Source organism: Onychostoma macrolepis, chromosome 03 (assembly GCF_012432095.1).
Source record: "Onychostoma macrolepis isolate SWU-2019 chromosome 03, ASM1243209v1, whole genome shotgun sequence".
Classification (NCBI taxonomy): domain Eukaryota; kingdom Metazoa; phylum Chordata; class Actinopteri; order Cypriniformes; family Cyprinidae; genus Onychostoma; species Onychostoma macrolepis.
Genome location: NC_081157.1, coordinates 47,996,056 through 48,114,142, shown reverse-complemented (window position 1 = coordinate 48,114,142; position 118,087 = coordinate 47,996,056). Strand labels below are relative to the sequence as shown.

Here is a 118,087-nt window from a genome sequence, read left to right as displayed (position 1 = left end):
ATTTTATAGATGAAATTAAACTGAGGTTAAGCATAGTCTGAAAAGCATACCATAAAGGTTTGTGTGTATGTTTTTTTTTTTTTTTTTTACAGCGCGCCTCTGATCTGCACGCGCTTCTCCAGCACGCGCTTTTCTCCTGTGTTCCATATGAAGCCGCACACTCGGATAATTAAAAAATTAACGGTCATTTTGTTTTACTTGCTGACTAACACTCGTTTATTGATCTCTTTATTGAATAATTACTTATAATTAATAAACTTTCTATAGTAAATATTGTGATTTCAGAGAGATTTGACAAGTAATTGAAGAGAACATGATATTAACGGATTAGTTTTTGTTTACGGACCAAAAGAGAGAAGCACATCATCATTAATTCAGTGGTAAGAAATGAATGTAATATTAAAGTCAAATACATGTTATTCATTTTTAATGTCTGTAAAAATAAAATTCACATTTTTAAAACCCAATATTTAGTTGAAGTCATTGTTATTTGGTGCTTATGAAACGTATCTGGCTTATTACATGGTACATGGTAGTTACAATAAAGAAATCTTATATTAACGGATAATTCAATCTCATTTAATGCTCCTTATGATGGTTAAATAGTTTGAAACAAGACATGGTTTGTAGTAGAGACCTGCGGGACCCAACGCAACAGGGTGCGGCGCGGGACAACTCTTGATGGGCGAGTGCGGGTGCGGGCGGGAAGAGACTTGTGTGTGTGCGGGATCCCAGGTAGCAAAAACTGTGCGGGCCGAGAGCGGCCCGATTAAGGCTAAAACACTCGGCCGATCCTCGGCATGAATCTAGGTCCGATTGCTCTGCGAGCGCTCGGTTTTAACGCGGCCCGATTGCGGAACTCCGAGTGAGAGGACGTAAAGCCCCCCCCCCCACCCCCCACCAATTCAGTTCCTTATTTGGGCTTATTTAAACTGTTTATTTCCATTTGTGTCAGGTTAATACTTAAATTGCTGAGCAGCCGTTCTTTATGCAAGATAAACGGAAAATAAACAGCACAAGACAGTTTTCATGTTTAATGCATTTTTTTATTGGAGCACACTTCACTCTCCCAATCTGGTAACTTAACTCATTTTTCAAATGCGGCTCAACAGGGCTCCTGATTTAGACAAAAAAAAAAAAACTCTTTAACACACACACACACCATTTTTAATAACATATTGAAATATCACAGCATTAATGTAAAATCAACAAGGAGTTCAAATACTATTTTATAATATCAATATTTTGATAATTTGAAACATTTAATTCTGGCACACTGCATTTCTGAGTTTTGTTATGTGGTCTGCCTGTTCGCCCTCTGGCTCCGGCCACCATCCCTATCAGAGGCTAGCTGCAGCCACCTGGTGATGAGGAGGGCATTCCGGCGGACTGCATCTGAGAAAAAAAAGACAGAATACGGCAGCATAACCATGTGATGTTACTCAGCAACCACCAAAACACCAACAACCAGGAGCTAACAGCCCAGCTAGTCAATGTTAGCTAGCTTCGTTCGCGCCATAATGAAGCTGGAGCCACTTTCATATTAAGTTACCCCCAACTTGCACTACTTTACTCAGACATGATAAAAAAAATGTTCTGTTGTCCTAATTCATAATTTTTAATTTAATTCTCAGTTCTGAATTCTTTCTTTTAGTTTCATCTGGAGGGAAGCAAATGTCGAAGGAACTAACTTACACAAACAAAGTTTAAACGGATCGATATCAACATTTAATCAGCAACAGTTCGAAATATGTAGAGTTAATATAGGATGTTAAGGAAACTCGATTGAAACCATGCTTGAAGTGAAATGTTGATGCTTTTTAAGGAAATGGAACACAAGACTTACCTCAAGATCACCGTGATGGCGCGGGATCGAAAAGGGATGATTCTAAGTCAGGCGTTGAGTTTTATCTCGCCCAAAGTTGTGCACACGTCACTCCAGTGATGAGCTGATCTGCGTGACGCTTGCTGCAGTAACCGTTGAAATCGGCTTCATACTGGTAAAAAGGGTCTGAGCCGAGTGCCCGGAGTTTAACAGCCCTGTCAATGCTGGTAAAAATTTGAATTGGCCAGTAAAATTAATTGCAGACTCAATGTTGCTTACAAAATTGTACATGTAGGCTACCAATCCTGTAAACACAGGATTATAGTCTAACGTTACATCTTAAAAAAATGATGTTGGCCGGTAGAAAAATATTATTAAAATATAAAATATTATTATATTTATTTGATAATTAGCCATGTGCGGTATTGATGCCACATCTGCAGGTGGCAAAATGACTTGGCCTAATTACAGTTGCCGCGACTCAGCCGATGCCGCGACTCAGCCGACAGCGCCGCAGGTTTTACGGAAGCGGCCCGCTCCTAATTGCTAGCTGGGATGCGGGAGAATAAAATAATTTGCGGGACTCCCGCAAAATAGAAATTATCTAAACATAAAATGTCTAAAACATATAAATTGTTATTTATCTGTTGCACAAAAGCAAAAGGAACAACTAATATTAACATTAAAATGATTAACATGCTTGCAAGCTACGCAGAGGTTCTATTAATGACACGTGTTTAAAGGGTTGCGCAGTGTAGCCAATCACAGACTCCGCTGTTGATTTCTGGAATGCAATGGCCAGTCAGAGGTGACTCACCACAGTGCTGAAATTGTGTGCTCACGATTCGTCTAATTTTAATACAAGAAGTGTATACATTGTGAAAGATTCATTGTGCATATGTTCATTTATGAGCTTTATGAGATCGCGGTGAACTGAGACGTCAGCTTTTAGTGATAATAAAGGAAACTGCTCGCATGTTGCCATGCCCATGCTGGCAGCAGCCCATGCTTGCTTTTCTGTTAAAAATAACAGTGGTTTGTGACTGTTGAGGCTTAGCCTAAATAACAAATATTTTATCGGGAGCGTTTATGCTGGGATGTTGTGGAGCTTAGGAGATGTTACAGAACCATTTAATGTAAATTTCTTCGATGTACAGAAACAAAATCTATATAGATTACTTTTATGTGGGCTTTTGCGGGCGGGAGCGGGACAAAACATGAATGTCGTGGGCGGGAGCGGGACCAGATAAGGTATATTCCTGCGGGAGCGGGCGGGTGAGGGATAGAATCTTGCGGGAGTGGGACTGAAAAATCTGTCCCGCGCAGGTCTCTAGTTTGTAGTATTATTGATTATTGACGTCCATATCTGTCCGTCTTCCATGCCGCTTATACTTTATTGCAGGGGTGTCAAACTCAGTTCCTGGAGGGCCGCAGCCCTGCAGAGTTTTGTTCCAACCCTGATCCAACACACAAACCATGTAGTTTTCAATAAGCCTGAATGACTTAATTAGCTGGATCAAGTGTGTTTAATTAGGGTTGCATCTAAATTCTGCAGGGCTCCGGCCCTCCAGGAACTGAGTTTGACACCCCTCCTCTATCGGGACGGGAGTGCTGGATGATTACTGACAGCAGCGGTATCAGAGTAAAGAGGTTAGCAGAACGTTCTTGGAACCTTCTAGGAACTTAAATAGAACATTTCCTTTAGGTTAGGAGAACGTTCCGGGAACCTTCTGGGAACGTTCCCGTGTTCCCTTAACCTAAAGGGAATGTTCTATTTACGTTAAGAAAACTTTCCTGCATACCCAAAAGGGAACATTCTGGGAACCAAAAATTGTTAGCTGGGTAGTCAGAGCGTCTGTTTGTAGCCCACTAATATTCAAAACTGATTCACTGTAGTTTTTGGTCAGGCAGCGCATGAGTTTGTTTATATCCCATCATGTTTGCAGTGCCAATAATATCTACAAAGATATAAGTGTCATTTCATGATATGGTCTATATGTAGCCATGTTTTAGGTCTAAACTGGATGGGCTACGTGTAGTCTGCTTTTAGTCCACCCGATGAAATCATGGCAATCCGTGACCAGTGATGAGCATAGCCAAAATAGCCTTAAAATTGTTTACATGTAATTTTCGCCCAAGCAGCTTCTTATCAAATGCAAGTAAACTTTTGAAACATTTAAATTGGCATTATTTTATATTTTATTTAATTATTTTACAGCACTATTAAATATATTATTATTTATTATGGCAAAAATAATTTAAACGTTTCAAAAGTTTACTTGAATTTGATAGAATGATGTCATGCATCTCACATTTTATTGAAGGGAGCAGATCATAGATGATATAGTGATCCGTGACTAGGCCCACGGTTCAGCCTGCATGTGTTCAGAGGATTAATTGCAAAATTTAATAGATAATAGAGTAAAAGTTTTATCATTTGTATGCAATTTTAGCTTTGCCAAAGATGAATCTGTATTAATTTATGCAGTGAACACACTCAGAAGAATTGGACAAACTGAGGAGGAGTTTCAGCATCTGGTAAAGCAGCTGGAAATGGAGGAGATCAGGGCAGCAATGGTTAAAAAAAATAAAAAACTCTCCAAAACAACATTTCCTCACTAAAGCTCTCATCTTTGACAAAGTCCATCATTTATTTTAATTATTATATTGAATTTGACTGAACAATGGCTTGTTACATACAGAGAGAGCAGGAGCGAATGGAATGGTAGGGGTTAATTTATTGTTCCATGTACATTTGAGGTTAATGTGTGTACTGAGCTACTTTTTAGTTACAGCAGCTATCACTGTGTTATGAAGACAGTTGTGGCAGACAGTTTGGGAGGCAGAGACAGATTGTGGGGGCACTAACAGGGAAAATCTTAAACTGCTGGAATAAAGAGTTTTAAAGGGTTGGTGATGGAAAACTTGCAGGTCAATGGTATCAGTGTTTAAGGTTGGTAAACACTTGTACACTGACGCATATAATACTACCCGTCTGACATTGTCATGTGTTATTCAGGTGTCAAAGTAGTGAAATGTTAAACTTTGTCCGCAATTGTTAACCACCTCAATCTGTATTATATTTTAGGGTTTTAAAAAATTCCCTTGCGTCCAAATTCATTCTTTTTTTTTAACACACTGAATGGTGATACACAATATACATCTCGTTTTTGTTTTTAGTAGGCATCCAAGCAAAAGAGAATGACTCCCTGTCACAATTAGTGTAATTAAAGTAAAAATTATGTCAAAAAGCGTTTCTTATGCTTTTTTTTTTTTTTTTCTCTCTCTCTTTTTTTGGCAGATGCTGTGATGACCAACTTCCGGGCAGCAGCAGAGTTTGACTCGAGGAATGCAGTTGGGAGCATTTTAAACAAGAAATAAAACCAATAATGAATAGTTTCCTTTAAGTTCATTGTTGGTTGTTTTATTTGTTCAAATAAACAAAAGGGTTCATCTTTTTTTTTTTTTATGTTGTCATTTATCCGTAATGTTTTAATGTTAAGTGTGATAACATGCTATTTTTTTTCTTTTAAATATCTTAAATTATTTAAAATATTTATTTTTCTATTTTTATTTTCTTAAGTTGTTAAAAATTCCATATTTTTTATGATAGGATTCACACTGGAGAGAAACCGTACAAGTGTTCACACTGTGACAAAAGATTCAGACAATCTGGATACCTGAAAACACACGCGAGGATCCACACTGGAGAGAAACCGTACACATGTCATCAGTGCGGGAAGAGTTTCACACTAAAAGTAAACCTTAGGAAGCACATGAGAGTTCATACTGGAGAGAAACTGTTCACTTGTGAGCAATGTAGGAAGTGTTTCACACACTCATCAAACCTTAACGAACACATGAACATCCACACTGGAGAAAAGCTGTACACATGTGATCAGTGTGGCAAAACATTTTTGAGGGCTTTTAGTTATAGTTATTATAAATTAAATCTAAACACTTTAATTACTGAGAACATTTAAAAAAAAAATGTTAAGCATGTTAAGGAAATTATTTAATTTTAATATAAATCATGGTCGCACCATATGACATTTTTTTAAGGCTATGGCCAATTCATCTACATGAAAAATCACTAAAATCACTTCATTTTAAATTTTAATATGAATTTGTGTACACAACATTCTTAATGTTTGAACAATTACAGTAGATATTACTATTTTTTTGTATTTTAAAATTGGCCTGTTGAAAATCCTTATACGTCAATGACCCATGAGACGTGAGAGAGCCGGACCCCAATAATTTTTTCAAAGCGTAACCGGTCCGTGGTGTTGGAGACCCCTGTGTTAAGCAATTGCAAAAGCTGAATAATCAGTCAATGTCTAATGATTAATCAGTGAAATGATTGATTAGTTAATCATTCTAATAATCATTAGATTTATAAATTATCAAAATAATAATTTGTTGCAGCCCTAGTACACAAATGTTTTCCCTTTTCCAAATGTCCCAATTGATTCTCATTTATTCATTTTAGGCCTGAAGACAGTGAAAGAAGAAAGACAAGATCTGTATGAGGTGGAGGAGAAACATAAGGATCAGAAAGATCATGATGTCAATGAAGAAAAATCAGTGAGTTGCAGCATTCAAATAACAGACGTCAAAAGTCCTTTCAGCTGCTCTCAGTGTGGAAACACTTTCACGTGTAGCAAAAACCTTAAGAATCACATGTTAATTCATGCTGGATTAAAGCCTTTTACCTGCTCTCAGTGTGGAAAGAGTTTTACCAGGAAAAGTCTACTTAAGGATCATTTGCATATTCACACTTCAGAAAAACCTTTCAGCTGCTCTCAATGTGGAAACACTTTCACACGTAAACCAAATCTTATGAATCACATGTTAATTCATACTGGGATAAAGCCTTTCAGCTGTTCTCAGTGTGGAAAGAGTTCTACAAAGAAAGAACACCTTAAGAATCATTTGGTAACTCACTCTTCAGAAAAGCCTTTCAGCTGCTCTCAGTGTGGAAAGTCTATCGCAACTAAAGAGAGCCTTAAGACTCACATGTTAATTCATGCTGGAATAAAGCCTTTCAGCTGCTCTGAGTGTGGAAAGAGCTTTACAAAGAAAAGGCAACTTAAGGATCATTTGGTAATTCACTCTTCAGAAAAGCCTTTCAGCTGCTCTCAGTGTGGAAATACTTTCACTCGTAAAACAAACCTTAAGAATCACATGTTAATTCATGCTGGATTAAAGCCTTTTATCTGCTCTCAGTGTGGAAAGAGTTTTGCGAAGAAAGGACACCTGAAGGATCATTTGCTAACTCATTCTTCAGAAAAGCCTTTTATCTGCTCTCAGTGTGGAAACGCTTTCACACGTAAAGAAAGCCTTAAGAATCACATGTTAATTCATACTGGGATAAAGTCTTTCAGCTGCACTCAGTGTGGAAAGAGTTTTATGAAGAAAGGATACCTTAAGGATCATTTGCTAACTCACTCTTCAGAAAAGCCTTTTACCTGCTCTCCGTGTGGAAAGTCATTCCCACGTAAAGAGAGCCTTAAGAAGCACATGTTAATTCATACTGGGATAAAGTCTTTCAGCTGCACTCAGTGTGAAAAGAGTTTTACACAGAGAGGACACCTTAAGAATCATTTGGTAACTCACACTTCAGAAAAGCCTTTCATCTGCTCTCAGTGTGGAAAGTCTTTCAACTATAAAGGAAGCCTTGTGAAACACATGAAAATTCATAGTGGGAAAAAGCCTTACACTGTGCCCTAACTACACGCAACGCGGCACGCGAAAAAAAGGTATCTTTTCCATGTTAATCAGAGTTTCTATTTCCACGATTTCGTGGCTGGAACAACAACATACAAACTATATGACAGTAGATAATCTCAGGTGACTGTGCTTTGTTCAAAGTTAAACATGTCTAATATGAGTTTAAATATAATTTTGTGTGACCTTATAGCCATACTGAAAGCAACAACTAAATCTTGAAAATAAATTAAAGCAAAAATGTCCGTTAAAACTGTGAACTCACTGCAAACCAATGAGTGTATTACATAACAGATGTTATTTAGTCACTCAGTATGTACATTTAACGATGTTAAAAAGCTTTAATATTTATGAATTAGATTTAAAAACGTATTCATTTCGTTGCGAGTGCAGTGTGCTTCCATAGAGAGCCCGCCCACACACGCTTCTGATTGGCTGTGATATTTGATTGATTCTGTCATGTCGCGGTGTTGCGTCGCATCTGGTGTGTACACCCAAACTAGTGATGGGTCGTTCTTGAATGATTCGTTCTTTTTGAACGAATCTTTAATGTGACTCGGGAAGAACGAGTCGTCTCAGGGAGTGATTCGTTCAGTCGCGCATGCGCAACATCCTATAGGTTCTGTAATGGAATTAGTTCACCTGTTTCGAGTCTTCGGGTTTGAGTCGTTCGTTCTTTTGTCACGTGACGTGACAGCTTTGGGCAGAGAAATTAGTTAATTTACAACCTTCCTTACAAACGGGTGCATAGTCATTATTAGTGTTGTCACGATAACAAAATTTCAGTATTCAGTACCGATACCAGTGAAAATCCACGGTTCTCTGTACCAATTTCGGTACCACATGCTAATTAAAAAACACACTATTTTTAATAATGAAGTCGAAGAAAAATAAAATGTACAAAAATCAATGCCTTTCTTTATACTTATTTAAATTGTGTTTCAAGTTTTTCCGCAAGTAATAAAAGTATGAAAAACAGTAAACAAGTTTCACCCAAATTTAATTTGTCTTTTAATTAGTGAAATTTAAACACATTTTATTTTTTTGGTAAATAAAGGGGATTTACTATTAAAATTAAAATATGGAAGAAATATTGTGTGTTTATTTCTTAAAAAATAAAAAAAACAATTTCAACAGTAGTAATAGTATCACATACATTCAACTAAATAATAGTAATATATTTCTGGCACAATGTCTTTAAGATAAACTTTTATTTTGACGGGTTGCCATGAATACCTTTACATTTCTGTGTGTAGCTATATGATATGAAGCTGGTTTTACTCAAATGAAACGGTAAAATGCTCGTGAAGTGACTCTCAGAGCAGTTCTGTAGATATCGTTTATGTATTTATGTCCTCATTGAGACGGCAGATGCTGAAATCACCGCGAGCGTCAGGCGCGCTTCAGTGTGTGTAACGTTAGTAAAAAAAAAATTTTTTTAAATGCCATTCATTCATTCACACACACAGAGACTCGCAGAACATGCGGGATTCATATCTGAATCGACTTTTGCGGCTTAATATTTACAGATACTAGTCCATGTTGCGCTTTGATTTAAGTGTAATGACCTACTTTTGATTAATTCATCCAAACTTTGACAAATTCCGTGACACTCCGTGCTAAACTGTAAATTCCATTGTTATAACTGGATTCCGAGATTCCGTCCGCGTTTTCTGCATCGCGGAAATCGTTGGGCCGTACGGGTCAGGAACCGGGTTAACTGGGTACTCGGTACTAGGGGTCGACCGATTATCGGCCTGGCCGATTATCGGCGCCGATATTAAGCATTTATATGATTATCGGTATCGGTCATTTTCAAAACCGATGTGCCGATACAATTATTTAATTTTGAAACGCGGTATTTGGCTCTTATGCAGCCTGTCAGAACTCACCACTCTGTGGCCTAGAGCAGTCTCCGCCCACCGCGCATCTGATTTGTTGGGAGTCACGATTCAGACCAATCAATGTGGAAGGCACTCTCACACTGATAGCCCTTGCTACAGTTTCAGTGATCACGCATCAGTTGTCTCTCAAAGGCAGCAGCAGAAGTTGCTCAAGTTGCAATAAATCACAATCCACTACACTGAAGTTGCAAAACACCTCAATATTATCTATTTATGGTTTCCGCGATGGGAAAACGCAGACGGAATCGCGGAAGCCAGTCATATAAAGGGAATTTACTGCGCACGGTGTTCGTCAAAGTTTGGATGAATTAATCAAAAGTAGGTCAGTTATATCGACTCGCGCTATGGACAGTATCTGTAAATACTAAGCTGCAAAAAGACTTATTTAAATATGAATTCTGCATGTTCTGCATGTGAATGGCACAGACGCGCGGTTTTGATTATACACACACACACACTGAAGTGTGCGACGCTCGCGGTGTTTTCAGCATCTGCCTTCTCACTAAATGAGGACATAAATACATGAACAACATCCCCAGAACTGCTCTGAGAGTCACTTCATGAGCATTTGACCGTTTCATTTGAGTAAAACGATCGTCATATCACATACATAGGCTATACAGAAACTTAAGAGGTCCTCATGGCAACCCGTCAAAATAAAAGTTCGGTTTATCTACTGCTACTACAACAACAACAACTTTTGTTTAAAAGAATAATCACACAATACGCTATTTCTTCCATGTTTTAATTGTAATGGTAAACCCATTTGTTTGCCAAAAAATTTAGTTTAACTCTCATTTGATTAAAAGATAACTGAAATTAATGTTTTATGGCTTCATTTGCACTGCACTGTAAATGAAAACTAATCGAAATTACTGTCACATAGGCCAAGATTAAGATACTGTCACACAGGCCAAGATTAGGATGACATAAATTGTGACATTTCAATAGGCTATTGAACCAAGTGTGCCTATAACAGGCTATTAGTGTTATAGTTTAATTAAAATAGTTACAGTCTTCTTCACAACTTCTACAATGGAGCTATGAAGACAATTAAATTATTTACACTTATTATATTATAATTATGAGAGGTTATGCTATTACACATACATTTCTAACATGTAAATTATTGAAGCCAAATACTTACTTTTCCCAAGCTGTTTAGCTGTAGTACAGTATTCATAGGCTTAATCATGAAGCATGCAGTGGCCCCACTTTTAACTCTCTCTTTATATTACCCTTATTGTAGATGGATGCATGGAGGAAGACAAGAGTAAGAAGTGCAATCAACACCAGGGAAGGCAGTTTTTGTCAGAGCCCTTGTTATTCTTAATTTTGACATTAATTTTCATTTTTACATCAGACATAATATATCGGTTAAAAATATCGGTTATCGGTCCACTTGGTCTGTAATAATCGGTATCGGCATCGGCCCTGAAAAACACATATCGGTCGACCCCTACTCGGTACCACCGGTACTTAAAAAAACCTGGTACCGTGACGTTTTCAATTTTTTTGTACCGACTTAGTACCGAAGTACCGGGTCTTTTGACAACACTAGTCATTATTATTATTATTATTTACTCATACAGTTATGTGATGCATTTCTGGTCTCAAATTATTGCTTTTAATTTCTGTCATGATGGTTCTTTTCCATAATAATGAATGTAGTAATAAAGATAATAAAGAGTTGGTTATGTTTTAATTTAATTTTAATTATTTATTTTTTTTTGGAGTCTAATCTTCATAAAATACAATACCTTGTTGTATTTATGTCTTTTGAGTTAACCCTTTAGATTAGACTGTAGTGTTACTGACTATACTTTTGTAACATATGACACTTTAGACATTAACTCTGTGTACACACTCTTGAATTGTTTTTTTTATTGTTTATTTTTGTGCCAGAAAAAGCTTTAGCAAAGAGGATAACTATTCCAAAATGAATTAAAACAATTTAAATAAAAAATACAAGAAAATTAAAATATACTAAAGCCACAGAGCCAGATCATAACCTTAATATTTTAAACTAACATTAATCATTCATATTCAAAATGTCATTTGCTTTCACTTTATGTCATTGTGTCCTTTTTGACCAATCTTCTTATACAAACATTAGACCAATATGTAAAGTCTGCCTAGGAAAAACAGTTATACCAGCAAAGTCAAAATTGGAGTAAAAATGAACAAACTATAAGTGCTTTGTAATTTTAGGCTTGTATTTTTTATTATATAGTTATATTATATGTTTATTGATAGACAAAGACAGTGAATGGACAAATCAATCAATATTTTATTTATAACAGGGTTTTATTTATTTATAAAATAACACAGATCCTCAAGAAACAGTAACAAAAACATAGTGACAGAAGTGAACAGACCATTTTTATTTCTAGGAAAATGCTTATTACACATATTTTGATAATTTTATGATAATTCTTAAATATGATCCAACATACAAAAAATACAGTTTTACTTTATAGCATTTTACTGATCCGGCAAGTGGTCACGTGACAAAAGAACGAACGACTCAAACCCGATGACTCGGTAGGTGAACGAATCAATTCTCTTTCCGGCTCTGAATGCATAGGTTAGTGTATGAGGCTGTCATGTGATGAACGAACGACTCAAACCCGATGACTCGGGAGGTGAACTAATCAATTCTCTTTCTGGCTCTGACTGCATTGGTTTAGTTTATGGGGTTGTCACGTGATGAACGAACGACTCAAACCTGATGACTCGGGAGGTGAACTAATTAATTCTCTTTCCGGCTCTGACTGCATTGGTTTAGTGTATGAGGCTGTCACGTGATGAACGAACGACTCAAACCCGAAGGCTTGTCAGATAAGAGGTGAGGTGAGCTAATCAAGACCCAGGTAAATGATGAATTCATATTTTCTGTTTCTTATAGCATTATAGTTTGTATTGTTTGTAGTGTGATCAACGTTTGCATAAGTAGTAGATGTGTTAGGGAAGTAGCACGTAACATTTTAATTATATTTTGCTAAAATGAACGAAATGACTCGAAAAAAGATTTGTTCATTTTGCTTAACGAGACTCAAAGGTCCGACTCAGTAAATTGATCCGAACTTCCCATCACTAACCCAAACTGCTTGTCGCTAGAATCTTGTCTTGTCGTGTGTAGTTAGGACACGGTGTTATAACTGTTTTCTGTGAGGAAACACACATGTAATGAAAACCTTAAGAATCACATGTTAATTCATACTGGGATAAAGCCTTTCAGCTGCTTTCAGTGTGGATTGAGTTTACATTTATATTTACATTTACATTTATTCATTTAGCAGATGCTTTTATCCAAAGTGACTTACAATTGGGGAATACATCAAGCAGTTCATCTCAAAGAGGCAAACAGACACAGGAAGTGCTCGTGAAACCAAATTTCAGGCATTGTTCAAATAAGTACAAGCTAGACGGAAAGATTAAAGTAAAGTGAAAACAAAGGTTTATTTTTTTAAATAGTGACGAAAAAGATGAGTTTTCAGCCATGGCTTGAAAATTGTTAGGGAATCAGCATTCCGGATTGGGGTGGGAAGATCATTCCACCAGCCAGGAACGCCGAACACACATGTTCTGGAAAGTGATTTTAAGCCTCTCTTTGATATTACCATGAGGCATCGCTCACTCGTAGATCTCAGACTTCTGAAGTGGATGTAGATTTGTAATAGTGAGTGGAAGTAGAAGGGTTCTGAGCCTGTGGTTGTTCTATATGCAAGCATCAATGTCTTGAACTTGATGCGAGCCGCAACCTGAAGCCAGTGCAGGGAAATAAAGAGAGGTGTAACATGGACTCTTTTGGGCTCATTGAAGACCAGTCGTGCCGCTGCATTCTGAATCATTTGTAGAGGTTTGATTGTGCATGATGGAAGTCCAGCCAGAAGAGCATCAGAAAGAGCTTTATTGCCAAGAGACAACAACAACAAACAGATAATAAAAATGTGAATAAAATACACATGTAAACATAAACCACAAAAAAAGAATAAATTATATGTACAGGTGTGCATACAAAAAAGAATAAATTGTATTTACAGGTGTGCTATAGATAAAATAGAACAGGAATAGATTAAAACATAAGTTGTAGGCATGTACTAGGATGTAGGGTGACAAGTATAAGGTTATTGCATATACTTATTGCACAATGGGAGAACATTTAACTGTTCATGAGGTAGATTGCCTGGGGAAAGAAACTGTTCTTGTGCCTGGCTGTCCTGTATTTGGTGCTCTGTAGCGCCGACCAGATGGCAAAAGTTCAATAAAGAGATGGCTTGAATGTGAGGGATCCAGAGTGATTTTCTGAGCCCTTTTCCTTACTCTGGACGTATACAGTTCTTGGAGGGTGGGCAGGGGAGCACCAATAATCTGTTCAACAGTCCAAACCGTTCTCTGTAATCTTCTGATGTCTGATTTTGTAGCTGAACCAAACAAGACCGTTATTGAAGTGCACAGGACAGACTCAATGAAGGCTGAGTAGAACTATTTCAGCAGCTCCTGCGGCAGGTTGAATTTCCTCAGTTGGTGAAGGAAGTACAACCTCTGTTGGGCCTTTAACAATGGAGTCGATGTGAGTGTCCCTCTTCAGGTCCTGAGATGGTGGTGCCACAGTTCTGTCCATGATGGTGATTGGGGGGAGTACAGGGGAGTTCCTCCTGAAGTCCATGATCATCTCCACTGTTTTGAGCGTGTTAAGCTCCAGGTTGTTGGGATTGCACCAGACAGCCAGCTCATTAACCTCCTGTCTGTAAGCAGACTCATCTCCGTCCTGGATGAGACTGATGACTGTAGTGTCATCTGCAACCTTCAGAAGCTTGACAGAGGGGTCTTTAGAGGTGCAGTTGCTTATGTACTGGGAGCAGTGGGGAGAGGACATAACCCTGAGGGGCGCCAGTGCTGGTGGTGCGGCTGTTGAATGTGAATTTACCAATTCTCACTAGCTGTTGCGTATCTGTCAGAAAGCTGGTGATCCACTGACAGATAGAGCTAGGAACAGAGAGCTGGGTTAGTTTGGTCTGGAGGAGTGTTGGGATGAGGGTGTTGAAAGCATTGCAGTAGTCCAGCCTAGAAGTGACAAGGGCCTGGACAAGAAGTTGTGCAGCATGCTCTGTCTGATGTTGTTTCATCTGTAAACGAGGATTTGATCATCACATGAATTCACACTAAAGAGATGCTTCACCAGAAAATTCATACAAATTAAAAGCCTTATGGCTGTCCTGTTTGTAGCAGGATATTTCTACGGGTTTTAAAAGTGTGGAAAATTGTGTGCTGTGTAGGGATGGATATTGTTAAGGTTTTAAAGGCGTTACTTTTCTTACTGTTATTTGGTATATTTATCTGTTGTTTTTGTTATTTGGCTCAATTCTTAGGATGTGAACTTCTCAAAGCTATAAAACTATGCAATATGTACAAGCTCTCTGAACAATTAATTTCTTCTGTTTACATGTAACACACTGCTACACAAATAAATGTACTGTTTAAATTCAAATGTGCATATTCTTTTTCTTTGTACTTCAATATAGACTTTTCCCAGTAAACTTTTACCTACCATTGAAATAAACTTGTGAACACACATGTGGGGCCCAAACTGGTTGGTAAATTTTGTCCCATAAAACAACACAAAATCTGCTGAGAATCTTTTATTTGCTAGCAATTTTAATTCTATTTAATTGTGCAAAAAACATGCTGAAACAATGAATCAAACACGGGGTTATATTTAGTAGTATCAAGGCAATCCCCTTCATTTCAATGGAGAGCCAGCAATTTCCGGCGACACGATGTAGGGGTGTCCAGCGCCTACAATGGAGGAAATGTTTGTAGAGCTATGACAACAATACTCCTGCATTTATGATGTTTCCTCAAGGGACTACTGCAACATGCAACAGAGTGAACAAAGGTCAAATAAAAAAACTATTTTACATCAAGTTCTCTTTGGAGGACTGACAGTCCATACTGTTCTCTTCATGCAATCTAGATATGTGTCCACTGTCAGGTTTTCTTGTTGGACTTTTCTGATGACAAGACAGCCTGAGCAAAACACACCATTGGGTAGCCATTGTTTGTTTACGCTCACAGTACCTTCTATCAGTCGATAGTCCTGCCTTCTCGAAGAAAGCACACACATTGTTAAAGACAGCAAGCGATGAAGGTATAGGTATTTTAAAAAATATAAGTACAATGTAAAAACATGTATGTACACAATTAGGGCATTGTACCAAATTATTAATTTAAATGTAAGTACATATTAGTTAAGGCCACCTAATATAAAGTGGGACCTTTATTTTTTTTTTTTTTCTCCTCATTAAGAGTAATACTGAATCAACCTTAAGCATGAATTTTTTTCCAAGAATCGGAAAGATCTAACGTTAAAGATGAAAATAAGCGCTGCATATGGGAGAATGCGAAATTGGTTTGCTGCTGAGGTAAATAGACCCTCTCGATCTTTCTCTGCTGTATCTTTGCAATGACTGTAGAAATGGTCGTTAATTCTTGATTTGAGTATGGCACGGACATGTTACAGGTAATAATTTGATCAAAAAGTCAGGGCAACAAATGACTTCCTAAGTCAGTTTAAGTTGAAACGACTTTCACAATCAATTTGATTCAACTTAATTCATGTTTTACTGTTGCTTATTGTCATTGTAGGCTTAGGCTTTTTTCTATTAATTTTAATGACTATACAAATTAATACAATGAGTTTTATTTATTTTTGGTTACAAAATTTTCATTTATTTATTTTTAACACCGCAACCCCAGCCCCCCCATTTTTTTCTTGGGCTTCACGCCAGGGGGTGCTGCTGCACCCTCGGCACCCCTACTTCCTGCGGTAATGGACTGGAGCAGAAACTGTAAGAGTACAGTCATGATATATAGCAGGGGTGGCGCTAGGGGTGGGCTGAAGACCCAAATATTTTTTATAGCCATGTCTTGTGTGCATCAAGATTGAGTTTTCATGCTTATTAAAATTATTTCTATTCAAATGCAGCTGCTTCAGGTATATTTAACTTACTGTAGCCTATAAATTCATAATACCAATCTCACCATCTGTCAAAATTAGATATATTTGTTGCTATACAGTAACAGTTTTATTAATGGTATTATATGCACAGACTTAATTTCTAGGACACACATTTAGAACGATTATATGAACAGGTTAGCATGGTCTGTGGAAGACTTTACTAAGTCTCAGGGCAACAAAATTCAACCAACAAGAAGTTAATATTAAGTGATTTGAATTGTAGAGAAAATATTTTCTTTTTGCTTTAATTTGTTAAAAAGGTTTTATATAAAGCCATGTCGTGCATCTCTGCACACAGCAGTGTTTCATTGCTGATGAAACTTTCATTTTTGAACACCTTGAATCAGTGATTTACTGACCAGTTCATAAAAACAGTTTTGAACAAACTGAAAAAAAATTACTTAACTTTTTTAAAAAATGTCTCATTTTTATTCAATTTTTTTCTATCATTTTATATTTCTGTGTTTTAAATGTTATATTTGAAACATTAATTTCATAATGTTTTTTATGCAATTTGCAAGTGCAAATTGTAATTAATTATACTTGTCTCTTAAAAAAAAATAAATAAATAAAAGACACTTATCCAATGTAAAGTTTCAGCATAGCCTATTTTATTTGAATTATATACCTATTCTGATACATACATTAATGACTCTGGGCTAAACCCCGGATATCCACTCACCCTAGAACCGCCCCTGATATATAGTACATTTTAGTGCTTTAAGTACATCCATGCCTAATAAGGTACTGGTGGTGGGTGAGGAGAGATCCCTTTGAATGATTGTAAAGCACTTTGGCTGTACAGCAGTGCACAATAAAGCGCTATATAATTGCCTCATTCAAAAGATATATTTTTGATTTTGGCAGATCAGCTCCTCCCACACACCAATCACATCATCTGTGAAGCTCCTCCCACAACAGTCACTTGATCACTGAAGCTCCTCCCACAGCCATTCACCAATAAATGATAGAATATTCCCATCAGTTTACAAGTGAAGACCAGCATTAAATCATCAGGAAGAGCTGAAATCTGTAAAGACTGAGTTTATTAAAGAGGACAGCGAGAAGATGAGAGATCCAGAACCCTGCAGAATCAAACACACTGAAGATACTGAACAACAAACAGGTTGGTGTTTATTTTTTATTTCTCATTCATTCGTGATGCTGAAGAACATTCATGTTATTAAGATTCAAGCACTTCATCAGATTTAGATGAAAGGAAATGGGACTTTTGTTGTTTTTATCAATAAACCATAAAGACTAAACTGTATCAGTGTAACTTAAGCAAAACCTGATTTAGAGTTTCTAAAAAAAAAAAACGTATTTTTCATAAATTATCCGTAATCTCATTTCTCTCATTCTTCTTGCAATAACTTTGGTAAGAGGGCTGATGAATGCGGTCAACACTCAAGAAGTGCAGTAGTTAAAGCCGCGGTCACTCTGGACATTGAGCATGTGAAGTTTCATTGTAAAGTTGAACAGGAATGCAGGGAAATTGGCTTGAGCTTGTGTTTCAATCTTCCACGTTCACATGCATATGAATGGAATTGTTGGAAATTTAGACACAAAAACAAGGGAGACTTGATGTCTCTTCAGCAAGGTTCTTCATTGAGAATGTGCTGTGATGCAGCAGTCATCAAAGTTCAACTAAAGACGTGTTTCATTGTAGTTTACATTTGATGGGGTCAATGTTTAACACCTGGGTGGCGACCTTAGATAAAGCATGCAAATGAGGTATTCAGGTATCGTTAACTGCTCCAGACAGAGTTTCACAAGTCCTGATCCAATCTGTTCCAATCTATTCAAAGAATGGGACGATGGCTCCATGAGCCATTAAAGACAATAGAAGGGAGTCTCAGTAATCTGGCTCATTTGACTTACAATGAAGAGGACAGGAACCTCATGCTGGAGACTTTGCTTAACATGATCATTCTTCTGATGTCATCTTCATCTTTCATTTTTCATCTTTCGACTTCACTTTCTTTGACACAATGCACTTCACCCTAATTTTTCATGTGATGTTATGTCAGGATCAGCACATTTTAAACTGAACAAAAAGTCTAGCGTGACTTTATAATTAAAATGTTTTTAGAAAAATATATTCTTAATCTAAAAAAAATATGGCACTTTTATGGCACATTTTATTGTTGTTATTACATTAGATAGTAATAATGTACCTCATTCATGGGACGTTTCAGGGACATATAATTAATTTATAGAAATGCATCAAAATGATCATAGAAGTTGTGTATTTTATCACTGTTATTTCATTTAACTTCATATTTCTCTGTTTGGATTATTTTGATGTACTGAAAATGAAATGCAATGTTTTTCAGAGCTGATGGAAGAGAACGCGGCGAGTGAAGAACTGAGTGAAGTGAAGGAGAAACAGCATGACAAACTTGGAGAAAAACCTTTCAGTCACTCAAAGACTAAAAAGACACTTTTAAAGAAAACAAGAGCCAAGAAGTCTTTCGCCTGCACTCAGTGTGGAAAGAGTTTCCCGTACAAAAAACATCTTGAGATTCACATGAGAGTTCATACTGGAGAAAGACCGTTCACATGTGATCAGTGCGGGAAGAGTTACATGCTATCATCACATCTTAAGAGACACATGAGAATCCACACAGGAGAGAAGCCGTATGCATGTGATCAGTGCGGGAAGAGTTTCTCAGAAAAACGAAGCCTTGAGATTCACGTAAGAGTTCATACTGGAGAGAAACCGTTCACATGTGATCAATGCAGGAAGAGCTTCAGAGGAAAACGAAGTCTTCAGATTCACATGAGAGTTCATACAGGAGAGAAGCTGTCCGTGTGTGTTCAGTGCGGAAAAAGTTTCACAATAAAAAAAAATCTTCACCGACACATGTGGATCCACACTGGAGAAAAGCCACACGTATGCAATCTATGCGGGAAGAGCTTCACAGATTCATCACGTCTTAAAGTACACATGAGGATCCACACAGGAGAGAAGCCGTATGCATGTGATCAGTGCGGGACGAGTTTCTCAGAAAAACGAAGCCTTGAGATTCACATAAGAGTTCATACTGGAGGGAAGCCGTTCACATGTGATCAGTGCGGAAAAACATTTTTTGTGGCATCAGCTCTGAAGACACACTTGAAGGTTCATGTGAAGGAGAAGCCGCATTCATGTTCTCAATGTGGAAAGAGTTTTTCACGTCTTCATTATTTACAAGAACATCAGAAAATACATACCGGTGTGAGAGAGTACATGTGCTTTGAGTGTGAAAAGACTTTTATTTCAGAGAGCCATTTAAAGCGCCACCAGGTAATTCACACTGGAGAAAAACCTTACAAGTGTTCACACTGTGACAAGAGATTCAGTCTGTCAGCATGTCTGAAAAGACATGAGAGGATCCACTCTGGAGAGAAACCGCATGCGTGTGATCAGTGCGGAAAAAGCTTTGCTTTTAAAAGCTACCTTAGGCTACACATGAGGACCCATGCAATGAATCATAAATCATATCACTGCTATCCATGCAGAGAGAGTTTCTCTCAGTTATTTTCTTTATTCATTCATACGAAAAACAATCACGGCCTGAAATCACGGTGAGTAGTTCATCTTTATGTGCTGAGCAGTAAAGTCTCTTCTGTGTTAGTTTCCTAACGGCCATGATGAGCGACAGGAAATTTTATTGGTTGATCTCGTGTCATGTATTACTTTTTGGCAGAACTACCAGAAATTATCTGGAAGGAGAGGACGGAAAGAACGCTAGTGATCCAGAATCCTGCAGAAAGAAACATCATGATACTGAAGAACAAAGAGGTGTGTTGTTTATTCTTCATTCCTCATTCATCATGCTGAAGAACATGCTGATGCTCACTACATTTACATTGTTTCAGGTCAAGGATAAAAACATCACAAAGCACAGAAACCAAGTCAATAGATTTTTTTTGTCTTCTAGAACTTTTGTCGATCAGATTTGATGGGATTAAAATGACTCTTGAACTCAATAGTGATCTTGACTTTGGGGTCTTCATGTTTGTCTCTCATTTGAAATCTCACATGATTTAATGTTTCTTTTAGGCCTGATGGATGTGAACAAGAAAGCAAAAACTGAAGCCAAAAAATCTGTCAGCTGCCCTCAGTGTAAAAAAAGATTGACATGCAAATCAACCCTTAAGAATCACATGAGGATCCACACTGGAGAGAAACCACACACCTGTGATCAATGCGGGAAGAGTTTCTCAGATAAAGGAAACTTTAAGAGACACATGAAGGTCCACACTGGAGAAAGACCCTTCACCTGTGATCAGTGTGGGAATAGTTTCCCAAGTAAACGAAACCTCCAGAATCACATGAGGATCCACACCGGAGAGAGACCTTACACCTGTGACCAATGCGGGAAGAGTTTCACTCAGGCTTCTGCTCTGAAAACACATCTGCTCACTCATTCTGAAGAAAGACCATTTAACTGTGATCAGTGTGGTGCAAATTTCCGTTGGGCTTCAGTCCTGAAGAAACACCTGATGGTTCACACAAAGGAGAAGACTCATTTGTAATATAAGGAAGTAATTTACTAAAAGAGCAAAAAAAAAAAAAAACTTTCAACTTTTTAAGAGAATGTAATATTATTTTTTTAACCAGTTCTTCATTGTTTTTCTTCTGAACACCTACTTACTCTGCCACTTCTGCACTTCCATGCAAATACAAGATATGCTTTCATGTAGTTTTGCAACTGGCCACTTTGCTTCTCTTCTTTATTTGTATCAATACCGTGTGCCTTTTACCCCATGCTGGTGGGCCTTTTACCCCGTGTGTGGGGTAAAAGGCCCCTCTTGCCACCTCATACATTTATAAGATTTTTAAACAAAATAAACAACTTGAATGATTTATTTTCACACAAAATCTGTTGCTCCATTAATTTTCAGTATAACGTATATACTTTTTCTGCAATTTTAGGCGCAGAGAATAGCACATTTTTTCTTAAGGGGGGGCCTTTAGCCCCGTTGTACCCTACAGGTATTTACTTACCTGATTCAAAAACACTATGTTTTCTACTTACAGAAACTACCTTTCTAACAGTTTGTATTAAAAAGACATCAGGACAAAACAACAGAGATCAGGGTGAAACTAATCTTCTTCTTCCTCTTCTTCTTACTGGTTTTTACTGGCTGATCGCAATCACAAATAGAGCATTACCACCATCTACTGAAGCAATGGATCAGACTTAAATCCCCTTTCCCCAGACCATGTTTAGCTCCTCCATCTACAGCCCAAGTCCTTCCCAGCCCAGAAAAGAGGAATAGCAATAATAATAATAATAAAGTTATTTTTAGAAATTCTATTAAGAGACTATCACCTCCTACTGGATTCAAAATCTCTTTTAATGTTAATTGAAGTTCATTGATTAGTTTACTTCTTTCCTCTGTATATCTATTACACTGAATAAGTATATGTTCTACTGTTTCTCAGACTCCGCACCAATCAGTCCTGTTGGATGTCTTCCTATTATGTGCATCATATAGTACTTTTAGTGCCCTTGTAGTTGGCGATATCACATCTTTTGTAGCAGAAATAAACTGCTGCAGAAAAAGCTAGGTGTCACGCAGAATGTGATGTGTAACTGCAACACTGATTACAAATGTAGTGGAGTAAAGATTACAGATACTCATTCAGAAATGTAGTGAAGTAGAGAGTGAAAGTTGTTAATATCTTTGATACTCAGTACAACTACAAAGTATCCGAAAAGATACTCAAGTACAGTAATTAGTTGCATTTACTCCAATACTTTACACCTCTGGGAAAAACATCATTTGTAGCTTTATTTTTCAGGGAAATCATCATCACAAACATCATTTACTCACCCTCTTGTAATTCAAATCCATCAGGCGTTGGTTATCTTCAAAACACAAATTAAGATATTTTATAATCAAACCTGAAGAATTCCTTTCCCTCCTGTGACAATCCATTTAACCAAAACTTAGAAGATCCAAAAAGTCATAAAGGTGTCACAAAATGTATGTTTATATGTGAATAAAAGCAAATTAGTCTGTTAAAAAAAATCCTATAGAATACTTTGAAAACACCTTTATGACTTTCTAGAATATTCTATGTTTTGGTTACCTGAACATTTAATGGATGGACGGAAAGCTCTCAGGTTTCATAAAAAATATCTTAATTTGTGTTTCAAAGATGAACCAAAGGTATGGAAAAACATGAGGGTGAGTACATCAGATTTTTCATTTTTGAGTGATTTAACTTTCAAAGTCTCTGTGTCCATCTGTAAAATAAACAAACAAAGTTTCCTTTTCTGCCGAGCACGGCTGATTTTTTTGTCCTTGCAGAGCTCATCACCTTCTCCAAAGTCTCTGTTTTTCATGCTGTGAGAGAATTTGAGAAAAAAGAATTGAAATTAGTTGTAGTATACACATAAATGTCTGAGCTCAATACCTTAATAACAACAGTATAATTTTCATTAAATCATCTCATGCACTTTGTAATATATTAAAGAAACTTACCTCAAACATGAATGTATTGCTTTGGAATTGGCCTGGTATGGGTCTGTAATATTATGGTACAGATGGAAAAATGTCTTAGACATAACTGATAGAGTACAGCAGATATCAACTGGCCTTAAAGGGGTGGTTTACTGTTTTTTTTTTTTTCTAGGCTTGATTGTGTTTATGGGGTGCAGTCTAACGTGTTCATGCTTCATTTTTTTAAAAACGCATTATTTTTCATATAATTTACCTTTATTCCACACCGCTCTGTCCCTTCTCTGACAAACACCTTGATTACTTCCTGTTTTTATGAAGCCCCTCCCTCAGAAATACGTGATGGGCTCTGATTGGTTAGCTGGCTCAGTGTGTTGTGATTCACTAAACCGCCGAGCGTGCGTCTAAATGTCCCACCCCTCAGCTCAGCGGCATGTGCTCCAGTTGTATTGTAAATGATTTATAACAATATAGAAACGTCTATATTGCTTATCAATTTGAGCCCGATTGAGACGCAGAGGATATTAGTGAAGAGGATATCGCAGAACCTGTGCAAGCACGGCTCTTAATGGTATGTTTGTTTGTTTGTCGTCTCATACGTTTATGCCGAGTTCACACTGCACGATTTTCAAACTCGTCGGATCGCTGTTGTTTTCACACTGCGTGACTATCTGGGGTAGCATTCAGTCGCTGCTATGTTCACATTGCACGATGGATCGGCGACAGGGGCTTTCACATTGTACGATTTCACAATAGGAAGAATCGCCGACAACTCTGTCTGATCCGCAAACCACGTTTCACAACAAAACACACGCGAGAAGTGATAAGGAAATAACGCGAGAACCTGCGTGCGTCAGCCCGTTGTTCTTAAGCGAGACTGGAAGTATTAAAAAAATATAGCCCGCAAATTGTCTGTGCGCTGATTTCCAGCTACAAAAACAAAAACAGATTATGCAGGAGGGAGATGCAGGGATTGTGTGTTCTGCAAAGAGTGGTAAATAATAATTTTGCAGTAACTGATGTTGCGGCTGGTCAAGCGTTTGTGCTTGTTTTTGTATGATATAATTGTACAGATTAAAATACTGATATGGTCTATAACTCCTCACCGAACTTCCCTCTGCCCTGTATCTTTGTCTCTCATTGGCTGAAGGTCATTGTGATGTAGTTTTCAGTCAGAAATCATTGCACACAGTGTGATTGTGAATCGCCGACAGCTAAAGATATTTAGCATGCCAAATATTTCACGGGTGTCGGCGACGTGTCGGCGATTCCCTCAGATCGCGTCTTTGGTAATTCACACTGCACGATTGTCACTCGCGTGAACGAGCTCCGATTTGCCTCCGATATCGGGCATTTGTCGGCGATTTATCAAAACCTGTCGGCGAGTGAAAAATCGGGCTAAAATTGTGCAGTGTGAACTAGGCATTAGATAAGCTGTTATTATGCTACTGCTTATGTTAGCTTTTAATATACGGTTTTATTCTGATTAAAGCTTTAATACAGTACGGTAACCGCACATACGTCCATGTATAACGCTTCTCATTGCTATGTGAAAATGTATAATTGTACCAGTTTGTTGGAGCTGATCTGACGATCTGAATGAGAGAGAGAGAGAGAGAGAGAGAGATGCAGAGCAGGGCGACGCGAGGGACAGTATTAAGAACCGCTGTTTCATAACACTGATTTTGAAACTTGTGAATCCATTAGAATCGATAGAAGGCAGAATCGCGATTCATATATGAATAGATTTTTACGTGCACCCCTAGTTTTCTCTTCCTCTTCTCTAAAGCAGCACAGCATGGCCTCGCCCCCTTCCTTACATGTTCCCAAGGGCGGGGTTTATCTGGGTCAGTGACGTATCAGACCCGGGAAGTAGTTTGTTGTAGTCCCTTACCAGCCGTTTTTGTAGGCATTAAACTTCCAGAATTTTAAAAGACGATATCTCTGTTTGCATTGAACCTTCAGCGCTGCAACTTTGCAGATGTTGTCTATGCTCAAACAGCAACATTACACACTAACTAATGTTAAAAAAGTGAAATTGCAATAAACCACCCCTTTAAGAAAAAAAAGTAGCACTTACAGTTGTCCTGTGACTCCATTACATCTCCAAACTGTTGTGAAAAATCATTAAAAACATCTTTCCTAAAAAAGAAAAAGAAAAGAAAGACCATGACAGCCATTACCATCTGGATTAAAGGAAAATAAAAGCATCATTTTAAACAGTAATACACATGAACTATTCGAGCAAGCAACATAAATATCTATATCAATATCTATATCACATTATCTAGGCCTATTTCACAAAGTTTTGAACATTGTTATCCCAAACATCATTTTCATAGCATGAGGTGTAACCTGATGTAAACAAACAATGCTTCATACAGTATCGTTCATATGGTACCTTATGTCAGACCTTTCAGACAAATTTGCATATATATATATATATATATATATATATAAACCTTCACATTTTAATACCTATCACACCCATGTCAAATTTGTGTCCCTGTTAACCACCCAAACCAGTGCGCGCACACAATTATTCTGCTCGTATAAAACTGCGTTTTAAGAGGAAAATAAATCACTTAGGCTTTAATTAATACATTCTGAAATAATGTAGGCTAAAATACGGTGAATAAACACAGCTAAAGGCTAGTTCCTTTCCAAAATATAAGTTAACAGCACAGTGAGTCAGTGTTCACGCTGAATGGCACAGATTGCATGGACTATTTAAATTGAGCAGTGTAACTTTTTATATGTTTCTTTAACTGTATTGTATTTTGATAATGAACAGGTTATGTCAAGTTAGCAAAATATGTTGCTTGTACTTCAGGAGCCGACGCTCTTCAGCTTAGGCTGGTTTTAGCTGGTTTTTTCAGCAGGGCAGACAATGCAGAATATTAATGACTATGACTGGGACTGTCATATACATAACATTATAATGAGAACACCGTTATAATAAAACGCTGTGAATTTGTAGAGTTTAGTTGCCGTGTTTCTGCACGTTGTTGCGTGAAGAACGTGTCAACAAAAGTAGTTCATTCAGAGTCGAGCAGACATGTTCACTTCTGCATTCGGGGCATTTTGTGCAGATAGCCTATAAGTCGTAATTTTAACGTTATGTTATATAAACAACGAAGCGTATTCCATATGAGATAAAATGAGTTAAATCCCATTGATTAAAAACCTGCTATATGCTTCATTATACTACTCCCGCTAATTCACTCTTTGTTCACCCGCTGTCCGCTTATCCCAGCAAACATTGGTCCGACGTCAACGTCGTGTCCCTGGCCAAATATAATCGGGGACGACATAAATATGTAAAAATATGGAACACAGAACATTTCCTAAAAATGCATTCAGATAGCAGACTGACACTGAAACAACATTGAATCAATGTTAATGCTTCAACAAAATTATCATTGAATCAATGTTGAAGTTTAACATTGATTTTCCATCAGGTCTGCACCCTGAAATAATGTTATTTCAACGATCAAAAATCAATCAAGATGGACACAAAATCAACATTTGTTCAACGTTAATTAAATCGCTTATTTAACATTGAAACAACATAGAAACAATATCAAAGCAATCTTGCTTTATGTGCAGCAGGATTCTCTGCCAGTTAATTGGCTACCAGGCTCCTTTCAAACAGAGAACATGTAGGGATGCAATTAATATGCTTTTGAATCAAGAAGTCAGTCAAAGTAGACAACATCCTTCAGTTTACAATGTATTTATTTATGCCCCCACAGTTGGAACAGGAAATGATCACATTCAAGAAAAATAAGTGGTTCTAAAAATGACACAGCATGGAGACTTTAAAACAGTGCTTAAAAACAACTTCAGAGAGCTTAAAATACAACTTAAATACTATGATAAAAATGAATGACAAAGTGACTTAAAACAATTAATGGAACATTTCATTCTGAATTTATAAAACAAATACCAGGAGAACAGCCTGGAAAATCATGACAGAATAATAACTAAATGCAACGTGCATCTGTAAAATGTAAGTAAATCAAACTCACCAACAAAGAAAGAAACAGTTACAACAGTTCACTGTTTAGGACTTCAAGAATTTCAAGGATTAAAGCTACTCTTCTGATGCAAAAATTATGTCCTTAATGAAACAGATAGTCGGATTTTAAACGGATTGATGAACTCAGGATTCTCCAACACGAGCAATACCCCCAATCCGTTCAGGGGCATAACGGAGCCATTTTTGCACTGTTACAGCATAGACGAACTCTGCACTTTTTCTCCACTTTCAGTTGTTGCTGTAAGGCATCTAAAAAATAAATAAAATAAAAAAGGAACAAAAAGGAAGTTAGAACTGCACAATGTTGGAAAACAACATTAAACGGAATTCTGTGAGTAGGTTGTAAATTATATTGGGTAACAACATTGCCATTATTGCATATATGTTGGGGTTTGATTTTTCAATGTAAACAGCCACAACAGTTTTATTTATATTACATTACACATTTATGAGCACGTAACCCAGCCCCTGCCCCTAAACCTACCATTTGTCAATGAAACACAAGATATAACAGACAGACACAACTACCGTCATAATTTATTCAAAAAGTATTAATGTTCCAAGTCTTCCGAGGCAAAACGATTTATTTGTGAGAGGAATAGATGCGATCGCCGTCTCCGTCCGCCGTAAAGCTCTTCCTATGTGCTGCAGTCTCTGTGCTGTGCATAAATTCAAAAAACATTCCGCCAGAAGCAGCCTTACGTCAGCTTCGGTTGTGAAATCCCATTGGCTCTTGCGTGTCTTGTGATCGAATGCGTCATGCCACGGGACTGTAGTATCTTTTTGAATGAGATGTGAGCGTGTTAACGGAGCGGGATCATTTTCAGCGATTAAAACCTTGTGTTTTACTCTCTTCTTCGCATAAAGACTTCGTATGGCTTCAGAAGACTTGGAATGCTTTGTAATGCTTTTATACTGCTTGTTTATGGTCATTTTGCAATAAATACCTGTGACTGCACTTATATTTGCCTGTGTGTGTTTTATATTGTTCAGAAGGTTTAGGGTAGGGGTGGGTTAGGTGCTCCAGTGAGAGTATAAATTTATATACAAATATAACTGCGTCGGAGTCACTCTTTTTACGTGGTCCACGTCAATTGAGGCAGTGCTGGTGTTGAACCAGTGGATCCGTGCGTGGACCACGGCTGATGCCTGTCACTGATTTGCATTGGTGTCACTTCTGTGAGCCCATCACGGAATTTCCGGCGATTCCATGATACCACCACAGATTCGGAGTTAAGGGTCCGTGGTCATTACACGGAATTCTGTGAGATCAGGTTGGTTTGTACATAATAGTTATCTGGGGTTGCATGTATAATACTTTGACTTTTAGCTACGTGTAGTTCAATAGGCTATATACCCTGTTGCGATTCAGTTGTGAGACGATGTCCAGTAGGTGCAAGTCTTTCCTCTTTCACTTTCATCAGGCCTAAAACGAAATCATTAAAAAGATGAAAACCAACTGGAACATTTGGAAAATGAAGAATAAAATATTTGCTTGTACAGACGAAAACTATGCCAAAACTGTCTCTGTTCACACAGATCCATGAAAATGATTAAAAACACTTTCTGCAAGTATTATGCGGACAGGCCAGTATTGGCGACTTAACTTTGTAAAGAAACACTATGTGCCTATAGACTGAACACGTAATACACATGCGCATGATGTTACTGTTTTTACAAATGTTGATCCCTTTCACAATGCTGCAGTCTGCATGTGAAAAAAAAAAAAAATGCTAATAAACATATTTCCATTTCAAATTATTGTTATGTAGACTAAATGTACACCCTTTTAAGTATTGTGAAAATAATTGAGGTAAAATGTTTTTATTTGACCTTTGTTCACTCTGTTGCAGTAGTGTCTTGGGGAAACATCATAAATGTAGGAGTATTGTTGTCATAGCTCTACAAACATTTCCTCCATTGTAGGCGCTGGACACCCCTACATCCTGTCACTCATGTCGCCTGAAATCGCTGGCTCTCCATTGAAATGAATGGAGTGAACCCTGATGTGTTTGATTCATTGTTTTCAGCATGTTTTTTTGCACAATTAAATAGAATTAAAATTGCCAGCAAATAAAAGATTCTCAGCAGATGATGTGTTGTTTTATGGGACAAAATTGACCGGGCCATAGGTGCAACCCATTTGGGCCCCACATGGATGTGTTCACAGGCTGATTTCAACGGTAGGTAAAAGTTTACTGGGAAAAGTCTATTTTATAGAACACAGAAAAAGAATATGCACATTTGAATTTATAGAGTACTTTTATTTGTGTAGCAGTATGTTACATATAAACAGAACAAGAAACTAACTGTTCAGAGAGCTTGTACATATTACGTAGTTTTACAGTTTTGAGAGAAAAAGTTCACATCCTGAGAATTGAGCCAAAGGGACTCAAAGTAAGAGCAGTAATAGCTTTAAAACCTTAACAATATCCATCCTGACACGGCACACAATTTTTTTTTAACACTTTTAAAACCCATAGAAATATCCTGCCACAAAAAGGACAGACGTAAGGCTTTTAATTTGCATGAATTGTTATTTAGTGTGAATTATTGTGTGATGATCAAAACCTCATTTACATATCCATATTGAGAGCAGCTGAAATGCTTTTACCCAGCATGACTTAACATGTGAGTCTCAAGGTATCCTTTACGTGTGAAAGACTTTCCACACTGAGAGCAGCTGAAAGGCTTTTCTGAAGAGTGAGTTACCAAATGATTCTGAAGGTGTCCTTTCTGTGTAAAACTCTTTCCACACTCACAGCAGCTGAAAGACTTTACTCCAGTGTGAATTAACATGTGATTCCTCAGGATTCCTTTACATATGAAACTCTTTCCACACTGAGAGCAGGTAAAAGGCTTTTTTCCAGTATGAATTAACATGTGAGTGTTAAGGTATCTTTTACGTGTGAAACTCTTTCCACACTGAGAGCAGCTGAAAGGTTTTTCTGAAGAGTGAGTTACCAAATGATCCATAAGGTCTCCTTTCTGTGTAAAACTCTTTCCACAATGAGAGCAGGTAAAAGGCTTTATTCCAGCATGAATTAGCATGTGCTTCTTAAGGCTTCCTTTATATTTGTAAGTGTTTCCACACTGAGAGCAGCTGAAAGGCTTATTGACGTCTGTTATTTGAATGTTGCAATTCACTGATTTTTCTTTCTGATCCTTATGTTTCTCCTCCACTTCATTCAGATCTTGTCTTTCTTCTTTCACTGTCTTCAGGCCTAAAATGAAAACATTAAAGTGATGAAAATCAATTGGGACATTTGGAAAATAAAAGGGAAACATTTGTGTACAAACAAAACCGTTGTCAAAACTGTCCCTGTTCACACAGATCCATGAAAATGACTAAAACACTGCATTATGCTGCCAGGCCAGCAGTTGGCAATGTCACTTTGGAAAGAAACACTGCACATCTATTGGCTGAACATAATACATATGCACATGATGTATTGGGAATCTGCAGGTATCAGCAATTCAAATGTAATACTTTTAAAGGATGTACGAAATATAGAAAGGGAATCCTAAATATCGAATTGGGAGTGGGGGTTTATATGAATGCATTTCAGAGGAAGGGAAAGGCATTTCTGTCTTGAGAAAGGTTTAAATGACCTTTTCTTCTCATCTTTTCTCTGTATATTGCATGTATAAAAAAATGCAGTGCTGCTTTGCAGCGGTAACCAAGGAAATGCTATATTGCCTGTTCCATAAGCGCCACCTGCTGTCAGAGAATGAATTATGTAGCTTAAATTCACAAAGCTAACCTCAGACCATTCTGTTTTTGCTTCAGATTTTGAGATGATGATTTATGATTTACATCTGAAACTGGTCATGTATGCAGCATCTTTGTTTGGATCATGATTAAAATGCTGTGGTGGTCTCTAATTTTAAATGGCTACAGATAAAGCCTGTAACAGAGCAAATAAACATCTTGTTTAAAAGAAAGAAAGAAAGAAAATAAATATTTTAAAAATCGGTTATAAGAATCATCTTACTCACTTCTAAAGTATTAGCAAGAATTGACCAAGAGAGATCAAAGAATTCAGGATCAGGTTCAATCGATGAAGCTTTTAATCATCAGGATATTGCCAGACCTTCTGCTCAATTGGCGGTTGTGATGCTCCTTAATATGCTCCTAAATTTTTGATGGTGCAACTTCTTGAAGTTGGGAGCACCAATGCTACCAAGTAAAAAAAAGTTAATTTCGAGCCCTGGTAAAAGCAAATTCAGTCTCACACGCTCTGAGTTTAACACAGTTTTATGATTCCAAAAAGCAAAAATAAAGTCTAATAATTAAATCTTCTCTGTGTTGGTCCAGTCACATTTCCACAAGAACTTTGAAACATGGATTTAAGATTGTTTAATGACAGTTAAGGTTTTATTTTTACATTAAGGATCTGTGGATATACCTCAAATAGTCATTAATGATGAATGAAGAATAAACACCAACCTCCTTGTTCCTCATATTTTATTCTCCAGGGCTCTGGTTCCTCGTGTTTTGTTCTCCAGGTTTCTGGTTCTTCGTGTTTTATTCTCCAGGTTTCTGGTTCCTCGTGTTTTATTCTCCAGGTTTCTGGTTCCTCGTGTTTTGTTCTCCAGGTTTCTGGTTCTTCGTGTTTTATTCTCCAGGTTTCTGGTTCCTCGTGTTTTATTCTCCAGGTTTCTGGTTCACTCGTGTCCTCTTCACTCTCCTCTTTAACAAACACCATCTTCACAGCAGCAGATCTCAGCTCAGATGATACTCCTCCAGATATTCCTGCTTGCTTCAAAACTTAGTCACTACTGTGAGGATGAGAATATTACAGATATTTACTGACCTGATTCCAAAACTGTATTATTATATTTACAGAAACAACATTTCTATCTGTTTGTACCAAGCAAGCATCCCGACAAAACAACAGAAAGCACGGTAAAACTAATCTTCTTCCTCTGAGGTTTAACAAACATGTGTCTTAGCGCCACCCGCTGGACTGGAGCGTAGCGTGGAGGGAAAATGACTTGGTGCATCTAAAAGGTGCGCTGTTTTTTCCTTAAAAAAAAAAAAGCCGATCTGCACAAATAAATGAAAGTGATTTAAAATGATAGACTCACATGTAATTTGATCAGCCTCAACAGTCTTCGTGAGTGAGGATTAGAGAAAAACGAGCGAATAATTTGTGAAATATTTAATTGAAAATCACACAAGGTTGCAGCATGTAAATTAAAATAAATGAAAACACGTGACAATGATAAGATGTGGCCTAATTAAAAATAATAATATATAAATAATTTTTTTTTTTTTTAAAAGAGAGGTATCATTTTTAATTAGGGTATGTGTCTGTCTCGAAGGATATTTTGATATAGGATATTTTTGTGTATTTGTCCTTTCAAATTCAAAAAGTCACACCCACATAGCAATTGTTTTCTGGTCCAGCTCCGGTCCACACAACGTCCCATACTGCAACGACGGCCCTGGAGTGGCCTTAATCTGAACTAAAGACGGGGGCCACACATGGGCCAAGTCTCAGTCAGTTAATAACTTATAACTGGCCCTGAAGTGGGCCAGAACAGGTTTTATTATTGGTGTAGATTCTCAGAAATAAGCAAACCACATCAACACCAGCCTTTAACCAGAAACCCCAAAACTGAGCCAGACACACTCTCTCTGTTTAAATCTAGATTAAAGACACGTCTCTTTAGCCAAGAATTCATAATACATCATATAATCTTGTACTGCAGTTATATCTGCTGAAATGCACATTATTATTCTTTAGCTTGGGTTGAACAAATCATTTTTGCTTGGATGGAACAGCAGCTACGCTAATTATGTCTCTATTTGTTTCTCTGTTTCTGCCACGTAACTAGGAATTACAGAAGCTTCAGTCTGGATCCAACCAGATCATTAAATGATCCGAGACGACCAAACACCTGAGAAGAGATGATGCCAACCCCTCAGACAACATACAGAATTACCAAATTTTGCCATAAGTTAAATATATTAAGTTTCTACAATATAGAAATATATTGTAAAGCTGCTTTGCAATGGTTTGTATCATAAAAAGCACTATACCAGTGTTTCTCAACCCTGGTCCTGGGCGCCACTCAACACTGCATATTTTGTATGTCTCCCTAATCAAACTCATGAGCTCATTAGAAGAAACTCCAGGACCTGAAATAGGTGTGTCAGATTAGGGAGATACTCAAAATGTGCAGTGTTGGGGGGGCGCCCAGGACCAGGGTTGAGAAAAACAAATAAACTTGAATTGAATTCATCTAAAAGTTTTTTTTTCCAAATTTTGTGACCTGCCAAGGACCAAATATTTTTTTTTTTACTATGTCCTGATATGGAAAACCATGGAATTCAATAAGGTGTCCTACCTTTTTCACATGACTGTATAATATAGAAATAAATACAAGGCACTTCTTCAGTTCCACAAAAAAAAAAAAAAAAGAAAATTAATAAAAGGCTTTATTCACAACCTGGCTACTACAATAGAGACATTTAGAATGGTTAAAACATTGCACACTGATGCATTTTGGCCTTCAGCATCCCTCAGAATGTGTCTGGTACAACATGAGTCACAGGTGTAGATGTCACTACTGCACATGAACCCCTAATTAAGGTAAAAATTATGACATTGGATGAATGATTAAGCAAAGTCTCTAGCATGAGGTTCCTGTTCTCTTCATCATAACTCAAATGAGCCAGATTACAGAGACTCTCTCCCATTGTCTTTAATGGCTCATGAAGCCCCATCCCAAACTCTAGAATCTGGGGCAGGTAATGATACCCGAATACCTCAATTGCATTCTTTATTTAAGGATGTCACCCAGGTGAACACTGATTCTGTAAAACCATGGTGTTCAAACCTCTCCATGAAGTGCCCCCAGCATTGCACATTTTGTATGTCTCCCTATATCCGACACACCCACTTCAGGTCTTGCAGTCTCCACTAATGAGCTGATGAGTTGAATCAGGTGTGATCAATGAGGGAAACATAAAAAAATGTGTAGGGCTGGGGTACTCCAGGACAGGTTTGAGAATCACTGCTGTAAAAAATATAAACTACAATGAAACGTGGCTTTAGTTGAACTTTGATGACTGCAGCGTCACACAGCACATTCTCAATGAAGAAACCTGCTGAAGAGACGTCAAGTCTCCCTGATCTGTGTTTGAATTTCCAACAGTTTCATTGACTTCCATTTATATGTGAATGTGGGACACTGAAACATAAGCTCAAGCCAATTTCCCTGCATTCCTGCTCAATTTTACAGTGAAACTTCACATGCTCAATGTTTAGAGTGACCGCGGCTTAAACTACTGTAATTCTTGTGCTGACCACATTCACCGACCCTCTTAACACAGTAAGAAGAATAATCTACTATTAATTACAAGGTGAATTAAGGTATATGCAAATTTATAGCATAAAACTTCATTCAGATTTCAGAATGTGCACTTAATCATGTGTAATACATATGTGGAGGATCTCATCCATCTGATGTTCATCATGCTCATCTGATGTCCGCTACTGTTACAAGATATGTAACTTTAATACACATGGGAAATTCCCAATATTAAACAAATAACCACATTTACAAGCATAGGACATTTGCGTTCTAACCTCAAACATATCGTTTTCATAATCCTTGGAAGTCAAACTAAATCTAAAATAAAATTAGGTTAAGCAGACCTAAAGTACAATAGAGATCTAGCTTCTGGATTGCAAAAACGCATCAGTGACAAATGTCTCGATATTATCGCATATGAAAACATTTGGCAAGATACAGTTAGCTTGATAATATTTATGCACCAATAATAAATTATAAGTGTATTTTCTTAATTTACCAGCACCAAAAGTAGAACAGTTAACATTATCGATACTACGGTCTTTCGTAATTTAGCCCCAGGTCTCGTTTAATACTGGGTTCAGGTATCCATTCCTACTTACAAGAGAAGCAAAGAAGGATCAATTACAAAGCCACATGACAGTATATCTTGCATCTGCGTTTCCAAAATATATCTTAAGCAGAAGAATAACTCAAATCATTTTTAAAAACAACAATGAAGAACAGTTTAAAAAAAAAAAAATCTCAGTCTCTCTTAAAAGTGTTACAGTCTCTTCATCAGCTTCCTGATCATGAACAGTTTGTAAAAAGCTTCTACTTTCCTTCATGAAAGAGTCAGCAAACTACAAGTGATACACATGCGTTATAAGACAATTGAACATAATATGAAACTCATAAGAAAACACAATGATATCATTTATATCATTAACCAAATTATACACAATAATTTTGACATTGTTCTTTGGGGAGGATCTCCATCTTTGAGTTGAACTGAATCTCGCAGTTGAATCTGCTGGTTTTGAAGATGAAGTTGAAATTTATTCACTGTGGAAACTTTAGATAATGTTTCTTTGTCATGTCACGTGCAATGACTGGCTAGAACTGATTTATCCAGATGATATTCCATTATCATTAATGGATTAATGCATTATTGTTTCACATTTGGTGAGAAGACAGCATCAGATCTGAAAATGCCGGATCTGAAGATGATCTACGTTGGGCTCATCTACATGAAGGCAAAGCTTTCCCTATCCAATCTTTTTTTTTTTTTTCTCCTCATTCTTCCGTAAACACATCGTCGTCTCAAGAAATATCTGCGTACACACGAAACCACTGAAACCGACTTAAAATGATGTAGTATACATGTCAGACCAGTATGTGGCACTGTAATCCTGCCACAGAGATACACTAAGAACAGAGAAGAGGACTTGGATCATGTTCATAAACCTTGCGCACTACATACAAACCCAACATAACAAGAAAAGCTAGTAAAGTTGGTAAAGTTAATAGGCTCAGTAGCTTCTACAGCACAAACACAAGCATGTAGTCCACCATTGTTGTTGTTGTTGTTGCTGTTACGTGATGTAGCGGTGTCTGACTGGGGTCGAGACATAGGGCAATGACATCTTCGTTTCAAAAAATATATGGACTGATTGTGCACACAAAACGCAAAGGTGTCATTTTCAGATTTATCCAATATTTTTTTTTATTTTTAAAAAAATAGCAGTTTCATGCTCCTAAAGTGCTGGATCCATCTGGACGAAACGCCGATACAATACAAAATATTTACCTATACAGCTAAATGTGTGTACGTGTGTACGGGTCTTTATTGTGATTGTTTTTTGTATGTCTGTGTAGCGCAGATGAATGATTGAAACGCTTCCCACATTCAGTGCAGTGATACGGTTTCTCTCCAGTGTGGATCCTCTCGTGTGTTTTCAGATTTGAAGACTGATTGAATCTTTTATCACAGTGTGAACACTTGTAAGGTTTCTCTCTAGTGTGGATCCTCTCATGTGTTTTCAGATTTGTTGACTTATTGAATCTCTTGTTGCAGTGTGAACACTTGTAAGGTTTCATTCCAAGGTGGATCCCCTCATGTTTTTTTAGGTCTCCTGACCTATTGAATCTCTTGTTGCAGAGTGAACACTTATAAGGTTTCTCTCCAGTGTGAATGCTCATGTGTTCTTTAACATGTACTGATTGTGTGAAACTCTTCCCGCATTGATCACATGTGTATGGTTTCTCTCCAGCATGGAGTCTCATGTGACCATCAAGACTATATTTGCATTTCAAACTCTTTCCACATAGATTACAGGTGTACAGTTTCTCTCCTGTATGAACTCTCATGTGTGTCATAAGGCTTCCTTTTAATGCAAAATTCTTCCCACACTGATCACATGTGTGCAGTTTCTCTCCAGTGTGGACTACCTTGTGTTTCTTCAGGTGTCCTAACTGAGTGAACCTCTTGTCACAGTGTGAACACTTATAAGGTTTCTCTCCAGTGTGGATGTTCATGTGTACCTTAAGGTTTGCTAAGTGTGCAAAACTCTTTCCACATTCATTACATATGAACAGTTTCTCTCCTGTATGAACTCTCATGTGTGTCATAAGGTTTCCTCTTTGTGTGAAACTCTTCTCGCACTGATCACATGTGTGCGGTTTCTCACCAGTGTGGATTACCTTGTGTTTCTTCAGGCCTCCTGACCGAGTGAATCTCTTGTCACAGTGTGAACACTTATAAGGTTTCTCTCCAGTGTGGATGTTCATGTGTACCTTAAGGTTTTCTAAGTGTGCAAAACTCCTTCCACATTCATTACATATGAACAGTTTCTCTCCTGTATGAACTCTCATATGTGTCATAATGCTTCCTTTTTGTGCGAAACTCTTCCCGCACTGATCACATGTGTACGGTTTCTCTCCAGTGTGGACTAACTTGTGTTTCTTCAGGTCTCCTGACCGACTGAATCTCTTGTCACAGTGTGAACACTTGTACTGTTTCTCTCCAGTGTGGATGTTCATGTGTACCTTAAGGCTTAACGACTGTGTGAAACTCTTCCCACACTGATCACAAGTGAACGGTTTCTCTCCAGTGTGAACTCTCATGTGAACATCAAGATTATATTTGCTTGTCAAACTCTTTCCACACTGAGTGCAGGTGAAAGACTTCTTAGCTCTTCTTTTCTGTAAATCTTTCTGTTCGGTTTGAGAGCAACTCAAATGTTTTTCTCCAGTTTTGATATGATTTTTCTCCTCAACTTCACTCAATTCTTGGTTCTCCTCACTTTCTTCAATAAACTCTAAAATAAAAGTAAAAACAGTTAATTGGTTAGTGACTTTAAAACAAATGTGAAAGTACATAAAAGTGAACCCTTGTGTAACAGTGTAAAGACAATTTCTATACAAAATTGTGTTCCTTTTGATGAAATTTTATAAAATCATACTTCCCTGAAACTTCATGAATGAGGTACACTGATCTTTAAAATACAGGTGCTGGTCATATAATTAGAATATCATCAAAAAGTTGATTTATTTCACTAATTCCATTCAAAAAGTGAAACTTGTATATTATATTCATTCATTACACACAGACTGATATACTTCAAATGTTTATTTCTTTTAATTTTGATGATTAGAGCTTACAGTAGTGCTGGGCGGTATACCGGTTCATACCGAATACCGGTGTTTATTTTTCTTATGATATGAATTTTTAAAATACCGCAATACCGGTGTTATTTAAATAACGTTCGGAACGCAACACACTGTTTGAGAGGGGTCTCTTTTCACTATTGCATTGTGGCAAGAACACAGCTGTATGTGTTACTAAGCGTGTTCTGAAGCTGTAGAACTAGTAGAATGTGATGACACAGAAGAACTCATCCACAATATCCACCGCGCGCCGCCACCAGCTCCCGCGTCTCACACACACGAGCATGACTTTAGCACTATATTTAGCAACTTTCAAACCCTTTTAGCGGCTTTTTTTCCATAGAATATACAAACTGACAAACCTAGCAAATGTTTTGGATAAACCTTAGCTATGGTTCAGTTGGAAGATGTCGCCAGTGCTGCCCCGCGAGCGCGAGATCAGACTCCCAGCGCAGCGTCGCGTCTCTCTGCGTCTGTTCTGTGCAGCGAGCGGCAGAGAAGCACCGCATTCATTTGGCCGTACCGCGACTGTTTGGAATTACAAATATGAGCATATTTCGTCTGTTAATATTATGCACTTTTTTGTTTTAGTTTACTCAGACGCAGGCAGACAAAAAAGTAATATAGCCAAAACCACCGCATAGCCACTCTTTGTATAACGTTAGATGCATGTTGATTTTATCAGACGATGTCGCGATTATAAATGAAAATGACTCCTGGTTAACATGTATTAATGGGTCGTGTTTAGTCACTATTTAGTGTGGAATTTTTCTACAATATTCGCTCATAATGACAGTAAAATAGGGCATTCTAAGTCAATCTACTGCAGTTTTTCCTTCCTCAATCAGTAGAAAATGTAGTTAACACCCGATCATGCATGAAAAAAATAAATACCATCATATACCGTGAAACCGGTATAATATTGAAAAATACCGTGATATACATTTTTGGTCATACCGCCCAGCACTAGCTTACAGCTCATGAAAGTCAAAAATCAGTATCTCAAAATATTAGAATATTACTTAAGACCAATACAAAGAAAGGATTTTTAGAAATCTTGGCCAACTGAAAAGTATGAAAATGAAAAGTATGAGCATGTACAGCACTCAATACTTAGTTGGGGCTCCTTTTGCCTGAATTACTGCAGCAATGCGGCGTGGCATGGAGTCGATCAGTCTGTGGCACTGCTCAGGTGTTATGAGAGCCCAGGTTGCTCTGATAGTGGCCTTCAGCTCATCTGCATTGTTGGGTCTGTTGTCTCTCATCTTCCTTTTTACAATACCCCATAGATTCTCTATGGGGTTCAGGTCAGGCGAGTTTGCTGGCCAATCAAGCACAGTAACACTATGGTCATTGAACCAGCTTCTGGTACCTTTGGCAGTGTGGGCAGGTGCCAAGTCCTGCTGGAAAATGAAATCAGCATCTCCATAAAGCTTGTCAACAGAAGGAAGCATGAAGTGCTGTAAAATTTCCTGGTAGATGGCTGCGTTGACTGTGGACTTCAGAAAACACAGTGGACCAACACCAGCAGATGACATGGCAGCCCAAATCATCACTGACTGTGGAAAATTCACACTGGACTTCAAGCAACATGGATTCTGTGCCTCTCCACTCTTCCTTCAGACTCTGGGACCTTGATTTCCAAATGAAATGTAAAATTTACTTTCATCTGAAAAGAGGACTTTGGACCACTGAGCAACAGTCCAGTTCTTTTTCTCCACAGCCCAGGTAAGATGCTTCTGACGTTGTCTCTGGTTCAGAAGTGGCTTGGTAGCCCTTTTCCTGAAGACGTCTGAGCGTGGTGACTCTTGATGCACTGACTCCAGCTTCAGTTCTCTCCTTGTGAAGCTCTCCCAAGTGTTTGAATTGGCTTTGCTTGACTGTATTCTCAAGCTTGCGGTCATCCCTGTTGCTTGTGCACCTTTTCCTACCCAAATTCTTCCTTCCAGTCAACTTTGCATTTAATATGCTTTGATACAGCACTCTGTAAACAGCCACACCTTTCAGTAATGACCCTCTGTGACTTACCCTCTTTGTGGAGGGTGTCAATGTTCGTCTTCTGGATCATTGCCAAGTCAGCAGTCTTCTCCATTATTGTGGTTTCAAAGAACAAGAGATACCCAGAATTTATACTGTAGAGATGGTCATTTATTCAAACTCAAATGTAAATATTCTAATATTTTGAGATACTGATTTTTGACTTTCATGAGCTGTAAGCTCTAATCATCAAAATTAAAAGAAATAAAAATTTGAAATATATCAGTCTGTGTGTAATGAATGAATATAATATACAAGTTTCACTTTTTGAATGGAATTAGTGAAATAAATCAACTTTTTGATGATATTCTAATTATATGACCAGCACCTGTATAATTTTTGAAACATTATAGACACAAATCCCATGTTCCTATAAGGAACTAAAAATTCTCTAACACATTTTGTTGAAAAAAGTGTCCCTTATTATTTGCTGCTTCATCTATATTATTCAACAGCTCTAAAGATTCTATTACAACAAACTAGGGGTGGGCGATATTAAAAAAATGGTGGATATTTAAGCCAAAGTGGACAAAGATAAAAATCTTTGTCATTAAAAATATGAACAAAGATACACATTACAAATACACATAATATACAAATTAAACAAACAGTGCTTTATTTTCAGGTACAATAGGCATATTTAGCAGGAGCATTCAAGAAACTGAATGAACAAATATAAAAATAAAACACTATATAGATTGATTCCTTGATTAAAGCAGCTGATGTGTTATTTTTTTTCTGTCAAGAGTAGAAAATTATTATTATTTTTTTTAACATTAAAGAATAAAAATTCTGTCATCTGTCTGTCGATTCTGTCATTGTGTTTTATATTAATACCATCATTAGTTTTAAACCTGAATAAGTTTCTTTCTTCTGCTGAACATAAATGCTATTTTGAAGAATGTGCGTAACCAAACAGTTGCTGGTCCACAGTGACTTCCATAGTATTTTTTTTCTTCCTTCCATCAAATTCAATGTGGACCAGCAACTGTTTGGTTGAGCCTGTCCTCCAACAAAAAACGACCCTATAGGTCGTTTGTGCAAGCCCTTATTACGACCTATATTTACGTTTTAAAGTTAAGCGCCCTCTAGCACGCGTAAAAATAATGACAGTCTCGTGTTGCGTCTGTCGTCATGAAATGACGTATGACTGTCATTACCAATCAAAATGCGTGTTTATTTAAATGCAATATGTGGACTTTTACACCGATCTCACAGTATTCGTACATATTTTACTAGGTGGCTAATTAAATGCGAATGACCACACCTAACCCTACCCCTAAACCTACCCCTTACAGGAATCATGCAAAATCATGATTTGTAGTGCACATTTTATGAGCGCGTGCGTTCTCTGGGATCGAACCCATGATCGCATGATCACGTAATTACATATCGTCGTATAACGCAATGCTCTACCAACCGAGCTAAACGAAACCCGAACTATGACGCAGATAAAAGAATACAAAATATTAATATGAAAATGTCCTGTTGCCGATAGGGGCGCAATTGTAGCATACGCTCTGATGGGTCGTATTTCAGGGATTTGGACAAACGACCTATACGGGCGTATTGGTTGGAGGACAGGTTGGTTTGGTTACCCACATTCTTCAAAATATCTTCTTTTGTGTTCAGCACAAGAAAGAAACTCATTCAGGTTTGGGACAACATGTGAGTGAGTAAATAATGACAGAAATTAATTTTAGGGCGAACTATCCCTTTAATGACAGTCAGACAGCATGTTTACTTCTGTCCATTTAGGACCTGCACACATCTAATATACAGGCACGCATCCATTTGTCTGAACTGTTTACCTTCATTTTAGACATAACCAACTGAGTCTATACATAAACCTTGTGTGTTTTGACAGTATTAACGCAAAAGATAACTTAGTTCAGTAATCAGGCGCTGTTAGACAGGCCTTGTAGTGCGCGCTTCAGGTGTACAGGCTCAGAAAAAGCGCACGTCAGACCAGCGCGTGAATGAAACGTTTAACCGGCAAGGCTTTAAAACACACGCAAATAATGTACTTTTGTGATTGAGAATAAGTGCAGTGTCCCGTGAGAGTAACTCTACCACCGAGTTAACACTAATGTAAATGTATGTGGCGTTGTACAGTATATTGATATGGAGGTAGGGTTGCAAAATTCCGGGAATTTTCAAGGCTGGAAACTTTCCATGGGAATTAACGGGAATTAACTGGGAATTTGCTAAATTGCAGGTTAGCCTATAACAGGGTACTTAAATATAATTAAAAAAAAATATCTTGCTGCATAATTTTGGTTAAAACAACCAGATTTAATGCAATTTTCAGTTGAATTTCTACCCTGCATATTCCTCAAATCACATGCACACAGCACTGCAAGGCTATTGAGGCCACACCTCCACATGCACCGATAATTTCTTGAATCCTGCACACAAAATAATTTAAAAAATGTCCATCTCAGTGAGTAGTTATGTAAATTACATAAAAGCATGTTTAAAACTTTCTTGTGTTGTGTGTAAGCTATTGTGCACCAAAATTACCATTGTATAAATAAATACACTGGATGAGCAGACATTTAGGTGAGATAATTAAAAAAAAAAAAAAAACACACTAAGACCATCCCCCACACACAAAGACACAATCCCCTTTAGTCACTTAAGGGGGGAATTCCCCCATTTTCCAGGCTCTGAATATCACAAGAAAATTTAAGCCACAGATCTGCATTTGAACCCGAAGACTACATCAATCAAGTATGTTTTGATATTATTTGGGTAAATATATTTGATCTATAGTATTAAAGTTAAACTAGAAAATACAAAACTGTTTATACAGTACCTAGCTAGCCAGTAAATTAGATATGCTAAATGTAAGCTAGTTAGCACTATTTCATTGACAATTTATGAGGCTAGATATCATTTGCTAGATAGCTCAAGCTGTGATGCTTTTCTTCTACCTTTGCTAACCAGTTTTCTGTTATCGTACAGAAGTACAGTACTGGTAAAAAGTTTGGAGACATTACTATTTATAATTTTTGAAGGAAGTCTCCGATGCTCATCAAGCCTGCATTTACTTGATCAAAAACAGATCAAAACAGTAATATTGTGAAATATTACTACAATTTGAAAATGTTTTTCTGTTTTAATATACTTTAAAGTATAACGTAGTTCTGTGATGCAAAGCTGAATTGTCATCAGCCATTACTCCAATCTTCAATGTCCTGATCCTTCAGAAATCATTATAATATGCTGATTTATTATCAAGTTTGGAAACAGTTGTCAGTAATTTTTTTATTTTTTTAAACTTTTATTCAGCAAGGATGTTAAATTGATAAGTGATAGTAAAGACTTATCTTGTTAGAAAAGATTTCTATTTTGAATAAATTCTGTTTTTTTTACTATTTATTCATCAATGAATCCAGAAAAAGGATCACAGGTTCCAAAAAATTATTAAGCAACACAAATGTTTCCAAACACTGATAATAAATCACCATGTTAAAATGATTTCTGAAGGATCATGTAATACTGAAAACAGGAGTGATGAAAATTCAGCTTTGCATTACAGAAATAAATTATATTTTAAAGTATATTAAAAGAGAAAACCATTATTTTAAATTGTAATAATATTTCACAATTTTACTGTTTTTTTTTTCCTGCAATTTTGATCATATAAATGCAGATTTGAATGATGAGCATAAGGGACTTCTTTTAAAAACATTGAAAATTGTAATGTGTCCGAATTTTGATTGGTACTGTATATACTAGGTTATAGTTTGTTTTAGCAAGCATGCTGATTGAGAAGTATTTATTCATCTAGCCCATTTCTGTTCATTTGAATCAATTGTAAAATGTTTATTAAAATTTATATATCTGTGCATTCCAAAAGTGTTTTTACAATCTTTTTTTAAATCTTATTCTACAGAACAATACCACGCACACCATCTCATGTGTGGATACATTTCATCTCAGCCAATGTGGAAGGAAAGGCTGTGTACAGTTGCAAATACTGTGCAAAGACTTATGTTAAGAATGCCACAAAAATGCAGCAGCATATAGCCAAGTGCCCAAAGTTTTCCCAATGTTCAAAACAAGCAACTCCAGACAAAAGTTCATCTGCTTCCATTCGATGTGAAAATGATACAGATTCAGACACCCTCTCGTCAGCTCCTGGTCACTCTGGAATTAGAGGATTTTTTGATTGGATAACTGTAGCCAGAGAGATGCTGATGAATGTTTTGCTCGAGCAATGTATGCAACTGGCTCACCTCTGATGCTCACAGCCAATGTCTATTGGAAGAGATTCTTGAATGTTCTTCGCCCCGCATACACACCTCCCACCAGACATGCTTTATCTACTCATTTACCGGATAGAGAGTTCAACAGAGTGCAAGGAAAGGTCAAGCTAACCATTGACAAAGCAGACTGCATTTCCATCATCTATGATTGGTGGTCAAATGTCTGGGGACAAGGAATTATCAACTACATTGTCACCACCCCTCAACCAGTATTCTATAAGAGCACAGACACAAAGGACAACAGACACCTACATCGCTGATGAGCTGAAAGCAGTCATCAGCGATCTTGGACCTGAGACGGTTTTTGCACTTTTAACTGACAATGCTGCAAACATGAAGGTTGCTTGGGCACATGTGGAAGAGACCTACCCTCACATAACAACAATTGGCTGTGCTGCCCATGCTCTTAATCTTCTCCTCAAGGACATCATGGCACTGAATACAATGAACACACTGTACAAGACAGCAAAGCAAGTAGTGAAATATGTGAAGGGCAAACAGGTAACTTCAGCAATCTTCCTCTCTAAGCAAAAATAAAAAAACAAGAGCACCACACTGAAGCTCCCCAGCATCACTCAATGGGGTGGGGTTGTCATCATGTACGACAGTCTGCTAGAGGGGAAGGAGTCTTTGCAAGAGATAGCCATATCCCAGACTGCAGCCATTGAAAGTGTCATCAAGAGAATCCTGTTAGATGATGTGTTCTGGGAAAGAGTGACTAGCAGCCTGAGAATCCTCAAACCAATAGCAGCAGCTGTTGCCAAGGTAGAAGGTGATACTGCCATCTTGTCAGATGTTAAATGTCTGTTTGCTGAGCTCAAAGAAGGAATACAAACTGTCCTGCCCACCTCCCTGCTGCTGCAAGCAGAGGAAACTGCAGTGGTCAAATCACTGGAGAAGCACCAAGAGTTCTGCACAAAATCAATACATGCAGCAGCATACATGCTGGACCCAAAGTATGAGAAAAGCATACTCTCTGTTGAAGAGATCAGCAGTGCTTACGCCGTTATTACTGTCATGTCTCACCATCTGGGTCTTGATGAAGGCAAAGTTCTTGGCAGTCTAGCAAAGTACCGTACCAAGCAAGGCCTTTGGGAATGGGATGGGATATGGCAATCGTGCCAGCACATATCTGCATCTACCTGGTGGAAAGGACTTTGTGGATCTGAGGCCCTTGCACCTGTAGCCTCTATCATCCTTCAAATCCCACCAACATCAGCCGCCTCGGAGCGCAACTGGTCACTGTTTGGAAACACACACACAAAGGTTCGCAACAGGCTCACGAATGCAAGAGTTGAGAAACTGGTGGCCATCCGGGCAAACCTACGGCTCTTTGAGCCTGACACAGAGCCATCCTCGACAAGACCTGGTCAGTGACAACGAAGATGAAGACGAGTCAGATGTTGAGGAAGCAGACACGGAGGATGTTGAGGTCCAGGAAGAAGTCATTGAGACCTGAATAGATTAATAGATTGGAAAAATACAGAAACCAGAGACTTAAGAAGCTTGAGAGAAAATGCTTTCATTTCAATTTTGAATGGGACTTTTTTTGAAAGGGGAAGGGTGGGGAATGCGTTCATTTTACAGCAAACATAAGGGAATGTGTTTTTTAAAATTCAACGTTTATGCTTTTGTGTTGCTCAATGAAAGAATTAAAGTTCTACTTGCAATTAAATCAAAGTCAAATGTCATTTTTAATATGTATTAGTTTGTTTGCATGTCAGCTTATGAACAAATTGTTTATAGTTAAGTATGTATATACAGTTTATATGAATTCCTCCAAATTTATAAATAATTCAAATAAATTCCCATAAATTCCCGTAAAGTTTCCAACTTGTAATATTTCCAAAATCCCCGAGACGAAGTTCCCATGGAAATTTACCGGAAATTTTCCGCCCCTTTGGAACCCTATATGGAGGCGCCAGAACTGCAACTGATAGAATGTGCGCTGTAGCACGATACAACGATATTTCTCCAAAAGCAGATCATGGAGACATTTTTATAGTACACGATCAAAAATAGTCATATCGCACACCCCTACAATAAACTAAATCTAAAACTGCTTGAAAGTTTATAACTGTCAGTATAATTAACTAGGGATGCATCGATCCGATACTCCATATCGGTATCGGCTCCAATACGGTCATTTTCTGCGGATCGCGTATAGATCAGAAGAGACCGATCCAAATCCGATATTGTGCGTATACTATTCTGTTATTGTTGAGCCCCACAAAAGGCACAAAAACATTATAAAGCACCATAAAGTTTTCGTGCACTATATTTCAAGTGTTCTGAAGCTGTTCCATAATTTAAGCTGAGGTACAGATGAATATTTAAATCGTTAAAATTCAAGTTCAGGTAAACTCTTCTCTCAGCTGCGTCTGTCTGTCACGTTCGGTTACTAGAGTCAAACTCTCTTCAAGTGCGTACAGTAATTGAGGTTTAAAACTGTTAATAGAAAAGGCTTAATTAACTAATGCACAGATTTAATACACTACGCATCAATATCTTTTCCCTTTGTACTTTTTCTGTGTGGACTCAGAGGGCTACGCAGCCTGCGCACTGTGACTCCATGCTGCTTCAAGCGCATCATTCTGCGCTCGGGATGTGCATAAACGCTTTGTGCTGCTCTGTATTGGAGCCTTTCGTACTATAATACTTTTGCGCAATGAAAGATTATTAATAGTCTTTCTTGTTCTGTCCTGTCTATCATATGTTGCTGCCTTCATTACTGTGCTATAGATTTAAAAGAAATGTTTTTAATTTATAGTATATTATATATAAATTTACTTGTTTTTTCATGAATGTATTTTACAACAATACAAAGAGCAATGTGTACCATTTTACCAGATTTAGTCCTACATTTATTCACTTTTATTTGTAAATAAAAAGGTTTCACTAGGTTTTATAAAATTATTGTGCAGTTTTCTAGAGTATCTTTTGCTGCTAAATTATCCACTAACCTAGTTTATAATAGTATTTTTATCATAGATTATGATTATACAATATATATATATATATATTTTTTTTTTTTGTGTGTTTTTTTTTTACACAAAAGAGTGACGATCAGGTCAACACACAGAAGAACAGAAATTCTACATCGATTTAAAAAAAAAAAAAAAAAACTGCGCTGGTATTGGATTGGATCGGTATCGGCAGATACTCAGAATTTTCGGGATCGGATCGGTTCTGAAAAAATGGTATCGTTGCATCCCTAGTTTTCTGTGAACCGAATGATTTTCACATGATTTCAGCCTCCAACTATCATGAAAATACAATAATCGACATAAAACAATTATTGCACCCCATTCCGCCCCCTTTCCAGCAGTGCACGTTCACTCCTCCACAATAGTCCAATTTCACGTGCAAATCAGTAAAATCATCTGACGGGAATTTTGCAAGATGGGACGTGCTTGATTTATTGAAGCGTATCAGATTTATTGAGGTTTTAAAACCACGAAAGACAGCTTGCACTGTTCCTCAGGAGGATTTCTATGCCTGCACTTTACACGGACATATAAAGTCATCTTTTTGTTTAAGGTGTGCACCTTAATGGGCAAATACATGCAAAAATGTGTCAAAATGCGTCGCTTTGTGATTATTCACATAAACCCTCGTCGGTTATGTAATAAATGAACATTAAGTGTTGAGAATTAAAATACATGTGTAAGATCCGTGTGGCTCTTACAGTGACCCGTAAAGTGACTGCCGACTTGGGTTGGGCTGATAGACGATGCCCCACCCCCCATATCCCCCGCAATCCGGCCGCATCCCGATACCGTGTTTGGAAAGAAAATTACATGTACTACGGAACCCCTAAAGGGAATAAATACAAAATGGGAGGAAAATACATATTTCAATACTTTCTCTTGCAGTTATATCATTGGGTAATTATACTGTATTGTATATAATTGCGGGCATCAGGTAGCCGCTATTATGCCTGGCATTGATACTGCTTTTGAATGCACGATCACTTTTTAGTTTCACTTTTGAGATTTGCGATTGCGCGCGAGTTACCACACATTTTACAAGATTAGATGTTTGTCAGTGGTGCTGAGGATCTGCAAACCATTCGCCATCGTCCTCAGTCATCTCTCCTTACTCTGTTTATGTGGTAAGTGAAATTTTATGTACTGTAATGTAACAGACAACCGTTAGCAATCGTAAAGTGTTTCCCGTGTGTTTCTGAATATGGATTCACGCTTTGGGCACACCCCTAACTCCCCCCGCCCCCACACCCCGATGTCATCGTCCATCACGACGTTTCACTGTAGACGTCGTCCGATGCCAATTTTGTAGACGTCGCCCAACCCTACTGTCGACTGTATGCTTAAAGGGATAGTTCACCCAAAAATGAAAATTCTGTCATCATTTACTCACCCTCAAGTAGTTCCAAACCTGTATGAATGTCTTTGTTCTGCTGAACACAAAGGACGATATTCTGAAGAATGTGGGAAACGGAGCAGTTCTGGGCACCATTGACTTCCATAGTATTTTTTTTTTTCCTACTATGGAAGTCAATGGTGCCCCAAAACAGCCTGGTTACAAACTTTCTTCAAAATATCTTCCTTTGTTGTTCGGCAGAACAAAGAAATTCATACAGGTTTGGAACTACTTGAGGGTGCGTAAATTATGAGAGAATTTTCATTTTTGGGTGAACCATCCCTTTAATATTAATCAAACAACAAAAAACTAATTCAAAATCACTAACTGCTCTTGACTGAGGGGAAAAAAGTAAGTTTAATTCTTACAGTGAAGACTATGGTGTTTTTATTTTACATTTGATTATTCATTTCTGTAATAGGCTGTTAACTGAATACTTTAGATTTGCAAAAAAAAAAAAAAAAAAAAGTTTTTTTTAAATTTTATCTTTTTATTCTATTGTATTTGTCCTTTGCTTTTATTATTACTGACTGTTTAATTATTTTCAACAACTTTGTTTGTTTACCAATATTAGTTACCCTAGTACTCTGCTGTGGTATTGAGAATCGTGAAATTTTGCTGCTCTCTAAAATATAGATGTCATGTCAACCTCATAGAAAATATATTTTTGATATATCACTATCTTTGCATAATCACTCATACAAAGTTTTAGACATATGGTTCACTCATAATCGTGTTAAATAATCGTGATTACAATATTGACCAAAATAATTGTGCTTATGATTTTTGCCATAATCGAGCAGTCCTAGCAAAAACGCTAGTATAGATGAAGAATAAACACCAACCTCCTTGTTGCTCATGTTTTATTCTCCAGGTTTCTGGTTCCTCGTGTTTTATTCTGCAGGGCTCTGGTTCCTCGTGTTTTATTCTGCAGGGCTCTGGTTCCTCGTGTTTTATTCTGCAGGGCTCTGGTTCCTCGTGTTTTATTCTCCAGGGTTCTGGTTCCTCGTGTTTTATTCTCCAGGGTTCTGGTTCCTCATGTTTTATTCTGCAGGTTTCTGGTTCACTCGTGTTCTCCTCACTCTCCTCTTTAACAAACACCATCTTCACAGCAGCAGATCTCAGTTCAGATGATACTCCTCCGGATATTCCTGCTTGCTTCAAAACTTAGTCACGACTGTGAGGATCAGAATATTACAGGTATTTACTGACCTGATTCAAAAAAATGTATTTTTCTACTTACAGAAACAACATTTCTAACCTTTTAGCATCCCGACAAAACAACAGAGAGCGGGGTGAATCTGAACTTCTTCCTCCGAGGTTTAATGGCGTTTGGCAAACAAACGTATGTATCTTAGCGCCACCCGCTGGACTGGAGTGAAGCGGCGAGAGGAGGGAAAATAATACGGGGAAAATTGATATAACAGTCATTCTTGAGACATGGGACAAAACATGTCCAGCAATTGTAACTCCAATTAGGTTTAAAAATAAAAAAATATTTTCAATTGTAAATGTTATGGGGATTAATAATAGAATGTGATAACACAATCATCTCCTTCAATTTAATCTGATCATTATTATGTGAAATCTATGACACTTATTGTCTTCTCACTGCGTCTAAAACAGTGTGTCTACAGAGAAGGGTTCGATCATTCATATGCTATAAAATGGATAATGTTTTTTAATGATGAAAAAGACCTTGTTTTATCAAAAGCATCACTTTATAATCTCATATTAAAGCAAGGTTGTTTTTTAGTGACACATGCATGTTTCATAAGGTTTCAAAGTTGTGTCCTCACTTTTTGTCAACACCGTCAGACATTCATTAAAATGTACTAAAATCAGGGAATATCAGGAGCAGCTGTCACTCTTAAGGACCCCTCGCCACAGTCCTCCTCTGTAGAGTTCACCACTGTTAGGCTCTGATCAGTTTTATAGTTTTAGAATATTTTAAATCATTAATGGTACTGTTTCCTGGTCACAACTATGATAAGTCAACACCATCTTCCAATTTCTGAGGAAATTGTTTGAAATATTTAGATCATTTTATTCTCCTGAAGCAGGTTCTATTGGCATCTAGCATCAGAAAAACAGAAAAAACTAAATGGCTACTTACAGGTACTCTATTTGTTTTGTGAAAAAAATGCCAAATTTCTCAACACCGTCAGATTTCACCACCATAAGATTTTGTGTTCCAATGATATATCAAAATACTTAAATGGGGCTCTTGAGTAAAAGCTTTATAAACAATAACATACTCACTGTTTGTTGTGTTTGTTTTAATACAGTAATTGATTGATTCAATGTATTTGATGGTTGAAATAACTACAAATTCAAGTTTTCGTCACCACCGTCAGATGTGTCAACTCCGTCAGGTCTGTCACCTCCGTCAGTTACATATTTTGATAATATTTCATTATGATATTTTATATTTGTTGAGGAATTGTTGGTCACATGTGAAAGTGTAATGTGTCTGCTAATAGGCTCTCTGGGCTAAACTCGGGAACTGGAACCCTTCTTGGGTTAAACTCAGGAACAGAAGCCCTCCGTGGGCAAAACTCAGGAGCACGAAGACGAAGGAGCATTAACCCAGTCAGCAAACAAATTTGGCCCAGATTTGGCATGCATCTGGCACAGCTGGCATTCATCCGGCACTGGCATACAGCATGTGGGCCAAACATGGCCCGGGTTTGGCAGAGATGGTACAGGGTTTAAGACGGCACACAAGACATGGGCCAGATGTCAAATGCAGTATTTGGCCCAGATGTCAAATACAGATATGTGGGCCACATAAGTATTGCCGATCTTGACCCACATTTAAAATCCATTTCAAATATTTTTGAGTAAAATGCCAATGTTTTCCCATACAGAAAGGTAATATATTCACATAAATGTGAAACTGTTAAATGTATTTTGAAAATATATTTTTAAAATGCATAACATGAAGCTCATACTGTGTGTTATTATGTGTTTGTATGCAAAATTATGTTCATGCCTCATGATATTATATAATATATGATATTATATAGTATATTATAGAATAATATATTCTGTTGTTTTATATATATATTCATATATTCATCTGCCATTCATCCGGCACTGGCATACAGCATGTGGGCCAAACATGGCCCGAGTTTGGCAGAGGTGGTACCGGGTTTAAGACGGCACACAAGACATGGGCCAGATGTCAAATGTAGTATTTGGCCCAGATGTCAAATGTAGATATGTGGGCCACATAAGTATATTGCCATAATAAGTATATTGACCCACATTTAAAATCCATTTCAAATATTTTTGACTAAAATCCCAATGTTTTCCCATACAGTAAGGTAATATATTCACATATATGTGAAACACTGTTAAATATATTGAAATACATTTTTAAAATATATTTTTAAAATGCATAACATAAAGCTCATATTGTGTTTAATTGTGTTTACATGTGAAATTATATTCATGCCTCATATGATATTATATTATATTATATGTTATATTATAGAATAGTATATCCTGTTGTTTTAGTTATATACAACTGACTTCAAACAATGTTTTGCATTCACTGCTTTCATATTCTCATTCAATTTACAGTTTGATGTAGGCCTACTAAACAATACATGATGAAGTTTCAGGACATTTTATTTGACTTTTGTACTATTTATGTAAATGCATAACTTTGATGTGTTTTAGGCCATGCTGGCCAATCAGAAGCCTGACAAAGTTTCAAGTAGGCGAAGATAACAGCGCAGGCTCCGACGTCACAAGCCAAAAACTCTGGTTTTGCTGTCTAACGTTACATGATAACACTGCAACCGGAGTTTTTTAAAATCTTCTCCCTGGCAGGAGTTTTCAAAATGTTCGGTTTCAGTGACCTGGTGCAGCGCTTGCCTGAGGACGAACGGCCAAACCGCATAGAAAAAGCTGCTGTTTTGAAAATAACCGCGTTCGTGTGGACGGCCAATGAGCGCGCGCGTTGAGCATTCAAATCGCATTTAAACTGAAGCGGAGGAGGTTACCATGGTAACAGGGCGTCAACTCACTCAGCTGACAAGAAGCAAGAGGCTGTCTCTCTGCTGTTTTCACTGCTTTCAGGTAAGTTTAGTCCCTAAAGTTACACAAATAATACATACAACTGTTCCTGACACTTTCTTACATGTTACTGACACGTTTCTGTTGAATCTTTAGGAGTGTTTTGGTGTCTTCAAAAAGACCGTTAGCATCACAACCGTTAACTATGGAGGCTAACAATTAGAGGTAAGCTAACTTATACATTTAAGCTCTTATTAATGAATGTTTGAGCTTTTAAGCACCTTTTATGTGTAGATGAGCGGCTTTGATAGTTTTGTAAATGTTTTGCTGATACTTTGTCAATAGATAAATGGAAGTCACTATAAGCTAATTAATTTAACCTAAAAGTCTGCACTGTGGGGTCAATCGGTGACGTCACTTACATGAACTAATGAGCTGAAACTATTTCAAACACGTTTTGAACTTTCATTGCAAACAAATATTGATAAATTGTACTGTGACTTCAGGAGCGTCAGAAAAAAATACCTAAAACAGGGGAAGTTACAAGAAAATTTGTAATGAGAGCTGCTGACAGAGATGCAGGAAACAGGTGATCTGAGAAATATTATTAAATAACTTTATATGAATTTTTCACAATATATTTCAACTATATCATCATGCATCTGTAAAACCTAAAAATATGAATTCTGGTATATTAAGATTTTTTGTATGTTTTGTATATTATTATTATTGCATTTCACCTCTGCTGTAGTTTGTTTATTTCTAATAATCCTGACATTATATACTACATTTTGTTGGCTATGTGACATATTGTTCCTATTCTTCCATGCTGATGGCTGTGCTGCAGAGCTGGAGCGGAGCGGATCTCCTGTGGAAGAACATCTCCAAAGCGCCATGAACCATCTGACTAGTAAGTAAAACCTCAAACATTCAAATGTTTGTGGAATATTTAAAAAAATATATCAAATAAATATCAAATCATGTATGTCCTACAAGGCCATCTTGTTTAACTCTGCTCTGAGGACACTTCATACACAACAACCTACAGAGGGGTCAATCATAATTCAAAAAAAGACACAGATGATAATAAAAAAGTTCTTTGAAATTAAAATTAATAACGGTAAGACAGAACCAGTACTGTGAACACACCTCACTTCAAACTGTAACGGTCTGTATATTATTTTCTAAACTTAAAATGTAGTGAAATTTTTGTTCAAGCAGACTTTGTTGCTCGTGGAAACCTCACGAGCCTGAAAGATACTTAAAACTTAAAATATTATTTGCACTCTTGAAGACTGTTCACCAAATACTAAATTTCAGTCCAGCAGAATTTTCTGCACACTTCACCACCAAAGCCAAAATGAGCATTGTGAATGTAAGAGCCTCACACTACATTGTTTGTTTGAATTGTAATTCAGGGCAGTTCGTGAAGACGGATAACCTGGACAGAAGTCAGTTCCAGATCCAGCCTCCACCCCAGACTTCTCACTCACAAGGATTGCTGTCTACTAGATATGTGTACTCTTCAGACTTAGGTTCATGCAGATATTATTCAGGGACATGAACACTTGAATATTGCAAAAATAGAGAAACTACCTTATTTAAGAATTTTGTGTTAATTGCGTGAACATTAAACAAATATATATTTATTTTACTGTTTTTTGTTTTGTATTCCAAAGCACCTAAAAGCCAATTCACACTGCCATACACCAACAGGGTGAACACACTGACCAAGCAAAACAAATAAGCATGTTTTTATAGTTTTTGTGAAAGTGTGAACTGACCATAATGCTGTATGTTAGGTGTGAGATTCATTCAACTTGGTTTGCTGATTAAACATGATTAAATATTTGTTAAGAATATTGTTGTTGTTGTGACTATTCATCTGGGAGGGGTGTGTATCAAGTGGCTTGGTTATGGTTTTGTTGAGGCTGACATGTGGAACCCATCTGGTCCAGCGAATAGAACCAGAACAGGGCCAGCTATGGTCATACGGGTATGGTCATACAGGACCTCAGATCCCACATAGCAATTTTGCTCTGGCCCACATAGCAATTTTTCTCTGACCCAGCTCTGGCCCACACAATCAGCTTTTGCTTGGCTCACATACCGCAATGACTTACGGTCCTAGTGTGTACCAGGTCTGGATTCCAGACAAGGGCCACACGTGGGCCAGAACTGGCCCAATTCAGGGCCAGTTATGGGTAATTAACTTGGCTGAGACTTGGGCCAGTTATGGCCCATGTGTGGCCCTTATCTGGAATCCAGACCTGGTACACAATAGGATCTGGGCCAACACTATGTTGCTGTCTGGGCCAGAATAGGGCCAGCTATGGTCATACAGGTATGGTCCCACATAGCAATTTTTCTCTGGCCCACATAGCAATTTTTCTCTGGCCCAGCTCCGGCCCACACAATCAGCTTTTGCTTGGCCCATATACCGCAATGAATTACAGTCCTAGTGTGGACCAGGTCTGGATTCCAGACAAGGGCCACACATGGGCCATAACTGGCCCAATTCAGGGCATGAGTGTGATTTCTGACTTTCAGAGTGAAATATCAGTTCTCACATATATTATAAATGATGTACCTGAACATGGCTGATGGAGTTCAGTAATGTTGGCGTCCTCAGTTTGATTGACAGTTAAATTATTTACCGCACAAGTGGATGACAAAATTGGAGCTTGATGATCTTTCTGGTGATAAAGTACTTTGCGGAGATTCTGATAATGACAGATACTTTGACGTCAGTCTCATCACACACACTTCTGATCTTTATTTATAGTAGACCCATATTTATCTTCAAATGTTCATGTAAGAAATATTGAAAAAAAACCTAAATTAAATAAAGAATGGTCACGCTAACACAGTTATTCTCCACTCACCATAGACAGTAAGATTGAAACGCATGTAGCTGGTCTCTTCGCTGATAACTGTTACTTTATAAAGTAGTAACAGAGTCTGTGGTTCTGGTGTTTGTGATGGTCAGAGATCTAGTCTGATGATCCAGCTTCAGTCTGTCTTTGAATCTCTCATCAGGACCATCATATGTTGAGTTTGTTTGCGTGAGTCTGTCGGTTTCAGCTATTCTTGTGCTTCCAAACATCCACTGTATCAACAAATATTTCTGTACTTCAGTAAGATCAGTGTTTAGAGTGACAGAATCTCCCTCCATCACTGATACTGTCTTCACATCTACACAAAAATGGGAACAGACTATAATTATCAGCTAAAGTGATTTGTATTATGCAGACATTTTCTTTAGCGAATATTGGATGAATTGCAGTAATAAGGATGTCAGAATTTAAAGTGGGTGTTATTAGACATTAAAACAATGAAAGTTCAGAAGTTCAGTTCCAGGTTATTTTTCTCGCATGAAAACAGAAGTGAAACAAACATTTGTTTGAGGATCAGACTGAATTCAAACTAAATATCAAGCTCTGTTTGGATTTCCTTCCACTATTTCTCAGCTGGAGACAAAACTACTAAATTACATTTGTAAAGATATTAAAGAGATACGAAACTGATACACTGTTTTTTTCTCTTTTAAATAAAAACCACAGAAACGCAAGCGTTTATTTATAAATATGAAAGGACTGTCATAAAAAAACAACAAAAAAAAAACACTCAAAACACTTACCAACCAGACCCCACGAGCACACAAAGAGCAACACAAAATCGGTAATCATATTCCCTGGTCGTTTGGCAGCCACTTTAAACACGCAGTAAATCTCTCTAAACGCCCCGTTCACATTATCTGCGACCACTTTGTCACTTCATGTCACCAAATACCACTAGTAGGCGTTCCCGCTGCTGGCTGCCTATAGAGGATGTTGTGGCAAGTTGGTGACTGAATATGTTTTCTTAACGTTTAAAACATACGTTTTGGAGGAGGAATGTTGTACATTAAGTCCATAAACTTAAACCCCCATAATCAATCAATCAATCAATAAATAATAATAATAATAATTACTATTGTAGCTGTACACAATAAAAATAAAACTATAATTTCATACATATTAACTAAAAAAACTAACAACTACTTTGGTAATTAAGTACTGGTACATTTTTTTTTTTTTTTTTTTTTCGAGTAAGGAATCGAGTAATCAGATAAAATTAGATGTTTTTTTGGGGGGTTTTTTGTGGTAATAAAAACAGACCTAAGTGAACAATAGCCCTTAAAATGATTTAAATATTTATATAATGACAATGAGGCAATATTAATTCAAATAAAGTATCAGTATTCATGGTTTTATTGAACAACACCGTTATACATAATGCAATATACATCATATAAACAATATATACAACAATCAATTAACTTATATCAGTTATGTACAAATGCCGGAAGATTGCTTTTTTTAGACTTACAGCTTGATCAAATACTTGGCATTAAATTCAAACATTTAATCTAAATGTCCACTAACTCCTTAATGTTTGGCCAGTTCTTTACAATAGAAATGCTACTGTAATTTCTTAAACAAGCACGTGGACATTAAAACATATGAACTGAGAGCAAGAGGGTTCAAAATCTTATTTTGAAATCGTGATGAACAATAATTCACATAATTAGAAACACATTCTCCTGTCTTAGCGTAGGTTTACAAATGATAGCATTATTTTCTGCTATATTAATGATTATTTTAAAATTGTTTTACTATATCGTGTAATGTAGTTCATGGAATCTCATCGGTGAAATGCGCCATTTTCGGTATTTTGCAGGTGAATTGTAATCGAGGATTGTTTTTTTTTTTTAATCAAGCACTCGAATAGAGGAATCGAGATAGCTCTACGGATATCTTTGACATGGTTCAAAATGCAATGCTTAGGCTACCACATTAAAATAATAAAAATTATAAGTATATATGATAGCCTATATTTAAAATAAATGCACCAGAAGAGGGATACAGTTTCACTAATAATTTACTTTGCACAAGGCAATAAATTGTTTTAATTATTTTGGTGTTACTGGAATACATAACATTTCAAAATCAACAAAAATCACTAGCTACAGATGCAAAAAGATGGTGGGTAGTTCAGTTCAGTTTAGTTTAGGTCATGGTCAATTTAGAAGAGTTGACCAATACAAGCTAACCTGCATAATATTCATTTCAAGGGAAAAGACTCTTGATTAAAGACTCCCATCGTCATCTGGGGAAGTTCTGTGGTGATACGCTTATTTTGTTTATCCTATTCACAGGCAGTGTCAAATGTTTGTAAATTAGCACATTTTAACCCTAGATCATCCCTCGAGTAGGGTTTACGTTTAAGGTCTATCTGACCCCAAGGAGTGATTAAGGGTTAATTAGCCTAGTTAACACCTAATTTGTATGTGGCGATAACGTTTTAGACACAAGTTTTACTGTACTGCCTCCAATAAAGTACAGTACAGTACATTAGCCTGTATAACTGTCATGTGGACTGTTTTTGTTGTGTTTTTGCTCCCCATGTGCTCAGTGACCCAGTTTCACTTTTGACAATGTAATTCATCAGATACTCCTGTCTACCATCACAGGATCTGCACTCCGCAAGTTTGAATCCTTTCTCACTGGTAGGTCTTTCAGGGTGGCCTTGGGAGGGGAGGTATTCAAAGAACATCAACTGGTCACTGGGGTTCCTCAGGGATCAGTTCTTGGACCCCTCCTCTTCACCATATACACTACATTACTGGGACCCATTAAACAAGCACATGGTTTCTCCTACAATTGCTATGCTGCTGACACACAGCTGTATCTTTTATTTCGACCAGACAATCCAACAGTAGCTGCAAGGATCTCAGGCTGCCTGGAGAACACTGTAAAAAGTTCAATCTGTTTCAACTAATTATTATTTAGTAACTAGTTCCACAGAAATTTTACGTTCAGTCAAATTCTGACTTCAAAATGTTATCTGAATTGTTATTTTTTTTTAGTTGGCTCAACCTTTACTGAACTCTTTGAAATATGATTCTGGATATCTAAACTGCTAATGTAGACAGACATGTATGCAGTGAAATATAATTTATTAGGCATTTTAAATACATATAAATCAATTTTAATTATAACGCACTTTATATTCACACAGAATCCCAAAGGTCTACAAAGATCCCAAAGTGCTACAAACTACGTCCGTAAATTGTCAGGGAGAGAAGTTTAGAAGTTTGTGGAGTAAGGAGTTCCTTGAGATATGATGGGGTGTCGCTATGAATGCCCTGATGCGCAAGGAGGGAGTCCCTATAAACAATCCTGAATGAAACAGGAAGCCAGTTTAGTGATTGGCCACTATTGTAGGCACGGGACACCCCTACATCCTGTTGCCAATGGTCACTGTCACTCGTGTCACCGGAAATTACTAGCTCTCCATTGAAATGAATGGGATCGTGTCGTTTTCCCGCTGTGCTTAAAGTGTGAATGAGGCATTAACTTGCTACTATTAAATATAACCCTGATGTGTTTGATTCGCTTGTCAACTTTTTTTTTTTTTTAGCACAATTAAATATAATTGTGTGGTGTTAAAATCACCTGCAAATAAATGAAGAGATTAAATCAATCAGGTTCTCAGCAGATGACATGTTCTTTAATGGGACAAAATTGACCGGGCCCTAGGTGCAACCCATTTGGGCACCATATGGGTGTGTTCACTGGTTGATTTCAATGGTAGGTAAAAGTACACAGAAAAAGAATATGCACAACTGAATTTATACAGTACATTTATTTGTGTAGTAGTGTTGCATGTAAACAGAAAATTTCAATTTGCATGTCTATTTTTACATATATAGTGAACAGAAAATTGTCACAAAATGACATCCATCAGAGAGAGGGAAAAAATAACACGGGACTAACTATGTTCCACATGGCTTACATACGGAATGCTTCTTTGATACCTTAAATATGGGACGATTCTGTATTATACAGAAAGATTGGCAACTCTACTTTTGCCCAGCATGACTTAACATATGCTTGTTCAGGTTTCCTTTACATATGAAACTCTTTCCACACTGAGAGCAGGTAAAAGGCTTTATTCCAGTATGAATTAACATGTGAGTGTTACGGTATCTTGTACATGTGAAAGACTATCCACACTGAGAGCAAGTAAAAGACTTTTCTGAAGAGTGAGTTAACAAATGTTTCTTAAGGTGTCCCTTCTGAGTAAAACTCTTTCCACACTCACAGCAGCTGAAAGACTTTACTCCAGTGTGAATTAACATGTGATTCCTCAGGATTCCTTTACATATGAAACTCTTTCCACACTGAGAGCAGGTAAAAGGCTTTTTTCCAGTATGAATTAACATGTGAGTGTTAAGGTATCTCTTACGTGTGAAAGACTTTCCACACTGAGAGCAGCTGACAGGTTTTTCTGAAGAGTGAGTTACCAGATGATCATTAAGGTGTCCTTTCTGTGTGAAACCCTTTCCGCACTGAGAGCAGCTGAAAGGCTTTATTCCAGCATGAATTAACATGTGCTTCTTAAGGTGTGTTTTACGAGTGAAAGTGTTTCCACACTGAGAGCAGCTGAAAGGCTTTACTGAAGAGTGACTTACCAAATGATTCTTAAGGTGAACTTTCTGTGTAAAACTCTTTCCACAGTGAGAGCAGGTAAAAGGCTTTATTCCAGCATGAATTAACATGTGATCCTTAAGGTTTTCCTTACACGTGAAAGTGTTTCCGCACTGAGAGCAGCTGAAAGGCTTTTCCCCAGTATGACTTCTCATGTGTTTCATAAGGCTTCCTTTCTGTTTGAAAGTTTTTCCACACTGGGAGCAGCTGAAAGGCTTTTTGACGTCTGTTATTTGAATGCTGCAACTCAGTGACTTTTCTCCATCGACATCATGATCTTTCTGATCCTGATGTTTCTCCTCCACTTCATTCAGATCTCGACTTTCCTCTTTCACTTTCATCAGGCCTAAAATTAAATCATTAAAAAGATGAAAATCAATTGGAATATTTGAAAAATAAAAGGATAAAACATTTGTTTACAGACAAAAACATTGTCAAAACTGTCCCTGTTCACACAGATCCATGAAAATGACTGGTGGTTGAATGCGATTTCACTTTTTTAACGTTAGTTAGTGTGTAATGTTGCTGTTTGAGCATAAACAGTATCTGCAAAGTTATGCAAACGGAGATATATCTTTTAAAATTATGACAGTTTAATGCCTACAAAAACAGCTTGTATTGACTACAATGAGCTACGTCCCGAGTTTGTGATGACACAAACCCTGATAAACCCCGCCCCCAGGAACATGCAACAAAGGGGACGGGGCCACGTTGCACTGTTTTAGAGAATGCAATTTAAGTTTATTTGTATAGCGCTTTTCACATTGCAAATCGTTGCAAAGCAGCTTTATAGAAAATTAAAGTTTTTCCATTATATTTAGTAATAGCTTATTAGTGCTGACTATCTCAAGTTGATGTCCATATGGCAGAAACGTACGGTAAAAATAAAGCAGTTAGTTAATGTCATGTAATCAAACAGACGGTGAACACTATTAACAGAAATGATTACATGTTGCGATTAAACTTATAGAAAAATGTGCTAGTTTTGTATGTTGTCTGAAGGTTGGCATCGCCCAACCCTTCCCAGAAGAGGAAAAGTCATTGCCATGCTGTCAAAACTAGGGGTGCATGAAAAAATCTATTAATTTGAATCATGATAAACTTTTTGCTCTTGCAGTCGCGTAAATTGTGCGTTGACATTCCATCTCCATTATCATGAAATCCACGACACACAACAAAAACAGCTCTGATCACAGCGTCCTCCACTCACCGGTGTTCGACGTTTGTTAATGCCACGCAAAAAGATAGCTGTCGGCTGCTTCAGAGTTCCTGCTGCTGGTGCGAACGCAACCAGGAAAAAAGGCCCGAGGGAGAAATTGGTTGGAAACTAAGTTCCTAGATCTACGCAGTGCGAAAGCCCCTATTTAGGGATGCATCAATCCGATACTCAGGATCGGTATCCGCTCCGATACTGGCATTTTCTGCTGGATCAGGTATCGGTTAGACGAGACTGAGCCAAATCCGATATTGTGTGTATACTATTCTGTGTTACGGTTAAGCCCCATGAAAGCACAAAAACATTATAAAGCACCATAAAGTTAAAGTCCAAGTGTTCTGAAGCCTTTCCATAGTTTAATGTGAGGTACAGATTAATATTTAAGTCATTAAATTCATATTGACGTTAACTCTTCTCTCCGCTGCAGCTGTCTGTCATCCTCCATTCAGCTTTCAAACTGCGTGTCGCATTCGATTACAACAGTCAATACGATGAAACTCTCTCCAAGAGCGCACAGTAACTGACATTTAAAACTGTTAAAAGAAAAGGCTCAATAAAGTATCGCACAGATTTAATAAACTACGCCTAAAACTAACTTTTTGCCACACCTGCCAATGGCCAGTGACGTAATAAAATTTACCGGCCAAAATTTTTTTTACTGGCCATGAAACTCTTTTTGCAAAAACAGGCAGTTATTACTACAATGACTAAACATATTTACAATGTTTTAAATTTGTCCTTTACTTTACTAAAAAACAACAGATTTATTTTAATTTAGAGTAGAGTATTTTAATTTATCTTTTTTTTTTTTTTAACAAACTCTGTTATATTATATATAAATTATATATATACAGTGCCCTCCAAAAGTATTGGAACAGCAAAGACAAAATTGCTCTGTTGGCTGTGGAGTCAAGACATTTACAAATGTGATTAAAAGATGAATATAAGACAAAACTACAGAATGTCACATTTTATTATTGGGTGATTCAACACATACAGGTGCTGGTCATATAATTAGAATATCATCAAAAAGTTGATTTATTTCACCAATTCCATTCAAAAAGTGAAACTTGTATATTATATTCATTCATTACACACAGACTGATATATTTCAAACGTTTATTTCTTTTAATTTTGATGATTAGAGCTTACAGCTCATGAAAGTCAAAAAGCAGTATCTCAAAATATTAGAATATTTACATTTGAGTTTGAATAAATGACCATCCCTACAGTATAAATTCTGGGTATCTCTTGTTCTTTGAAACCACAATAACGGGAAAGACTGCTGACTTGGCAATGATCCACAAGACGAACATTGACGCTCTCCACAAAGAGGGTAAGTCACAGAAGGTCATTACTGAAAGGAGTGGCTGTTTACAGAGTGCTGTATCAAAGCATATCAAAGGCAAAGTTGACTGGAAGGAAGAATTTGGGTAGGAAAAGGTGCACAAGCAACAGGGATGATCGCAAGCTTGAGAATACAGTCAAGCAAAGCCGATTCAAACACTTGGGAGAGCTTCACAAGGAGAGAACTGAAGCTGGAGTCAGTGCATCAAGAGTCACCACGCTCAGACGTCTTCAGGAAAAGGGCTACCAAGCCACTTCTGAACCAGAGACAACGTCAGAAGCATCTTACCTGTGGAGAAAAAGAACTGGACTGTTGCTCAGTGGTCCAAAGTCCTCTTTTCAGATGAAAGTAAATTTTACAATTCATTTGGAAATCAAGGTCCCAGAGTCTGAAGGAAGAGTGGAGAGGCACAGAATCCATGTTGCTTGAAGTCCAGTGTGAAGTTTCCACAGTCAGTGATGATTTGGGCTGCCATGTCATCTGCTGGTGTTGGTCCACTGTGTTTTCTGATGTCCACAGTCAACGCAGCCATCTACCAGGAAATTTTAGAGCACTTCACGCTTCCTTCTGTTGACAAGCTTTATGGAGATGCTGATTTCATTTTCCAGCAGGACTTGGCACCTGCCCACACTGCCAAAGGTACCAAAAGCTGGTTCAATGACCATAGTGTTACTGTGCTTGATTGGCCAGCAAACTCGCCTGACCTGAACCCCATAGAGAATCTATGGGGTATTGTCAAGAGGAGGATGAGAGACACCAGACCCAACAATGCAGATGAGCTGAAGGCCACTATCAGAGCAACCTGGGCTCTCATAACACCTGAGCAGTGCCACAGACTGATCGACTCCATGCCACGCCGCATTGCTGCAGTAATTCAGGCAAAAGGAGCCCCAACTAAGTATTGAGTGCTGTACATGCTCATACTTTTCATTTTCATACTTTTCAGTTGACCAAGATTTCTAAAAATCCTTTCTTTGTACTGGTCTTAAGTAATATTCTAATATTTTGAGATACTGATTTTTTACTTTCATGAGCTGTAAGCTCTAATCATCAAAATTAAAAGAAATAAACATTTGAAATATATCAGTCTGTGTGTAATGAATGAATATAATATACAAGTTTCACTTTTTGAAATGGAATTAGGGAAATAAATCAACTTTTTGATGATATTCTAATTATATGACCAGCACCTGTAGATGTTTTACCAGCTAAGAAGTTCAGCACTTTTAGAGTTTCATTCCTCTATCTGATGTGAGCATAAGTATTGTAACAGTTGCCTCACAGGTCTTTCTAAGTGATCAGCTGTGTCCTGTTGCATTAATTCTTCAGATATTAAAAGCAGGGAATGTGTCGTATCAGTTATATCCATTACTTCTGCATTCTGAATCTTGCATTCGATGATGACACACACAAACCAGGATGAAGATGAGGGAGCTGACTTTGAGAGAAAAGCAAGCAATTTGGATGCTAAAAGAAAAGAGGAAGTCAATTAGAGCTATAGCAAAAACAAAGGGCATGGAGAAATCAAGAGTTTGGACCACCAGCAACCAACAACTACCTGATCGGCTAAGAAAACAACAGTAGTTGATGACAGACAAATCATAAAAGCTGTGAAAATGAACCCTAAAAGACGTGTCTGTAAAATCACCAACAACGTCCAGAAAGCTGGGGTGATGCTCTGACAATCTACTGTCCTCAGGAGACTTTGACACAGAATTACAGATGCTACACAGCAAGATACAAACCTCTGACCAGCTCCAAAAATAGAAAGGCAAGATTAGATATTGCAAAAAAGCACAAAGGTGAGCCAGAAGAGTTTTGGAACAGTGGTTATGGACCAATGAGACAAAGATGAATCTTTATCTAAGTGATGGGAAAGCAAAAATGTGGAGAAAAAAAAAAGGGAACTGCAATGATCCCAAGCATACAGCCTCATCTGTAAAGCATGGTGGAGGTGGTGTCATGGCATGGGCATGCATGGCTGCCTCTGGAACAGACCCTCTCAACTTTACTGATGACTTGATGTATGATGACAGTAGCAGAATGAATTTGGAAGGATACAAAACCATCTTGCCTACCAATATTCAAGAAAATGCTACCAGATTCATTGGGAAGTGCTTTATATTGCATCAGGACAATGACCCAAAATACCCTGCCAGTTCAGTCAAGGAGTTTATAAGGGCAAAGAAATTGAAAGTCTTAGATTGCCCAAGTCAATCTCCAGATTTAAATCCGATTGAACATGAATTTCACCAGCTGAAGAGGAGAGTAAAGGCAGACACTCCCCAAAACAAGCAACAATTGGAATTGGCTGCATTAAAGGCTGGGAAAAGTATTTCAAAGGACGAGAGCAAGAGTCTGGTGATGTCTATGGGTCACAGACTCACTGCTGTGATTGTGCGCAAGGGATCTGCAACTAAATAATACTTTTAATCTTTTATATCTGCCTTATGTTCAACTGTCCCAATACTTATGCTCACATCAATGAGTGGGATGAACCCTAAAAGTGCTGTTCTTTTTATTTGGTAAAACATGTATGTGTTGAAATGGCTAATAATAAAATGTGACATTCTGTAGTTTTGTCTCATATTCATCTTTTCATCATATTTGCAAATGTCTGGACTCCACAACCAACAGAACAATTTTGTCTTCACTGTTCCAATACTTTTGGAGGGCACTGTATATACAATTATATATAAAACCGCATATTTTGACATAATTGTGTGTTCTCGTCAGTTGAAGCGCTACTAGTGCGCTTTCTGAAGCGACTCAGCGTACGTGTACAGACGAACTCGCAACCTTTCAAACAATAGCATACTTCACTGCACCGTTTAGATGGTGAAACCCCAAGTATGTGTCGTCACATTCTTGGGTTATGAAGAAGGGAAAAGTTAATCTTCCGAAATGAAGCAGCAATATCTTCTCAGGTAAAACTTATTAGAACCGTGTCTAGGGACAAGCTGGCCATCACACTGCTCTGACCTTATCAGCCCGTTTGTATCTTATTATTTGACTCGCTCTTGTCGCTTATGACAGAACAGCATCACATTGATCTTGTCTTCGGAAAAGATTGTTTTATTCGCTTACGTCAGAAACAGGGAATCTCTTTAAAAACTGGCTGTTCTCACTACATTGCATTGTTATATTTTGTAAAAGTTTTACCCGCCAAATGGCGACTGACACTGTTACATATACTCACCAACGCTGATTTTTACTTGCATTTGGAGCTTGGCGAGTGTTCATTTTAGGCCCTAGCTATACATTTAAAATAAATGTTTTCTGATTTTATAGTTTATATGCTGGAGAGGAGAGGACGCATCTGACATTTCTCTCCGTTTCTCGTCAGTTATACCAAAAAAAGTATAACAACTGCGTCAAATTAGTTAAGTAACATTACCCACAGTCTACTTTAAGTACTTTTGTTAATATTTATACCTCTGTGATTATGGTATCTTTCTTTAATTATCTGAAATGTCTGCTAGCAAATGTTACGCTAGCATAGCATATGTTTATATGATGCTAAGCACTGAACGTTCTGTATGCTTTCATTCATAATTATTGTGAAAAGTACTTGTCTTATCTACATTATTTCACAGCTGTCTATAGGGAATCTGCAGGTATCGGCACTTCAAATTGTATTCTTTTTTAAAGGAGTCATGATCTGCATTTTAAATTAATATTTTATAATGTTTCCTGCGGTGCACCTATTATGTTTTTACATGGAAATATAATGTTGAGGTGTTTTAAATAGAAATGAATGTCTATTTTCTATCCTGATTTTAGGGTCTGATTTGAACGCTCTGTTTGAAGGGTCGTGTCTGCTGAGAAACTTCAATGGAAACGCCCACTGCTGTGACCGGCTGAGCAGATGTCTGTTTGATCTCATCATTACATCTGGTTATGAAATGCTTTCATCATAACTAACAGCAAACATGATGTAAATAATGTAAAAGGTTAATTGTGTTGTGTAAGAGAACCATTGACAGAGGTGGGTAGTAACGAGTTACATTTACTTCGTTACATTTACTTGAGTAAATTTTTTGGGTAACTAATACTTTTAGAGTATATTTAAAAATGGGTACTTTTACTCTTACTCAAGTACATTTTTAGTGAAAAAACGGTACTTTTACTTCGTTACTGTGGGCGACGCTCCTCTCGTTACTTTATCTTAATGCAATACAAGTTAAAAATCCTTCAATTTATTCCAAGCACGCCGTCTACTTTTTTTCTGGGCAATGAGCGATGCCCGTTCGCGAATGATTCATTCTTTTGAGTCGATTCTGTTCGAAGGCTTGATCAAACCAGCTGGCAGACCAGTGAATCGGTTCGCGAATCAGTTTGAATGATTCAGTTCCCTGCCGCACACACTGAGTCGTCTGAAGCGGTTCTCACTCAGAGTTGTAACATCGAGAGCGTTGAAGACGTGGCTCTGGATCTACAGTCAGTTGAAAGCAAATCTGCAAAGGTTATTGCTAGCTATGTAGATCTTTATTAGATGAACACTGCGTGTGCTGTCGGTTCCACAGGTATAGATTCGATTACAATACACGATACCACTGTGACATTACCAGTTTGTTGTACATGTACCTTATACATTAAATACATTGTATAATTTATTCCTTAAATAAGCTGTCACAGAGTATGAAATAAACACCCGCCAAAGCCGCGTTAGTTCCAGGAGGAATGCCTTGCCTAGACACAATTAATAGTGATATTTTCACAATACCGTATTGTCCCGAATATAAGACGACCCTGATTATAAGACGACCCCCCTTTTTCCAGATGTACCTTTTGGAAAAAGGCTTTTTGAAAACCAAATATTGTTTATATTCTCTCTCTCTGTAAAACATTTTTTTCTTAAATTATTTTCAAATTGCATATTTTTCCTATTTTAATTTTTGTTTTGAAAATATGGTAAATACTGGTAAAATGTACCAACAATGACATTGAAAATATACACTTTTTGATATACCATTGAAATAACAGGTAGCCCATTTGAATTATATAACATTTAGGCATTTATAACATCTCAATTTTCAATTTTATTATCAGTAGAAGTGAAATCTTATTGTAGTCTTCAAATCTGGGTACTGTCTTATGTTTTAAAACCACTTACAGAGGAAGTTTGTTCCCATCAGGCTAACATGACAGTCACGACATATTACATATTTCATGGCACACTCGTTTTATGCGTTTTTGGCGCCACCTATTGTTGCGGGTGTATTACTGACATGTCAAAGTCTAGACCCCGAATATAAGACGACCGCGTTTTTTCAGATGTATTTTAAAGAAAAAAACATCGTCTTATATTCGGGTCAATACGGTATTTACGCTTGCAGAAATAAAGGCTACATTAGTTTACATTTTGCAGAACAGACGGAAGAAGATCCGTCAATGTGCATTTGTTTCGTTATGTTCAGATGTTCTGTAGCGGTCATGTGAGGAGTTTTCACTCTTCTCCGTGTCAGAGGTTATATACATTTATAATACATAATTAAACTTTAAAATATAATTTAATTTAACTCAGTGATGCAAATCAGAATTTGTATCAGCTGTTACTCCAGTTTTCAGAGTCATGTGATCTTCAGAAATCATTCAAATATATTGATTTATTACCAGTGTTGTTGAAAAAAACAAAAACAAAAAAACAGCATATGTTGGTTAGGTGTGTTTTGAAGCATGGGATGCTGGTTTATGCTGGTCATGTGCTGGTCTTGAGCTGGTCGGACCATAGGACCAGCAAAAGACCAGCTTAAATCAGCTCAAACCAGCATCCCATGCTTCAAAACATACCATACCAGCATATGCTGTTTTTTTCAACAGGGAACAGTTTTGCTGCTTAATATTTTTTGGAACCTGAGACATTTTGTTCAGGGTTCTTTTATGAATAGAAAGCTAATAAAGAACAGCACTGATAATAAATCAGACTGATAAAAATTCTGATTTGCATCACTGAAATAAATTACATTAAATAAAAAAAACATTAAAAGTATTTTGAACAGCAGTGTGTGTGTGTGTGTGTGTGTGTGTGTGTGTATGTGTGTATATATGTGTGTGTATATGTATGTATGTATATACAATTTTATCTAAATATCTATGTATCTAAATAAAAATAGACTATATTCAGTATATGATCCAAAGTAACTAGTAACTAACTACTTGAGTAGTTTTTTTATCCGTTACTTTTTTACTCTTACTCAAGTAACTATTCAGACTATTACTTTTACTTGAGTACAGTTTTTGGGTACTCTACCCACCTCTGACCATTGATTATAACAAGAGTTTTAAGTGTCCTGATAAACTTGCCTTGTGTGATATTTCACACAGTGTGGCATATTTGACGCAACATATTTTCTGATGCACGCTCTCTAAAACTGATTTAATGCCCGAGTTAACTGTGCGCACACACACACACATTTAAAAATTGAGACAAATAAAATCTGACAGAACTTGAATAATTACACATCAGAAATCATTGATCACAGATCAGACATTAAAATAAACACGTTTTCTTCCATGTTGTGACAGTGCTGTCAGGTTTATATCTTACAGTAAAAGTCTGTTTTGCAAACCTGCTGCAAAACTGTTACTGATTTACAGTGAAATGTATCAAACAAGCAAATGCTCTACTGAGACATTCACATGATTAAAAATAACCACAGTCCTATAGCGAATTCACTTAAAATTTGACTTCTACTGGCGTAAAAACAAATTCAGTCTCACATGCTCTGAATTCAACACAGTTTACTATTTCAAAAAGCGAAAATAAAGTCTATTAAATCTTCTCTGTGTCTTTTCAATCACATTTCCATAAGAACTTTGAAAAAAGGATTTAAGACATTTTAACGATAGTTCTTATTTTTACATTAAGGATCTGTGGACACACTGTGTTTAAAGCTTTGTAAGCCTAATGTACCACACACAGAAGATAAATGAAGAATAAACACCAACCTCCTTGTTCCTCGTGTTTTATTCTCCAGGTTTCTTGTTCCTCGTGTTTTATTCTCCAGGTTTCTGGTTCCTCGTGTTTTATTCTCCAGGTTTCTTGTTCCTCGTGTTTTATTCTCCAGGTTTCTGGTTCCTCATGTTTTATTCTCCAGGTTTCTGGTTCACTCGTGTTCTCCTCACTCTCCTCTTTAACAAACACCATCTTCACAGCAGCAGATCTCAGTTCAGATGATACTCCTCCAGATATTCCTGCTTGCTTCAAAACTTAGGCACGACTGTGAGGATGAGAATATTACAGGTATTTACTGACCTGATTCAAAAACTGCATTTTCCTATTTACAGAAACAACATTGTCTGTTCATTCAACTGCTTTTATAAAGTCAGCATCACGACAAAACAACAGAGAGCGCGGTGAAACTAAACTTCTTCCTCTGAGGTTTAATGATGTTTGGGAAACAAACGCATGTGTCTTAGCGCCACCCGCTGGACTGAAGTGAAGCGGAGAGAGGCATAGATTACCCTTAAAATCTCATAAAGAGACTTTGGTATAAATGCCCATTTCGCGCTGTTATTTTCCTGCCGCTTATGTTTTAACATTGCACATTGCTAGGAAACGCCTTTCACTCACTGAATTAGCGGTTATCAGTTAATAAATAAAGACAAAACGAGTAAAAGAAGGTGATTCATGGGTGCTGAAGAAGGGGGTATGTCATGGTAAATTGATTATATTTCGTTTCGTTTTTTATAAAGTTTATTTAGCTATAAAAACGTTAATTTATAAAAACATTTGGAGCACCTTTTGTTCGTTAAATGTACGTTTTTTTTGTTTGTTTGTTTTTTAAGTAACGACCAAGCGGCCAGCGGCAGACAGTGAGCTGATCATAGCCTATGTTTGATCAATTTAGCCTTACTTGCCCAAAATAAAATATATAGAAACAGTTCAAGCATATCACAATGTTAGTTTAAATGTTTGAACTGTATAAATGTGCGCTAAGGTGCATATCTAATCGTTTGTGTGAAGAGTGGAAGCTGAAGCACAGGACATGGAGGTACTTGCAATATTTTTCTTGATAGTGGAAACAACTTAAAATACGCCATAATTTTTGCTCATAAAGGTAAGAGTAATACATCATTCGGAACTGTAAAGGGTCTACTTTTATTTGTGTGCATTCACAATATCAACAAAACGTTGCTCTTTTATAAAATAAATAGGAAAACAGAAGATGCGCTTGCTGTCTTGTCTTGAAGCGCTTCACAATGATGAACCGAAACTTAAACATAAAGATGCATTTCTCAAGGCACTTCCAATGAGGAGATGGCGAGTCATTTTTTATCACCGTCTAAAATATAAAAATAAGGAAAAGCCTAAAACAGGCCCGATTATATATGTATATATATATATATATATATATATATTCATGTATGTATATATATATATATATATATATACATAAATAAATATTTATGTATATATATACAGTGAGGAAAATAAGTATTTTGAACACCCTGCTATTTTGCAAGTTCTCCCACTTAGAAATCATGGAGGGGTCTGAAATTGTCATCGTAGGTGCATGTCCACTGTGAGAGACTGTGTTAATATTTGGTACAGTAGCCTTTGCTTGCAATTACAGAGGTCAAACGTTTCCTGTAGTTTTTCACCAGGTTTGCACACACTGCAGGAGGGATTTTGGCCCACTCCTCCACACAGATCTTCTCTAGATCAGTCAGGTTTCTGGCCTGTCGCTGAGAAACACGGAGTTTGAGCTCCCTCCAAAGATTCTCTATTGGGTTTAGGTCTGGAGACTGGCTAGGCCACGCCAGAACCTTGATATGCTTCTTACAGAGCCACTCCTTGGTTATCCTGGCTGTGTGCTTCGGGTTATTGTCATGTTGGAAGACCCAGCCTCGACCCATCTTCAATGCTCTAACTGAGGGAAGGAGGTTGTTCCCCAAAATCTCGCAATACATGGCCCCGGTCATCCTCTCCTTAATACAGTGCAGTCGCCCTGTCCCATGTGCAGAAAAACACCCCCAAAGCATGATGCTACCACCCCCATGCTTCACAGTAGGGATGGTGTTCTTGGGATGGTACTCATCATTCTTCTTCCTCCAAACACGTTTAGTGGAATTATGACCAAAAAGTTCTATTTTGATCTCATCTGACCACATGACTTTCTTCCATGACTCATCTGGATCATCCAAATGGTCATTGGCAAACTGTTCCTAAGTATTCACCCCAATACAAATGAAGACAAAAACGTTCATTTTCTGGTTGTCATACACTCATTAAGTTACAATGTTCATCTGCTCATCAAGCAGAACGTTAATGTTATCTTGTGCTTTAGCAAGGTATCTCTGGCTAAAACTAGCTAACGTTATAGTTAGTGAGTCCATGCTAATGTACAACCTAAATAGCGGACTGTTCTCGCGTCTTGCACAGTGTAGGTCAAAAACACACAAACGAAGGTCTACATTTCAGTGCCTCTCCATATTAAACTGGCTAAATGTACATTAATTTAATCGTACCCTGCGATACATGAACAGTGTTGATCCTGCATGCTGTCATCCGTGATCTTGATGACCGACCGTAATATGAGACTTCTCCCGCTCACATTGTGATCTGTAAACCCTCGCTTCGAGTTACCCACCGTATTTATTTTTAAATATTTTATAAATCCCTGCATGGAATATTTAATTCCCATTTGGTGGCCTTCTGTGTCTAAAATTGTGCAAAAACATTGTGGGACAAGGTTTTCATACTGTAGCTGTCATTGTAAGACAGTGAGCAACTCCGTTTGTTTGTCCGAGGGAGCAACAGTAACTAAGGAGGGGGGGTGTGTTCTAAAGTTTTTTTTTTTTTTCTGTTGAAAATAAAAGAAAACATGCTCAACAGTTTCTGTGCACCTTTGACTTCCATAGTATGAACAAATAAAAAAATACCGTGGGAGTCAAAGGGAACCAAATGACAGAATTTTCATTTTTGTGTGAACTACCCCTTTAATCACTTAAACAGCATTGCTTCTTACTTTTATTGCTTACATTTATCTTGTTTTATTGCTTCGTTGTGTATGGTCTTAATTTTCTCAGTTTTTCCCTTCATGATCTGAAGAGCAATTCCATGTCTGTTTGTCTTTTCAGCATCTACACAGTGATTTCAGGTGAATGTGTTTTCTGAAGTAAGTGTGGTGTCAGTAAAACTGTTGTGTTTATTTTCCAGGTGTGTCTGGCACAGAGACGGATGAATCTGAGTCAGTGACAGTGATAGAGGGAGATTCTGTCACTCTACACACTAACCTCTCTGATCTACTGAACGACGATGCCATACTGTGGATGTTCGGACCTAAAGACTCTCTCATATTTCAAATAAAAAGAAAGCATGACTTGACCACATTTTTTGTCACCGATGACGCTGGATTCAGTGGCAGATTGCAGGTTGATCAAAAGACCGGATCTCTCACCATCACAAACACCAGAATCAGACACTCGGGACAATATAAACTCACCATCTCTAGAGAAAAGACTACGACAAAGACATTTAATGTGACTGTCATTGGTGAGTATCTCAAGTCTTTCACTGTAACATCAGCTGCTCTTCCACCGTTGGGCCAAACTTTGTCCACTGCTTAAGCATTATATTCCGAGATCCATTTTTGAATTTATATTTCACAATTCTGACATTTTTTCTCAAATTTGTGAGCTTATCTCACAATTCTGACTTTATTTCACAATTGCAAGTTTATATCTCACAATTCTGAGTTTTTTCTTGCAATGGAGAGTTTATCTTTCACAATTTTGACTTTTTTTTTTCCTTCACAATTACGTGTTTGTATCTCATAATTCTGACCTTTTTTCCACAATTGCGAGTTTATATATTACAATTCAGAGTTTTTTTTTCTCACCATTCAGAGTTGTTATTTTTTTCTCGCATTGGAGAATTTATATTTAGCAATCCTGACTTTTTTCTTACAATTGCGAGTTCCTATCTCATAACTGACTTTTTTCTTGCAGTTGTGAGTTTATATTGCACAATTCTGACTTTTCTCACAATTGTGTTTATATCTCTCAATAATAACTTTATAATACAGAATTGTGAATTTACAGTATATCACACAATTTTGAGAAAAAGTCAGAACTGTGAGATAAAAAGATGCAATTACTTATTTTTAATATTTAATTCAGTGGTGGAAATGAGCTTCGGTAGTGTTCTTGGCCAGCAGAATCTGTCGGCCAGACAACAGACAGAAAGAGACCAATCCGGAGTGGCGATTATTTCACACTATACATATTGTATAGTGGTTATGTTTATTCAGGTTTCATGATTTCAGACCACACGTTTGCAGTTATTGAGTGAGGGTTTCCAGATTTTGCACCACACGTGCAGGTTTTCATGACAGGAAGTGTTGTGGAAAACATTTTGTTAACGTTCTGCTTGTTTGAAGGTGTGGTTGCTGAGACGGATGAAGTGAAGTCAGTATCAGTGACAGAAGGAGATCCTATCACTCTACGTATTGATGCTGAAATGCACAAAGATGCTCTGAAGCTGTGGAGGTTTGGAGATAAAGGAATCCTCCTAGCTAAAATCGACAGTGAAACAGGTGAAATCTCATTAAACGATGCTGATGAGAGATTCAGAGATCGACTGAAGCCGAATCAGAACGGATCTCTGACTATCAAGAACAGCAGAACTGAACACGCTGGACTTTATGAGCTCCAGATCAGAGGCTGTGAGAGCTCACAGCGATTCCTCCTTTCTGTCAATGAGGAGATGGCGAGTCATTTTTATCACCGTCTAAAATATAAAAATAAGGAAAAGCCTAAAACAGGCCCGATTATATATGTATATATATATATATATATATATAGTGTGACGGTATCCCGATCTCTCATCAGCGTTCTGGAAACAAAGGCGGAACACCTGCACCACCTCATCAGGGCTGGGCCGGTCGCACCTGAAGCCAATCAAGCCTCACCCATATAAGCCAGTTGCGGCTGGGTGAGAGGAGAAGAGACTACAGTCCGAGTAAGGCTTAATGTGCGCCTCTTTCTCTTCTCTCTTTGCAGACGCCAGCGAATGACCGACCGACCCAGCCCTAAAGAAGGGAGCTCCGAATTGTCACCGCACGGCACGAACCACGCACGGAGAGCACCGCACCACAGCCTTCAACCACTCCACACCTATCACGCCACTCTTTATTCAATAAATCCACCCTCCGGGTATTTATTTGAGCTCTCCTTGCGCGTGATTCTTCCACCCCGTCACAGTGGTGGAGAATGCGGCATGAATGGAAGATTTCACCGCAAGTGAACTCCACCTCCTAATCAGCGTGTTTTTCTTTTTCTCCTGTGCACTTTAGAACGGTTGGTACTCCTCCCCAGGATGGAAGAACTGCTCCGCAACTGACCGACGCCAGCCTGCGCCAACAACAGATTGTTGAACACCTGGCCACGCGCCAAGGCCAGGTTGACCAGGAAATCGCCGCTCTCCGCACGGCCGCCCGCCAGCTGCGTTCCGTTACCTGACCAGCACACAAGCCCCTCAGCTTCTGCCGAAGATGACCGCACATGATGACGCCGAATCCTATCTACAAATGTTCGAGACCACGGCCGTCACGGAGAGATGGGATCCCGACGACTGGGCGGGCGCTGGCCCCTCCTCACGGGTGAAGCTCAGCGCACCTTCTTCAGCCTACCAGCGGAAACGGGCGGAAAACTATGAGGAAGTGAAGAAGGAGATTCTCGCCTGCGTGGGGCTCTCCCCGATGTGTGCGGCCCAGGCCTTCTTCGAGTGGTCTTACCAACCCCGGCGGCCCGCGCGGATCCAAGTCGCCGAATTGTCTCGCCTAGCCCAGCATTGGTTAATGGTAGGCAACCCCACCGCCGCCCAGGTAACGGAACGCGTGGTTGTCGACCGCCTCCTCCGAGCCCTGCCCCGTAGCGTCCGCCCCGCCGTAGGCATGAGGAACCCGACCACCACCGCGGAGTTAGTAGAGGCGATCGAGCTGGCTGAGGCGGCCCATCGACGCGAGGCGGGGGAGCGAGTACCACCCTTTCCCCGGAGGGTGGTTCCAGAGCAGCGCGCGCCGGAGGGCACCTCGCGGCCGGTAGACAGGACGGCGGCCCCCGAGCCTCAAGATGAGTCGATGCCTACGGCGCCCTCTTCTCCCAAAGCTCGGACCTGGTGGGCAGGCTGTGTAGTCCATCAGGAACTCCCAAAGGGGCTCCGACGGCCACGGTTAGGATTGGCAACCGGCATTATAAAGCAGTTCTAGATTCCGGAAGTACCGTCAGCCTCGTCCAGCCAGGAATACTGCCCCACCGCACGAAACCAAAGCCACCCTACCCATTACCTGTGTCCACGGGACACGCTGGAGGTTCCGTCCGCCGCATCACCATCGCCGCGCCCCAGGTGCGTGGCCAGTGGAGGTTGGATTGGTCAAGGACCTTCCCGTGACGGTTCTGCTGGGACGAGACTGGCCGGGGTTCGAGGCCCTGCTCCGCGCTGCTACACAGCCTGCCTGCCCACCCGGGGGTCGCCGTGGACGGCGCGCTCCCAGGAAAATCAGCGGCCGCCCCGTTCTCCTGGCCTCCGACAGTGGGCGAGATGGTGAGTCCCCTTCCCCCACTAATCTCTTTATGATGTTTTCCAGCAGGTTTCGGAGGGGCTCATTTGGCCGGGCCCAACGAGAGGATGAGAGGCTAAAACACTGTTGGACCCAGGTACGTGTCCTGGAGGGGAAGGACAACCAGCCCAAGCCCCATCCTCTCCCCCACTTCCTTGTGGAGAACGGCCTGCTCTACTGTGTCGCCGAGCGAAGGGGGGAGATAAAAAAACTCCTGGTGGTCCCCAGGTCGAAGACAGAGGCGGTCCTGCATCTGGCTCACGCCCACCCACTAGCTGGCCATCTCGGGGCAGGCAACACCATCCAAAGGATCCGGGACCGGTTCCACTGGCCCGGCCTGGAGGCCGAGGTCCGACGGTATTGTCAAGCCTGCCCTGAATGCCAAAAGACGTCGCCACATCACCCTCCCCCCTCTCCGCTCATTCCACTGCCCATCATAGAGGTGCCCTTCGAGCGCATCGGGATGGACCTGGTGGGGCCGTTGCCTAAGTCGGCCCGGGGACACGAACACATCCTAGTCATCGTGGATTACGCCACCCGGTATCCCAAGCCGCCCCTCAGGAAAGCCACCGCCAAGGCCATAGCACAGGAGCTCTTCTTGTTGTTCAGCCGGGTTGGCATCCTTCGGAGATCCTGACCGACCAGGGAACACCATTCATGTCCCGGCTAATGGCTGACCTTTGCCGCCTGCTCCGGGTGAAGCAGGTACGGACGACTGTGTACCATCCCCAGACTGATGGCCTAGTGGAGAGGTTTAACCAAACCCTGAAGCAAATGCTGCGGCGAGTGGCCGCCGAAGACAGACGAGATTGGGATCAAATGCTGCCCCACGTCCTCTTCGGGATCCGGGAAGTCCCACAGGCGTCCACCGGCTTCACTCCGCTCGAGCTCCTCTTCGAAGGCAACCTCGGGACTGCTCGACGTCGCTAAGGAGGCTTGGGAACACCAGCAACCCACCCCGCACCGGTCCCTTGTCGAGCACGCCTCCGAGATGAGGCACCGGATAGACCGCCATGCCATTAGTCCGGGAACACCTGGCCAAAGCCCAACAGGCCCAAGCTCGCCACTACAACAGGCCAGCTCAGCCCCGGGAATTCCAGACGGGCGACCGGGTTATGGTACTGGTCCCCACCTCAGCCTGCAAATTCCTGGCCACCTGGCAAGGGCCCTACACCATAACGGAAAAGGTCGGACCAGTGACCCATCGGGTACGACAGCCAGGAAAACGAAGCCCCAACAATTATACCACGTCAACTTGTTGAAAAATGGGTGGGGACCAGAGAAGAAACCGTAGCCCTGGCCGCCGTAACACCCTGCCTTGGTAGATACCAACCCCGATCTGTCGGCAACCCAGAAGGCTGAGCTGCAGCACCTGGTCGGTCAGTTTTTGGATGTGTTCTCCTCTGTCCCCGGGAAAACCCAGCTGGTCCAACATGACATTCGTACACCACCAGGAGTAGTCATAAAGCAACGGCCCTATCGGATCCCAGAGGCCCGTCGGCAGGCTATCGAGGAGGAAGTCCAACAAATGCTAAAGTTGGGGTGATTGAACCATCCCGCAGCCCATGGTCCAGCCCCATCGCCCTGGTCCCAAGACCGACGGCACCCTCCGCTTGCAACGACTTTCGGCGCCAACGAAATATCGGAGTTCGACGGATACCCAATGCCCCGAGTGGATGAACTACTGGACCGCCTGGGAAGGGCCCGCACATATCCACCCTGGACCTGACCAAGGGCTATTGGCAAGTCCCCTCTCCGCCGCCAAGCCAAAGACAGCCTTCTCCACCCCGCCGGGCACTGGCAGTACCGGACCCTTCCTTCGCCTTCACGGGCCCCGCAACATTCCAGCGGCTCATGGACATCGTTCTTCGGCCACACCAACAGTATGCGGCCGCATACCTAGATGACGTGGTGATCCATTCGGAGCGTTGGGAGGACCATCTAGACCGTCTGCGGAGGGTGCTGACGGAACTACGGAGGGCTGGACTCACCGCCAACCCAGGCAATGTCACCTAGCGCCTCCGAGGCCAAGTACCTGGGCTTCCGAGTCGGACGGGCCTGATCAGACCCCAGGAAAAGAAGGTGGAGGCGGTCCGCACGCCCGCGACCCACTCACGAAGACCCAGGTACGAGCGTTCCTGGGCTTGGCGGGCTACTACCGCTGCTTCATCCCCAACTTTTCCTCCATAGCCGCCCCTTGACAGACCTGACCAAGAAGGGCAGCCTGAGCGTGTCACCTGGAGCCCAGTGACAGAAAAAGCCTTCCAGCAAATCAAACACGCCTAACCGAGGGACCCGTCCTGCGAGCACCGGACTTCGGCTGCCCTTCTTGCTGCAGACGGACGCGTCAGAGACAGGGTTGGGAGCCGTCCTGTCCCAAGTCCAGGAAGGCGAGGAACACCCTGTCCTCTACATCAGCAGGAAGCTGACAAAGGCCGAGAGAAACTATGCGACCGTCGAGAGGAGGCTCTGGCCATTAAATGGGCAGTCCTGGAGCTGCGTTACTACCTGTTAGGCAGAAGATTCACCTTGCTCACGGACCACGCCCCTACAATGGATGGCGAAGCAAAGGACACCAACGCCAGGGTGACGCGGTGGTTCCTCGCGCCCAGGACTTTGCTTCACCATCCGTCACCGAGCCGGAGCCTCCAACGCCAACGCCGACGGACTCTCCCGGATCTGGTCAGCTTATGCAGGTCTGTCAGGGGTCACTCCCCGCCCTCCCCCAGTTTCCCTTACTGTTATCTCATTTTTCCTCCAGGACCAGAACAACGCTTAGGGGGAGTGTGACGGTATCCCGATCTCTCATCAGCGTTGCCCTGGAAACAAAGGCGGAACACCTGCACCACCTCATCAGGGCTGGGCCGGTCGCACCTGAAGCCAATCAAGCCTCACCCATATAAGCCAGTTGCGGCTGGGTGAGAGGAGAAGAGACTACAGTCCGAGTAAGGCTTAATGTGCGCCTCTTTCTCTTCTCTCTTGCAGACGCCAGCGAATGACCGACCGACCCAGCCCTAAAGAAGGGAGCTCGAATTGTCACCGCACGGCACGAACCACGCACGGAGAGCACCGCACCACAGCCTTCAACCACTCCACACCTATCACGCCACTCTTTATTCAATAAATCCACCCTCCGGGGTATTTATTTGAGCTCTCCTTGCCGCGTGATTCTTCCACCCCGTCACAATATATATATATATATATATATTCATGTATATATATATATATATATATATATATATATATATATATATATATATATATATATATATATATATATATATACATAAATAAATATTTATGTATATATATACAGTGAGGAAAATAAGTATTTGAACACCCTGCTATTTTGCAAGTTCTCCCACTTAGAAATCATGGAGGGTCTGAAATTGTCATCGAGGTGCATGTCCACTGTGAGAGACATAATCTAAAAAATAAATCCAGAAATCACAATGTATGATTGTTTAACTATTTATTTGTATGATACAGCTGCAAATAAGTATTTGAACACCTGAGAAAATCAATGTTAATATTTGGTACAGTAGCCTTTGCTTGCAATTACAGAGGTCAAACGCTTTCCTGTAGTTTTTCACCAGGTTTGCACACACTGCAGGAGGGATTTTGGCCCACCTCCACACAGATCTTCTCTAGATCAGTCAGGTTTCTGGCCTGTCGCTGAGAAACACGGAGTTTGAGCTCCTCCAAAGATTCTCTATTGGGTTTAGGTCTGAGACTGGCTAGGCCACGCCAGAACCTTGATATGCTTCTTACAGAGCCACTCCTTGGTTATCCTGGCTGTGTGCTTCGGTTATTGTCATGTTGGAAGACCCAGCCTCGACCCATCTTCAATGCTCTAACTGAGGTAAGGAGGTTGTTCCCCAAAATCTCGCAATACATGGCCCCGGTCATCCTCTCCTTAATACAGTGCAGTCGCCTGTCCCATGTGCAGAAAACACCCCAAAGATGATGCTACCACCCCATGCTTCACAGTAGGGATGGTGTTCTTGGGATGGTACTCATCATTCTTCTTCCTCCAAACACGTTTAGTGGAATTATGACCAAAAGTTCTATTTTGATCTCATCTGACCACATGACTTTCTTCCATGACTCCTCTGGATCATCCAAATGGTCATTGGCAAACTGTTCCTAAGTATTCACCCCAATACAAATGAAGACAAAAACGTTCATTTTCTGGTTGTCATACACTCATTAAGTTACAATGTTCATCTGCTCATCAAGCAGAACGTTAATGTTATCTTGTGCTTTAGCAAGGTATCTCTGGCTAAAACTAGCTAACGTTATAGTTAGTGAGTCCATGCTAATGTACAACCTAAATAGCGGACTGTTCTCGCCTTGCACAGTGTAGGTCAAAACACACAAACGAAGGTCTACATTTCAGTGCCTCTCCATATTAAACTGGCTAAATGTACATTAATTTAATCGCACCCTGCGATACATGAACAGTGTTGATCCTGCATGCTGTCATCCGTGATCTTGATGACCGACCGTAATATGAGACTTCTCCCGCTCACATTGTGATCTGTAAACCCTCGCTCGAAAGTTACCCAATCGTATTTATTTTAAATATTTTATAAATCCCTGCATGGAATATTTAATTCCCATTTGGTGGCCTTCTGTGTCTAAAATTGTGCAAAACATTGTGGGACAAGGTTTTCATACTGTAGCTGTCATTGTAAGACAGTGAGCAACTCCGTTTGTTTGTCCGAGGGAGCAACAGTAACTAAGGAGGGGGTGTGTTCTAAAGTTTTTTTTTTTTTTCTGTTGAAAATAAAAGAAAACATGCTCAACAGTTTCTGTGCACCTTTGACTTCCATAGTATGAACAAATAAAAAAATACCGTGGGAGTCAAAGGGAACCAAATGACAGAATTTTCATTTTTGTGTGAACTACCCTTTAATCACTTAAACAGCATTGCTTCTTACTTTTATTGCTTACATTTATCTTGTTTTATTGCTTCGTTGTGTATGGTCTTAATTTTCTCAGTTTTTCCTTCATGATCTGAAGAGCAATTCCATGTCTGTTTGTCTTTTCAGCATCTACACAGTGATTTCAGGTGAATGTGTTTTCTGAAGTAAGTGTGGTGTCAGTAAAACTGTTGTGTTTATTTTCCAGGTGTGTCTGGCACAGAGACGGATGAATCTGAGTCAGTGACAGTGATGGAGGGAGATTCTGTCACTCTACACACTAACCTCTCTGATCTACTGAACGACGATGCCATACTGTGGATGTTCGGACCTAAAGACTCTCTCATATTTCAAATAAAAAGAAAGCATGACTTGACCACATTTTTTGTCACCGATGACGCTGGATTCAGTGGCAGATTGCAGGTTGATCAAAAGACCGGATCTCTCACCATCACAAACACCAGAATCAGACACTGGGACAATATAAACTCACCATCTCTAGAGAAAAGACTACGACAAAGACATTTAATGTGACTGTCATTGGTGAGTATCTCAAGTCTTTCACTGTAACATCAGCTGCTCTTCCACCGTTGGGCCAAACTTTGTCCACTGCTTAAGCATTATATTCCGAGATCCATTTTTGAATTTATATTTCACAATTCTGACATTTTTTCTCACATTTGTGAGCTTATCTCACAATTCTGACTTTATTTCACAATTGCAAGTTTATATCTCACAATTCTGAGTTTTTTCTTGCAATGGAGAGTTTATATTTCACAATTTTGACTTTTTTCCCCTTCACAATTACGTGTTTGTATCTCATAATTCTGACCTTTTTTCCACAATTGCGAGTTTATATATTACAATTCAGAGTTTTTTTTCTCACCATTCAGAGTTGTTGTTTTTTTCTAGCATTGGAGAATTTATATTTAGCAATCCTGACTTTTTTCTTACAATTGCGAGTTCCTATCTCATAACTGACTTTTTTCTTGCAGTTGTGAGTTTATATTGCACAATTCTGACTTTTCTCACAATTGCAAGTTTTTATCTTGCAATTCTATTTTTTCCCTCACAATTGTGTTTATGTCTCTCAATAATAACTTTATAATACAGAATTGTGAATTTACAGTATATCACACAATTCTGAGAAAAAGTCAGAACTGTGAGATAAAAAGATGCAATTACTTATTTTTAATATTTAATTCAGTGGTGGAAATGAGCTTCGGTATTGTTCTTGGCCAGCAGAATTGCCAGTATAAAAGTAATAGAAGTCTATGGAAAATCCCCACAATTCACAGAAACAAACGTGTGTGTGTGTTTGTGTGTTTATTTATGCAACATGCATTGCAAAATGTTGTAATGGAAATAATTTTTGTTAAATTTCAAAAATGTGAAAAAAAAGCATATCTAGTGATCAGCTGGTTATTATAACAAAAGAAACCCGTTCATGTTCAGTGATCACATCTGTCGGTAACTTAAAATGGTCAAACGCCACAAAAAAATTGTCCTGATGATGCTGTTTGTGAGGAAAAGAGCAAACATTTAAGTCTTTATTCATTGAAAATCTTATTGTATCTTCTGAGGTCAACAAAAGACGAACTGCTTCTTTCACTTGTTTTAATGTTTGTGATTTTCTTTCAGATTCTGCAGCTGAAGGTGTGAATGAACAAACGACTGTAGTGACGCCGCTGTTGAATGGGGAAGTTACTGATGGAGGGAACGAGCAGCAGATGACGAGTCCAGTTTGATGAGATAAGACACGCCCACCACTGTGACATCATCCACAATCAGGCTCAACAACATTTCTGCTGTCGGTGAAATACGTTGGGGAAAAACGTTGTAGTGAATTCTTGTGTGATGAGCAAATGAGGACAATGGAAGCAATCAAAATCAACAAGAGCAATGATATACAAGTGCTATAACAAGTCTCAGTTAGCTTAACGCTGTACACGTAGCAAAGATTATTATTTATTTTTTTTAATTATATAATAAATAAAAAGAAATAGATAGAATAGAATAAGAATAGAGCAAGCTAGTGTTAGAGACCTTTTTTGTTTGTTTTTGTTAATTGTATAATAAATAAAAAGAAACGGATAAAATACAAAAAGATTAGAAAAGCTAGCGTTATTTTTATTTTATTTTATTTTTTTAAGAGAACAAGCAGTAAATGAAAAGAGTGCAAGTCTAAAAGGGACTTTTTTATTTTTATTTTTAATTTTTAAATAGAATTAGAATAGAGAGTGCTAGAGTTAAATAAAGTTGGAAGAGATGTGTTTTTAGCCGATTCTTGAAGATTCACGGATTGAGTTGGGCAGGTCATTCCACCAGGAGGCAACATTTCATTCAAGAGTCCGTGAAAGTGATTTTGTGCCTCTTTGCACTGATAAAAATGATTTTTTTTGGTGAAGTAAATACTACATAAAAACAAATGTAATTTCTACATTAAATAATTTAGTTCAGGCAAGAATTTAAAAATTAAAGTAAATTCTATATTAGTACTCAATTTAAGCTTGTAGAAATTAAAGTTTGAACTTATAAGTATATTTTACTTGGAATTGTTTATGTTTACAAGGATTCTTTAAGTAAATATCAAAGTTATGATCCCGTTTTTCCCATCATGCACTGGGGCATGAATAATAAAAAAGGTTAAATTTGTTTTATGGTTGCTTTTGTTGTTAGGTTTAGCAACTTACTGTTTTGTGACATCTGGAGTTGATTTTCTACTCAAAATGACCCATTCTTACTCAAACAATAACCACTGATTGTCACCGTCATTGTGTATAGTGTACCAAGTATTGAGGTCTCTGTGTTCATTTGGGTAACAATTCTTTTGAGTGGACATATTATCTTAAAAGGATAATAAGCTGTCTACTTGCTTACTTACGTAAGTGAATTGCATGCTTTAATAGCATGGTTGTTTCCCAGTGCTACATTGTTTGAGTAAATTTTAGAAGCCATGACTGAGTGAAAAGTACTTAATTATTGCAGATTTAACTTAAAATAATCAAGTAAAATTTACTCATCAAACTCTAACTGGCCATGTTAATTTTACTTATTTCCTTTGCTAATTTGACCTAACTTAGCCAAGTAGATTTTACTTAAAATTTATAACTTGCCAAATAAAAATTAAGTAAATTTACTTATTTTTTTTTTCAGTGTGTGATGAACAATAAAGTGACATTCACTTGCAGAATGCTTCTGGGCACATTATAACGGAAGTGTTGATTTTCTGTTATATCAGTATTCATTTACTCATCATTATTTATCTCTTAGTGGAGCTTGTGTTGTAAGCTATGCTGCATTAAGTCAGTTATGGATCAGAGAAAGTATCCATGTCAAGGTTTTGTTGTCAAATTATGTTGATTGATGAATGATGATGATGCTGTTTATAATAACACTTGTTGAATTTGTGCTGGTCAGACTGAGAAAGACGTTAAAAACGGTTATTCAGTAAACTCTGTTCATCTTCACTGTGTCTCCTGCTCTTTCCTGCCTCTGTTTGATTGATTAACAACACACAAGTCAGTGAGAGATTGGTTGAAACAGAATTATGATATTCAGTCACAAGATGGAGCTGAAGCAGCATCGTCCTCATTAGGAGAGTCATATTTTGCTGTAAGCAATAATCCTGAAAGCATCCAGTCACTGGTAAAATGATTCAAATGTTTAATATGATATAATATTTGTAATTCATTTACAAAGTTTGCACATTTCAATTTTGAAGGCCTTGCTTTTCCAGGCTTTGTCACGAGCTGGTGCTACAGCAGGGTCTTAGGAGAGACATACTGGGTGCTTCTCAAACAAAAGGCTGTGACCTTTTTTTCTACTGTATATTTACGAAAAACATTACTAGTATTCTTTGCTTTTTTATTAACAATGTTCTCCAAATTGGTGCAGTAGTCGAAGAAAATGAATCAAATTTGGCTTGGATCCTGACCATTTCTTCTTATGTATGTGAAATTTTCCCAAAGTAATAAAAAATTGTTGAAAATAAGTTATTATTACCTTCATTGTATCCATGTATATCAAAATTATTCAACTTGGATATAGTGTTTTCCTTCTAATGAAATTTTCCATATCCACCCAAGAAATACTTGTGTACACAAAATATCATCCTTTTGTGTTCAGCAGAAGAAATAAATGTATACAGGTTTGGAACGACATGAGGGTCATTACATGAAAGTTTTATTTTGGGGGGGTGAACTATCCCTTTAAGTCATTCCACACAATCCTGCAGCCTGAACCACCTTTACAGTGTACCTCTTTTTGAGGAATCATCGGTATTGAAACAGAAACGATCACTCAAAAAGTGTTTTTTTTCTACCTTATTCCTTACCCCCATTTTTTTCTCTTTTTATATCATTATTATCCTCAACAATTGAGTGCTAAACTGTACGCTTCACACTCCAGAGCAGTGGGTGGCAGAAAAGGCGCCTTTATTTTTTATTTTTCCAAACTATCATCTGTCAAAACACGAGAAGAAGAAAAAGAAGAGATGCGCTCCGAGCTGCTGTTTCAAACAAAATTGTTGCGACGTTTTCAAAGCATCTCGAATCATTTACAAGTGAAAGCATGCATTCGGAGCAGGAGGAAGAACAGAAACCTATAAAGATAGCGTTTACTGAAGATTACAGAAAGGACACGAGTGATCCAGAACCCGTCAGAGTGAAGCATGAAGATGCTGAAGAAGAAGGAGGTTGGTGTTTATTCCTGGTTCTTCATTAATGATGCTGTGACATTAAGTGTTTTAAACCTGAAAGAATTTCATCAGATTTTATGGTTGTTCTCAGTCAGTATGAAGCCTATTCAGTCATTACACTGAAGTAAATGCAAAGATAAATTCTTATGGAAATTGGCTTATTAATAATAATAATAATAATAATAATAATAATAAAATAAATAAAGATGCTCACTGATATTAAAAGTTCTCAATTACCACACAACAAATGAGCAGAGCTAAATATGACAGGATTACCACAGCACTTTCTGTTGTACAGTATCACAAGAATTTACCATTAGATGCCGTATGTGGTTTTTCTGTTGTTTTTGTGTGGTAATTACAACACATTTGAGCAGAGCTAAATATGACAGGATTGCCATAGCACTTTCTATATACCAATAACTTACTACAATAATATGTGGTATTTTTGTTGGTTTTGTGTGGTATTTCCAAAACAATGACATCTAACTGGCAGAAATATAATGCTGTAGGATAGTATCAATTACAGTAATGTGATCTTTTGAAGGTCTTAAATAATAAAAATATATTTTAAATATATAATAATAATAATAATAATATGTATGTAAAATAATAAAAATATATTTTAACAGTTGATGACAGCTTGGCATTTTATCATACATTAATTCAGATCTTATAGTAGCTATGAGATATGGATTACCACAGCTTTTTTGTGTGTGTGTGTGGTAATACCAAAGTATTGGAGTAGAGCTAATTATGACAGGATTGCACAGCACTTTCTATATGATATATATTTACTGTAAAAAATACAGTCTGTGGTAATTTGTGTGTGTGTGTGTGTGTGTGTACTGGTTTTTGTGGTTTACGGGGACAAAAATTGTATAATGACATGGGTATGACAGAGGTATTACAATTTGAAGGTGGTTTATGAGGACACTGCCTATGTCCCCGTAATTCAAAAGGCTTTAAAAACATACTAAATGGTGTTTTTTTTTTAATCTAAAAATGCACAAAGTTTCCTGTAAGGGGTAGGGTTAGGTGTAGGGTTGGTGTAGGGCAATAACACATACAGTTTGTACAGTATAAAAACCATTACGCCTATGGAGAGCAGGAATTGAAGGTGGGGATTGTGAATGAACAGCACTCTCTCCACCTTTGATACCATGACTAAGATGCCCTATTGCTCCCCGGGCGCTGGAGCAATGGCTGCCCACTGCTCCGGGTGTGTGTTCACTGTGTGTGTGTGTGTGTGTGTGTGTGTGCATTTGTTCACTACTCGCTGTTGTGTGTGTGCACTTGGATGGGTTAAATGCAGAGCACCAATTTCGAGTATGGGTCACCATACTTGACAATACGTCACGATTTAACCTCTTAACTGACTATATACCTCATTATAAAGGCCTTAATTGCAGCTGTCACATTCTGAACTCTCTCTCCTCGCTTTATTTTCTGTCATTCCTTCCTCCTGTCCCCCAGAACCCTATCGAATAGACACTATTTAGTACAAGGATTTTCAGCCAACCCAGGGACCCCAAAATAAAAACAAAATAAAACCCTAAATTTTCTTGGTTACTCTTCAAATAAAAACAAAGAAAACAAAGAAAATTAATAAAATAAAAACAAAAGAAAATTAAATTAAATATTATATGTTAAAGTGATCTACATCTCACAATTTCATTCATAAAAATGTGCTACATTTAGCGGAGGATTGCTACCATGGAAAACAAACACTTTTAAAATAACATTAAATTTACACTAAAGTTACTAGGTGGCTGCAAATGACCACCCATTGGTTCATTTGACATTTCCATAAAAATTTTTTAGACTATATAAAATATTAAATACAAAAATTCACTAAAACTACTAAACCTGTGATTTTTTTATTTATAATAATAATAATAATTATTATTATAAAAATCACAAGTTTAGTACATTTTTGTACTGAAGAAGAAGTTGCAGTTATGCCACATTACAGTCAAACATGAACTTCTCTTTGTGTAATGATGTCACCACATCTGTGTGTATTGTGTGAAATACTCCTAATACGCACAAGGTTTGATTTGATATATTAATCTAAAACAACGAAAAGAGGGGCATTGCAACTGGGCACAGAAGCCTAAAACACTGCCTGAATTTGATGTAATGAGTAAGTTTTCACTTAAATCAAAGAAACAAACAATGTATAAATAAATAAACAAACTTACCCATGTTAATCCTTGGTCAATTCCAGCATTATGGACGTGACATTTGCAGTAAAAACTTGAAATATAAATTATCAGAGAATGTAAATAACAATATACTGAAACATATGTTTATATTTTTCTAAACCCCTAATCATAGAGTTTTGATATCAGAAAAAAAAACAGTCTATGCACGTGTTTTATATTTTAAATCGGGCAAATATGCATGCGTTACGGACGTGACAAAAAAGGACTTGAGTTTTTGGGAGTCAACATACTTTGTAGAAATTCTGCGAATTCAAATGCACAAGCCAAAATAAATAATACCAGCCGAAAGGATAAGGGTTGTCTCTCCATGGAACATAAATTATTTATTTTATTTTGTTTTTCATTTTTGCATTTATGAGGAAAAACCATTGTTACGGACGTGACGTCTCTCCGTTACGGACGTGACAGATCTGAAATTGTCACTTGTCTGACTCTGTCAAATCAGATAAAATGCTTTAAAAACTTTAACCGAGATCTATTTCTGGGTCTCTGTTGGGTATTTAAACCAACAAACATTTCCCTCTGAGACATGGTAAGGTTGCGCAATTAATAACGTTCAAACTGAAATCATCGCGTTGTATATTAGCCTGTGTTTGCGCGAGTGTGGTGTTAAAATGTAACCAGTGCGGATATGTTCAAAACTGAATTCAATCATGATTATTTGCTAATGTGGTGTTTACTTTAGACCCCGAATAATATAGAATTTGCTAATATACATCATCAGCTGTAATAAATGTTTACCAAGTCCCGGAGGTCGCCGCGGTGTCCGCTCAGAACAAGCTTCGGTGAATTGTCCGCTTGTTAGTGTGTACTGTGTAGGCCTGTGTCTGTGTGAAGAGTGGTATGCAAAATACAATCGTGTCACAATGATCGCAATAGTATGTTTGATGGCAATGTTTATTCCCAGTTTGCGTTGCTAAATGCGCAATCGTGATTCTAAATAGCTGCATTATGTTTGTCAAAATAGTTGCAGTGTAAGCCAATGCTTTAGACTATATTATTTATAGTCTCTAAAGATTACTTAATTAGTAGTTATGTTTTACCAAGTTTAATGGCTGGCATTTGGATGTTAAGAAGACTAAGACGCAGCAAAACGATCTGTGTGAAACAGATGTGCAAAAAAAGGTGAGCATAAAGTACTTACAGTATTTTCATTTAATGTTTAATGTGAACATCTTTAAGATATACTTTGAGATATTCTCTCACTTTTTGGGAGGCTCCATTTTTGTTTTTCCTGTATCTGTATGTAAAGTTTGCATTAAATAAATCAATACATTAATGAGTCAATAAATCTACATTATTATTATTGTTATTATTGTATTTATCATTATTTTGATTGTAATTATCACCTACCTCTGCTAGCTGGCAGCAACATGCCACAGTGACAGAAGAGTTTGTCTTAATTCATGTTTCTATAACAACAGCGTTCTCTGATTGGTGGATCTCGCTTTGGCGCACTTTCGGAATTTTGAACGTTTTACGTCACAGCGTTTCTCAACTGCCATCCGCGAGCTAGTTTTGCAAAGATGATGTGTTTCTGTTTATTTGATTTTTTCGAGGAGAACATGGTAGAAATAGGTCTTTCAAGTTACATCGACGAAAACAGACATTCACGTCGAAACCTTAAATAACGAGGAATGGGACTTCTCTAAAGAAGTACTCGTTAACTGGCCCACTGGGAGAAACCAGATGACGCAGTACGTCTCCAGAGTAGTGTACTTTGCTGGTGAGTAGCAACTTTACATTGTTGAAGTGCTTCTGCAATACTTTTATGTGTGTATATTGTGCCAACTGTGTTGTATTTGTCAGTTTAATTAGCCACGCAACAATATAGCACTGTCTTTACAGGTGCATCTCAATAAATTAGAATGTCGTGGAAAAGTTCATTTATTTCAGTAATTCAACTCAAATTGTGAAACTCGTGTATTAAATAAATTCAATGCACACAGACTGAAGTAGTTTGTGATGATTTTGGCTCACATTTAACAAAAACCCACCAATTCACTCTCAACAAATTAGAATACTTCATAAGACCAATGAAAAAATATATATTTTTAGTGAATTGTTGGCCTTCTGGAAAGTATGTTCATTTATTGTATATGTACTCAGTACTTGGTAGGGGCTCCTTTTGCTTTAATTACTGCCTCAATTCGGCGTGGCATGGAGGAGATCAGTTTGTGGCACTGCTGAGGTGGTATGGAAGCCCAGGTTTCTTTGACAGTGGCCTTCAGCTCATCTGCATTTTTTGGTCTCTTGTTTCTCATTTTCCTCTTGACAATACCCCATAGATTCTCTATGGGGTTCAGGTCTGGTGAGTTTGCTGGCCAGTCAAGCACACCAACACCATGGTCATTTAACCAACTTTTGGTGCTTTTGGCAGTGTGGGCAGGTGCCAAATCCTGCTGGAAAATGAAATCAGCATCTTTAAAAAGCTGGTCAGCAGAAGGAAGCATGAAGTGCTCCAAAATGTCTTGGTAAACGGGTGCGGTGACTTTGGTTTTCAAAAAACACAATGGACCGACACCAGCAGATGACATTGCACCCCAAATCATCACAGACTGTGGAAACTTAACACTGGACTTCAAGCAACTTGGGCTATGAGCTTCTCCAGCCTCCCTCCAGACTCTAGGACCTTGGTTTCCAAATGAAATACAAAACTTGCCCTCATCTGAAAAGAGGACTTTGGACCACTGGGCAACGGTCCAGTTCTTCTTCTCCTTAGCCCAGGTAAGACGCCTCTGACGTTGTCTGTGGTTCAGGAGAGGACAACTGTAGCCAAATTCCTTGACACGTCTGTGTGTGGTGGCTCTTGATGCCTTGACCCCAGCCTCAGTCCATTCCTTGTGAAGTTCACCCAAATTCTTGAATCGATTTTGCTTGACAATCCTCATAAGGCTGCGGTTCTCTCACTTGGTTGTGCATCTTTTTCTTCCACTCAACTTTCTGTTAACATGCTTGGATACAGCACTCTGTGAACAGCCAGCTTCTTTGGCAATGAATGTTTGTGGCTTACACAGGCAGATCAGCAGATCAGCAGTCTTCCCCATGATTGTGTAGCCTAGTGAACCAAACAGAGACCATTTTGAAGGCTCAGGAAACCTTTGCAGGTGTTTTGAGTTGATTAGCTGATTGGCATGTCACCATATTCTAATTTGTTGAGATAGTGAATTGGTGGGTTTTTGTTAAATGTGAGCCAAAATCATCACAATTAAAATAACCAAAGACTTAAACTACTTCAGTCTGTGTATTGAATTTATTTAATACACAAGTTTCACAATTTGAGTTAAAGTACTGAAATAAATGAACTTTTCCACGACATTCTAATTTATTGAGATGCACCTGTATATGCACAAGGCAGTAACAAAAGTCCACATACAAAACTTGCTTTACTTTGAGACCGGCAATTTTGAAAGTAATAAAATAAATAAATAAAAATAATTTTAAAAATCCGCTGTTCATAAATTGGATACTGGGATTTTCTAAAAAGGCCCACCAGAAGAGCCATGGTCATGAACTTAACTTCTGGTGGGTCAGTATATAGAAGGTAACTTACACCAGTGTTTCCCAACCTTTTTTCTGCCACGGCACAGTTTTGATATGTAAAAAATCCCATGGCACACCACTAAGCATTACCAAAAAAAAAAAAAAGATAGAAAGGGTAAATGTTTTTTTTCCCCCCAATAATTAAACATTGCGTCATCAGAGTTGGTATTTTGGCTTTATATGTGATCAGACACTTGCACTTGGTTTTTGACGAGCGAGTGATAGAGATCTGTGTTTCGTCCATCATTAGAACGGATGACGCGATAAATTAATAGCATCACGTTTTCACCAGTTTGCAGGTTATACATTTTATTGTAGCTACATGGGCACTCAGTTTCTCTTGCTGTTAATACATTTGGCCAAAATCTCACGATATAAAAGACGAACAGCTATGATATTTAAAATGTACAAAAGTGTATTGGCTACAATTAGACAGCAAATGCTAAGACTCTTCTCTGCTCTTTATACACACAAAAACATTAGCCTTTATAGACAGCATTTCTTGAGTAAAGAAAACGCTGTACTTATTCAAACATCAGTTCTTTATTTACCCTTGCATTGCAAAGAAGTAGACTGCGCGTCGGCAGCACTTCATTCTGAATGGAGGTGGGGTGGAGTTATGAGGTTTGACTGACAATTTGAGGATCCAATGGCGTTACGAGGTTTAGTCACAAGCTCTTTTGAATGCTTTTCATTGGTTAAATAGTTGTAAAACCCACAAACCGACATAATGACCAATAGAACTGATTTAAAATAATAACAAAATATAATAGGGATAAGGAAGTTTTTGATCATTTTCCACAGCACACCTGACAACTTGTCACGGCACACTAGTGTGCCGAGGAACAGTGGTTGGGAAACACTGACTTACACTAACGAATCATGTTCATATTGAGTTAGTTAGGCACAGCACTTACTATACATTACATTGTATTACAAGTATAAAGTGCTGATACTTTTGTCCTCTTTTGTACTTTGTAAATGTATTTTACAACAAGTGTCATCCACATAGATCGTCTGTTCCAGCTCTTGAATGATACTTTGTTTTTTTTAGTGGTATTAATGATATGAAATCCTGATGACATGTCAACCCTATTGTTTACATTTTTATTTTAATATTATTGAGTCACGCCTGGATGAAAACCTTCTCAAAGAAAGAGACCGATTAATTGGGAGGATTAAGCCTGGTGCTGGTGTGCCTGGCAAAGAAGAATTGTAAAGCCAAAAAAAAAAAAAAAACTGACAGATGATGTGACAAATTCCTTTCAGCTCAGCCTTGGTAAGTACACTCATTTTGCCAGTCCTTAATATCCACCATATTTTACAACAGAAGTATTTCAATATAAAGCAGCATAACATACGAAAATAAATCAATAAATGTGAAACACTGGGATCATTTTAAACAACTTTAGTTCCACACACAGTGACATAATTAGGATTTAGGTTCTTGTTAATACTTCGGTCACATATTTTTCTTTTCTTTTTTTCAGCCAGCAAAAGTAAGGAAAACTGAATCAAAACCCGGCCAGCATTTGATGCAGCAATTAATTAAACAGAGGTCTGAGAAAACACAGGCAAGTATGAAATACTGCTACTATCAGTTATATAGAAATATTAAGACTTTTCATACATGAGTAACTCTGGGTCATTCTAAACCCTGGCTAAATGGAGTCCTGGGTTACCTTTAATCATGTTTCACACTGCTCGTACTATACCTGGAGTTAACTGTTAATCCTGGATATTCATAAACTGACGTTTCACACTGTATGCTCCTAAATTAACATTTTGCATATTTACGGTGTCAGTGTTACTGATTGGACGAACATAGCATGCAAAATGTTTACATAAAGCTTCTAGCAGTTGGTTGTATGACTGTAAGTCATTGTATTTAAATGCTGTTGAAGCTAGAAACGTGTATACCAATGTCATATGTATCTTTTGAGACAGTCCCTAAATTAGCAAATATCAAACTTCCAAAGTAAAGCCAGTTTTATGCCAGTGCTCAACCTATAGGTAATATCTCCTGCATAATTTAGAATGTTACATTGCATTTTAACAAATAATAAAAAAAAAATTAACCATAGAACACAGATCCATTAGTTTTACACTCCAGGCACTACTTCACAACATGCATACAAATTGAATAAATATTTAATATAAATCTAAATTAAAGTGCAAAGAAGCCATTTTTCCTAGGACAGACGTCTTTTCTTTTTTTTTTTTTGACAATCCTGTATTAAAAACTTTTTTTTAGTAAATGTGTGTATTACTTATGCTTCTTTTAAAGGCACCTGTAAATGAATCAATTAATGACATGCATAGAAGAATGAAGGAGCTTCAGGACGAGAACAAGCAGCTCAGAGATGAGCTTCAAAACTGCAGAAGACAAATGAATGCACAGAGATCCCTGGAGTCACTTCTTTCAGGTATTTACATTTATTAATTTAACAAATTCATTTATAATCTAACAAACATTATAAAACAAGCAAGTATAAAAGATGGTAGACACTTTTAGATTTCTGCAAATTGTTTAAAATGTGGTTCTCTTTCAATGTGCAATTTTATAACAAGTAAAATACTGTGTCAAAATCTTGTTACAGAGATTCCTGGTCTTCTTAATGATGTAAAAAGTCTTAGGGAGTCACAACCTCGAACTGAAGCTGAGGTAATCAATAAATTCATTTGTAAGAAAGTTTTGGTTCTCAAATTTGATTTGACAAGTGGTGGTCTAAAAGCGGCATGCGCAAGGCCACGCACATTAATCCGCTGCTCATTAGGGCTGGGCGATATTATCACTAATATTCGATATATCGCAATGATTATGAAAATATCATGAATATCAAATATGTAAGGGATAATCAACGGCTAGCTGTGCATTAAACGATTTGAATGCACGACGTGGAGGCGAAGAATTACCCGACGCGCAGCGGAGTTCATGCCATAGTCATTTGCCAGCATTCACATATTAAAGACGTTAATAATATTTGCGCTGCAATATTTGACCAGAACGATAAAAATGACGGTTATTTTCGTCTGCATTACTATTCAACTGTAACTGTATGTTACTATGGTTACCAATGTTTATAGGAAGCGCATTAATATAGAATGTGATTAAACTGACCTGGAACTACCTGTGCAGTTCAACGAATTTAATCAACACCTGCCAGCCAATCAGAATCCAGTTTTGAGACAGTCCCTAAATTAGCAAATATCAAACTTCCAAAGTAAAGCCAGTTTTATGCCAGTGCTCTACCTATAGGTAATATCTCCTGCATAATTTAGAATGTTACATTGCATTTTAACAAATAAAAAAATTTTTAACCATAGAACACAGATCCATTAGTTTTACACTCCAGGCACTACTTCACAACATGCATACAAATTGAATAAATATTTAATATAAATCAAAATTAAAGTGCAAATAAGCCAGTTTTCCTAGGACAGACGTCTTTTTTTTTTTGTTGACAATCCTGTATTAAAAACTTTTTTTTAGTAAATGTGTGTATTACTTATGCTTCTTTTAAAGGCACCTGTAAATGAATCAATTAATGACATGCATAGAAGAATGAAGGAGCTTCAGGACGAGAACAAGCAGCTCAGAGATGAGCTTCAAAACTGCAGAAGACAAATGAATGCACAGAGATCCCTGGAGTCACTTCTTTCAGGTATTTACATTTATTAATTTAACAAATTAATTTATAATCTAACAAACATTATAAAACAAGCAAGTATAAAAGATGGTAGACACTTTTAGATTTCTGCAAATTGTTTAAAATGTGGTTCTCTTTCAATGTGCAATTTTATAACAAGTAAAATACTGTGTCAAAATCTTGTTACAGAGATTCCTGGTCTTCTTAATGATGTAAAAAGTCTTAGGGAGTCACAACCTCGAACTGAAGCTGAGGTAATCAATAACTTCATTTGTAAGAAAGTTTTGGTTCTCAAATTTGATTTGACAAGTGGTGGTCTAAGAGTGGCATGCGCAGGCCACGCACATGAATCCGCTGCTCATTAGGGCTGGGCGATATTATCACTAATATTTGATATATCGCAATGATTATGAAAATATCATGAATATCAAATATGTAAGGGATAATCAACGGCTAGCTGTGCATTAAACGATTTGAATGCACGACGTGGAGGCGAAGAATTACCCGACGCGCAGCGGAGTTCATGCCATAGTCATTTGCCAGCATTCACATATTAAAGACGTTAATAATATTTGCGCTGCAATATTTGACCAGAACGATAAAAATGACGGTTATTTTCGTCTGCATTACTATTCAACTGTAACTGTATGTTACTATGGTTACCAATGTTTATAGGAAGCGCATTAATATAGAATGTGATTAAACTGACCTGGAACTACCTGTGCAGTTCAACGAATTTAATCAACACCTGCCAGCCAATCAGAATCCAGTATTCAGACAGACCATGGCATAATTCAAATTCAAGCATACTTTCCCAAAAGAATGCACCGAACGTCCAATATTACATACCTTTAAGTGTTACCGCGCAAGAGACGATATATATCGAATATTGTAAAAAAATTTGTAAATATCGAGATATAAAAAAAATGTTTATATACCGCCCAGCCCTACTGCTCATAGAGCACGTGAATATTTTTGGTGCTTTATTAGCCCTGAATGGTTAAATACACATACTTATGTGTCAAAATGCCTGTCTTTGCAAGTATCCTTGTAAACACAGTCATTTAGGTCTTAGGGTGTACTCACACTAGGCACGGTTGTCTTGAATCGAGCCCGAGCGCGATTGTCATAATTTCTAACTGACATGCACTGCTTCAAGTCAGATGCAGTGCTTCAAAAACAACAGTGCAACAAATGATGGTACATTCAGCTATAATTCCGTGAAAACAGCAATCCCGTCAGCTTGACGTTAACACTTGTCTGGGACAAGTGGATTTTTTTAAGGGGCAAGTAAAAGATCATTTTACTTGCCCAACTGGACAAGTAGCGTGAATAAAACTTTGCAATTAATGTGTGTAGTGTAGTTTACAAATGTCTTAAATATGAAGACAAAAACAACCGCGTGTCAATGCATGCTGATGAACTTTTATCATAGTTTATACAGGGTTCCCGCGGGCCCTTAAAAAGTCTTAAGTTTACTTGCATCAAATTTAAGGTCTTAAAAGTCTTAAGTTTACTTGCATCAAATTTAAGGTCTTAAAAGTCTTAAGTTTACTTGCATCAAATTTAAGGTCTTAAAAGTCTTAAGTTTACTTGCATCAAATTTAAGGTCTTAAAAGTCTTAAGTTTACTTGCATCAAATTTAAGGTCTTAAAAGTCTTAAGTTTACTTGCATCAAATTTAAGGTCTTAAAAGTCTTAAGTTTACTTGCATCAAATTTAAGGTCTTAAAAGTCTTAAGTTTACTTGCATCAAATTTAAGGTCTTAAAAGTCTTAAGTTTACTTGCATCAAATTTAAGGTCTTAAAAAGTCTTAAATCGTACTTCTTTTGACCCAGTTGGCTCCCCTTGTCTTTGAAGGGCTTTCCAATCTCTTCTCCATTGGTGAAAGTCACGCCTGATGCCAGCAAACTTAGGAAGGGAGGCTGGCTTCAGTTTAATAGCTGGTGTTGGGTAGCTGATGGAAGTCACCACTCAATTGAGAGTGTTTTTAAACGGTCTCTGAGGTCCTCTTCAGACAGTACTGTGCACATCCGAACAACATTGTTGGTCAGCCAGGAGAATTGGCGTTTTGCTGTTGTTCTGTTGGCTTTAAGCTGCTTCAACGACTTTGAGTCAGCCATCCTCTATTCCAGCAGGATACAGGTCAAGTGATGGTTTACACTTCTTTATTCAGTGTCTTACCAGGTTTCTGGCTTTCCAGGCTTAGCTGGTCGCTGTTCTGGTTTCTCTTTTCCAGTCTCCACAGCCCGGTTTTTCACCGTCAAGTGAATCCTCACTGTTTTGAGGTACTAAATGTGCAGAACTCTCCCACTTGAAAAGACTGCCCACTACAAAGAGATTTCAACTGGAATTCACTCATTGACCACACTTTTGCTCTTCTTTTATTGCCCTTCTTTATTTTGAAAGTTCGATGCAATGAGTCAATTAATCAGGTGAAAAACCTTTAAACAAATACAAACACCACTTTAAGAGCAAGCACAAGTAAATACAAATCAAGCAAACAAGATTTAAATCCTTGGTTTCAAATTACCATAAAACAGCATGTAACCACAACAGATATGTGAACATTTATGCAGTAAACACACTGTTTTTTAACTTTGATGATCTTAAACACTTAATGATCTTTAACAGCTTTTCATCTGAACACATTTTAAATGTATATAAACAATAACTGCCACAATTTAAATCTATTAAACAAACCAATCATGTTGAAATATGATACAAACAAAAGAAAAATCCAATTTCAATCAAAAGAAAAATATAAAAGCTCACCGGCTACATCTCCATTGATTGTAGTGGGCTTAAGGTGAATCCCATTTCTCTGTCTTACCCCTTCCCCTACGTCTTACCCCTAGCCCTTGTCCTTCGAAACCGAGTGGTAAGCGCTAGGGGTGAAAACATACCCCTATGAAATGAGACACCACTTGGTTACGACGTCATCATACACCGTCGCTAGCTGGCTGCTATGTCATCAGAGCCGACAAGTGTCGATCACAAACTTTGGATCGTTTTACAAACTTGTTAAAACTGTAGACATGCATGGAGTCCATTCAAGGCTAGTCTGCGGGACTGTTGTGCAAATCAGCAATGTAACGTTAGCGTCGCAAACTAGCGATTTTTTAAAAACGTTTCAATTAAGAACATGGTTGCAAATATATATGTACAGGACTGTCTAGAGCACAAAACAAGACTGTCGTAATTTTTAAATAAATTATTTAAGCCGAAAACACTTGATTGTTGCCGGTTGCGCAGTGTGTTCTGGGTACCCCTCGGTTTCAAGTAAGCTCGCGAAAATGCTTGGTTTTAAGGGGTATCTACCCCTTCCCCTTAACCCTACCCCTCGATCAAAACGAGAATTGGGATAGCCCTTACTCTCACGTGAACGCGCAAAACTAAGGGGAAGGGGTAAGACAGAGAAATGGGATTCACCCTTAATTCTGCACAAGAGTTCACTTCAGTCAAAGTAAGGGCAAGTTTGCCACACTCCTTTCTCAGTGCTGCTTTCTACTGCTACTTTCTACCCTGACTTTGTTTGCTCTGCCAATTAGCAGATCAGCTTCACCTGGTGCACCTGCCTGGTGCATTCTGGCTGGGAGGGGTGCCCCCAGCAGTCAGTTTGCCGCAACAGTTACTGCATATAGTTTTGGTTTAGCTACAAACCCGTGCCCGACCCGAGCCCGAAGCTACTCATTAAACATTAACCCGAACCAAAACCCGCAAGTATTTCGAGACCCATCGGGCTCTGGTCGGGTAGCAGACCTCTAAGCTGTAGTGATGTTATGTTCATTAGCGAATCATTCTTTTTGAACAAATCTTTTAGATGAACGAATCGTTCTCGTTCACATAATCCATTGACTCATATTTCTCGTTCACTGAAATTCCTCCCTCCACAGCAGAGCGGCAGGTTTCATCCTTAAATCGATCGACTAAACCTCAAGCCAATAGCATTCGAGTATGAGATGTGAAGGAGCATGTGATTTGTTGAATGTAGTGAAGGAATACGCCCTTCACTGAGCATGTTGCTTTTGAGTCTGAACGAGAGAGAGAACTCATTCGTGAACATGAAGAACCAGTTGTTGAACGATAATGATGGCGAACAGAGCTTGGCTCGTGTAGTTTGGCATATTTGCAGCAAAGAAAGAAATTTTACCATTGTAATGAAAACTTACCCACTACTTTGTTCTAGACAGTAAAAGTACTGTTTTAGACATTTTAAAAGTAAATTGTTCAAAGTGCAAAATTCACCACGAAACTAAGTCTAAAACACCTAGTGGGTCAGTTTTCATTACAATGGTAAAGTGTAAATATCTTTCTTTGCTGCAGATATGCCAAACTACACAAGCCAAGCTCTGTTCGCCATCATTATCATTCAACAACTGGTTATTTTCATTCACAAATGTTAATTATGCAAGAAAACCTTATGTTTTGGTCATCTGAACCACTTATTTAGACTTATTTATTTAATGAGTAAATTAGGCACACATTTTAATAAAGCCAAATCAGTTTTTTTGTAACAAGTAAATACAGTAGGCCTACTTCTTGACATAAGTCTTAAGACATAATAACACATAAGACACTTTTTTTTCCGCCACCTGCTGGCGAATTTATGTCATATATAGAAATGGTCAGTGAACAAACTGAAAATGAATGAATCTCTTGAAAGAATAAAAATTTCCATCACTCCTAAGCTGTCCAATTTTCCCTTGCAGGAAAGGTGAGATGTGCTTACCCTGATGTGAATACAAGATCCTTAAATGAAGCAGCTCGCAACAAACTCTCAAATGAGCGCAAGCTTAGCAGCCGCATGATGTACTAATTTTGTTTTATGTCATTGTGCTTTCACCATAGTTTGTAGGGTATAAAGATGTGATGGTGTTGTGAATAAAATGTGTTGAACTGTAATACCACAAGTGTCTATGGTATGTCACATTCTAACATGACCTCCTGTAGTAATTTACCTTTTGGAGCTCATTTATAAAATGCTGAGCCGTCCTACATTTTCTCTAATGTGTGTACGTGTGATACGTAGAACGAACGTATGCACAGAAAACGTGCGTACGCCTCTCTTTTATTATTAAAATCTGTGCAGCTGAATGGTTTCAGATCACTGCCTTGTAAATGAACCCTAATTAATGTCATTAACGTTTAAAATAGCACCAGTCAACGTCAAAATCCTTTACTTTAGAATAGCAAGCTGCAAGAATAGCTTAGATTTCCAAAAACCTGCTGCACTCAAATAAGCAAAAGTGTGTACATCTGAGGGATGGGCGATATGGGCTTTAAAATTATCATGATATTTCTGCTATTTATTGTGATAATGTAAATGACAATAATTCAGGGAATCCTGTTTCTTTAGAGCAAAATATTATCATTCCTATTTTTCCCAAAATTGGGTTTTGTGAGCATTACTGAGGACACACTAGAGGACTTCACGGGTCCAAAAAGAGATCCGTAAATGTGCTGCACGGAGCTGACCCGGACCTGTATTTTATTTGAAAGTGGGACCCGAACCCATGCAAACCCGAGAAATGCCTTAAATGTACTACCAGGACCCGACCATTATTTGAAAGTTGGACCCAAACCCGGCTGGGAAGACACAGACCCGACAGCAAATGCTAAGTCAATAAACATTTTTGCCTTAACTACTGTTAGTAGCCTTCTCCCTGACTGCGATGCATGCAATCCTTCTTGCCAATAAATTTCCATCCATGTTAGGCTGTTCCTAGGGCTGGGCTTTATATAGCATACGATTGTCACGCGCATCTCGTCAGTAAAGCCGGTTCCGTGATTAGCGCTAAATCTCCATCAGCTGCTTTCAAATGGAGCGGCATTTAATACACAGAGCCGTAGTTCACTGACAAGCTACGCAATATTGCGCCTTCGATTATGAACACGGTTTAGCGTAGCTTATCAGTGAACTACGGCTCTGTGTATTAACTGCCGCTCCATTTGAAAGCAGGTGATGGCGATTTACTGCTAATCATGGAACCGGCTTTACTGACGAGATGCGCATGATAAACGAATACGATTAATTGCACAGCCCTAGCTCCACGAATGAAATCCCTAATATGGACAAAGGTATCCAGCTATCGCTGAATAAAACGCACAATGGAGATAGAGAAATTTTAACAGATGAAACTTGAAGACAATAAACATACGATTGCACAAAATAAATGGTTTATCTGTGTTCTTAATGCAATCTTAGGTATGTTTTATAAGGAAAGTATATTTGTAATGCAATGCTAATCGACATCACTGTATAATACTAGCATTCTGTAATACGAAACCACTTCTGGTCACAAAAAGAACTTATTTCAAACACTCAAATATGTTAAGTTAATTTGGAGAAAAAGCATGTCAATAAATGAAATCTTTGTTGGACAACAGGTTTGTAAACAGGCTCATACACAATGCAAAACTTTATCGCACACATGTTACTGTAGTACACTTATCCAGACCGATTTTTGCGATAAACTCCTCCTCAATTCCATGTCCGTCTTCCACGATGTCGCTCCACAGTGTTGCACACAGAAATATGTCATCAACTAGACTTTATCGCTATTATTGGGGGAAGACAAATTTTTATCGTGGGGAGAATTTTTACCGGTATACCACAAACGATAAGATATCGCCCATCCCGAAGTATAGTTACGTGCAATTTCTTTCCCCACTGTTTAACTTCACAGACAAAACCGATTATGAGAAGGAGGTAGCAGGAATGCTTAGGTAGCTAGCTTGAAGCCAGTGGGGCTGTCGGTAAGAACAGAAGGTCCAGTCTAGTCACATCAGGTATAATAGTCTTTATTACACAACCAAGGAGGTTTTGTGTGTATAGTGGTGTGCGTGTGGTTTCTATAAGGGAACAGAAATACAGAGTTTCAGTCAATAAACATTTCAATAAAGCGCATGACTAAACAGAAAATATGGCAGGTATGAAACACATGAACACATTTTAGGATAAACTTAAGTCATACAAAATAAGCACTTACAGTGAGGAAAATAAGTATTTGAACACCCTGCTATTTTGCAAGTTCTCCTACTTAGAAATCATGGAGGGGTCTGAAATTGTCATCGTAGGTGCATGTCCACTGTGAGAGACATAATCTAAAAAAAAAAATCCAGAAATCACAATGTATGATTTTTTAACTATTTATTTGTATGATACAGCTGCAAATAAGTATTTGAACACCTGAGAAAATCAATGTTATTATTTGGTACAGTAGCCTTTGTTTGCAATTACAGAGGTCAAACGTTTCCTGTAGTTTTTCACCAGGTTTGCACACACTGCAGGAGGGATTTTGGCCCACTCCTCCACACAGATCTTCTCTAGATCAGTCAGGTTTCTGGCCTGTCGCTGAGAAACACGGAGTTTGAGCTCCTCCAAAGATTCTCTATTGGGTTTAGGTCTGAGACTGGCTAGGCCACGCCAGAACCTTGATATGCTTCTTACAGAGCCACTCCTTAGTTATCCTGGCTGTGTGCTTCGGTCATTGTCATGTTGGAAGACCCAGCCTCGACCCATCTTTAATGCTCTAACTGAGGGAAGGAGGTTGTTCCCAAAATCTCGCAATACATGGCCCCGGTCATCCTCTCCTTAATACAGTGCAGTCGCCCTGTCCCATGTGCAGAAAAACACCCCAAAGCATGATGCTACCACCCCATGCTTCACAGTAGGGATGGTGTTCTTGGGATGGTACTCATCATTCTTCTTCCTCCAAACACGTTTAGTGGAATTATGACCAAAAGTTATATTTTGGTCTCATCTGACCACATGACTTTCTCCCATGACTCCTCTGGATCATCCAAATGGTCATTGGCAAACTTAAGTCGGGCCTGGACATGTGCTGGTTTAAGCAGGGGAACCTTCCGTGCCATGCATGATTTCAAACCATGACGTCTTAGTGTATTACCAACAGTAACCTTGGAAACGGTGGTCCCAGCTCTTTTCAGGTCATTGACCAGCTCCTCCCGTGTAGTTCTGGGCTGATTTCTCACCTTTCTTAGGATCATTGAGACCCCACGAGGTGAGATCTTGCATGGAGCCCCAGTCCGAGGGAGATTGACAGTCATGTTTAGCTTCTTCCATTTTCTAATGATTGCTCCAACAGTGGACCTTTTTTCACCAAGCTGCTTGGCAATTTCCCCGTAGCCCTTTCCAGCCTTGTGGAGGTGTACAATTTTGTTTCTAGTGTCTTTGGACAGCTCTTTGGTCTTGGCCATGTTAGTAGTTGGATTCTTACTGATTGTATGGGGTGGACAGGTGTCTTTATGCAGCTAACGACCTCAAACAGGTGCATCTAATTTAGGATAATAAATGGAGTGGAGGTGGACATTTTAAAGGCAGACTAACAGGTCTTTGAGGGTCAGAATTCTAGCTGATAGACAGGTGTTCAAATACTTATTTGCAGCTGTATCATACAAATAAATAGTTAAAAATCATACATTGTGATTTCTGGATTTTTTTAGATTATGTCTCTCACAGTGGACATGCACCTACGATGACAATTTCAGACCCCTCCATGATTTCTAAGTGGGAGAACTTGCAAAATAGCAGGGTGTTCAAATACTTATTTTCCTCACTGTATATGTTCAATCATGCACACGCAGGAAAAACACAATGTAAGCAACAAAACTCAGTCCTCTGCACAGTACAGCCATATGCAACAAAAGGGCAAGCTGTGGGTACAGGTGAGACAGTCCTGATTGGCTTGAGATTGGGTGGGGGGAGCTTGGGGCTAACATGGAAATGAACAGGCTGAGAAGGGTGTGGTAGTGCCTTGAGGTTGCAGCAAAGGGACACAAAAACTTCTCAACAGACTGTGTTTTTGTAACTAGTGTGTTTTTAACATAAACTTGTGTGTGAAAGAGAACTTAGTTTAGTACTCACATGCTGTGTGACAGCGCTTTCTGATCATGTGTTTCGAATGTGTGCGTCCAGAAAATGTATATCAGAAATTTAAACTGATATGGCTTTAAAACGCATGATTTCAGCACGATATACAAGATAATCAATACCAAACAGATGTTTTTTTGGCAGATATCTGAGATACAAGCTGAAATTTCACATTCCTGTCCTGGAAAAGGGGGAGGGGAGCAGCAACTCATTTGCATTTAAAGAGACATGCACTAAAACAGAGTGTTTCTGTCTCTACTCAAAACAGTCATATTCAAAATTATATAATACATGACCTGTGGGGTATTTTGAGCTGAAAACTTAAGACACATTCTGGGGACACTTGAGATTTGTATTACATCTTGTAAAAAGGGGCATAATAGGTGACCTTTAAGTAGTTTTAGATTGTGTTTGTTGTAATTGGAAAATCATTTAGAGCTCTGCAGTAATATAATAATCAAATAGCAAGGGACACTTTCTGTAAACTGGGTACTTTTTATCCAACAAAATTATTTTTGTTAGATAACTGTGTAGTTGATCAAGCATATTTAATAGTTCTTATTATAGAAACATGGAATTTGTGCCTATAATGTTTTAAAAATCATAATTTGAAGATCAATGTACCTCATTCATGAAAAGTTTCAGAGATTTGTGTGTGTGTGTATATATATATATATATATATATATAGATGTATTCATAAAACGTCATCTAAATGATCAAAATGTTGTATAGCAATTGTCTACTTTCTGCAGTTACATCAAGATTCACTTTTATGTCTTTTCACATTTCTTTTTTTGTGAGTTGATAAAAATAAACCATTTTTTTTTTTTTCAGAGGTGATTGAAGAAAACGTTGAGGGAAAAAATCACTTAAGAACTGAGAAAAAACCTTTGAGTTGCACTCAAACTAAACAGAAAGTTTTAAAGAAAAGAAGAGCCAAGAAATCTTTCACCTGCACCCAGTGTGGAAAGAGTTTGACATGCAAATATAGTCTTGATGTTCACATGAGAGTTCACACTGGAGAGAGACCGTACACGTGTTCACACTGTGACAAGCGATTCAGTCAGTCAGGAGACCTGAAAAAACATGCGAGGATCCACACTGGAGAGAAACCATACACATGTGATCAGTGCGGGAGGAGTTTCAGACTAAAAGGAAGCCTTACGGCACATATGACAGTTCATACACGAGAGAAACTGTTTACTTGTGATCAGTGTGGAAAGAGTTTCACACAATCACCAAGCCTTAAGGATCACATGAACATCCATACTGGAGAGAAACCATACGCATGTGATCAATGCGGCAAAACATTTATGTGGGCTTCAGTACTGAAGAAACACCTGAATGTTCATATGCAAGAGAAGCCACATCTATGTTTTTTGTGTGGAAAAGATTTTCATGTCAGCAAAATTTGAATGAACATCAGAAAATACACACTGGTGTGAGAGAGTATATGTGCTTTGAGTGTGAAAAGACTTTTATTTCAGCAAAGTGTTTAAAACGGCATGAGAGGATTCACACTGGAGAGAAACCTTACAAGTGTTCACACTGTGACAAGAGATTCAGTGATTCAACAAATCTGAAAAAACATGAGAGGATCCACACTGGAGAGAAACCGTACACATGTGATCAGTGCGAGAAAAGTTTCACACTATCAGCAAGCCTTAAGGATCACATGAACATCCACACTGGAGAAAAACCGTACGCATGTCATCAGTGCGGGAAGAGTTTCAGACAAAAAAGAAACCTTACGACACATATGAGAGTTCATACCGGAGAGAAGCTGTTCATTTGTGATCAGTGTGGGAAGAGTTTTGGATACTCCGCAAACCTTAAGGATCACATGAACATCCACACTAGAGAGAAGCAGCACACATGTGATCAGTGCGGCAAAACATTTTTGTGGGCTTCAGTTCTGAAGAAACACCTGAGATTTCATACAAAGGAGAAGCCACATTCATGTTATTTGTGTGGAAAGAGTTTTTCACAGCTACAAAATTTAAAAGTACATCAGAAAATACATACTGGTGTGAGAGAGTACATGTGCTTTGAGTGTGAAAAGACTTTTACTTCAGCAAAGTGTTTAAAACAGCACCAGAGGATTCACTCTGGAGAAAAACCTTATAAGTGTTCACACTGTGACAAGAGATTCAGTGATTCAGGAGACCTGAAAAGACACGAGAGGATCCACACTGGAGAGAAACCTTATATGTGCTCACTATGCGATATGAAATTCAGTGCTTCAGGACAGCTGAAAAGACACGAGAGGATTCACACTGGAGAGAAACCGTATCACTGCACTGAATGTGGGAAGCGTTTCAATCATTTATCTTCTCTACACAGTCATAAAAAAAACTATCACAGTAAGTAGATCATCTTAAGATCCAGCACTTTCAGGTCTGATGCCGCGTCCTCATTAAATGTGGCACAATAATGCATCAAGCAATAAAATATCATCTGGATAAATCTGTCCTAACCAGACATTACAAGCAACATGACAAAGAAACATTATATAAAGTTTTCACAGTGAATAAAGTTCATCTTCATCTTCAAAACCAGTAGATTCAACTGAGATTCAGATCAACTCAACGATGGAGTTCCTCCCCAAAGAACTGTCAAAAAATTGTATTATTGTGCTTTCTTATGATTTTCATATTATGTTCAATTGTCTTATAATGAATATGTATCAGTTGTAGTTTGTTTACTCTTTCGTGAAGGGAAAGTAGAAGTTTTTTGCAAACCGTTCTTGTTCAGGACACTGTTTCTTGTTCAACACTTAAGAGAGACTGAGATTTAATGTTAATTTGAGATTTAATGTTAATTTGAGTTATTCTTCCACTTAATATGTATTTAGGAAACGCAAATGCAAGATATACTGTCATGTAGCATTCTAATTGATCCTTATTTGCTTCTTTTGTAAGTTGGAATGGATACCAGAGCCCAGTTTTAAATGAGCCCTGATAAATTACAAAAGACTGTTGTATCGATAAGCGGTAATGTTAACTGTTCTGCTTTTGGTGCTGGGGAAATTAAGGAAATACACTTACAATTTATCATTGGTTCATAAATGTTATCAAGCTAACTGTATCTTGCCAACCGTTTCTACATGCTGTTTAATCTAGTTTTATTTTCGATTGAGTTTGACTTCCGAGGATTATGAAAACAAGATGTCTGAGGTACAGCGATATTTTAGAGAAAATCTGATGTGTATTGAGGACTTTATGGCCGCCGCGTGCATGTGTCTGTTAAATCCATGTAGTAATCCATTATTATAAATTTACACTACTGATCTATAGTAGGTATTCCATATTGAATTAAGAGTAAATTGTACGATTTTAATGAGAAAACCACCTAACGAGTCAATGTTTTTATATCTGAAGTATCCATTCACATTCTTACAATGCAAACATGCTGCATGTAAAATGTTCTTTGTTTGTTGTTGGGAATTTCCCCTGCCTATTAAAAAATAAGTATAATTTTGGAGAGTATCCGCTGGATGCAAACGCATACGCTGTTTGCATCCAGCGGATATTCTCCAAAATGGCACTACGGTTGACGCAGAGGAGACGAATTGTTGACTTAAGTTGTTATTTTTGTTTTCTTTGCGTACAAAAAGTATTCTCGTAGCTTCGTAACATTACGATTGAATCACTGATGACAGATGGACTATTCTGACTATGTTTTTTATACTTTTCTGGGCCTTGACAGTGTAATTTTCTTGGCAGTCAATGGGACAGTCACAAGCCTCCCGGTTTTCATCCAAAATATTTTAAATTGTGTTCTGAAGACCAATGAACCTTTTACGGGTTTGGAACGACATGTGGGTAAGTGATTAATGACAAAAAATTATTTTTCTGGTGGAGCAACCCTTTAAGTTTTTTTTTTTTTTTTTTTTTTTAAATCACTTTATTAAACCTTCAAATAACAAACCGGCATTGTCATCTTTCCATTGTTACACACATTAAAAATAAATCAAAGCAGCATATATAAGAAACAAAATAATAATAATAAAATAAACATTAAAATAATACCAAAAGCAAATTATAACACAAATTAAATTGAGGGTTCATTCCCGAGGCTCCTTAAAAAGTCTTAAATTTACTTGTATCAAATTTAAGGTCATAAAAAGTCTTACAAGAAAGTTTTAATTATGATTTCAAGAGGTCTTAAATTTGGGTACAGACCAGAATTGCGATACAGCTTAATGTGAGGATTAAGGCTATGATTTTATTAAATAAATATGAGCGCTGCACGTTTCAGAGTCCGGTGCGGCGCTCCTTTGTGTTCTGCTGCTACCGGGGAAACAGTTCTGAAAGCGCCTCCTGCTGGCAGAGAATGAATGTGCATGTTCAATAAGGCCTATCCTTGAGTATTTTATTTTATTTATTGATTTATTTTTTCATTGAAAGGTATGTTGTTTGTTTTGTACATACTGTTCTTTTCTGTTTGTTATCTTTTAAACTGTATTCTTTATTATTATTGCAAAAAAAAAAAAAAAAAATGTTCAATAAGGCCGTTGTTGTGAGTAGCCCCAGAGTGCACCCTGGACGATTTAATTGGTTTATAATACAGCAGAGCTTATTGATGAAGATGTTTGCGCATGTGCATTCTTTTATATACGTTTTTATGAATGATCTACACCAGGGTTCCTCAAATCTTTCCCTGGAGGGCCAATCTGCAGCAGAGTTTAGCTCCAACCCTAATCAAACACACCTGAAGAAGCTAATCAGTGTCTTCAAGATCACTAGAAAGTTACAGGCAGGTGTGTTTGATTAGGGTTAGAGCCAAGCTCTGCAGGAGTGGGCCAGATTTGAGGATGCCTGATCTACGCTGTTTGGCTGTACTACAGAAATATTAAGTGCTAACAACATTGATTTTAGTTAGAATCAATTAGCAAATGTGTGTGTTTTTTATTTATTTATTTTTTTTTTACTTATTACGAATTAGTTGGATTAAGTTCCTATCCAACGCTTGGTGACGGCATCTCTGAATACTTCGGGCAGAACAGAGCTGTGTAATATGTGCGGCTCACGAATTAAGTCTGGGGAACAAATTCTTAATTCGTGGCCATGATATAGTCCTACCTATGCTATTGCACGTTAAATGAAGTCAGATATTATTGCACTTTTCACAGTACACCAAGCAGACATACTTAAACATTGAGCAGTTTTGGGCGATGTTGATAAAAATGATCCACCGTTTGAGATTTAGCTGTTTTGTATAATGTATATTTATATGTAGTCTATATTCTTTATTTTAGGATCGGTGGATAAGCAAAAACTTAGGATATGATGATAATTCACTGTAGTTCAATAAGACATAGGACAAACCTGCAAATGGTTTTATTTTAAAGAACAACTGCGGTGACAAATAAGACAATAATACCAAATAGCCCATCAGCGTGAACTGGGGTTTTATGTGTGGATAATGGAAATAAAAACCTTGCTGAAACAATTTTTTTTTTTTTTTTTTTTTTGCATATAGGCAAAAAATGTAATAATGTTTACTAAAACAGCTGTTATTAAATCTGACCTACAACAAATATTATTATTAATGTGCTTTAGTGCGTAAGCAATAAATGTTCATATATTTTCTCTGCAACATTTTTAATTATACTTTTATAGGTTATATGCACAAATTAAATTACTGGTTTTGTGGCTCAATCCTTTAAAAAGAACCAGGAATCACTGTACTATATTAGGCCTACTGATTTTAGATTTTTAGTGGTTATTATAGTCTTTAATAAATAAAAAATAAAAATTGTAATCACAGAGAAGGTCTCTTTTACTCATTAAAAGTGCTCACATACCTATTGCACAGATTTACAGCAGTGATTTAATATTCGATAGTTATGCAGGTGTATATGGCAACAACGATCGAGTGTTAATAACTGAATATAAATTCATCCCGTACACAGATTATAACACGCACACACAATGAGGGTGTGGATACATAAATAATTGGATTTTTAATATCTGATGTCACGGACACTTATTTACTATAAGATAGGAACCTTTAAAAACTGTAAGAGAATCATTATAGGCTCAAATATTTTATTAAGATATAAACAAGGAAACATTGAGCTTGCTGTGAAAACATTTTATTAGCACTTTATAACCAACAAGTATGTGACGCATTGAGCAACGTACTGTAGGCTATAACTCATCTCTTTAAACAACAACAAAAAACAGTTGTACTTTAAAATGTAAAATCAGCCGCTTATGTTCGTGTTTGTCCATTTCTAAAATACAGTAAATTACCGTCATTTGCATATAAAATCCCAATTTAGTGCTGATCTGCAGCCTGCCGATCCTCAAGGAAAAATGAATGAAGCGCTATTCAGCCTGAAGAACCCGCAGGTGCCGTCATGAAGAGTTTATTTGTAAACAATGACTTCATCTGACTAAAATTACCATGGATACTAAACAGATTATAATTAAAATAGGCCTATGATTCTAGAGTTAGCACATAATATTTCTGTAATATGGCAAAATCAATTACAAAATCATTCACAAAGGAATGTGCATGCTCGGGTCTACACCAATAAGATTTGGTGGTGCAAGAATTGAGCCTTGTGGGACTCTGCATGTCATGGACGTCCACTTAGACTTATGCTCTCCTATACTCACATAATAACGTCTCCCTTCTAAGTATGACCTGAACCATTTGAGTACCATCCCAGAAAGCCCGATCCAGTTTTCCAGTCTCTCTAGAAGTATGTTATGATCAACAGTGTCAAACGCAGCACTAAGATCTAGTAGTACCAGAACTGATATTTTGCCTGAATCAGAATTGAAGCGAATATCATTTATTATCTTAATAACCGCGGTTTCTGTGCTATGATGTGCTCGGAAACCAGATTGAAAATTGTCCAGGTATCCATTTAAGTTTAAGTAGTTGTTCAGCTGATTAAAAACTACCTTTTCAATAATCTTACCTATGAACGGAAGATTTGATATTGGTCTATAGTTGCTCAACATGGTGTTATGAAGATTGCGCTTTTTCAGAAGGGGCTTAACGACTGCAGTTTTCAGGGAGTTTGGAAAAGTCCCAGAAAGAAGTGAGGCGTTCACCACTTCTAAGAGATCTGCTTCTAAACAGTTAAGCACACTTTTGAAAAAAGATGTGGGAAGTGTGTCAAGACAGCAGGTTGATGATTTAAGGTGCTGTACTATTTCTTCCAAAATTTTGCTATCAATTGCTTCAAAAACGGACAGTCACTTCTTTTTGAGATTGCGGTCGAATCTGTGTGACCTCTGCATAACTTGAGGATGTGCCAATCTCCTTTCTGACATTATTGATCTCAGAAAAGAAGGAAGCAAACTCATTGCATTTACTGTCGGAGAGTATTTCACTGGGAATCTGACTTGGGGGGTTTGTTAGTCTCTCAACAGTAGCAAAAAGAGTGTGAGAGTTGTTTAAGTTACTGTTTATAAGGTTTGAGAAGAAGGTCTGTCTAGCTGTGGCTAATTCCACATTGAAAGCATGAAGGCTGTCTTTATAGATGCTATAGTGAATTTCAAGTTTCGTCTTTCGCCACATCCGCTCAGCTTTTCTGCATTGACTTTTCATACTCTGAACTGCTGTTGATTTTCTCCAAGATGATTTTTGTCTGCCAGTCTTCTTGCTGATTTTTTTCAGGAGCAATATCATCAATAACATTCTTAACTTTTGAGTTAAATGAATCCAGGAGAAGATCAACAGAGTCTGCAGAAATGCTTGGTGTTAAAGATATAGACTTCATAAATAGCGCACTAGTGTTCTCATTAATGCATCTCTTTCTGACAGAGACAGATCTAGATTCAGTGGTAACAGAGATCAATATATCAAAGAAAATACAGAAGTGATCAGATAGTGCTACATCCTTAACAACAATGGATGAAATGTTTAGACCTTTACTGATGAGTAAATCTAGAGTGTGTCCACGATTGTGTGTGGGTTCATGCACATGCTGAATCAGGTCAAAAGTGTTTAAAACAGTTATAATTTCTTTTGCAGTTTTGATTTCTGCATTATCTATGTGAATATTAAAATCCCCTGCAATAGTAAAACAGTCAAACTCTGAGGAAATCATCGATAACAGTTCTGTGAACTCGTCCACAAAGGCTGGAGAGTATTTTGGAGGCCTGTAAATAATGATAAACAGAATGCGTGGAGCACCTTTCAGCACAATACCTAGATATTCAAAAGACAAATACTGACCAAACGACACTTGCTTGCATTGATAAACATCTTTAAATAGAGCAGCTACACCTCCACCTCTCCTAACAGTCCTGCAGACACTTGTAAAGTTAAAGTTAGGAGGGGCTGTTTCATTGAGGACTGTTGCACTGCAGCTGTCTTCTAGCCATATTTCATTTAGAAAAATAAAATCCAGGTTGTTTGTGGTTATAAAATCATTGATCAGAAATTATTTATTTTTTAGGGAGCGAATGTTTAAAAATGCTAACTTGATGGAATTACATTTTGTCTCTACAGCAATCTTAGATTGACGCATTACAGGCCGCAGATTAGATGGATCAGGCTTGAGAAGGCCTTAGACTTTCTATCACGTGCTCAAACAGAGATAGAGAAAGCTACAGGCACACTGGGTTCCTGCTTGTTCTGTAAACATTTGTGAGTGTTGCTGCTAATACAGCGGGGACCCGACACATATCACTGAGAGCTGTTATCAGTTGTTTTTGGTTCACCTACAGCCGATGGAGGAGGGTTTGGGCCCTGGGCGTTGTGGCAGCGGTCGGAGAGCTCTCACAGGAGGAGGAGGGAGATCTGGGCCTGCTGTCTTTGGTGGTTGTGGGGCCTTCTGTTTTTTAGTTGATATCTGTGGGCTTGCAGCGAAAGAGTGGGAGAGTTTGGTCCCAGCATACACCAGTTCCTCCATTTTCTGTGAGAAGCTTAGAAGTGGAGATGCTGGAGAGAGGGATAGTGTGTCTGGTGAGCGGGGCTCTGGCTCTGGTGTTTCCGGTGGCTGTGATATGTTGTCCATGGCTTCCCTGGTTGTTTTCCAGAAAGTTGTCCTTGGGTGCTGAGTCTTGGAGCTGTTGTAGTACATCACAGTCTGTTTGAGATGAGCTCTGTGGGCGTTGTCGATGAAGTTGACTCGTTTAATACTGCAGGTTCTTTGTAGCCATGTATTCAGCCCAAGCAGCCATGAAAACATGTTAGTTCCCCTTGCTGGGAGTGGTCCACTGATGAACGACTGAACTTCAAGTATTTGAAGTGTTTCAAAGAGTTCACTGAAATCTTTCTTAAGGAGTTCTGACTGCTCTTTCTGAATATCATTCTTCCCCACATGGATGATGATTCGATTTACAGTCTTTTTCTTCATCAGAATGTTCCGAAGTTCTTTGTTCACATCACATTAGTATTTATAAACATTAGAGCAAAACAAGCTTGTATTTTGAGTAGTGGTGCTTTTTTCCTTTTGTGCTGTCTATCTCTGTCTCCTTACAGGGTCAGCATGTCGCTGTGCACTCTGTTGCCATTGTCTTTCTGCTGCTGAGAGTTTAATTAACCTGTAATTCAATTTCTTTAATTTCTTTAATTTTCAATTTCTAAAACAGAATTTTATGGATTTCCATCATAGTATTCTTTTTAAAAAGTGAATGAGAGATTCACTGCAAAATCACAATAACAGATTTGACAAATAATGAATCTACTATTGGTGTATCCTAAACATGGTGTACAAATTAATGAGAGTAAAGAATAAAGACCTTCCAAAGATTCCTACCAAAGGAAATGACATCACTTGGTGCAAGTCACATGTTTTTTTTTTTTCTATGAATGCTTCAAAGATTTTTATGCCTTTTTATAACTGAGGTAACAGTTGACCAGAACGTAGGGACAGACACAAAATTTATTTTTTTATTAATGAAATTACAAATATTACAAAAATAATGTATTTTATGCAATTGTTTATATAACTTAGAGTAAACACAAAAATATGAAAATTAGACTTAATTATTTCATGATAATTCAAGCTGAATGTATGAATCAGGAGGCAAAGACAGTCAATAATAGATGTAGTGGCAGTCTTTCAGTTATTATTTTCAAGACAAAATGTCCTCTAATAAAAGCATTGTTTTGGTGATAGCTTAATATAATTTGTGTTATTATTCAAAACTGATTGAGTGAAGTTTTTGTTTTTGAAAAATAACATAAGGTTTACTTGGGAGACGCAAAATGTACCCCCAATTCTAAAATCATTTTTTTAATAGCAAGGAGCAACTTTAACAAATCTACATTTGTGTATATAAAAAAAGATATATATACATATTACTGCACAGAAATGCAATATTTGTTTTGCACTATATATTACGCAATCATCCATATTCTGACTTGGTGAAAAGAAACACATTTTATCTTAAGGGAAATTTCAATCTTGTGTCTGACATTTAATTACACTTTTTAAATAGAAAATTCTGGTAATCAGAGCATATAAAGTTAACGTGTAAATTGTGGTAATGAAATTGCGTGCATGCGACGTTGCAGTTACTTTGCCAGTAAGTCATGAAATTACTAATATATTACGAATAGAGTACATATCTGGAACATTCTTGGTAATTTTACGACGTTAGGAGGACATACTGACGACGTTCCAGATATGTACTCTACTCGTACTTTATAACTACGACTGTTAAATTGGTAAATCATGAAATTACCAAAAATGACCAATACATTATGTAACTGTTACGTCGTGTGTTAGCAGGGTATTTCTTTAAAATAAACACTGCCTGAGGGGAAAATGAAGGAACATTTTGAAATATGCTTTTAACAAGTTTCAAACATGTTGTAGATGGAATTAAGAACCTAGCCAGTGTACTTTCTTAAAGATGAATATATATTTCATCCTTCCCCAAATGCATTTGTAAAAAGTACAGTATTTTACAAATGAATTTGTAGTACACCAGGTTTGTGTTTGATGAAAGCATGAAATAACTACATTTAGAATGACATGTCTATACGAACTGAAAATATAAACAAAAAATAACGTATTGAGTGTAAATTTTTAATTCAAATTATTAAATGGATGCCACCTTATTGGGTCAATAAAGCCCTCCCTAACCCTACCCGATATTTTATTTTCAACAGTTTGATTATTTCCTTCATTTTAGTTGAAAATAAATGCCTTTCCAATGCGATATGAGATTTGAAAAGGGAGAAAAAAAGTTCGGCAAAAGGTGGGTTCGAACTCGGGTCGATCACGTCAAAAAGCACACGCCTTACCATCTACGCCACTCAAGTCAAGTCAAGTTGAGCTTTATTGTCATTCCGCTACATGCGGGGGCATACAGTGGAACAAAATGTCGTGCCTCACAGAACCACGGTGCTACATAAATACAGGCATACAGCAATGAAGTAAAACAATATAAACCTATACACAACTATCCTACTGATAGATTTTGACTATAAATATACTATATATATAAAAAAAAATTCCCTATACATAAACTAAAAAATACAAACTATAAGAATGCTTCAGATAAATATTGTACATGTGCGAATAGAAACATTGTGAGTCAGCAGCTGGCTGGGGAACAGTGCAGGACGATTTGTAGTGCATGAGCATGTAAACATACATATATTACTGAGTCTTTTTGTGGGATTTGTATACACACAGCAGTGTGTGTGAAAAGTGACTAGTGCGCATAGAGGAGGAGAGTGTGCTACTACAGGTGGTTTGGACAGGCCCAGTCACCTGCGTGTAGCACACTTCAGTTGCACAAAAAAAGTTCCATAAGTTTCAGATGGTCCATGTTTCAGGAGGTAGGGGGTTTGTATGGGGGTTCAGAGAGGGGCGGGGTGATTTGAGTTCAGGGCTCTCACAGCCTGGGGGAAAAAGCTGTTGAGCAGTCTGGCAGAGCGGGCTCTGATGCTCCGGTACCGTCTTCCTGATGGTAGGAGCTGGAAGAGACTGTGGGAGGGGTGTGTGGAGTCCTTCACGATACTATTGGCTTTGCTGGAGCATCGTGTGAGGAAAATGTCCAGGATGGGGGTAGAGGGGAGAGAGGCACCGATGATCCTTGCAGCTGTGTTCACTGTCCGCTGGAGGGTCTTGCGGTCTGCTGCAGTACAGTTCCCGTACCAGACAGTGATGCAGCTGGTCAGCACACTCTCAATGGTGCCCCTGTAGAAAGTGGTGAGGATGGGTGGAGGGAGACTTGCTCTTTTCAGCCGGCTGAGAAAGTGTAGGCGCTGTTGTGCCTTCTTGGAGAGTGACATGGTGTTGGTGGTCCAGGTGAGATCCTCTGTGATGTGCACCCCCAGGAATTTAGTGCTGCTGACTCTCTCCACAGGCGAGCTGTCGATGGTCAGTGGGGGGTGATCAACGGAGTTTCTCCTGAAGTCCATCACAACCTCCTTTGTCTTACTCACATTGAGGGACAGGTTGTTAGTGCCACACCATTTCGCCAGCTGTGCTACTTCCTCTCTGTAGTGCGTTTCATCGTTGTTGCTGATGAGACCTACCACTGTTGTGTCATCAGCAAACTTGATGATGTGGTTGGAGCTGGACTTGGCAGTGCAGTCGTGAGTATGCAGCGTGAAGAGCAGCGGGCTGAGCACACAGCCTTGTGGGGCACCTGTGCTCAGTGTGGTAGTGCTCGAGGTGTTGTGGCCGACACGGACTGACTGAGGTCTTCCGGTTAGAAAGTCCAGAATCCAATTACAGAGGGAATTGTTAAGGCCCAGCAGGTTTAGTTTGTTGATGAGCTGTTGTGGGATTATTGTGTTGAATGCTGAGCTGAAGTCAATGAACAGCATTCTAACATAAGAGTCTTTGTTTTCTAGGTGGGTAAGAGCCAGGTGGAGGGTGGAGGAGATTGCATCGTCTGTAGAGAGGTTTGGACGGTATGCAAACTGGAGCGAATCGAGTGTGTTGGGGAGGCTGATTTTGATGTTGTGCATGACTAACCTCTCAAAGCACTTCATTATGATTGGAGTCAGTGCTATGGGACGGTAGTCATTTAGACAGGACACAGATGATTTCTTTGGTGCCGGTATGATTGTTGTGGATTTGAGACATGTGGGGACGACTGCCTGGCTCAGCGAGGTGTTGAAGATATCTGTTAGGACATCTGTCAGCTGTTCAGCACAGTCTTTCAGTACACGGCCAGGTATGTTGTCGGGACCCGCAGCCTTGCGTGGGTTGATCCTATATAGGGTCTTCCTTATGTCGGCTGGAGACAGACAGAGCACCTGGTCGTTGGGAGGTGTGGGCAGTTTTTGTGCAGGTGTGTCATTCTGCATTTCAAACCGTGAATAAAAGGGATGTGTCATCATCACAGGCCTGTGGCAGGGGCTTGTAATCTGTGATGGTCTGAATGGCTTGCCACAGACTCCGTGTGTCTCTGCTGTCTGTGAAGTGATTGTTGATTTTTTGAGCATATGACCGTTTTCCATTTTTGATGCTGCGGGACAGATTGGCTCTTGCTGTTTTGAGGGCTGCTTTATCTCCTGATCTGAATGCTTCATCTCTGGTCTTTAGCAGCCCACGGACCTCTGCTGTCATCCATGGCTTCTCGTTGGCGCGTGTGGTGATGGTCTTGGTGACTGTCACATCATCAGTGCACTTTTGGATGTAAGCAGTCACAGTTTCAGTGTACTCCTGCAGGTCTGTGTGGTTGTTGTAGGTGGCCGCCTCTTTAAACATGTTCCAGTCTGTGTCCTGGAAGCAGTCCTGCAGTGCTGAGGTAGTGTTTTCTGGCCATACCGTGATCTGCTTTAGAACCGGTTTGGCAAGTTTGAGAAGTGGTCTGTTTGCTGGGATTAGCATAACAGAGATGTGGTCCGAGTACCCGAG

At 38.3% G+C, this 118,087-nt stretch overlaps 6 protein-coding genes and 2 long non-coding RNA genes across 12 annotated transcripts; 5 read left to right on the top strand and 3 right to left on the bottom strand.

The window, feature by feature from the left end:
* Nucleotides 1-4,015: 4,015 nt before the first annotated feature.
* On the top strand, nt 4,016-7,558 carry LOC131535803 (gastrula zinc finger protein XlCGF57.1-like). Its single transcript, XM_058768308.1, has 2 exons — nt 4,016-5,583; nt 6,318-7,558. The coding sequence occupies exons 1-2, from the start codon at nt 5,550-5,552 to the stop codon at nt 7,556-7,558; spliced, it is 1,275 nt and encodes a 424-aa protein (XP_058624291.1). The 5' UTR covers nt 4,016-5,549.
* A 9,729-nt stretch (nt 7,559-17,287) lies between these two features.
* On the top strand, nt 17,288-21,124 carry LOC131537317 (gastrula zinc finger protein XlCGF26.1-like). Its single transcript, XM_058770652.1, has 4 exons — nt 17,288-17,609; nt 18,820-20,053; nt 20,176-20,270; nt 20,532-21,124. Exons 1-4 carry the CDS (start codon nt 17,552-17,554, stop codon nt 21,005-21,007), a joined length of 1,863 nt encoding a protein of 620 aa, XP_058626635.1. The 5' UTR covers nt 17,288-17,551; the 3' UTR covers nt 21,008-21,124.
* An 8,109-nt stretch (nt 21,125-29,233) lies between these two features.
* Nucleotides 29,234-32,337, bottom strand: LOC131537337 (gastrula zinc finger protein XlCGF8.2DB-like). Of its 4 annotated transcripts, none has more exons than XR_009270250.1 (3): nt 31,435-32,062; nt 30,984-31,164; nt 29,234-30,208 (listed from the first exon to the last, which is right to left on the bottom strand). XR_009270250.1 is itself a non-coding variant. In XM_058770697.1 (3 exons), exons 2-3 carry the CDS (start codon nt 31,691-31,693, stop codon nt 29,595-29,597), a joined length of 873 nt encoding a protein of 290 aa, XP_058626680.1. In that variant the 5' UTR covers nt 31,694-31,766; nt 32,076-32,337; the 3' UTR covers nt 29,234-29,594. The 4 variants fall into 4 exon arrangements, 3 of the variants coding, with proteins under 3 accessions (XP_058626680.1, XP_058626679.1, XP_058626678.1); XM_058770697.1 differs by lacking the exon at nt 30,984-31,164 and adding an exon at nt 32,076-32,337 and having other exon boundaries at nt 31,435-31,766; XM_058770696.1 differs by lacking the exon at nt 30,984-31,164 and having other exon boundaries at nt 31,435-31,766; nt 31,859-32,044.
* A 1,077-nt stretch (nt 32,338-33,414) lies between these two features.
* On the bottom strand, nt 33,415-50,039 carry LOC131537319 (gastrula zinc finger protein XlCGF57.1-like). Of its 2 annotated transcripts, XM_058770654.1 has the most exons (3): nt 49,914-50,039; nt 49,498-49,829; nt 33,415-37,609 (listed from the first exon to the last, which is right to left on the bottom strand). In XM_058770654.1, exons 2-3 carry the CDS (start codon nt 49,754-49,756, stop codon nt 36,108-36,110), a joined length of 1,761 nt encoding a protein of 586 aa, XP_058626637.1. In that variant the 5' UTR covers nt 49,757-49,829; nt 49,914-50,039; the 3' UTR covers nt 33,415-36,107. The 2 variants fall into 2 exon arrangements, with proteins under 2 accessions (XP_058626637.1, XP_058626638.1); XM_058770655.1 differs by having other exon boundaries at nt 49,498-50,013.
* A 1,954-nt stretch (nt 50,040-51,993) lies between these two features.
* On the top strand, nt 51,994-54,383 carry LOC131537344 (uncharacterized). Its single transcript, XR_009270255.1, has 4 exons — nt 51,994-52,741; nt 52,835-52,903; nt 53,526-53,588; nt 54,097-54,383. It is a non-coding gene; the product is annotated as an uncharacterized LOC131537344 (long non-coding RNA).
* Nucleotides 54,384-59,308: 4,925 nt separating this feature from the next.
* On the bottom strand, nt 59,309-70,205 carry LOC131537334 (gastrula zinc finger protein XlCGF8.2DB-like). The gene is made up of 2 exons (XM_058770691.1): nt 69,729-70,205; nt 59,309-60,559 (listed from the first exon to the last, which is right to left on the bottom strand). Exons 1-2 carry the CDS (start codon nt 69,925-69,927, stop codon nt 59,730-59,732), a joined length of 1,029 nt encoding a protein of 342 aa, XP_058626674.1. The 5' UTR covers nt 69,928-70,205; the 3' UTR covers nt 59,309-59,729.
* A 15,538-nt stretch (nt 70,206-85,743) lies between these two features.
* LOC131535802 (gastrula zinc finger protein XlCGF49.1-like) lies at nt 85,744-105,701 on the top strand. The gene is made up of 2 exons (XM_058768307.1): nt 85,744-85,966; nt 105,121-105,701. Exons 1-2 carry the CDS (start codon nt 85,843-85,845, stop codon nt 105,699-105,701), a joined length of 705 nt encoding a protein of 234 aa, XP_058624290.1. The 5' UTR covers nt 85,744-85,842.
* Nucleotides 85,973-93,303, top strand: LOC131537341 (uncharacterized). Its single transcript, XR_009270252.1, has 3 exons — nt 85,973-89,923; nt 92,867-93,019; nt 93,231-93,303. It is a non-coding gene; the product is annotated as an uncharacterized LOC131537341 (long non-coding RNA).
* Nucleotides 105,702-118,087: the final 12,386 nt, after the last annotated feature.

Coding starts and splice junctions, on each gene's coding strand:
- LOC131535803 (XM_058768308.1), top strand. CDS start 5,550: ATGTCATCAGTGCGGGAAGAGTTTCACACTAAAA. Junction 5,584..6,317: donor GGAAGAGTTTCACACTAAAA/GTAAACCTTAGG, acceptor TATTCATTTTAG/GCCTGAAGACAGTGAAAGAA.
- LOC131537317 (XM_058770652.1), top strand. CDS start 17,552: ATGAGAGATCCAGAACCCTGCAGAATCAAACACACTGAAGATACTGAA. Junction 17,610..18,819: donor AGATACTGAACAACAAACAG/GTTGGTGTTTAT, acceptor AATGTTTTTCAG/AGCTGATGGAAGAGAACGCG. Junction 20,271..20,531: donor TGATACTGAAGAACAAAGAG/GTGTGTTGTTTA, acceptor TGTTTCTTTTAG/GCCTGATGGATGTGAACAAG.
- LOC131537337 (XM_058770697.1), bottom strand. CDS start 31,693: ATGGTGTTTGTTAAAGAGGAGAGTGAAGAGGACACGAGTGAACCAGAA. Junction 30,209..31,434: donor AAAATATGAGGAACAAGGAG/GTTGGTGTTTAT, acceptor TTTTCATTTTAG/GCCTGAAGACAGTGAAAGAA.
- LOC131537319 (XM_058770654.1), bottom strand. CDS start 49,756: ATGGTGTTTGTTAAAGAGGAGAGTGAGGAGAACACGAGTGAACCAGAA. Junction 37,610..49,497: donor AAAACATGAGCAACAAGGAG/GTTGGTGTTTAT, acceptor CTTTTATTTTAG/AGTTTATTGAAGAAAGTGAG.
- LOC131537334 (XM_058770691.1), bottom strand. CDS start 69,927: ATGGTGTTTGTTAAAGAGGAGAGTGAGGAGAACACGAGTGAACCAGAA. Junction 60,560..69,728: donor AAAACACGAGGAACAAGGAG/GTTGGTGTTTAT, acceptor ATTTAATTTTAG/GCCTGATGAAAGTGAAAGAG.
- LOC131535802 (XM_058768307.1), top strand. CDS start 85,843: ATGCATTCGGAGCAGGAGGAAGAACAGAAACCTATAAAGATAGCGTTT. Junction 85,967..105,120: donor AGATGCTGAAGAAGAAGGAG/GTTGGTGTTTAT, acceptor TTTTTTTTTCAG/AGGTGATTGAAGAAAACGTT.